General features: G+C 37.4%; 1 protein-coding gene across 1 annotated transcript; it reads left to right on the top strand.

Annotated features, from left to right (window-relative positions):
- The first annotated feature begins 53,039 nt into the window (after positions 1-53,039).
- brinp1 (bone morphogenetic protein/retinoic acid inducible neural-specific 1) lies at positions 53,040-121,868 on the top strand. Its single transcript, XM_026297868.1, has 7 exons — positions 53,040-53,257; positions 77,959-78,149; positions 85,849-86,018; positions 99,916-100,021; positions 113,511-113,747; positions 116,063-116,285; positions 120,703-121,868. Exons 1-7 carry the CDS (start codon positions 53,040-53,042, stop codon positions 121,841-121,843), a joined length of 2,286 nt encoding a protein of 761 aa, XP_026153653.1. The 3' UTR covers positions 121,844-121,868.
- The last annotated feature ends 22,311 nt before the right edge of the window (positions 121,869-144,179 follow it).

Below are 144,179 nucleotides of genomic sequence, written 5' to 3'. Positions count from 1 at the left end.
TCATATTTGCTGCCATTTTTGAGGAGGATGACGTCCCAGCATGTTCAGGGATGATTTAATTTTTCACTCCATGAGAGAACTTAATTATTGACATAGTTTGGGTTAGCATTATTATTACTACTCCGCTCCATCTGCCGTGTTAGTCCATGTTGTCAGTTTTTGATCAGCAAGTTGTATGCCATAGAGAGACACTGTATGCCATAGAGAAAATCAAAGCAAGAATGAGTATCACATAAACATTCATGCCTAAAAAAGTTATAAAATTCTTCTTCCAGCAATTTGTCCTATTACAAAATGTTGAAAATGTCCAGAAATAAACCAGATGAACTGTCATGAAATTATGCCAGTGTGTTTTTGCCCTATGGCTTTGTTTTTTTATCTTCGTCTGTAAAGGGAAGCCTGCATGTTTGATTTCATTTTCATCTCTATTTATGGAATACTTAGTGTGCTACTGGCTGCATTCCAATGGTGAGAATATATTGAAACCCACTTTGGTTTTTCAGCTGCATTAGAAGAAGCTGTTGGAATGGGACAGTCCTGATGATCTTTAATGAGACATCTGGCCTTGAAATCTAAGAAGCCTTTTAAAAGATTTCTTAAATGTTTATGTATCGCACATAGATAGCAGGGCTTTTCCTGGCTTACACTCATCCTTGGGGGACTGAGGGGCTCACAGACCGAATAAGTATGTGACTGGCAGACAGGTATGGTATTTAGTTCTACCAAACAGATTTGTTGTGCATCGATATATTTACATTCATATAAAACCAAAAACATTGTACAGTTATTTTAAATCTATAGGGCAAAAAGCTTCCATCCATGTATAATTAGACTCATCAGTTTCTAGTGACGCCCTCTCACAGCATTTGTGCAGCTCTGTTTATAGCTTGTTGCTTGGCATCAATCTGCCAACAATTGACTTTGAACACTTCTTCTCTGCTTAACCAAAATAAACATTACGTCATGTAAAAGGATTATTATTTGGACTTGTCAGTTTATGCAGTTATGAGCTTGTACTGGTCATATGACCATTACAAAGTTTTCAATAACACTGGCTATTTATATGCTATGCAGTATTAGCTATATATTGCATATAATTAGAATGCAAGTAAAACTACAACTAATAACTATATATTAGCCAGATTTTCCTTGCTAGGGACACACATTTCAGATGTCATTTTAGAAGACAAAAAATGCCAAAACATGCTAATTCTTACTTTTATTTTTTTAATAAAAAATATTTGTAACAAAAGTATATGAATGAAATCCACAGAAATGATCCGTACTTATATTAGCTGTGATCCATCCATCTGCATTCAAAGTTTTGCTGAAAATATGTTGATATGTTTCATTAAGCCAATAAAACCTCCTTAGATTCCGCCTGTATTCCATATATTTCGTCTAAATACCTTCTGATTCAGTGTGGATTGGCTTACCAGTCTGGTGTGTAGAAAAGCATTAAAGTGAAGAATGGAGTTTGGAATACTTGGGCTTTTGAATGAAACACTGCTTGTGCCCTTCAGATTTTGGCAAGGCTGCATTTCACAGCTGCAAGGAGGAGCCTCTGGAACAGCCTTGTTGACTCATAATGATGTATTCAATCTCAAAGTGTGGACTTCGAAAGACATATCCAATGTGTGATATAAGGTCTTGCTACAAAATATCGCAGGGCCTGTCTTGTTAACTTAGTCATATCTTTGAGCAAACAATACATGTTTCTCCACATCTACCTAAGTTAACCGCACCATGTCATTGATTTAGCAGTTTCTGTAGATGCCATCTGGTGTTCAATGCTGGCCAAAACATGTTGGCACACTTAATAGTGCAACATTCTTAGGATATTGGCCCTTAAAAGCTCTGTACGATAGAATGGATATAGGGAATGAGTAACACTGTCTCAACCTTGATGAAATATTGCCTGTTGTGTGTTTTACCCATCAAAAGTCATAATAGAAATATGTTTGCTTTGTTACATTTATAGTCTAATTCATCAGTATAACAAGTCCGTATGGAGAACTCTCTAACAACAGGTGTTGCTTGAAAGTTCTCCCTGACTTGTGTATTGCTAAGGTTCTCAAGGTTCTTACTTTACAGATGAAAAATATTACATTATATGAACAAGACTCACTGGGTTTATTTTGAGCTTTATAACCTACTAGTAAAATAAATTTTGTACTGGTCTATTAATTAGGGCTATAATGGAAGCTCAGACAATAACTAATGTATTGCCTTCAAACACACAGCCACAAACATTCGCACTGCAAATGCTGCTGTTAAGCATTAAAATTACATTTCCTGTGGACCCTTGCTTCACAGAAGGACTTCCACAGCAAATTAGTAATTCAAGCAACCATGTCGAAAACTGTCACTCTTTCAAAGAACAGGCAGATGGTGAATATCCGAGCTGACAGCCAGGGAGTGTGCTCTTCTTCACCAAAATGACTCAAACAAGGACACCGCATGAACACAAAGAAACAAAACAAAACTGAGTTCTGTTTGAATTGAAATACCATGGATTGGTAGCCCTTAAAATAAATGAGAAAATGATGATGCTCTAAGAACACTTGAATTACAAAATTAGAATAACAACAGTGCAGGGAAGAATAAAGGGGAAGGGTATGGCTTTGACCACTGTAGCTCACCTCTAATACATGTTTGTAATCACAAAAGGTCATTCCATTGTGTCCTGGCAAGGCAGAGGCTCTTTGAAGGGAGCAATTACAGCATTCACTGCTGCCAAGGCCCTGACTTATTTCTCTTCAGAGGCTTCACTATACACATAGTCCATTTTGCTTTTGTCCTATTTACCATCATTCTGTCTCCACATGCTGTTCCGCACTCTTGTTATGACTGCTGTGGCTTCCAGTACAAAGACATAATTACAGTAATGGCAAGGGAAGAACAGATAAACAAGCAAGCAGATGAACTGTAGGCCATGAAGGCAGTTTGATAATATGTAAACCTCCCACGCTGCCTGCATAAAATCCATCCCAACCAGCCAGTTAGCTAGTCAGGAAGACCAGCTACAGGGCTGCACCAAAGCAAATTAGAAATAAGTATTAATATGATAGAGCTCTGTGTAATTATTCAGGAGATGTCCAGTAGTCTCATAAAATATGCTATTAAAATTAAATCAAATATAATTCAAATACATTTCTGAATTTGAATTTGCTTGAATGTCTGCATGGGAGTGTATGTTAGGTGTGGATATATTCAAAGCATGTTCAGTGAGAGCAGCTGCAGTCAAGATAGCAGAATAGGGGATGGGTGACTAATGAGAACTTGTTTTACCACCACTGCCTCAACTCTCTGGGTGTAGTTCTTAATCGTGACTGTGCATCATGTCCATCATTTAACCATGGGAACCTGTCTTTCCTACAAAAGGCTTAATGCAGGTGTTGGAGAACGATGGCAGTGATCTAGGAACCTGTTGTCCTTGATGCTGCATAGTCCAGGATTATTATTCTAAGAAAACCCACTCAATCATGACTGTACGCCTTCTGCAGAGACAGCAAAAATTCTGTCTGAAAATGTGGAACCCTAAGAAGCAGCCCCATTTAGGCACAAGCATAGAAATTACACATAAAAATGTACATATGTGTGCATGCACTTACACAGATAAAGTACTAATTTAATCCAGATTAGTTAAAAATGAAAACGTTTTAAATGTGAACATGATATATGATAACGTGCAAAAAGAAAAGTAAAAATGCTGCAGCCACTAATAAAAAAAGACAAATTCAAACAAAAAACCAAATTCACAGTCCATTCAGGGCTATTTTGGTCTAGCGGATGATTTCATTTCTACACTAACATCACCATTTAGACCAGACCGTAATGTTTATATGAGCTGTACCTGCATGAGTGACAACATACTAGAATTAAACACTGTCAGAAGTGTTGGGCTGGTGAAATACTGGTGACTTGTCTGGGTATGTCTATTACACCCTGGGAGCAGTAAGTCAAAATCTGAATACAAAATAAATGTATGAAGAAATATTTAAGCATTTATCCTAACTGTACCAGCATGAACATTCAACACACTGTGTGGCATACACAAATAAAGTAAGGTTTTCCACTATAATCAAACACAAAAGTGCAAAGGACAGTTTTCTTTTATTCTCTGAGTCCAATGTCACATTTTGATTTGTTACATTTGAACATCAGACGGGAATTAGTGGAGCGCAATCTGAACTGTCATAGGTTACATCTCCTTCTACAGGTGAACATATGGAGAGAGACCTTTCATGAGTTCTGAATTAATTAACCTGATGGACTGACATGAGCAGAATTTTGATGACTCGAATAAAAACTTTCAGAGCTGTGTCCTTGACAGACAATGAGCAACAGCAAAAGGCAGTGAAAATTTTTAAGCATATAATCCCCCCAAAAAACGCATGGATGATGTGTCTCAATCAGCACCACCAGGGGTCCAGCAAAACAGTGTTCTGACAGCATGGCAAAAACAAGGTCTATTACTGAGTCTTACCCAAAAGCATGGCCCCAAGATTCTTAAATTCATGATATGGGGCAACAACTCACTCCCAGCTGGACAGTGAGTTAAAGGTAAGCGATCTTTTTCTGGCAAAGGAGTTTGGCCTCAGATTAAACATCACTTAGTACAAACCGCCCAAAGAAGGAACTGAGAAGACATTTGATTTAGTGTCTCAACAAGGATAGTGTTTAAATATGGTTAGCGAGTTTAAAGAATGATCTTGTACTGGTGAGGTGGTTTAATTAGATTGCTCCTTGGGTCCAACCAACAGACCAACACCCAAACATATAAAAACAGAGAAAAGCAGTAAACTCTCACAATTAAGGATATCAGCAGCCTGGAGATGTTTTTTGCTTGACAAATAACTGATTAATTCATCATTTTTTTTGTCACCCATTTTCTATCAAGTGACTCTTTGATAAATCAACTAATCCCTTCAAGCACTAATTGAATTCAGTGAATGCTAATTGTTTCAGCATTAGTTTCAGCATTCTTCCATACTTTTCCTTCACACAATTTGTTTCCTTTCATTTCCTTTGTGAAACCAAACACTATAGGACACAATCAGGAACAACTGTCATTGTGACTCTCATCACTAGCACGTAAGCCCTTGTCCGACCCCAAGGACGAGTGCACTCAATAACTGTCCCTGTCCAGACGCAGTAAGCCTGTGCCACAATCCCTTAAACCCCTGAACTCTGACATGCTTCAATGAGGTACATGAAGCATCCTCCTTCGGGAGATTAAATTGAAACTCTTTCCTGCTAAACTCGTGATTAATTGGATTTTTTTTTTAACTCTGCTAATCTGCACAGTTGTGTATTGTCCTCAAGCAGTGGTAAGTGATAACATCGGGGCATACTGGTGAGACGTGACAATGCTTCAGATAAGCACTACCATGCAGAGAAATGATAGGATGACAAAGACCTTGCATATATTCCTCAAACAATTGTATGTCAGTGACAAGTTGTTGTTTTTTTTTTCCATTCCTAACATTAAAAACTAAACAGAGAAAAGAAAATGTCATTTTTTTCCACCATGGTGCACAAAGATCTAGACCCTTATATCTGCTTAATACATTTCAGCCAATATATATTTATTTATTTCTAAAGTCAAGATAAATATGTCAACTTGGTTTCTTTTGCAAAGCGATTATCTGTCATTTCCTCCCATCTGACGCCTGTGTCCTAACATATAGTTCTGTATTTACCCTTCAAAAAATCTTTTTTTTTAGTTATGAAATTGTAAGCATGACAATCTCAGACAGCTGTTTTCACATATCATTTGTTTTATTTGCTTACCTTGTCACATATAAACTCCAACATTAATCAATGTTATGACAGGATATACGTAACTGGGTGCCAAAATACTGAATAGGTTCTCACAAGTGATCACTATCTTTCTATCTATGGTCCTTCCTTCCTCACTCTCTGACTGGGATCTAAGACGCTACACTGCACTTGTTTACTTTGACTGCACACTATTGTAATCCCTGAGGTGAGCTGAGATGCTAGACACAAAATTCTCTCTGAAGTGGGAACTGGAAAGAAAAACTCTTCACTATGTGTGTTTTGAGTGTTTTTGTGTATATTTGCAGTTCTTGCTCCACTCAAGTCAGATCATGCTGCTCTACAGTGAGTAGTGTAGTCACATACTGTGCTGTACAACGGTTCTACTTTATATGTTTTTGTGCAGAATAATTGAATCTCTGCCACAGCTGACCTTTACCATCAATTCTGATTATACTTACATACATACATACATACGTACGTGTGTGTGTTCTTTTTATGCTGATTTGAATTTTTCACTGCTTTTTGTTTATACATGTTAAAACTGAAGTTAAATTTACATTTTATAACCATATATATAACCAAAAAATCTGTATTCTTGCACTTCCCTATGACTGAACTATGGAACAAAGCAGAGTTTTGACTGTTACAGAGGTTGCCATTTGTTCATGGTTCACCACCCCAGTATTGGTCCTCAACTGTTATTTAGCCGCAGCTGGGAGTGGAGTCAGATCACAGACTGATTCTTTAGGGAGCTTTGCTGGATATGATATTTTGCCTCAGTATCTGACCTCTTATCATTTAATAACCTTTGTGTATGTCTCTGAAAAGATATCATTCATCCCTCATTTGCATAAAAATCCCATTAATTTCTCTAGCCTGTTATCGCTGGATAAATTTTGGAGGCATGAGATTCAATGCAGGTTCATCACATAATAAGCATATTTATATTATCTGTCCATTGTTGTGTGGGATAAATTGCATAGGAGAGTAGATGGAAAACTCTTACAGCAAAATGATAGTTTTCACCCCACAATATTTTAGATTTTATACACACACACACACACACACACACACACACACACACACACATATATATACATATATTCTTGTGGAAGAATATCTACATCATATTACATCTTACTCTTTAAATATCAAGGTATGTTATTACAGATAAATGTAATGATGTAATGTCAGTCATTTTTAGGTCTTTATTTGACACATTTAATAATGTGTGTCAATTGGAATTGGCTCCAGCCCCCCAGGACACTGGATACCAAGATAAGTGGATATTGGATGAACGAATGGACATTCTGTGACATTTTGTTTTAGTCATCCTATAAAAGTGTACAGACTGAATATATTTGTGGGTATTTGTGGGAAATTTTCTTTGCATTATAAGTTTTGCATTGTTAATAATAATAATAATAATACATTTTATTTCATGGCGCCTTTCAAAGTCTCAAGGTCACCTTACAGATAGAAAAGGAAGCATACAGCATGATATACATAGAGTGCATTAAAACAACAGTAACAAGAATACATAAACGGCGGGAGAGAATGTAAAGGCAAAAGCGTGGATTATCTAGGAAGTGGGCGAAGTACAGTAAAAGTAAATTGAAATACAGAAACCCAGATGACAGAACAACAAATATGAAACAGTATGAGACAATATGAAATAGGCAGAGGGTGGTAGGACATCACGGGCTGCTTTGAGAAGTTAAGAGAGTTAGGTGGAAAACGCTATACGGAACAGATATGTTTTGAGTGATGATTTAAAAGTTGATAAGTCCGGAGACGACCGGTTGTTGTGATATGTATTAAGTATTTCTGCTGTTTTGATGAAATTCTGGGCTCATTAAATTTATAGTCAAAATTCCTAGATCCTGCATGAGAATTTGACTCTGCTGTTAGCTTCCCTTATTGGTTAGGCCGGTCTCTGACTGGCCCCCTGGCCTTATGTTGTCAAACCATTACAATAAGAACTTGTACAGCTTAGTCAGTGATTTCTGATTTGACCACCACAAGAAAAGTATATCTGCAACATTGACATATCATTTTTACAGGTGTGTTTTACTGTTTAAACAAGACAAAACACATTGCTCTAAGTGGTTAAACCAGCTTACTGCATGGTAGCTCATTCCCATGGGTGTGTGTGTATGAATGGATGAATGAGAGGCAAATTGTCAAACTCCAGAGCTGCTCAATTTCAGTATAATAAAAAGAATCCAGTTAAAATATTAAAGCGTGATTATGCAATTACTGCAAGATTTGATCCGTCACACAGGGAATAAAAAAAAAAAGTGAAAGGCTTACTGATTGAGTGTTTCAAACCAAGAGGTAGTTTACTAATTGGATAATCAAAGAACGCAGGCACAAATAAAAGAGCTAATGTAAGGGTGAAGCTTAGCATAAGAGGGAGCTGAGAAGAAAAGAGCTAAAGATGGACAACAGAGTGCACACAGTTACCAACAAAGGTAATAAGACATGGAATCTATAGCATGTAGATGGGGGAAATTCTAACCAAGACATATTTAACCTGCTTTGGAGTGCCATGGTGTGAGACTTCAAACTTCTGAATATGCCCGACATTCTCCTCATGTCAACAAGCAGTACATGGTAATCACCAACATTGCCACACAAGGCCTTGCTTCAGAACAAGTCAATATCTGTCAGAAGTAAGCATCAGCAGCCTGGAGCTCAGGCCTGCGCCCCTACAGCAGACCTGTCAGAATGCCTGAGGCATTGCATCATTAGTATAACCCCATGTCAGCACTGACTCATAGTGTATTTCCCAGTACTCACTGTTTTTAGTCACAAAGAGTACTAAATGAAGTCTGTGTACAAAGTCCGTCTTCATATTAACCTAGACTTCAAAGACTGGAATTAAAGGTTCTCTCATGCTGTGTTATAAGCAAAAAGTCAGACACAATAAACCTTGGTAAACTATATTAAATACTAAAAACTAGGTTAAAAACCTGGCCCATATACCATCTTTAAATTCCCCAGAATTACTGCATACATTCTACAAATAATGCCAAAAGTTACAAAAATATTAAACATAAGGGTGTGGGAAATCAAAAATATCAGTAAGTAGGGAAAACGTTATTTCTAACCAATATTATTACTAAACTAACAAAAAAAATAAAATAAAATAAAAGATAACGCTACATTTTACATGCTTTAAGATACAAATAAATAAAATGCATTTCATTGATGTATTTAATAATAAGAAGAATGATTCCCAGTCTACTTAAAGGACAAACATAAGTTTTGCAACGAAAGAAAAATGTAGGTAGACCAATCTGTCTATCCACACTAGTTCATTTGTTGTTGTACTTTATGACTTTTCTGGAACATATCCAATGAAATCCTTCAAGGCTGCATCACTTTTAATGATGAGGACACTGATTAATTGTTGACAGGGATAAGGCTGTGAAATTAATTTAAAAAGAATCCTAAATAAGATAAGCACAGAGCACAAAGACACAAGCTGTAAAAAAAAATAAAAGCTCATACATTAGAGTATCTGTCTAAACATGCACAGTGTCTTGCATGAGTGTCAAGATGAGAAAGTGAAGAATTCCAGTTATTTTTTAAACCTGATATATGCCAAAGTCTGAAGCCTAGACAACAAATGTGTCCGTTGGGGAGTGTCTGACTCCTGTGTCTTTACCGACACAGAAGATGTATGGCTATTGTCACTGATGTCAGATCCAATGCTTGTTAGAACACATTTATGGAAGAACACCAGCAGTTCACTGCATATGTTTTGGCTCAAACACTGTACAAGTTACACAATTGTAAGAAATTCTAAGCTGAAAAGTGTGTTCTGTTTTCCCTTTATATTGAACAGACAACATACAGTAAACAGGTCAGCTGACTGTTGTGTAGAAAAGTTCAAATTTGACATAATTCTGACATTTAGACATAATATTCAAAAAATATGACATGGCTGAGAAAAGCAAACATCTGGTGGAGCCGGCGCAGAAACAGGGCTGATTATCGAACGGCAGTCATTTTCACTTTGACTGATGACTGTTGGGCTTAAAAATGCAACGATTATAAGCCTATAGTGACAAGAGTTTGGCAACACAACAGATGTACTTGCAAATGAGATATAGTGTTAAACCATTAACAGCAAACAACCCACGTTTAAACCATCAGAAAAAAATCAAATGTATATTAATGAACCACCAGACAACATTAACAATCACACACACACACACACACACACACACACACACACACACACACACAAAGAAGACAACTAATCTGGACTTCTTCCTGCTCTGTGCATCACCAAAGCTGAAGACTGTGCTGTTGGGCACTCAATCTTCATCAAAAAGGCAAGCTAAATGAGATTGGACCCTGTGTTTTGAGTCACATATGTTGCACCGCTCAGAGCCAAATTATTTTAAGTGCTGAGAAAGACTCCACATTTCAATGGATACCTGCATTGCAAAGATGGGAGTGAAAGCTTTGAGTGCTGTTGATACGGCCTGGTCAAAGAGCCAGCTGCTGTTAGTTTTGAATCTTTAGGAAAACCCATCATCTCCATCATCTTTTGTCACTGCAATGTTACTGTAAAAAACAACATCATATTCAGTTTTGATGCATTAATTCCCAGGATACCTTGGTAGAAGAACTGACTTTGATGGATTTGCAGTTGTTTTGCAGTCTAGGTTTGATGCAGCTAGTGTGCTAATGACCTCACTACTCATTACTCTCCGTCACAAGCATTTCTTTCTTGACATCATTGATAATAATCTCAGGGGGTTCAGATTTTCAACTGTGGCACTGTGTGTTTAATAAACTACAAATCCAGACAAAGATTTACTACACCTCTTGCATTGACAGCTTGCACCTGCCTTGGCATCCAGAGTAGAATCAGAAGGGAACCAAACAGTAGTAAATTAAGCCTCTCTGCACACATCCCCTCAGTGTATTGCAATGTGCTGTATTATGCACTGCTCAACAAACTGAACTGCAGTCAACAAATCTATATTTTTTGCTTGTGGATCTCTGTTTGATAGGTCTACTAATGCCAAAACCTTATTTCTTATGTGTTTTTAGGGTCTTGGCCTTTTAGTGAATAACCTTAACTGTAGTGCCTGTTTTGTTGTTTTGTAAGGCAAGTGTCTATAAAACAGCCTTTACGCTCCTTGACTGCTCTCCATAAGTTTTAGGAGGCTGTTTTTACAATGCTCTATGTACTCTAATACTAACCCTGAGTTACAGGCAGAGGTATAAACCTTCGGAGCATTGTGAATAGATTTTCCTGGTGAAAAGCGACACTGGTAACTGTGGGAAATGCATCATCCATCAGCCACTTCAGTAAAGTCTTCATTTATTGGTCGCAGACACCAGTAAAACATGTTTTGCACAATGAAATTTGCACTAAGGCAGCCAGATGACAAAGTCTTCTCTGCTGTGTGTCATGGAGTGTTTTGACTTGAAGGCAGACTGAATCATTATCTAAGCAATTATGCAACTTAATTATGAATGCTAGGGGCTATCCCTGCATCACTACTGTCCATCTGTCAGACATCCTTGAACTCCATCCATCTTTTTTGAGCCTTTTCTTTGGTTTCCAACTCATAGATGTCAGAAAACTGGTCTTTGAAGACAGCTGAGGGCTGTCATCCATCTGTCCTTTCTTTATCCTTGTATTACAGCAACATTGGCTGTCTTGTTTTTCAGCCTTTTGAGTGAGTGATGTTCACTTCTAGGTCAAGCTGTTTTCAAAGTTGAGGTATTGTTCTCTGCTAAAAACATACAGAAACCCTGATTTTTTCAAACGCTTTCAGTCTTTATCCAGCCTCAGTGGTGACAGACAACTGTATCTGAGGAAGAAGTATGGAGTTCTCTCAACTCTACTGACATTTAACTAGTGACTTGAATGACTGCAATGCTATCTTGATTGAAATAAATTGACCATATTTGTGCCATTTTGGATGTCTCTGTCTTGCTATGCCTTCTGGTTGTTTAAATAAGGTTGCCATTACAAAAATAATAGACTGCTTTGGTAGAAATATCTGTGAGACTACATATTAAGACAATCTATGGATATACCATAGAAAACAAGCTATGTATGTGTATTGAATGGTACAGAGAACTGTTACTGAATAAGAAGACTTAGTAAACTGGAAATATTAGATGTTAGATGTTTTGGCTATGTGTAACACATGCAATCAAAAAATAATGTTCATAATTTCAAAGATATTTATATAACACCATGTTATGTGCCAATGATTAGCATTCTATTTATTCAGTCACCATTGCGAGTTTTATTGTTTACTGACTTAACACGCATTACTGTGAAATCTAATCAGATTCCTCACTTAAAATTCAATTGAAATGCACATTTTTAGCAGTTTCACTGCCCCATTACCCTTACATTAATATGAATAAAAAAGATTCCCATTTTGATTAACAGTAGTCCTGCTTCATTAATAAGTGTTCAAGCACATGCTCAATTCCCGTGTTGGTGCAGTTCAACAAAATATTTGTGACATTTGGTGCAGTGGATTGATTCAGTTTAATTGATACATTGATTTACAATAGATCCCCCGAAGCTGCAGTGCAGTCCTATACTGAGAGACATCATACGAATGCATCCACACTGACATTATTCAAGAGGCTGAGAAAAGACCATGATGAATGCTTGGACTGCTTATTTATGCAAATACACATACATAAAAGAGAAGCACCCAAACACACACACAATCGCACACAAACATCTGCCACACACAGGCTGCTTTGAAAACATTTCACCAAATCCAAGTCAGAACGTCTCTGCCAGTCTAATCATCAGTCACCACAGGCTCAAGCACCTTCAGGAAAGATGCAAGATACCGTTAGTGATTCCAACTTACTTTGAATGTGCTGTGTTTATTCTAATGCTCCTTATAGTGTTTCTATGTAATTCTGTTCAACAGACAGCATAATAATGCCATGAAATGTGACCAGAGTTTCAAAATGAGGGAAGGTACCAAGAGGTTTATTATCATTTCAACTCCATTCTAGTCCATGACCGTTTTACTTCAGTGTAGATCAGAGCACTTCAGACAGAGCAGCAATAGAGTGGGGATAAAGGAAATTAAAGAAAGGATAAACAGGAGGTTTGGGGCCATGGGATGGTAAGTTAATTTTGACTGTAATGATCAGACCTGGGGCTGGATGGTGCTGCTGAAAATGCTCTTATCCACTTGTTCAAGGCAGGCCTTCTGCAAGCACACAAACATGATCGATGCAAGGTATGTGCTAATTTGTGTGTGTGAGTTTTTATGTGGAGGGGCATTTTATGTCCCCATAACTGTGTGTGTAGGTGCATGAGCACTTGTGTGTCACTGCCATGTGTTTACCCAATGTTATGAGCTACAACCTTGGCACTGTTTTCATACTCCAGACATGCTCTTCCACCCACACAGTTCTGCTAGTGAGGAGATCTGGAATGAACCATCCCTACCACCCACCCAGCAGCTTTCTAACAAGTACTTCTGAAACGTGTGTGTGTGTGCGTGTTTGCTGAAATACAGCAATCAAAAATCTATTTGTTGATCTGCCCAAAAATGCACACCCAGTATGAGAAGCAGTAAAATTGTTTTGGTCACCGTTGTACCCTTTTACCCAAGAAGTTAAAGCACATTTGGAATTGCATCTATTTTACCCAATATTTCTGTATCTCAACTTTGCCCTCTGCCTTCAAACTGTTGCAGCTACTTACTGATTCACTCTTTTTTACACAGTACATTTACCAAAAATACTCTATGAACTTCTGCATCTAAAAAACTAAAATAAATAAATAAATGTACTCATTAAAAATTCCGTGTCAAAAATAGATATTATATAGTATACACCAAAATTATAGGTATATGTGTTACATTTTGAAAAACAAGACAAAAATAGAAAACAAACAAAAAAATAAGTCAGAAAAACACCATAGCTGAGTAATAATTAAGATGTACTGTATGTAGGTCATTATTGTCATTATTCTGCCCCAAGCTGACTTTTATTTTACATTGTCACTTACAGATTGAGGACTTATTTTTAATCCTAACACAGCTTCTTAAATAACAACAATAATAATGATACTAATAATGATGATTTCTGAAAGAGAAGACAGACTGATAGTTATTGCTTAAGTAAAAGCTTTCTCCTACTGTTGCTAGGCTGCCTTCACTCCTACTTAAAATACATACATCCAGTTTCTGGTTGAAACAAAAAGAATTCCCACATTACATTAATTGTAACTGCAAGGCTGTGACTGCAGCTAACATGGGAGTGGTCTAAACTGTCAAAATACAGCATGTACTATGTATGGTCTGTGACCTTGAGCCTTCAGAGCTAGTGTTGAACATGCAGTTTCTGTATCTGACACTGTATCTGACACAATCAAGCAAGAGAATAGTGGACATACTTTTTTTCACATAATCTAATAATAAATTAAATGATTTTTAAAAGATCTTTTAAAATTGCACATAATTCTCATCTGAGGATGTGACATGAAATAACAACTGAAAAAATGCAATGAATCGAATGAATTTGCAGGACATGGTTGTATCTGTAGATACAGTACCTATTGTATACTAGTACCTAGTACCCAGTACCTAGTGTATAAATTTGCTGTAACTTCAGCCATTATATAGACCACTATTTCCCTCCCCTGAAGGCACATGGTCACATACTGAAGGTTCTCTATAGAGTTCAAAGTGTTTCATACAATATTTACTGATAAACAACTCTGTCTCTCTCAGCCCTCTCCATGGATTGAACTAGTGAGCTGCACACGCAGAGATGAATGTTGTACCTTAGCAAACAAATCAATAAAACTCATTTCCTTTTGGTCAATTGTTAATTAAATGCAAGTTTTCCCTCAATTAAAAACTGACTGAAGTGCAGAATATGGCACATAATCATATTTTTTTCTCTGCATCACCCTGGGTATTTGCTAATGCCCAGGGTGATGCAGAGAAAATATCATTATGTACCATATTCTGCACTTCATGATGATCATTAATGCAAAATCATTTTTGAGTTGTATCTGCAAATTGCTACTGCCCTTGTGGTATCATCAAAGCTAGGTAAACTTTATCAGCCCCCTACCTGGCAAATTATTATAATGTTGATGGGTTAGATTAAGGCAGAGAGTAAGGCATGCCAGAATGCTAAAGGTCATTCAGTTTTCGCTAAAGCATATGCCTGACAATTATGCAGAATAAGAATGTGGGTTTAAATTTAAGTATAAAGTATATAGATAGATAAATAGATACTTAATTCATCTCCCACGGGAGAAATTCAGAATGTGTATCTCAAATTTAAAAATACACCAGCCATATAACTCTGTCAGGACAAAATGTTTTATTTGCTGTGATATTTCTGAAAGGGATAATGAAATGTCACTGTGAATCCATGACTTACATTCCTTTTCACTTTTAAAAATCTGCTATCTCCAATGAACAACAGCAAGGTCTTATTTTCAAACAAAACTGTTCTGCTTCAAAAAAAAAAAAAAAAAAAAAACTACATTACTTGAAACCATTATCAGACTAACCGAAACTCACTCGGCTCTGACCCTAAGAGTAATGCATTCACTCCTGGCCTTGGTGAAGTCACCATCAACAAGAATCCTCAATGATTGTAGGGGCAGGTGAGCAGAAAAGGGAGGGGGAAATGGACTGGGAGCAGAAAGGGAGGAGGAATGACCATGGATCAAGCTGTGGTGCAGAGATGTTGCTCAGTGGACTGCAGTCACAGTGAGATATAAAGCTTATGACAGATGCTTCTTTTGAAAATGCATTACTGCATTGGGCTTGAAAGTATCTAAGTCTTCCTGAGTGCTGAGAGAAATACCTAACCAGAACGGCCAGAGCTTTCACAATTGTCAACTTGCATTCTTTCCTGTTGCCTGCACCGAAATGTTTACACTTATATATACCTGTCACATTCAGATAGACATGCACATGCATATCTACACTGCCATGCATCCACCCAGACACATCCACAAATGCAATATAAACAAGGAAATTTTTCCCCTAAGCATTCATATTCTAATAAAAGCTCCAACAGTTGTAGTCACAAATATGTCTTCCTCTGTTGCAAAGCAACCCTGAAGCAGAGGCTGCAGGACGGATTTGCTCCATTCTGTCTAATACTCAGACTATTTGCATTTTTTCTTTCCTTTTATTTACTAGGTTTTTACCCAAACAATGCTTTATGTTTGCATAGGTTTCAAATACAGCAAAAAAAAAAAAAAAACATCATGCATTTTAATTGAGCAGTTTAACACAAATACTGCAGTTAGATTTATTGTGGACAGTGAAATTCAGACGTTATTGCTTTTTATGCCTTAGTGATTGGATTAGTTTAAAAAATAATCTGACGTTAAACAAGTAATTTACCTAATGTGCTTATGCAACACAATGAAAATACTTTTTAAAATATCAGTGTAGTATTGTCTAAGTAGGTGTTTCAGAAGCTGTACTATGCTGACATGGAAGACTTCTTTGTCAGTACAACAGCCAGTCAGTACTTCAGTCATTCTAACACAATCTAATACATGATTACAAGTAAAAACATGCACACGTATGTAGCATAGGTGAAGCAGGCTATTGTGACTAGCAGTAAAGTGTAGTTAGTTTGTGTAGTATACAAAGCAACAAAGTCTATGTTAGGTTGGGGTGGACGGATGGATCGCAAAACACAGGACAACAGGAGTCAAGGTAAAGATGGCTGAGCTACAGTGGATTGGCCCTTTGGAAAAACTTTTAATCCTGAAAAAAGGTAAGAACGAGATATCTCAATCACACTGGCCTATCCTGCCAGTTCAACAAAACAGCATCAGTGTGGTCTTGTCAAAATCCAATATCACAACCAGAGTTCTGGAACTCTTAGCTAGATGGCAGGGATTCATGCTGGTCATCCATAATGTTCAGCAGCCTGTCCTCTGCTGTGGAGATGGCAAGAACATGGTGCACATGGTCCACTGTTTGCATGCCAGATGCAACTGTGTAACTCCCGTTTTGCATTTGGAGCACTTTGTGGATACTCTACTGGAGTAAGGAAAGTATCCCCCAGCAAGTACACAGTTAAATTATTAACTCCGTCAAATACTCATAGCACACAGTCAAAACTGCTATGACCTGTGATGAGGACTCTTAAATACTCAGAAAGGATAATGTTAACATAACTCACTTCACATTAAGAATAACATTCAACATGTTTTCACTGAGGTGGATGGAATGAAGTTAAATTATGTTAAAGGATGTTGCTGTACACAGATTCTCATCATATAAACATCAAGCCTCTAACACAGTATTTTTTTTTTTCCTTTTGGTGCAAGTTGCAGTGTATGTTGCAAACAATGCGTGATTCTACACCACTCTATGGTACGACAAACAACTGAAGATCTTCCTGAAGGGGCTAAATTAACCAAAGTAGCCTGTAGAAACATGCACTGTGGCCTCGTACATACAGGATATCAAGGCTGCTGCAGCTCTGACATTTCCTTTTTTAACCAAGCTAGGTTTTGCAGTTGAACACGAGATGGATCAAACAAAGATGTGTCTCAGTGATGCAATGTGTAATTTAAGTAATGCAATAACAATTATGTCTCTAATACATCACCTCTGTAATTTCTTTCAAATAGAGGTGGTGGTTATGGTGCAATGGTGCAGCAATTTCTGCAGAGTTCCCTGGGTTTAACCTGTTATGCACAAACCTGGAACATGCACCTCTGGATGATGAAAACTGGTTCTGCAGTGAAGCATGTGAGCAGGATGGATCATATAAATCGATTGTTAATGCCACTAAAGTCAAGGGAGTGCAAATGGTACAGTGTGTACTCATAGGCATCTGCAGATGATTTGAGGGGTACCATGCTGAGTGTCTGCAGAAAAGACTTTAGTACTTTGGTACTGGCTTATCAGCTAAGAAACGGGTCGCACACATTGTAGGTTAGAGACCGAATGTAATTGCAGATTTCTGTCTGTAACAGGTGAAATGCAAATAAATAATACTGCCATTGTAAATGATGTGAGCACTATAGCATAATGCAGCTGCTCAGACATTTCTTGTTAACACAGAAAATGAGGACCAGGTTCAAAATTAATCCAGAACTGTACATGAGAATGATTCTTCCACCTGGCCAGATACAGTTGTCAAGCTGTATGCGAGGGCAACAGTAATAACAGAGTTCTAGGAAGTAAATTTAATTTGTTTTTGAGATACACACAATCACCTTAAACTTCAAAGTTTCACAAGAAAGACTAAGTCACAAGTTTAAAGACACTCTATTAAGAAACAGTACCAAAACTGTCATGTAATTTATGATAGAGGGCTTTAACAGTGAAATACATACAATCTGAGACACATCTGGGTAGCAAACCTGCAAGGTTGTCTAGAAGGAAATAATTGGCTTGGCCTTTACTGAATGAGATTAGAAAAAAAATGTTCATATGTTTGAATTTCAGGGTATTTCAGTGGTTGATGCATCCATGGAAATAAAGTCAGACAAAATGAAAATCTAGTTGAAAAATTCTTTATTGCTCTTTATCATATAAAAAGGTGGAGAAGTTTTTTTTTTTTTTTTTTTTATAAAAACACTGTCATCATGCACATACATATCAGTGCAACACACATAAAAGACAACCTTCATGCTTTTACAAGCAGGAATAGGACATTTCTGACTATGGCACTTCTTGATTAACAAAAACCCTTGTAACAGAAAAGCAAGCTACCACCCTTGGTCAAATCAGTACAAGTTCATGGCTTGTTTCCAAAGTAGATGCCAGTCTGAGAAACCTCATTGACAGCATGTGGCCAATAAATACAGACCATCAATAAAGTCTCAATGCCACAGTGTCAAAATATGAATCCTTCAGTTTTTAATAACCTTTCTAAAACTTTTGTCACTCATTCAATTTTCATTTAAAACTCAAGGACCGTAGTTGTTTCCCAAACTATTTACAATGGTCAAGAGACACAATTAAATTAACCAACATGCAGAGATACAGAGGGCATTTCCAATTCTGTACACATACGATGACAAAGGTAGTACCTGACTGCCATTGTGTTATGCGTTTTAAAATCAAACTTATTGCAACTCCTCCTCAGTGTTTCTGTTATTGGTTTTGTCTTGCTGCCTCCTTATCTGTCTTCTTGCTCCTGGATTGGGACAATACTTGGTCTGACTAAGCATCTTCTCATGAAAGACTTCCAGAAGATGGAGAATTATTCATCACTCTTGCTGTGCACATTATAATAATTTGTGTGGAATTGAAATGATGTGTCTCATATGAGACTATTCAACAGTTCTAGTCTCAGTCTTTTGATACTGACGGTGTTGGCAGCCTTGAGTGTTACCTTTCCAAATGCAAAATGACTAAGGAGAATGCTTCTGCAATTCTCTCTTTTCATAACTGCAAAAGCAGGAATTCTTGAAGAGCCAAATGGTTTTGAGTCCCTGGTATAAATTATGCATGTTGATGAACTTCAAGAAAAAAAATGTTTACTTCACGTAAAGATACAAATTGTCTTTGAAAAAAAATGTACAGACTAAAGAATTTCAGCTTAGGAGATGATCACACAGTTTGATTTCATTGCAATACAAATTCATTCTGGTTCCCAGGTTTTATCAGACAAGATAGATATAAAGTGGAATAAATGTTAACAGCTTAATCCTGCATAGCATTATTTCTGACGGGAAATAATTGTACTATCTTACTGGTGGATCATTTTGAGTTCATCCCTCACATACTGTTTATCCTCCAACATCACAGCTGGCTATCTGTGCAACTGCACAATCAGGTTTAGCCACCCATTCAGTCAAATTAATCCTCAGGAACAGCTCTGAATGTGCCGTATCACTGCTGGATTTGGCACATCAGAAAAATGTCATTCAAAGGGAAATAACAGACCTCCTTTGGCAGTCATTTACAGACAAAAGATACATTTGATACCTTCAGCCCACTTTTTTTCCCCCCATTCAGTGCCTATCCTACGCATATGGTTTAAATTCATATGGAGTACAGACTTGACATTAGACTTCTGCTTTATTGTACGGTATGTGACCAGATTCATATTTTAGGTAGCCTAATAGTGCCATGCACATCATAACTCTAATACAATTTGACTTACTCTTGGAGTCAATCCCACATCTTTATGCAAGTGGTGATAAATTTATAAATTGAATAGATGGGGAATAGGGATCACATGACATCACATATAACTGAAACTAAGTCTGTTCCATGAACTGAATCTCTCCCCAGCCCCCACAGCCCAATGGGTCAGTTGATTGCACTGTTTATTCCCACCAAAGTAGATGCCCAAATGTTCAACGAGCCGTGCATTGTTTCAACAAATCTTCTATTCTGTGTCTCCTAGCTGATCCAAATGATAAACCTGGGATATCATTAGGAAAGTCTAATAAACATTTTTTTATTACACACTTAGAAAATAACAAAACAATTTAGAGCACTAAGCTAGAATGCAATATCAAGAGGATTTTGAGATGCCATGGCTGCCCAAAACTGTAGAGAAAGAGGAAAAAAATTATTTTAAAACTGCTATAAATAGTTTTTAACATTTTAATATGAAGGACTGATCACATGACTACATATATGTGATAGGTTCATGGTGATGAACTCGGCCATACACAATTCAGTGAAAGAGAAATAACTGTTCAACTGTTTCCCCTCAGCTCTACTCAGAGTTGCAGGTCACTGTTTTCATTTTACGGCCCAGAATTTTACAGTTTTTGGTTCGCTCTCAAAGTTCTCAGAGTGTTGTTCCCAGATGCAACATACAGCTACTACTTGCCAAGAATCAAATGGCAAACAAAGTTAGCAACTTGCTAAAAAGTTTAACATTTAACAACTAAATGACCAGAAAACAGAGCTAAAATCAGAGTGAATATTGGACATGAATCCATAAGAATGCTAATGCAACATGCTCGCACTGGTATAATGCTACTGCCCTCAGGTGCCTTTTAAAATCAGTTAATTCAGCTTTAATGATGTTCTAACATCTTTAAACATGAGTTTAGAGAGAAAACAAAAAAATTCTTACAGTGTACATTTAAAAATGAGAGTACATATTTCAACTATGTCAACCACATGGAAACACTGTATGTCTGTATGTGCGTGTGTACGTGTTTGTGTGTGGCTACATGCAGTTTTGACCTCTCTTCAAGGAGAAGTGGGCTGGATGCATTTTCAGCCACTTTGTTAATGACAATGTCTTTCTTGTCACATTTTTCAGCCCAGTGAGACCTTAGCTTAGTGATGCTCATTTTATCTAATTACATTTATCAAACAACAAAAGGCCAGAGCAGCCAGAGGATATGCACACTAATTACATTAGAGCTGGAGGAAGATTGGCACATGTGATGAAGTGATTTGGCTACTCACAGCCCTACCGACCGTACTCAATAACTTCAAGTCTGTCCCAGTTGTTTATGAGACCGAGCTGTCACTTGGGCATCACTCAGCTTTAAGATGTTGCTTGGTCTCTATGTTACGCACCCTTACCAACACAAGTGGTGCAGTGGAAGAACAGAAAATAACTTGGATGTTATGGAGTGAGTTAATCAAATTAGACAAGGATTCAGTGGAAAATTGCTAAGCAGGAAGAACATAAGTGTGTCAATGAATGTGTATTGTCTACACATTTTCACACACCAAACATACACTGCACGGAACTTGTCATTGCACAAATTTACTTTTCTTCCAATGCTATTTAAATATCCCATCATCATGCAATACCTTTCTGTTTATATTCGGCGCTATATTTTGCTCCAGATACTTGACACACTGAGCTCCAGGAGTACGAGGCAGCTCAAACAGGTCCCAGAAAGCAAATCCAACATCGCTTTGTGGCAGTCAGTATTTTCCCTAGATGACAGAGTGCCGCTCTTACTACTGTACAAGCTTTCAACACAACTCAGAATCTTCTGTTGACACAAAAGGGTGTTTGTGTGTGTGCCACTGTGTGTGTTTGTCTGTGTTTGCTTAGGGGGTACAGGCAGGAACTTAGGAGTTTGCAGCTGTCACGATGAGATGTCAATATTTATGACACATTGTTTGCTGTCTGGTACATGTAAAGTCTTTCTCCTTCAGACATCTGCTTCAGATGCACGTGCACATTCACGCAGCATAATCGAGCATCGTAAACAGAAATTAGTAAAATCAAATTAACTGTAAGCAGTTATTTTACTTTCCTTCTCTCATCTTCTGTCACATAAGTTGTTTGTTTTGTATTTTTAAGTCTTATCCAGGAAAGAGTTCATACTTAGTTACTTTAGATACTTATTTTTAGCCTTAAGCTCCTATATACAGGCACAATCTGATCTGTTTGCCACTTGAACAGTTGGGGGGCTAAGGGACCTTGCTCAGGGTAAAGAGGGAGATGTTAGTGCTGCTATTTCACTTTCCCCACCCATATTTTTCTTGCAGGTCTGGGGATGGAACCAACAATATTCCAGTTACAAGAACTACTTGGCATAAACCAGAGTTCTAAACATGATTAATTGATTATTTTAATACTGTGAATGTGAGTCACAAAGGTGTAGATACTGTGTGCATGCTGCCTTACTGCTACTAAAACAAATAAAGCTGGTTTATTACATATCTATTTGTGTCTGGGGACACTTCCATCTTCCAGCCCCATTCAAATCCTTACAATAAACTCATGTGACAGACACAGTAAGCACACTATAATGCAAAGCATATGGCTTGGTTCATAGTCGTCTCCCATGTGGGAGGTGGCTTTGCCTTGATGCCTCACAAAAGCTTGTTTTGTTTCCCCCCTGCATTGTCAACACTGCACCTGTTAGAACCTGTCCTTAAGGACCAAGACATTTGCTGGCAATCAGCAAGGCAAGTTTCTTAAGACTGCTGCACACACAGACACTCCTCAATTAGTATGGTGCCACTTTCACCACCAACAATGTCAAAAATTAAGTGCCAACATGCAATGCTATTGGTTTGTTGTTTATTTGATATGTGCATCTGCCCCCCACCTGCAGTTGGGCCTTTTTGTCACCCTTCTTTTGGGCATAATGTCACTGAAATTGTTCTGGACAAGTGGAAAGAGTTCCCTCACCTTCACTTACTTTAAGACTTCCTATGCGTATGCTGATGTATTTCCTTGACTCTCTTCTGTAATCAGACAACGTCAGCTTCACTTTGTTAAAAGTACACAACTGTGAACTTGGACAATCCACTGTACCCTCAGCAATATGCTTTATCTGTGAGCCCAGGATTCAGACCTCTAACCAAAATTGTTTTTCTGCTTTCTATTACATTTACCAAGGTTTTAGCCTTGCATTATGTCATGTTGCAGTTCTTTTTCACCTACACACTTTTGTTGCTTTAAATTTTTCTTCTCAAGTGCCCAATTCTGCTGATTACTTCCATGCTGTGTTTCGTAATGAGACAGAGATGTTTTGCAATACACAGGTACACGGAGACAGGGAATTGTCTCTGCATATTCTACTTGTGAATCTTCTAAAACTATAATATATCTGGGGCCAAAGCTTTAATAATGTGCTAAACTCCTGCCAGGCTCAGTCATCTCCAAGCTCCACTTTTGCTCTGGGTGATTAAAATATCATCATAGCTTAAATTAGCACTTCATTAGGAAAACCAGTCATTGCACAATGGAGTAGCCAGGATTCTCTGCAAACAAAAAAAAAAAAAAAATATATATATATATATATATATATATATATACACATATATATACACATACACATACATACAGGTTCTGACAAATAAAAGAGCAGAGCATGAAATGAAATGTCAAAATTATTAAAGGAATGTGAAAACAAACTATCTTAAGTGAAATATAAGTGTCCAGAGCTGGGAAATGCAAGTCTTCACAGTGCTATACATAAATGATGAGTGGGTACACATATGAGAAAAGTAGAATATAATCTGAAAAGGAATGAAGAAAGACGTAGATAGAGTTAGAGGGAGAAAGCAATGAGAGTAAAAGTGGCTGTCAAGTGGAAAATGGAAAAGTGGGAGGCATGAGATTTCGTCACTGCTGGCTACAATAATGCATATTTTGCAAATGGAGGGCTTTAGCCCAGTCCACAGCATGCCACTGAGCCTATCAGACAGCCTTTGGCCACATCCTAATCACTGCTTAATTATTTAGACAGAACAACTGCTCTCAAGGCTGCTTTGTTTTCTTTGTCATTGTAATCCTATTGCATATGTTTATTCTCTTTTTCTGTCTGGAGCGAGAAACAAACAAAGCCTACTTTTTTTGTTGAAATTACATGGTTTGCCAAGAGCAATAAGAGCAGAGAGAACTCCCCATAGTCAGCAGTTACACGACTTAGGTTCTTCCTTGGCCCACATTTCCATTACAGATTCCATGTGATAATGGAAAGTGTCTCTCATTATACAGTATGATATATTAGATCTTTAGACACCCAAAGGAATTTTATTTCTCAATGATTGTCACATGAAAATGACTGAAAGCTAAAATAAGCGATTTAAGAAATTATTTATCACAAAAGAGTGTTATTTAAAATAGTGTTAAAGCTTTTATCTACCAACCTGCATTGTGTTTGCAAGTAAACAATTTGTTGACATTTAAACCTAAATACTAAATAGTGCACAATAGTTTATGTAGATTTTTAGCTTAAGTGGTTAATAATTGTATATATTCAACAACAGGAAATATAGGGTTCCAGTACAATTCAGAATAATTATCCTCTAATAGCAAAACATCTTATGTGAGTTTGCTACTTAGGGCCAGAGGTCTTACATGCTTAAAGATTCCAAACTACAGAGAAATGCAACAGCAGTTTTCTATCCTCTGTGATTCATAGCTGAATTATCCTTGAACACTCAAAGAGTATATGGTGCTCATAATAATGCATTTGTGCCATCCAAACTGCTTGACTATTAGTATTCTTCACATTTTCTTCTACAGTACAAGTTGCAATGCACTAAAATTACAATGACTGCTTTCCCCCTTCATAATAGGTTTTATGTAAGTGGTCGCATATATTAAAAAAAAAAAAAAAAAAAATTCCCCTTGCCCCTGTGGACGTTTTTGGGTTTTTTTTTTCTGCTTTAAGCTTAATTCCTCTTCTTTCCTCTTTCACAACTTTTTAGCTCTTCTTTCAGCCCTAAATATGGTTTGGAAATATTCATATCTAAAAATTGGGGGGCCCTCTAGAAAACATTTGGTAACCACTGCTTTAGACACTGAAGGCCTCACAATGTCCATGTTACAACATAAATTCAGGCAGTCAAGGTTGCTGTTTTTAGTTCAAAACAGAATGGACTGAGGAACATGATATTTTTTTAGGTCCTTTAGGTCACTAGATTGCACTTTCATTATTTCACTATTCACTAAAGACAAAACTGAATAATTCAATGAACTTATCTCATCTTTCCAAAACCATAAAATCCCATAAAAAAATAAAACAAAAGATGTTAATCAAACATGGTATTGTGTAATGAAAAGGTCTAGGTTATCCATTATGATGATGGTGGTAAGATGTTCTCCATTATGATAGCAGCAACGTGAGGCTGCACTTAAGTGTTCTGAGCTAAATATTTCATTACTGAGCATGTCAACATGTTCAGAATGACAATATTAGCATCCTGGTATTAAACAAGTATAAAGGTTACCAAGCTAATCGTGGCAAACATTTTCTACTAAACAATAAACACGGGTACAGCTCTGGCACATAGGGATGTCATAAGTATTTATTAATTCATCAAAACCGAAGTATTGCACAAATTGAAATTTTGAACTGATGTTTAGAGAGAAGTTAGAGGATCAGAATTGTAGAACCTGCATGGACATAGTTCCTAATTTTCTCTTGCCCCATACCTTACACATTAACAAATCATGTCACTAGAAAATATGTTATATTTGATAGTTTAAGATCTGCCAAGTGTTGAAAATGCCAAGTGTTGAAATGTTTAATGAATTAACCATAGTACTAAATCAAGTTAAGATGGTAAAACTCATGACATCTATATAATGTGTAGTAATACATTATCCTTGGTGTATTGTGTGGTCTACATCTCAAACTAACTCATAGGTTAAGGTTATCAAAAAAAAAGTGGATGTGATGATACAGCCAAGCAATTTTGTGATGTGAAAATGAAGTTTAAGAGGCAGCACTACAGTAAAGTACTCTCCTGTGTTAAGTATTCAGTAAAGCCCTTCAAAAGCACAGACAGACTGCTGAATCTCACCTTGTACTCAAGATTGTTTTTAAAGAAGCCCTCAAACTTCTTGTTTTTAATGCTACGGTAAACTTTGTTATATTGTGTGCTCCCTCAGTGTGCTCCATCCTCTGCTTTTATGCCAGATGGGCATTTAGTAATTTGTTAACTGCATGCTGCAAGGCCACCCACACACTGGCTGCAGCATTACTGCATGTGGTGTGACTACCTGTAACGCCACTTATTTTATACATGCAAATCAAGGTCCTATGCTTAAAACATTCTGTGCATTGCACACAGTTGACATCTGTAACAGCAGCTTTCAAACTGTTTAGTAAAACATTAACTTCTCAGAAAACTTCTACAAAGACTTTGTTCGGCTGATCGTACCTAAGATAAAACTACATTAATCTTTATTATGCAAGCTGATTTTAAGCATATTGTTTAAGAAAGTAAATATGCGGTAAAAATAAATCTAATCTGAGTTGATCAGTTTCTCTTATCTCGATAAGCTGCATATGTCTAAAATCAATAGTCTGACACTGATTAAATATTGCAAGTCATGAAGAACCTTAATACACTTTGGGACCTTCCTCAATTAATGAATGGATTATCCACACATGCAGATTAAACATAAACAGTGTGTTTAAAACAAATTCATCCATGAGGACGATGGCAACAACTTTAATAAAAGACTATAGTGCATCTATGAATGCAACACCCTGACCAGTCTCATAAGGATCTAAGGTGTTACAAGTAGGAAATTAAGTATGTTTAAGCTGTAGATGTCATAGAGCTCTTCAGATACCTCTGTTGAATTGACACATATGTATTTAGCATGAACTGCACCTTTAAATAAAGGGTATTTCAGTTATTTCCCCCATGTCCTCATTTTGTACAGTAAATCAAAATCTATTATAATCTATCATGCTCTTTCTTAATTAGAAGTATGTGTGTGTTTTTAATATTCTGGAGATGTCTTTTGGTTTCAAATTCATTATGTGTGTTGTGGCATCCACCAGGGGAAGGTAGAACTTTTAAAGGTTGTTTCTATGTTTGGACCTGGCAGGCTGACTGTCTTATTACCCAGAAAACTTCCTGAAAATGAGTTTGTTGTTTCATTAGAGTAGCAGAGAAGCCAGAATGGTGTCATCTTCATTCATCTGTGTTTCTCCCACTTGACCACCCCTCCCTTGCCCTGTGAGATAAAAAAAAAAAAAAAAAAAAAACCTCATGACTGATGGACCTGCTGGCTATTTGGACATCTGTCTTTTCCTTCATAGCCCTGACAGGGAGAGGTCTAGTTACACTGTGACAGGCTCCCGCAACCGCGTGTACTAACACTGGGAAGAAACATTTCTGTGGCCTAAGCCTTAGAGATCAGCCATTAGTTGGTTGTCAATCTAGAAGTGCTAACAGTCTTCTGGGCAGCTAGAAGCAAGTTTCACCCCATGGTTTCCAATAAGGAGGTAGATTTGAGATCATTACAGTCCAGATAAATTTAGCTCCTGTAAGGGCATTATATCTAGGCTGGAACAGAATATGGTACAATTATTGTAGTTATGTGAATAATGGAGTCAAATCTTCACAGGATAAAAATATACATTTATTTGACAGTAGTAATTTATAAGGCCAGAAGACTGTGATTTACAAACTTTGGCAATATGTGGCATTACTGAACACATGCTACCCGATAATTAAACTCTGAATGGCATGGCACATTGCTCCTTAACTCTCCTTACAAGAAGTCATTAAGGAAGTTGATGCACATAAATTAGGTGCTTAGTATGCTTTGCACAGTCAGCTATGGTGCTAATAAGGCATTACTATCAGAAAGACTCTTATTCTACCTTCACAAAAGTGCATAAAGACATGTTTTAATGATAGAATAACCCCTAATACATACCTATTCTAAATGTATGTTTATTTTTATCCACCGGTTAAAGCTGAGAAATCTTTTTTTGAAATATCTGACATTATGTGACATAAGTAGTTTTAACTTAATTCACAAGTATGCCATCTCTCTGAAGATCCCATGGCATAATAGTCCTTGTAGTTAAGCCACCAGTGACTGACAAATGCAAACAATCAAAATGTAAGATTGTATTTTGAATATTTTTGTAGTTATTCTGTAGTTTGATGGGCTTAAAATCCAGGACATTTTGCTTTAATTGTGAATGTGTGGTGTGCAATAGACTCTTGATAACACTCTTCAAATAATTTATAGACCTTCATTCCTTGCCAATTCTTTCTTGTTAGTCTGTTTGTCTCTGCTTTAATCCCTTTCGTTCTTTTTAGTTTGCCAGCAGTTCCTCACCAGTACTTCCCCTCTGGAGATACAGCAATTCAAAATATGCATTATCCCAACACTCTGCTTGTCATCACCCAGCCAAACACACAAAGAGGAGTGCACATTTCATCAGAAAGGTGTACAAAGTGCAAAGGTGGTATTGATGGTTTACTGTGGCAACATATACAAAGCTTTTATCTCCAGTACTCAGGACCAGCAGCAGTAACACATAAAACACCTTATACAAAAAAAAAAAAAAGTTTACCTTTCTTGCTTTGGTGTGTTTGATGAAAGTTTGACTGACATAGTAATGTAAGCACACACTTTTAAAACGTCTCACTTCCTCTCTATGTATCATTACACAGTTAACAATTTTGTTTTTAGGCAGTATTTAATATTTGTAAAGATGTGAATTTGTAATCTGTTTTCACATACAATGTAGAAAACTGCTGGCAGGGCAGCAATACAATTAACAAATGATTCATCTAAATATATTTGGAGTTAGTTGTTCCAGTGACAGTAAATCCCAGAATATCCTGATGAGCAAATTCTGAAAGAAAGTTTCAAATCAAATTGTACTACCAATAGAATTAAAAATTATATAAAGGTTTCAATGATCCCTGAAGAATTTCATGTCTACTATTGCAAAGGCAACTGGTCACATGTCACCATCATTTCCAGGCTAATGACTCTATAATAGCACCATTTATCTATTTAGCCTCATTGAGTTCTATGCAATGTTGGTGCTGCCACGTTTGTTGCCTGTTGGTGGATTCTCTAAGCACTCGACTGCAAGTGGTCCATTGGAGAGCTAGTGAGTTGCAAAGCTGTCTGTTAACACCATGAATATAGTGGTGTCGATATAAATTCTCAAAAGCTTTCATACATGGTTGGTCTGTGAATTGTGATAAAGACTTTACATGGTTATCAACCTGTGGGACCTATCACATTATATTCTTGAAATTATGGATTATAAAATGGGAAAATGATTTTTAGGACATTTTATTCAGGTTCCTTTGATAGCTTTCATTGCACTATTAATAAATTATGGTGCACTAAAACGTAGAGGACTGAAATAATACTTTTCTTCATATTGTATCACAGTAGCTAATGGGGCAGTGTTGTCTCTATATTGTATATCTGAAACCAATTACTCTGAAGCTTGGGGAGAAAAGCAATAGGACAAAGATATTGTTGGGTCCAAGTAAATTAAAGTGGCATAATCCCATCCACTGTGGCTCAGAGTATACACTGCTGTATAATTTAATCAGCATCATGTCTCCAAACTTTCACAACTAGTAAAAACCCTTTATAGGAAAAACTGCCCAGGTGGAACCCATAACCTTAAAGAATTTTAATTAACACGACCAAAAGTAGTTTGAGACAAAGTTTCAGCTGCTCTGCAACCATTCATCAATATATTTTTATTAAGGCTCAGGACTAAAGGCTACAGACAATAGTTTCTTATAAAATAATATAATATAATAAACACTAACTTGGAGGGATACAGAATTACCTGCAGAGGACTGGTCACATGACTTGTCACTGTCATGTTTCAACACTGAAGTAAATATTTAATAGCAAGTGACAGTGTGAGTGTGCACTTATTACTGTACATACTATGCTGCATAATAAATTTGTTCAGGCTTTACAATCACCATCTTTCTGTCTTTCACTCTCACTCACTCACACACATACACACACACACAGACACTCACAAACAGGGGTGTACGGACTGGCCCAAATGTCCTGGCTCTAATAGTATTATGCTAAACTGGTCCTCACAAAGAAATAAATATAAATATGCACACACAATAACAAAATGTTTGTTATTATAAGTAGCAGTAAAGACTTCTAATATTAATTTATTGTAAAGAAATTTGCTCACAGAAAAATAACCCAATTCTCTTGGCAACTACAAGATACACACTTATATAGTGTTTCAGCACCATGGACAGCAACCACTGCTTCACTCTGGTGTAGTGAAAACACTCCACACAGCCTTGACTATGGAGAATCTTTTCAAACTAGAGTTTCTTGAAGAGTCAGTCTAAGTTTACATTAACGCAGGCATACAGTCACGTTGTATTTCGTGCAAAGCACAGAGCCTACACGTGGAACAGCGTGGCACAATCTATACAACTCAGCTCTCACTTTGTTGCGGTTTCAGTTTTCTCAAAATCTCTCATGCCCATACATCATATTTGCTCCCAAACTGTAAGATCTCCCTCGTTTTCTTACTTAATCAGCGCTGGTTAAGTTCTCTGTGTTGATCTACCGGCAGCCTTGGTGTAAATATTTACCTATCAGCAATGAAAAGTCACGACACGGCTTCCTATCTTCACCCATTCTCAGTTCCCTCGCCTTCCTCCTCAAACGGTCCAGACCCACCCCTTACTGTCTGCCATGACCGTCGTCTACAAGGCTGTATTCTTTGTACCTCCCCTTTCTCACCCTCAGTCTGTGCATCCCAGCCTCCCTTCCTAGATATCCATCCCACACCTCTCCACCAGCAAACGGCTCCTACGGTGAGAAAAAAAGAGAGAACAGAATAGTTTTAAACACGTCGGCATAAATCTCACACCCAGAGCTCCCTTTTCTCCTTTCCCTGCTGACGGACTTCATTACTTTATTCCTCTGCGCGCCAATGCCCGAGACCACGCAGAAACGAAGGATTTTTTTCCCTTGAGCATGAAAAGGATTGCCAAATCATCCGCAATCCAACATCACCGACTGAGCCACCAGCATGAGCACTGGATACATATGCTCCAGCAGAAGTTGTTGGCTAGAGAACTAACAAATCTGGGACCTCAAATACACCTAAGAGGGGAGAGTCAGTTTTAGGTAAGTAGCTACGACTTGAACCTCGAACATAACACGGAGGTATCTTACATATATATATATATATATATATATATATATATATATTTGTGTCTGTCACTGACCACGAGGTAGTGGTTGGGTAGGCAGGGCTATATTGTGGCACAATTATGGCGATGTTGCGTGGTCAGCATGCTACTGAGGTGGCCGGTGGTGTCCTTTTCAGGATGGAGGCTTTTTTTTTTTCTTTCTCAGTGATGGTACCTTTTAAATAATCAGTGTGCAAATGCTTTCCTGCTCCGCCAGGACTCAATTTCGGCGGAGCGTTCTTAGGCTACTAAAAATGACATCAGGAGTGTTATAATTTTATAAACCCATCATCTCTGAACACTATGCAGATGAGTTATTCTCGCTGTTATGTGCACTCGACCGCATTCTCCATGCGCGCTGTGAGGCAGGATCTTCCCGAGGTGATGCTGCAGACGTGCGGATATTAAGGAGCATTAAACACCGGGACAAACGATGATCTCAGAATCTGAGGTTCGCACATTACGCACACCTGCCGCCGCTTCGGTGTATGGCATTACAGGGGCAACAATCAGAGTGAAGGTGTATTAGCAGGCCCGCAGAACAATATGCAGTAGGCATCAATATTTGTATTCAAGCTAATTCCGTTTACAGACCAGTCCTGGCTTTTTACATGCACGTTGATCAATTCATCCCGGAAACTGCACTAACTCAAAGTGAGTGTCATCCCACGGTGGAAATTGGATAGGAAATGATTTACGGTCATGCTTTCTGTTTTTTTTCTAGATACTGTGAATTAGTGTTTGTAATCAATTTTCTAAACGTAGTGAAAAATACTTAGTTTGGTTTGCGTTTATGTGTGAGTGCTCATCTGTCTTGTACGTGGCTTTCGGTGCACAGACGTGCATGCGTGTGAGTGTGTGCGTGCGTGTGTGTGTGTGCCTGCGCGTGTGTCAGCAGTGAGGTAAAGTTGGCGTTCCGTGTTCCCTGAAGTTGTTTTGATTGCTGTTCCACTGACTAACTGCGAGGGGAGCTCATGCTCTTTTACACCAGGTGTCATTATGTGGCTAAAGGCAAGATAACCGTGTATGATACTGATATCAACTCTATGAAATTAGAGAAACGGCTTGTGTTTGAAATTGGTCCGGAAGCGTTTATCTGCACTTCCATGACTGCCACTGCAATTTTCGTTTTGTTTGTCATTGTTCCTTTGTGGGAAGTGGGCCTAATTAGCTATGTTAATGTAGAATTAACAAATATATCCAGAAAAATGCACTTTGTGCCAGGTTTGGAGTAGAATCTTATTTATCTCATATGGACTAAAATTGGCCACAATGAACAATGCAAGACAGAAGCAGTGTCAGGTTGCTCTTGTCTTTAAAGAACAAATGTTGAAACTGTGTGGCATCCAACTGCAAATAATCTTGCATACTGAATCTGAACTTCAGGTTAACATTGCATGTTTGTAATTAATGTATTGACAGCAAGTCTGTACATTCTGTAATATTGTTCTGCCTTCTCCCTCATATGTGCTGTGCAGAAAATTGCACTGGCAGCGGAAATTGCAGAAGAAAAGCTGCCTTATTCAGTATGCCTCATTCAATCTGGTGGCCTTTTCAATGGCAAAATGCTGGCAACATGTAATCATTTTCTGAGGGAAAGCTTTCCACATCACACTGCCAAAATGAAAATGCCAGCAGTAGCTTAAAGCTATATTTGTGTCATGGCTTTAGATGACCCAATGCTGATGATGCTTTCAAGGACTGAAGAGAGAACATTCAGCAGCAGAGGTCCGTTTACAGAACTTGGCAGTGCAACTTACTAATGTATTGTCGGAAAAACATGTGACTGTCTTATAAGGCAAGGAAATAAAGACCAATAACTATAATTAGAAGGTATGCATTGATCCTATGCACACAGTGCTGAACTATCACTCCTGTGTATAGAAAAGTGTATTATTTACAGTTTTTGTGGTGGATAGAGAAGAGTGTTAGTTTTATATGTGCAGAACCCACCAGCTCCCTCTCTCACTTCCTCCCTGTCCCTCTCTCTCTCTCCCTCTCTCTTTGTATTCGTGTATTGGCACAGCATTGTTTTATGTGGGTGCTGGCTGCAGCTGTAGTGGCCAGAAGGCTGCTTCCCAAGAGGTTTGAAAAAATCTGCTTTTATCAGAGACAAACAACAGGGTCACATAATGACATGTGACAAAAAATTCACAGAAATGCTGGCAAGCTAACAGTGTTTTAGAAAGCCAGCTGAATCATTTGACCTCCACTAGGGGCTTTCTGACCTATGCGCTGCTGCTATGAGCCCTGTAAGACCACATGGGTCTAACCATGCTCATATAGCATGATGTTCAAATATAGTTTTTAGCTCAAGGCTCATTAATCAGCTCTCTCTCAGCCACATGTACAGTACATTAATTGTAAAAACACAATGAATTATTGTTTTAGAAGACAACCATATTTTAGTGAAGGAACATTTTGAAATCCATATTTGGATTTACTGCTGTTTGCCATCTTTGTCAGTTACTGGAGCCATATAATTTGGGCACAGTATGAAGCCTCAGGGGAGCTGAAAGCAGGCACAGAAAATTATCACAACAGGGCCAATTTATCATTATAAATTATTTAGGCATTCAATACACATAATTCTTCATCTCAATGCTGTCTCTCTCTAGTTCACGTGAATCTCTCCCTTTTGTGTTTTGCTTTCTGACTCCTGATGAACCTGAAAGTGATGTTATGTAAAAAGCATTAAATATTAACGTTGTTTGCAGGAGCTGTAATTATATTTTTGGCAATATATTCTAGGATTTTGAGTCTGGCATTGGTCACAAAATGGAAATCTCAGTAACAACTGATCACCTAATTTATACCAGCCCAAATGGCCTATTTTTTAATTAGTATCAGCAGTGATTTTTGAAACTGAAACCAAGTAGAAAATGAATGCTCCTTACATACTTTATTCTAAAGACTTACTGCTTTCAGATGTGCAAAATCAGACCTTGCATATTAGGTTAATACATGCGCACTCCTCGGCAAGCTATGCATCTTGACCTAACATTTGGTGGTTGCAAGAGAGGAGACACTGGAGAGAAAAGTGATGCTAAATCCCGCCTCTACAAACCTGACCCCTGTGCCATTAAGCACTGCCAGGGAGCTTAGTTATTACTCCTTAAAAATATGATAACTCTGACAACACAGTAATAACTGCAGTAATTTATCTTGCCTGACACTACCTTGGTTTTTGCTGGCTTGGTGATAGTGCTGGTTGCACATCTATTTAGAATTTCTGCCCCATGTTACTGTGAAGGGAAAGGGAGAGATGTTTTGATTTGCTGTGGTCTTGCACATCACAGAACAATGGAGATCTGCAATAGCCAGTGATTAAACATAAAACCTCTAACTTAATTTGCTTCACTGTTGCCTCTCATGTTCTCTGGAAGAATGTAATCTGATCTGTTTCTGTCTAGAAGATATGTCTGAGGTATTTCGAAACAATACAGTCGTCTCACTTGTAAAATATCTTAGGGCCCCACTTTGTATATTTTCCTGCATTTGATGGGTAGTTTTGTGTGTAGCCATTGTACAAACAGAATGGCAAATGTAAATGCTACACAGATTATGTTCTTCGACATCATATCATGCTGCAATATCATAGATGTATGTTGAAAATATCTACTAAAACCCAAAGTGAACTGTGAGTATCTAACAATAACTTTATACAGTGTTTTTATATTAACAGCCTTTCGAAAGATTATGTTATGTGAAAGACACCTCTAGTAGTGATGTCAACATATTAACCTGTTTTTTTGCACACCCATCAATGCTGTGCAACACTCATCCTTTCTTTCACGGAACACATTATTGCAACACAATGATACATACAAGATTCATTTGTACTCTGAATGATTTGCCTTTAACCTCATGTTTTTACACTGTTGGTGCACAAACATCATCACACTTCTATGGTACACATCCAACTATTTGGTTTGAGGTCAGTGCTGTTGTGGTACAACTTTCAGGGTTTAATGGCAATAAAATTACAACAAATGTAACAGTCATGTTCAAGTGCACTGCCACAGGCCTGACCCAGCCCTTACATTTAATCCCATGAAAAGACAAACACTTTAAAAATTTCATGCCTATAAAAAATTTTGTCATAAGGGAGTGATTTAAAAAGTAATTTAGAGGTTGAGTCATGGCAACTGGACTTTCAGCTTTTTTTAAAAAGTAATTTGTCCTGAGTCTCACACACATACTGTTAGTTTCTAAATAAGTTTAAAATACTACTTATTTCTGTGAGTCAGCCAAGTGCCTGCCAATATGAAAAGCCTCATGTTAAGATGTGAATAATCATGGGAAGATAATCTTTCTAAAAAATCTTAATTAGGCATCTCACAGGGAAGGTTTAATCTTTTCCAATCTTCCTAGTGCTGACTAGCAAGCAAGAAGCACTCCCTACTAGAACATTTAGGGACAACAGTTTGTTCTTTAAGAGTTGGAAAATATTTGCTAAAACATTTCAGTCTTGGATTTAGTATACGAAGTATATGAACTGAAGATGCTTCTTTTTTCAGCACATACAATATGTTCCAATTATATATAAAAAAGAAATAAACATTGAGGCAGTTTTTAGGGAAGGAGTGGAGATTTAGAGTGACCCATAGCCAATGTGATGCTGGTGATTCAATGCACTTTTGGCTAATGCCAGTGGCTCTCAGCATCAGTGACCTATTTTGCAGCTCAGGGCAGTAGCCGCCTACAATATAGCCACTGATCAGATTTGAATATTCAAACTGGAGTGGAAAAATAGTGTGAGCTGTAAATGCGCCCATATATGGCTAAGGCACATTAACTGAATAATTTCAGTTTATTACATAATCTCATTGCAGATCCACTAAACTCCTTTTGGATCACCATGTGTATACTGATTTTGTTTTGTCTAATAGTGGCAAATTGTGACCTCACTAGTAATCTAATTGTGAAATGAGTAAGAACCATGACACTGATTATAAGCTGTGGCCACAAATTGTGTGAATTACTTCCCCTTACCACAAACTGTATTTTGTGACAGTACAGTGATTATAAATCCTCCTTTCAGTCCTTGAAAGCATCCTCTTTCACTCTTTACGTAAATGTGATGGTAATTTTACTGTATATGTCATTTTGAATAAGTGCCCAACTCACTTTTACATAAAAATCATGAAAGCAATCTTGCTAGCAGCAGAAGGAGCAGAAGCCTTTACCAAATAAATAATGTAATTTAAGAGAACATTTGATTTCTAGACATGTTGGCTCAGAGCCAATCCCAGCTAACAGAGGGTGTGAGGCAGTGTAAACCCAGGACAGTTACATTTTTTTTTTTTTTTAAATGAATGAAATCATCATTGTTAGGTGTTGCCATCTTCTTCAAATCAATATCAATGCCAAGAACGTAGCTGGTGTCCTAAGTATGTTTCAGTGTGTTGAGTAGACTATACTAGCTTTAGTTGCATCATTTTGTTTGATATGTGGATGGAAAGCCTTATCAAGAGAGCTAATTGTTTCCTTTTAAAAATTTAACTGCTAAAGCAAAACAGACATCATATGTATGAGATACATTTGATTAGTGCAGCAATCTTTTTTTCCCTCAACAACTTTATTGCTGTAAAAGGCATTGTGCTTCTGACTGCAGAAGTAGCACATGAAATGACCTGACACAGCACTTTCACAGAAGTACCAGCCTATAGATTTTTTATGTACCTGACCTTGGCGGTATTTGTATACGTGTGTGTGTGTGTGTGTGTGTGTGTGTGTGTGTGTGTGTGTGTGTGTGTGTGTGTGTGTGTGTGTGTCTGTTGTACTTTGAGCATCTTTTGAGAGGATGAGGCTCAAAATCTGCTGCAACATCAGCTATGTATATTAATTAGATTTCTGCAAACAGATCCTTCAAGTTCACTAATAGTTGGTTCGGCATTTCCCAATAGGTGAACCATTAGTACATTTTGTATTCCTGGTACAGTACAATAGCTTTAATGATTAAGCGCTGCATTCTGTCAGATACAGCCTGAGAAATGTTGATTGACTGGAGAGCCATGCATATCTGTGCTCATATGACATTGCCTTCAGGGCTGTTGCTATGGTAACTCTTATAATCGTATCCTGTCTTTAACTGGTGTTCTTGAATTTAATTCCTACTTATCATTCATGCAACCATTATTTTTAATTTACTCAAAGAATGAATGATGAGAAAAAGAAATATTAACTGAGCTTAACAATAACATGTCTTCAACTAATGCAGATTCACTATACAGTTGGATTTTCATGAGTTTGTGGTTTAAAGGCAAATTCACTGCCGAAGGTTGCAATATTGTTCTGGACATTACGGAATATAAACTAGACCTGCCTCAGGATGAAGAATATGATTAAAAGATAATAAATAAAAGAATATATTGCTTTCAGGCATCCATGTGTTGATGGTATTGTTTGGTCTCTAAGTCTGTTTTGGTTAAAGTTTTAAATTCTGTGTTTATGCTTATATTTAAAACATACTGTGGGCAAGCAGAAAACAACGTAGTAATGATCAAATTCTCTTCTGTTTAACAGCATGTGTATTATAAAAAGGGGAGCAAATTGAGGGCTAATGCCTGTGATAGAGCTCGTACTGTTATAACATGAAGTTAAAGCTCTATGTTCTTTGAAAGGAGTTTTGGGATTACTATAAATGTGGAGATTTGACCCGATGTCTTTACGATTACCACCAAAGATTAAAAACTGCTTAGTTCTCTTCAAAGTTTTCTCTCAGTTGAAAGAGACTAAACTGGGATTAAAAATGTAAAAAAAAAAAAATAAAAGAATAAATAAATAATACTAAACCCTGCTAAATCCAATACATAATGTCTGCTGGAGATGAAGCAGGCAGACAGATGTTGACTGAAAGCCACTGAAGCAGATGGAACTGCATTGGACCAGGAAGCTACAGACTGTAATACTGATGACCACACTATATAATAATTAAATATCACAATCACATTCATTCCCCAGTATGAGAAGATCAATGTGCAGTTGTGAGTCAGTGCTGTGAGCCTCGTCATTGAAAAATCTCAAGTCTCATTTTAGGACACTTAATAACAAAGATATTATTCAACCATAAAAATACAAGCTGTGTTATTAAAAGTTTTTTTTTCTTAATCCTGGATTTAAAAGGTCAATCTGCAGAAGTGTTCATAGTTTGCAAGACAGAGGGATAGGTCAACTGTCAGCATGGTTTCTGAAAAAGAGGATCAAGTAATGCTTATTTAAAAAGTAGAAATGGAACTGTGGCCAAAGAAGTGGTAAAAATAGAGAACATGGTAAATGAAAAGGGTAAGAACAACTTAGTGGGACAGACTTCTCGAAGAGACCGTGGACTTAAATATCATATTGGAAAGACATTTTGTTGTTTTAATTAATTTCTTTGTTCTTAACATTTTTTATAATATGTTGTGACCATGAAAGTCTTCAACACTCAGGTCAAAGTGTTTATAACTGGAAATATGCTTTAAGATGGCTGGTGCTCTTTTCAGTGCAATATATTTCCCAGAGCCATTACACAGCTTCTTACATGGCATAAAATCAATAGCAACGAAGAGGGCCAGAACAACAATAGGAGGCATATTCACGTTGAATTCAAAGTTAAAATGCCAATTTAAGTGTTTTGCATTTCAATTACATGAGCTAAATTTCAATTTTAAGCAAATATTGCATCAATTTAGATTCAGAATATTTTAGGTAACGGAATGATTTAGGATTATTCTACCATGGCAGTTTTCTAAAACACAAGCTACCATATATTAGTTGATCCCTGGAAACATACCTCAGTGAAATTGATGCAGCTGAACTGGTTATGAAAATATAAATTCTTAACATTTTTCTTTCTATGACATAAATTGAAATGAAAAATGTGCATAGGAACAGCTGGCACAGCTTCTGTTATGAACAAAAAAGTATTGCAACCAGAAACTGGCTTGTATGAACACAATGTTAGGCTGGATGAATGATGAAATGAGATTGTAGTTCAGTTTGATTATCAGGCTACTATAATCCATATACTACATACGGCCCATTTTTAGGCCTGGTTTAGTTCATCTACACCATCCAAGATGAGGCTTTCTGGCACATAAACTGTGTCACATACTATATTAACCTCATTATTTCATAGGCAGACTGAGACCCAGAGCCCCATCACCACCTGGATCCTTGCCGACCCAACTCCACATTCAAATTCTCTTTATGACAAGATGCCTCAAAATGGTCTCACTGCAACATAGGCTTTCACTATTGGTCTCCATTTGCTTTTTCTTTGGTTTCCATCAGGGCTGTTGGGATTACTAATAAACAATGCCTGTGAGTTGCCACCTGGCAAACTATCACGCTTGCCTGATAAAGGGAAGAGACCCAGCCAGCTGGCCTTTCTTTACCACTGCTGCCAGCCGCTGTCCCTACATTGCACGTGCAGTGTTCAGTAGAGAGTATTGCTCACTCTGTTGTGCATCCATCATCCTCTGCAGGTTATAACCCTGTCAGAAACTGGAGGCAAGACTTGTACTGTATGTTTATAATGGCAGCTTACATGTGTTAGTCAGAGCGTAGCACTGGTATAGTTTCGCTGCAGCGTGAGCTGGTGCCATTGGGCTCTGACTGCAGATACCTTATGTGAGTCTAGCACTGAGTTCCACTTCAAAGAGGAAATGAGGGTGAATAAAAGCTCCTAGTCAGTCAATTGGTCCTGAATTGCCTGAACTTAAATGCAATATCAGCAGTGCAAAAAAGTGGCTGGCGTGGTCAACTTTTTCCTCAGCTTAACTTGCTCAGCCCCTCACACTGACATCAGGGCCAGGTGGATAGGGAGGAAGTGGAAGGAGAGGAGGCCATGTGCTCGATTTATCAGTAATTATGGAGTGCTATTTTCTCAGTCTCCCATCTATGTCTGCCCTGGGACGCCCTACCCATTCTTAATCTTGACACCCAATGATCATGTAACACAAGGAAGTGCCTATTAGAGGTGGAGAGAAATCGGAGGGGGGCTCTCCTGATCCTCTTTCAGGGGAACTGGGGAGGCAGAGATGTGTACTGGGATACATGTGAAAGGGGAGAGGGAGAAGGAGGCTGACAAGAGATGAAGGTTAAGGTAGTGAGGACAATTATGGGACTGGTTTTCTCCAGAGATTCTCTACCTGAATGGGGTTAAAAAAAAAAAAAAGAAAAGTAAAAGAAGATGAAGAAACTCTTGCCATAGGACATGAACTCATTTGATTTTTAGATTAACTAAAACAACTGTAACAATGTGAAATTCTGTTGTAAAGCAGAACAGGTTTTTATGCTGCTCCCCCTAGGCTTGCTGTTAAACACAATCACGAAAATGTTGAGGCTAATTATATTATGTGATGACTGTGTATCAGATAACATAAATCAGTTGACAGAGTTTCAAGCAAGGCCAAACTGTGTTCAAGTGCTTCTTTTGATGAGTTCAAGTCTTTATCTGGCAGTCAGAAAGAGACTGCAAACTGATGTTTTAAAAAATCTTTTTATTAAGTTTTAGTCCTTCTATTGACATGCAACATCCCAACCCAGGAAGCTGCACACAGTTCATTTTTGTATGTTCTTAATTGAGTCACTGGATATCCCCACTGAGTCAATCCATATGCAGGAAATAATACAGCTAAATATTCCCAGTTTGATTAATTCTGAAACACTTCAGTGGGTGACACACTTGTTGCCTTCTATCAAAACAGCAGAGGCATTGGAAATACACAATGATTGAGTCTCTTAACATGAATAATTTGTTTCTTCAACCGAGTGCAGGGCCGCTAGCACTGTGCCAATCTGGCACCTTCCTCCATTAACAGCCGTCTCCTAATTATGGAGTTACATAAAATCACCAAGTGCCAGGATCATTTCCAACAGTCCTATATGTTATTCTGTACAAAGAGAACACAAACGTGGACATATCTTGGGCGTTTGAACTATGAATAAAGAATCAATCTCAGCTCACAGTGGGCCTCTTTGTTATGCTGGAATGCTGCGTTAGCACAAATAAACCTTACAAAATCCAACAAGCGTGCCTTAGCCAGACAAGGAACTGATTTGTGTTTCAGTCAGATTTGTGTTCTATCAAACTGCTGACAATATGCTGACTGGAAGAAGATGTAGAGAGCATACTGTAAATACAGGCACATCCCTTACATGATTTAATCAGCTACTCTTACTACAACTGAACTTGTTCTGCTATGTTTAAATAAATTATGGATGTGATGGCACATTGATGAGTATTTGGCATACTATGACGTTAACCTTATATACTGTTTAATATGGTCAAATTTGGAGATTCACTATGTGATGAAAATGCATTTTGCTGCTGTGCACTGTTGCGTCACAGTAAGATGCGGGTTTTGAAGCTTGGCCACGGTCATCTTTGTGTCTCAGTGTTCTCTGTGTTCGGCTGCCAGCATCCTGAGCTAGTATCTGTCCTGGGGTTCATCTCAAGGAATAGAAAGTTTAATATTATCTAATTACTATAACAAGTTAGAGAGTGCATACTCACTAGACATTGGTCAAATTTACTGTTACTTAATCTTGCTATCACTGACCTATGTGTTTATTAGTATAAAGTCTTCTCTACAAAATGACACATTAATGTGTTTTATTGAACCTGTTCATTGATCCTGTGTTGCATCCCACTCAGCAACATGCATAAGTAGTGTGCACTATGTTTTGCAAACACAACACATTGACTGACTCTTACTGGACATGGGCTAGTACACATTGACATTATATGCACATGTTTGCAAACATACAAACATGTGTACTGTCCCCAAAGACCTCTGTGCTGCTTTGCGGATGGATCTGGTGTTAGTTCTAATGATGGAGAGGCCTGTCCAGGTGAAGCTAGCCTCAGCTGTATCCTCTCTGATGTTTTTTTGCACACTCAGCACACTCCAATGACACCAATATAGGGCAGAGAAGAGGCAAAGCAGCATATTCAAGTCACAGCAGTGCACAGCAGTAAAAAAAGTGCAAATGTACTCTAAGTAGCCTGTGGCTGGATAACAGTCTATCTGCATTCAAGGAACACTACATCTGAAAACAAATTACATTCAAAATAGAAATGGATGGTGGCAGCAGATTATATTCTGCCAAAGTATTACTGAGCTCAGGAGAGATTCCACAAAAACGTGCTTGTACTTGAATGCTCTGTTCCAGTGTTGCTCAAACTGATTTTCAGAAAAGTCTTATCAAGTCTGCAGTTAAGCTAAGCTAAAGTTGAATGAAAAAGGCTACTTGATTTTAATACTACAATCTTTAGGCTACTTTTTTATTCATTACTCAGACTCAAACCACACCTCTTGGCTGCCATCGTTTTATTCCCAACACCCTCGATTATCTTAGTTTAAAATTCAAGAGGCAGCCTCCTCTAAGTTCATCATCCAATCAAGTAAGCCTAAAATTCACTCTTCTCTTATCCACATGGGAGCTAATCACTAATCAGTGTGCTCTTTATTAACCCATTCAAATGCTTCTGTGGCTCATTGGTTCTCAGTGACTTCAGTGGCCTTTTTGCCAATAACAAAACAATATTACCTCCCTCATCAGAAGTATACCACATGCACACTACACACACATCAAGATAAATAAATGGTAACACCAACCCAAAGCTTTGTCACAAAAGAGGAAATAGATTACCAAACCTTTTTTCCCAGACCAAAGTATAATGGTTCTGCTAGTGGGCACCATATTAGGCATAATTTTCCTAAACAAAGTAACACCGTATTAACAGAAATGCAGGCAACAATAATAAATAAATAATGGAAATAAGGACATCTTGATACAAACAGAAATGAGATGAGGCTGCTGCTAAGACAATCAGCCATGTAAATAAAAATGTAAAGGTTAACTAATCAATAGCTTAAAAAAATAATAATCTTCACAGCAACAATTATGCTGATGAAAAAGGTGAAGCACGCTAAAAATGTCAATCTGTCAATCCAAAGCCTAATCTAAATTTACAAATCCAACCCACTAGCAGGACTCCCTTGTAATAAAGATCACTGTCTACTTGAAAAAGGCTTGTAAATTGAAATGATGAGACCATATGGCAACATCAAAATTCTACAGTTTTGTGCTGATGACTATTTATGATGTTGTCAGCTGGTTGGTTTCTTATGGATGACTTTAACTTCTGGATGCCATACGTTTATCCACGGTAAGTCAAAGTCATGTGCATCCACATTAATCTCTCTCTCCTCATTTATTTTTACATTTTTATCTAATTTTCAAATATTTCAATGGAAAAATAATGTTAACTATTGATATTAAGCACTTTTTGACATTACAACTGGGTGATTTCAAAGTCACAAATTATAAAAGTGGGCATATTTTGGCCTTAATTCATTTATGGTTTCTATAATACAACACAATGCAGTAAGTACACATACCCTAGGGAAAGCAAGGATAATCTATAAAATCACCTTGTTAAAATTTAAAAGGCAATGAGGCATTTACTCTCTTTACTGGAACAAAAAAACATTAGAAGCGCTCAGAAAAATCAGTCATTTTTTTCTGTGGCTCATAGTTGGTCTGTGAATTATTAAGCAGCTAAAGTCACTGTTACTGGCTACTGAGGCTGAGGATTGAAATGTTGCTCTGATGATTTGAATCTCTGTATCTGGACATACATTTTACATGGTTTATAGCTCACAGTCACTACCTTATTGGAAAGGAAGGATGTCTAATAAATGCTGGAGCATGGGAAATGAAAATGCTAGCCTTGTGGCAAAAGCTTCTGAGCTATGGCAAAAAAGATGACAGCTTAGGGGAGGAATACAGTGATGGGGAAGAATTTCAAAGGGAAGAGGTCAGGAGCACTCCATTTTCAATCTTAACATAGGAATGAGTGCAGGATGGCTGTTATAACCCGTATCAAGAGCACATTTTTGCAAACGATAACCTCCCAAGAAGAGGAGACCAAATATAATGCAGAGAAGAAAGAGCTTTTCTCAGCAGAAATTCACAATCCTTTTAGTCATATGAGGCCTGGAAATGTCTGCTCAGGATGCTTCTGTGCATGTGGATCTATGCACTGTATGACTGTGCATGCATGTCAGCTGCTTGTGTATACGATATAGAGCATCTCCCCAAAGCAGTACCCTTTTCACTACATCTCTCCTCCAAGACACGATGATGCAATCCTTAGTTGATCCACTCAGTCGACATCAACAAAAGTCACATGACAACATTTGTCACCACAGTTGTTGAAAGTTAATGGTGAAAGCTGTGAGTTCCAATTTTACTGTAGTTCTACAAAGATGTATCTTTCAGTTGTACTGACTAATTGTATTTGCATCTGCAATTAGACAGTGACAAACTCTCTAAATGCATCCAAATGAACTATTACCATCAATTTTGTGATTTATTTGTCGTTGTCCTTGGAACTGCAGGGTAATCACTAAAAACGCTCTCAGGGCTAAATAGCACATGCATCCAATTCATCTGGTGGCCAAATAAAATAGGCCAACCTTTAGAGACCCCTTCTTGTATATAGTATATTACAGGTGTAAAAAAAATAAAAATAAAAAAAAATACAGAGACATTTTATTACACAGTGACTAAAGTGCAAATGACATACTGTTGGCTAATAGATCGCACTAAATTGCAGTTGACAGAGAATGTGCATACCAACTGTGAGGAAGACTGAACCTGGCACTGAACAAAACATCATTAGAATACTTATATTCATGCATAGTACTGACATGAAGCATAGCCTATGTAATATGGAGCAGTTTAGCTTTGCAATGGTTAATCTGCAGGGTATTCAAATGGGAGAACTTTTTTTTTTTGTATTTTCACCATCTGCTCTGTGTCTCTGCAGATTTTGCTGATTTATGAAACCCACTGAGTCTGTGCTTGCTCCTCTGCTTTCCTTCCTTTTCACAAATTTATGGGTTTAAATTAGGAACAATAGGAGCAGTGACCATCGTCTTAACACCCCATTCCCTCTGTTGCTCGATAGCAAGGCGGTTGGTCGGATAGCGAACTCTTGCCAAAGTCTTGTGATTAGCAATTCGTCAAAGGGTGAATTAAAAAGTAAACAAGAAACTGGGAAGAAAATAAGGTCAGTAAATACAGGGACGGCGTAACATCAGAGTGAGGGGAGCAAACAAGAGTACCAAAGGCAAACAAAAATAACCCACTGCAGCTGGACAACACCTCTCTCCATATAATGCCAGTGGTTCAGTCCCTTGAGAGGGTAGCAGCTGTTATGTATTTCTGTCAACACAGCTCCCCATACCCTTCTGCCTAAATAATGTGCAAAAGTGTAAGGTTGTCATGAAAAGGTTGAAGCAGGTGAAGCAGCATTAACACAGAAATGTGCTGGCAAAACAATTTTCTTTTACCTTGTCTCCTTTTTTCTGATATATAAACATTTGGCAGTAGACATAGCTCAAGTACAGTATGATGCCAGTGGGGAGGGATGAGCTGGAGTAAAACGCACTGTCGTGTTCAAGCTTCATCTTATGCAAAAGCTGATAAAATTCAGGATGAGAAAACAAGTAACATTTTGTTTCCTTATCAGAGTCCTGTACCTCAGATACAGACATAACATGAGCAAATTGAGCCTTTGCCCTGATGAGGTGATACCTTTACATCTTTCAAAAATAAAACTGCTCTGGCACTGATAGGAGATTTGAATGAAATGGCACAGACACAAGCAATTATGACAGATCAGTCAGAGAAGGGAGAAGACATGAAGGAGGACCTGCTGTGTAATTCTGCTGGTAGTTACAGAATATGTATGTATATTGCCAAGTCCTGAGGTCAGCTGGTTCATTAGATGCATTTTGTTATTTTAATTTACTAAATGCAATGTTGCAAATGCAACTAAGAAAAACAAATGTGCGCATGCATGCAGACACTACGTCGGGTATACTTAGCTTACAGATGTTTGTATTACAGTATGTGCACTCTCCAAGAGACAAATGCATAAAGACTCCCTCTGAGACATATTCTTTCTCTCCTTTCCTGGCGACTGGTCCAGACCTCCTGGACCAGTCGCTGCTTTTGGTTTTAGTCAGTGGAAACCATGCAGTGGATAATATCACTTGACATTTGCATGCAAGAGCAAGGAAGAACTGCAGTGTGAACAGTGTCATTTACATCCACCCAGCGACTCCCATTTAGCCTCTGAATCATGTCAGTGGCTCCTCTGGGTGCATTTTGACTGTGACCGGCTAAGAGAATGGGATTTGCACTGGCATTTTTGCCTTTAATCTTACGTTGTTTGAGCGGAGTGTTAGAACAATAGATTGTAGCATTTTGTTCAATTTTATTCTCTTTCCCAAAGCCTCTGAAAAGAAAAGTGAAAGACATCATATTCAAAACAAACATCCATTGAGGTAAATCGAAGGAAAGCAGTCAGTGGTTTGTCATCAATAAAACCACAGAGTAATTAGAGAAAGCACTTGAAAGCCAATTTGCAAGTTGACAAATGATCAATCTTCATCTGTAACACCGCCACAGAAGCATATAGCAGCAGTGTTGGATGTGGTGACAAATTGCGCGCCTGTGCTAGGTAGTATCTCATTCTCTTTGGTGAAAGATTCTGATGCTGGTTAAAGAGGTAGAATCCTTCTGTTTTCCTATCAGCTCAAAACACCTTCTCCCGAAATGAGATGAACACTGGAGCAAATCAGTACTGCTGTGTGCTTTCTCAATGTGTTTAAGAGACATACATTGCTCATAATCAGCGCAGCTCTACCTCTACCTGCTAACAAAAACGCAAGCTCTATGTATTCAAATCCAAAACGAAAAAGGGAAAAAATAATTCAAGTGTTAAAATGTTTTTATTTCCCTTGCTGCAGAATCCCTCATGAAGCAAATTAATTTTTATTTCATGCTAAATTTAATTACTCTTGAGTTAGGCAATGTGCTTTGTTTATATGAATCAGATGCCTAAAAACCTTATACCTTTACCATCCACAGCTCTCCTGCTTACTCTGAAACCTTATTAATTAGCTTGCTTTATGACGGAGATGGTCCTTGTTAAGAACCATCTCATAAACCGCCCCCACACTGCTGCTGTTCTGCTGGGCAGCTATCAAATAAACCTCCCAGCACACTCCTTGCACCGCTTCACATGACAGATGCAACCAACTCCCCTCTGCCGCTCCTCTCCCTGGCTTGCATTGATCCTTACCCTCCCAGAATAGATTTGGACACAATAATTCAGCAGCCAGGTAAATTGGAATAACTCTGACCATTAGTGAATTAGTTTGCTCTTTAATCAGCCATTGATCCCCAAGCTGAGCTGATTGGTTGCTGACCAACCAGAGAATTTAATTATCAAACAGTGTTGCTTGCTCAGCCATGTTTTTTTGAAGGTCAGGGTGCCGCTGCAGTCTTTTTTAGAGAAAGACAGGACCAGGGCGAGAGATTGGGGAGGAAAGAATCCAGTACAAATGAAGTTAGCCACGGCCAGCCCTCCCATTCCTCTGTTGCTTCCCAGCAATTGCAAGTGGCAGACCATTACCACGCCTTTCCAGACATGGCTGTGAGCGGTGCAATAATAATTCTCAGACTTCAGATGACACCAATTTGGCATATTTAGATGCAACCCTGCTCACTTTCCTCATTCTGTCATTCCCTTGCGTCAGTCTCACATACCCTTTGGCCCTATCAAGGTCCTATTAATATGAACCAAGTTAAAATAACCCAGAGGAGTATAAAAATTCATTTTTAGACTGCCAGCCATCCATAACCTTACGTCAAAGGTTTTGCTGCAGTACACGCATTTACCTGTATCACTGGGAATGAATTTGCTCTGAGGCAGTCATGCTAACAGCTCAGAGAACTGCTTATGTCCATACAGTCCCATTAACAAACTGCAGAAAAAAAAAAACATTACTTATGTGTGATCAGAAGTCACAACAGTTAGATGGAAATACAGTCTAACTGCCCTAATTCCCCTGGGTTTACCTGTCTCCCTGCAAAAGGCTTCATTCTTGCCTGATCTCTTGCCTCCTTGGGATTTAGAATACAAATAAGGAGAACAAGCCTCCCCATTCTTATGAACTTTATAGAATAAAGAGGGACACTTAGGGCTCCACACAGGGGAGAGAGGAATTGATTGGCAAAGCTAGTGACGGGATCAGAATGGAGATTGAATCCCCTTGAATGAACCAGAACGGAGGAGGAGTTGCGGCATGAATAAGGCTGTTTAAAAAGAGGATGGAGAAAACAAGCCTCCCTTGTCCTGTCTTGTGATTTCCCGAAGCAGACATCCTCCCCTTTTTACCCTGCTTATTCAAGGGTAAATGTGATCCACTCTCTGCCTCTTCCTCTCTGTTTCACTAATCCACAGTGTAATAATGTGCAAATAACAGAAACTAAAGCATGTTTTTGACACGGGACTGAGTAAATTTGTGCAATGCGTGTAGGATTTGGGATCTGTATACCATCATAATCTAATGGACACAGACACCTGAGAATGGAAATAGAGTTCGAAAACAAAAAATGTTTCCACGAATTTGGTGGAGTGTTGTGAAATCCATGGTGCATTATTTTTTTGTTAAGAAATCAAAACAAGGATACTTGAAACGTAGAAAAAGTGTTGTCCACTAACGCTAACATTAAAAAGGATTGATCTGACCAGCCCTGCAAATTTAGGACCTTAATATCAAGGGGGATTTGTCAATACATTTAATTAGTGCATAAGGTTTTCGTTAGGGTGACAGTTTTATGATTGAATGTGCAATTTCTATAATATAAAATTAATTTGGCAGAGGCCCTGGGAGATGATGTTTGCAGCCTCAGCCATTTTCTGTTTTCTTTTATGGCATTAATCTCCTGTGTGTATCACTCACTCCATTACAGCATGGTTAGCCTTAAGCATCCAACTCAAGAAAGACTTTTTTTTTTTTTTTTTTTGGAACACATGAAATCCAGTTTGTGTTGATCAGACAAGAGGCTAAGCACCAGCATCCAGTCAATGCTACAGTGCTCTACTTTCCATAACTTACAATGACCTCGATGTAGGTGTGACACCCGCTACTGTGGACCATCATGTGAAACTGCAGGGTTGGCTGTATTGTTCTCCAAATATGCCAAAAGTGTAGTTGAGAGATAAAGTAACTGGTTCCTACTATGAGAAGAATATTACCATTGCTCTTTGTAAGCTGTGTTTCCATGAAAACAGGTATTATTTGAATTAAAATTTCATGCATTTACTTCAATACAAAAAAAAGTCTCACCAAATTCTAAAATTTAACCTTTTTAATGTTTCACATTTTATAGACATGGCTGGTTTTTATCAAAGAGACCATTTGAGCATCTGGGGCAGCTATAACTGTATCTTAAAATGCCAACCTCCAACCCCTTAAACCTCTTTTACACTTTTGGGCTGGGTTTGCAGATGGAGTCACATCCTCAGTACCACTCAGGGACTGGCTATAGTGCATTGCCCCCTTCCAGTTGTTAAACAATCCCTGTGGTTCTCTGCCAAGTTATTTGGCTCTCCTTGTGATGGCATTGAACTGTTTTCTACATTGGACCCCAGTTCTCATAGGATTGGACAACAATTATTAACCAAATATGTTATCTCCTCCTAAGCTAATTTAACATCATCCGCCCTCTGTGGCTTATTTACAGGGTTGCATTATTGCGCTTGATGAGTCAGCACTTCCTGCACGTGAACATCAGTTTACTCTTGAGAGGAACATTTGTATGTGTGGTAAATACTCTTGAACCCTCTCTGTAGCTTCCATATTTAAACTGAAAGGTGTAGAGTCTACACCTTTTAGAAGGAAGAATAAGAATCACAACTTGATTAGCAGCACAACACAATTCCAACCCCCAAAATACCAAGTCCATCACCGCACCCCAAAGTTTTGCACTTGTGTGCACTGATTTAGTGGACTGTGGTCCTCAAACTTTTCTAACTACTAAGTGACTTATATTTGTCCAGTATTCCTTTTTATTATCCCCTTTTATCTAGCAATAAATTTAGATTTAATGTGTAATAATGTTGAGCTGCAAATCTCACAAGGCAAACAAGCAGAAAAAACATGATGAGATGAATATTTCACAGCAATGCAATATCAAGTTTAGACACAACTTAATATTTGAAATGAGAGTTGGTATATGGAAAAAAAATGATCATACGGCCTTATAAATGTAAATGTCCTCACTGTAGGAGAGGTCAGGGATTCAGACAGCAATGACGGCTCAAGTGGTGAAAGTCTAAACCTCCAGGTCAACTGCAGAACTGATTTTCATTGTAGTGTTTCATGGATTTAGGAGCACATAAATAAACTTAGGGTTAAGTTTCAGCATGCACAGTTATTCTAAGGGGGTAGATTAGAGTTAGTAATTAATGTAGTAAATAAAATTTCAGGTGCATAAATAAATTCCACGGTTGAGAGATGTACTGTATGTTTTACACTTTATTGTGAATGTGGGTCTAAAATATAAACTTTTTTAAGTAAAATGCCTATAATGTGATGATGATGGGACCCACTACAGACTAGCATGATCAGGCATACCTATTTAACTACATTTGGTAAAGATGTATATTTGCCATGTTACCAGTTGTTCCTTCCCATACGATTTGCTCTAAAGTATAAATACCCATAATTTATACTGGATTTTAAATTACAGAGTTATATATCACTCAGGGTCATTTCAGTGTAGTGCATTTATTTTAAGTGATCAAATGTGGTTATGGAAGATGAAACACAAAATGCACACTGCATTAAACTAATTGCATATTTTCTGTATTTATAAGGATCAGTGGGGAAAAAAATGAAATACCTTTTAAGAATCCACTGTGACATACTGACAAAGGATTTCAATATACAGAATGTCATAATGAACTCTCTAGTCACTAAAAGTAATCCATTGAAATCAATTTATTAACCAATTAACTCAAGTGCTCCTTAAGCTCTATGCATTTTGAAAATGGTCAATAATAATGCTTATAAGGATGATAGGATTTCCTTACAAGCACACAATTATGTATTTATATACATATCACAGAGGAACATTTAATTCTGCTATTGCGCTTGTCCTAAATGTCTTTTTCAAAATATTCTAGTATGTTATACATGAAGTAGACTAATTGCAGCTTGCAACTATTAAGGAAACACTGACTGCTGTATAAAACATTCAACAAATAGTGAAACCTTTGGTAACTATTTATACATTGAAGCATTTACTGCCATTTTGTTTTCATATGAAAATTCTCAAACATAGCACAGCTTTGCACTGATGCAGCATTATCAATCCTATGGTTAGCTCCAGGACTTTATCAGATCATATATTGTTTCATTTTGACAGCCAAACTCTAATTAGTCTAACATAATTAGCTTAAAACAGGTCTGTTAAGTATACTGTCGTACTTTGTATCACTGAGTATCTGTTTGATGGAGGGGGAGAAGACTTGTTTTCCATTACTCCAATTAAAGCTGAAATGCAGTGTTCTTAGTTGGTAGTTGCCATTCCATTGCAATCAATTTTAAGAAATTATTATTATATTTGAAATATGACAGGATAATTATAATTAGCTGCATGAGTAGAGATACTGAAATCATCCCAGATTGTTCCTGTTCCTGGTAAACACTAAAATAAAATACGGAATTAATGTAAGATATCATAGGAAACTGACACACTCATTTTAACCATGATATGACAAAAAATATCTTAGATTGCCGCTATTTTAACTTTCTCAATCAAGTAGCTCATCATTAGAGGAAATGATTAGGTTATTAAATTTTCTCTGCTCTTTTATGATGTGTTATTGTCTAACGAGCCGTGAAAAATGGGAAGATTTTTTTTTTTTTGCACACAGTAGCACTTGATATCACACTGTTGGGTGCTCCACGGCCAGGGGCCAAAGTTCTTACATGCAATTACTGATGAAAATCATTTCCTTATCAGTAGCCAAGAGACGGAATTTCACTAAGTTGATAATGTTCACAGTTATTTTAATGTTCTATTTGAATACTATTTTTTTTTCATTAAGCAGTATAGGTGTATATATATATATATATATCATATTTTTCCCCAATGCAATGGGGTTCACTTTAAATAAGAAGCACCATAAATCTGGCTTCGTTTAGAACTAGATGGTGTGGTCTTACAGATGGTGATCTGTGTGCTCAGATTTTTTTTAATGCATTGTCTCTAAACTCCTGATAGAACACAAGGTCACGTTTAGCATAATAGCATCAATATGTAATTCCAGGGGCAATAATACAACGTATTAATCATTCGTAGCAGCTTTAATGGAACCAAAGTGAGGTCTTATTTTGTGTTTGATGAAAAAGGCAACATTTTACACCACATTATTTTTAACAATTCATGAAGTTGCAAGTGAATAGTTGAAAGTTTTTCCGGCAGTAATTGACACCACTGCGTAAAGGGAGATGGTGTTCTTCCACATTAGTGGCTGGATGTCATAACATATCATAAAGCAGCCTTCTAACCTTGTCAGAACTTATCATGACACCAATTAGATTAAAAAAAAAAAAAAAAAAAAAAAAGACAGCCACACAGCTGAGGGTGTACTTCATGCTCATCTGCAAAAGGGTAACAGTCCTTGTATGAAGAGGCACAATCTGTGTGGCTTTCTAAAAAACTCTAGGGAGGCATGTAGGGTGAGCAATCTGAGAAGGAGCAAAAAATAAATACAAATCATGTCACAGTGAAATGACAAGGGCACTATCTTATTTGTTCAGTACAACACAATTAACCTAACTCTATGACATCTTCTTTTACTGGTAAAATAGACTTTGTCATGTAACAGCTCTTCTTTCCTGTTTCCCTCCCTTCCTCTTCTTTTCTCTCCTATCAGGTCTCCACACAATGGAGCGAGAATGAACAGAGAGCGGCTTAAAAAAAAGCATGAACTGGAGGTTTATTGAGGTCATCTGCTTCCTGTTTATATGGGACCATATAACAGTTCAGTCTTCCCGCCAGGACCCATTGGCCACTGAGCAACATGTCACCAAGCAATATGACTGGCTCATCTCTGACCGTGGACCTTTCCACCACTCTCGGAGCTATCTGTCCTTTGTGGAAAGATTCCGCCAAGGATTTACGACCAGATATAAAATTTATAGGTGAGTACACTTTCAGCCTGTGTACTGATAGCACACAGGCTTTTTAAGAGACTACTTAATGTTTTTCTATTTTGGAGATTTTAGTTGCAAAAAGCTGCACAGTATACATTTCTGAACCATTAAAGTGTGCATTTTTATATTCGTGGCCACTCTCAGTAAACTTCTCACATTAATGAAAAGTTCATATTCTAGGACTTCTACTCTCCTGATGTCCTGAAGTCTTTTTTGAAAAAATATGAATAAATCCAAACATTTAAATGGATTAGAAAAAGAACACAGCTTTTCAAACTTCATTATCTCTATAAGAAAACTACAGTATCTAAGGATTAACATTTTATTAATCTATATTAAATAAATTGAATTAATAAATTAGTAGTCTTTATGTCTAAGCCAAGATGTCACCAGAGTTACAACTGTATAGAACTGTTTTCACAGGTAATCTGTGTTATTGCATTAATATTGGTAGAGTGTCCATATAAAACACTGCAGGAGAATACCATTTGGCAGCTGAATAAAACATTTATCATAACATTTATTAGTTAAACACTAATAATATTGAAAATCCTGATCATTTCGACATTTGATTAAGTGAATACATGAAGCATTTGTTGGCACATAGCACGCCACATTAAAACAAGTCACTACCAAAAATAAAACCTTTAAGAACCTAAAATGTGTCACATCAAGCTGCAAGGGATAAATTATAGTTCATTCATTTATATTTTCATTCCTCTGGCACCATACTTTAGAATTTCACATAATAGTAAAATAACTTTATATACTATTGGTTATACATTTTCATACTAACCTCAACCCTGCCATCTCCAGATTTCTGTCAATGCTCAAATTTTTCTTTTTTGTACAAGAACTATACAGTACTTTGAGGTTTGATAATTGCACCATAGTTTATATTTTCTAATTTTTTTATATTTGATTTGCATCAGACACCTCCTCATAGATCAGATAGACAGAGGTAGAGAAATTAAATGGCTAGAAACCCACATTCTCAGAATAATGTGCTTTGATTTCCTTGCATTCCTCCCTAAAGTCAGAAGCATATAAAGACAGACAGCATAAGAGAGTCATTTGCCACATTCCTTTGGCAGTTCTTACAGAGAGTTTGTTCTCTCCCTCTCCTCTGTCTCTCTTGGTAACTCGCCACAGCCGCCAGTTCCCACTGGCTTTCATGCCTTGATATTGTCACATGAACAGTAAACAATGTATTTGCATAATGTGTAACTTGACAGAGCAGGATGTTTCACAGAGACATGAATCTCAAAGGCAAAACTTCTGAACGCGCTTTCCACAGACACTGTACAGCCATCGAGCTCTGTCTGTGATGCTGCAGTGATTTATTAAAACAGAGTCTGTGTTTGGATGTTTGGGAGCATTGCTGGGCCCAGGTGGTGCCTGTTATTTCACCCTCTTAACAAACCATTAGTGGCATCAATTTCAGCCATCACTGCTACATATTCCTTTTGTAATGACAAGACAATTATATCCAGTATTAAGAGTGTGAAAAGTCTGTTGCATTAATCATTAAAAGTTAAATGACAACAATCAACAACCTAACACCCGCATCTGTCAGATATACAGGCCAATTAGACAAAGTAGCATTGGTGGAATAATGAAAGGTGCTTTTGGACATGAAATACAGATTTAGTAAATAATCATATATTGGTTTGAGGCAAGGGTGTAAAACAAACCCCAATGCTCCAAGTACTTTCCAGTGTTTATCCCAACCTGGACACCAGTTAATTTCAACAATTAGTACATCTTCAACCGGTGAGGTGGTGGAAATCAGTGACATCAGCTGGTGTAGTGTTTAGTTGGAATGAAATCATACATACCCTTGGTCCTCCTCTGCACATGATTGCCCAGCCGTGCTCTACTCTAACCAGCAATGAGGGCTGAATCGCTTTGTAAATTTCCCCAGGGACTTTCTCTGCCTCGACGATTTAGTGGTGGAAAGTGGCTGAATCAGATTTGCAGAGAGACAAAGCATCCATTCCTTTCGGGTTCTCTTATCAAGAGAGATTACCCCGGAGGCACGCTTGCGTGGACAATGCCAACCTGATCAGCAACAAACAAATCTGCCCCATCTTTAATAATATGGGCACTCTGCCTAATTTGAAGGATAAACACAGATTTAGGAGGTACCAGCCTTTTGTCTACTGATCTGAAAAGGTCACTGTCACTTGAAGGGGAAAGAAACACCACAAGCCAGCAATTATCCTTTCCCTCTAGACTTATGTCTCTTAAGGAAACATTTGGTGTGTGTTTTGTAAAAGTAATTGTCAACACGGTGTTGCTGCTGATTGCAGTATTGAAACTTTTTTTTTTTGGCTTTCTGTTGTCGTATTTTCTGTATGGTATTCAGTGGTCATTAGAAAGCTGCTTTCACTGCTGGCTGCATACTGCTCTTTTATCAGAGCTGCAGATGAGTAATGTGTATCCATGTGTGCTTTGGTTAGTGGTGAAATTTGATGCCCTGATTTGTTCACACTAGCATCTCTCGTTTTGTTGCTTGTACTCTATTATGGGGTTGAATGTGTTTCAGATGATGCAGGTTCTCTGTTTGGTCTTTGTTCACAGAGCTCTATCTTAGGTTCTTGTGAGCTTGAGTGAAAATCCAATATAAATGCAAATCTGGTAGCCATTAATGCATTTTAAAGGCCTCAAATCAGCATTGCACTGTAATCAATAAGCGAGATGGGGGTTATTATTTAGAATTAAAATATTTATGAAAATGCATAGCCCTGATTGATCACACTTTGAAAAGCCATGCTGAAGCAAATGAATAGAGAGGGCTCATAGAGCTACTCGTCATTGAACTATCCAAGGTGCTGAACAAAGCCCTGCAATGACCTATGGAAAAAAACAGTAGCAAATTTTAATTAAATTAAGACCAACAGGTTGTCCATGAGAACAACAAAGTACAGCCTTTCTTTTACGCTAATTAAAAAAAAAAAAAAAAAGAAGATTGGCCATATGTTTGCAGAATACAATAGGTCCTGTAAGTATGATTGCATAACATATGGAAACAAATTAAAATAATTTTAACTCATTTAAAGAAGAGACATAAGCCATTTATTTTACTGTAACATCTCAGATAAATGTAAAACCATGGTAAACTGTTCTATCTTAAGATAATTCATTATAGGTGAAAGTGCTGGGTATTTGTATAAATTAAAAACAATCAGGTCACATAGACTACATTGAAAATGCAAGCAACACCTTTGATCACTACAACTACGAGTCCAATCAAAGCGATATGACTTAACATTATGAAGTAACCTGTAGTCACCATATCTGTATTGCCCTGTGGTTTGAATCTGTGACATGGCTCCATAATGAACTCCCTTAACAAGTAAGAAACAGATAAGACTTCATAACAATGAGAGAAGGTCCAAAAACAGACTACTGAACATTAGCAGTTCATTAGCATTGGTTAAGAGGTATAAGAAGAGCAGAGATACTATAATACTATGCTACAGTATACTATGCTATAGTATAATACTACGGTACAATAGTACCAATGCTATCGGAATATAGTACCATAGTATTATTCTATAATAGTACACAACAATAACAGAATGATCAGAGAATGAGAAAGACACTACATGAAGTCGGTGTCTACAGTGTCCAAGCAGATGACTACTGCTCACAAAATAGCTCTAAATTTCAAGATTAACCTTTGCCAAACAACATAAAAATAACCCTGACAAAAACTGGCAGCATTTTCTTTGGTCAGAAAAAACAAATACATTTGTTTGTATCAGATGGAGCCAGTATGTTTGGCATGAAATTGACCAGGGCTACTACAGTAAATGTATAAAGCCAGGTGAGAAAGAGGTGGGAGTGTGTTGATAGGCTTCTGTATGAGTGCAAAAGGTATTTACAGTATAGATAAATGCAAGCTTGAATACCCAAACACAAAATAAGAAAAAGACATAAGATAAGGAAGATGAGACAATAAGATCATTTTAAAGTGTCAGAGCAACAAAACCCCTGCAGCAAAGAGCATAAAAAAAGAATAATCTATGATAAATGCCAGTACATCACACCACAGATTTATGCTAGACTGGTATCATTCATACCCAGGAGGATCAAATCTATCAACTGTCATTGTCAGACATAAAAAAAAAAAAAAAATTAAAGAACTACAAAATATTGCATACTCACTTTTGTTTCAATGTCATTATAGCTTAATGGATCAAATAGTTCTGTTTTCACCTATAGTGAAATTAAAACATTCCACTCTCATGTTTGTATGGTATATGAAGCCACCGCCAGCAGGTCAGCTTAGCTTCACATAAAGATTAAAAAGAAGGGAAAACAAAGGTATAAAAATCCAAATAATGTACCAGCACATTCAAGGCTCACTAAACACACAATTTTGTGACAAGGGCTAGAAGTTGAAAAATTTAACTTCATGCAATCTCCTGGGGGAAAGAAATATATAAAAATTTCATTTTTGTATGCCACATGTTTTCATTGTCTGGACATATTTTATAAAAGGTACTGAAGATGTGGTTTCTGAGGTTTAAAATAAGCACTAGAATTTTACACAACTTTAATAGAGTACTATAAAACATATTTCAATGGAATCTGTAATATTTAACCTAAGCATATTATGGGCGTTAACTCAACTTCCCATTATTCCAACCTATAATCATTCCACACACACCATCATTAGCACAAACACTCAAGGTGTAATGTCTAACCTAACAATTTGCATGTGCACCTTTATGTTCGTTCTCTAATTTATACCATGGATCAGATACATAGCCCTGCAATTTGAGACTTTTGCTATTTTTTCCCATTTTTCTTTTAATCTGTCATGAGCACACCATCATGTGTTGCAGTGATACAATATGTTAACAGTCTTTAATGAACAAAGAACAATGACAACAGCACATTGCGTTTTCTCATGCTCAGTGTGGCTGTCTGTCAGTGCTGATCTGGGACCCATTTGTTTCAAACAGAAACAAGGTGTAACATTTGTCCGACTCAGGTCTTGAATTAGTTTGGATGAGCCATCTGTAATTGGATAGAGCGAGAGAAGGCTGATTTGATGTAGTCGGCAGATTTGCTGAGAGAGGCTGCAGCAATGTTTAATTCAGCAGGCTGTAGCTGAAGGAAGAGGGGGAGGGTGGCAGTCAGGAAGTTAGGAGGGATAAAACAGACTAAAGAACGAGGACAGCGATGTCAAGGGGTCTGAGATGCCATTAGGCAGTAAGACAGGAAGGTGCTAAAAGTGTGTGATAAAGAAAATGTACATACTTGGCAGAGACATGGAAGAAGGTCTGGTATGTTTGGTATAAAGACATGTAATGGGGAAACAGACAGTTACACTGGCAGTGAGGTCATAGTCAAGGTGAAGATGAGATGCTTCAGTGAGGCACTAGAGTCACTCAGATGAATCACAAACACCATGTACCCAAAGTGCACCTCTCTCATCTCCCAGAAAACAGCAGAAGCTATCTATTATTAAAGCCATCTCTGCATCTCATCATAGTTGTACTAAGAATTACATGTTTATCATCTGTCAAAATGTTTCCACTTAAGGACTGAAACATAAATTCTGGGCACCACTGCACAATAATTCAATATTTTTATTCTTACATGTACTTATATACCCATGCTTGGCAGGTGACATCATAATCTTTAACACTTGTGTGTTTCATAGCATTGATAGCATGACAGAGATAGTTTAAGAATAAATGCTCTGGTGGTTGTGCTGTTTCCTGCATAAATGTTAAATAATTACAACAGGGCGATAGAATCAATATGAATGCCACTCAGAACAGGAAAAACTATAGTTAATACTATTTTGTCTTCTACCAATCTACAATATCAACTCACTTAAAAAAATAAAAATAAAAAAAATAGTGGCCGATGTCATCTTACGCAAGCTAAGCTTTCGTCTGCCATGTGACACCTGTTCGACTGTAGCGTCACTGAAAGAAGTCAGTGAGAAAACAGCCTATTTTGCTGGGATATCTCCCCCAGGCTGTCTGCAGACATTGCCAAAGCTGTTGTGCATTTGTTGCTTGCATCCAACCCAATTTGTCCCCAAGTTTTATGGGATTGACGTCAGGTAACCGAGGAGGCCATGCCATACATAACAGCACACCATCTTTCTCTTTCTAATTATTTTTGCACAAGTTTGATTTGTGTTTGGGGCTTTTGACTTGGAGCAGGATAAGAATTTGTGTCCACCGATCAATTTACTGAAGGTATAGCACTTCAAGACACTTCAAGATGGAATGGTAGCCAAGCTGGTTGAGTGTTGCCTGGATTTTGTGGAGATCTTCAACTTGGCCTGCAAATAAAACACTCCCAAACTATCACAGATCCTCCCCCATGTTTCACCCTTGGGGTGATTCAGATATCATGCTTTCACCTCCTACTTCATGGCAGGTCAGAGTTTGTCCCAGTTTTTTATGATGAATAAGGGCCTTTGAACTGCACCTATATTATTTTCAGTTGTCTGGCAATTTCTCAGATTGCTTGATTGCAATCAATATCATGCAAACAATGTTTCCTACCTATTTGAGGTTGTTGAGTCACTTTGTATCAGAACATAAATGTTAAACTTCAAACATGGCTTTTGAAAATCAAATACTGGTGACCATTTTGAGCAGTCCAAGGTCTTTGGTCAGTAATCACATTAATGTCCATTTACTTTGCTATGTTAAGATATGATGTTTTAGTCTTCCAAAATAATGAACAACGTACTGTGACATTAATAAATTATAATGAAAGCAAAACTACATTATAAAACCTAAGAACTTCAAGGCATATTCAAACTTTTGAAGGGTAGTGTACAAACTGTACATGATGACTTCTAGCCATTGGCTTCAACGTTAGGTCTTTACGATATGAACACAGCACACCTGCCAACTTCAACCTACTTTCCTGTTAGTGAAGCTAAGACATTTGCTATAAAATCTAAAATTCATATATTCTGTGCATTTTCTTATGTGACACTGTCCAAAGACTGCTCCTGAACATGCTGTCACCAACAAAAGATCTTGGCTGTCACGTCACTCTGGCAGCAAACATGAATTCCCATTTGCTGACTGAAGCATTAACCAGTTCCAACTCTTGGATTGCAAGACCTTGCCTCAGCCAAATAGGCAAGCTGTAAATCCAGCACAGCTAAAATCGCTCTCAAGTTGCCATCATCACAGTTATGCATCAACTGAGAATTTAACATGAGAGGCCAAATATTTGTTAATTTTTTGCTGTGGGTCACAGAAAATCCCATAGACATAGCCCATCAAAAAAAAGAATCTAACACCGTATTAATATAGCATAATTTGCGAAGGAGGAGGAAAATTACTTCACATAGGAATGACATTTACTCATCTCAACCTTTTCATATACACATCAAAACAGACACACAAAACACAATTTTGCCCTGGTGCTACACTGCAATTACAATCACTGGAGCAGTACTTATACTAGATAGTGATTTGCATTTCTCAGCTTTATAAGTTTGGGAGAATCAACAGGGGCTGATCCAGTGGGGGGACTCTGTGCCACTTCCTTTCTCCACCCTAGTGGTAAAAAGTCCCTGTTGTTGGACAACTTAATTACTGGCAAAGAAGGGATGGTAATTAGAGGAGAAACACAAGGCTAGAAGAAACTGTCAGGGTTAAGTACTGACTAATTCACTGCGTGGGACGCCTCTGCCACTCTCCCTTGAGACTTGCAATACAACATCACTGCAAGACCAACAAGCTGAGAAAAGTAGATACTGGTGCAGTCACTTCTTACTGTGGTGTGGTGATCTAAGCTGATGAATCACAGTGATCTGAGTCCTGAATTCAAATGCATATTAGAATGGTGCAAATGATCACAATGGACAGCATAGTGCTAGCCATGAAATATGTGCCATTTAATGACCCAACTTTGCCCTTGTTGCTTTTATAAGCCACAAAAGTCTAAACACGCTCTCGTAACTGTCTCTACTTGTACTATGCTGTAGTTCATATTCTGTCTTTTAAAGATGCTGTCAGCCAATGCAGGTGTTTTAACTTTAGCTGAACAGAATTAGAACTGAGGTTAAAATTAGGTGGCACTGAAGTCTCCATTCAACAGAATAAAAATTTCCCTATTAGACACAACTGTGTAACAGTATTCTAGGTTGTTTAAACTTTTAAATAACGATGAATATGTGGGTTAGTATGATTCATTTTTAAAGTGAATTACTACCCCCCGCCCCAAAAAAATGATTAAAGGTTAAATTACTGAATTCAACAAATGAGAGAAAAATGTCTTTGAAGGTTTACAAATGCATACACTTGGGATATGTTCCAGCCCCAGAGTCAGTACACTCCAGCTCTTCTAATCACCTCTGCAAAAATGCCTTTCTTCTCCTACTCTTCTGTCCAGCAGTCAGTGTATAGCTTTGGTGTGGTGTGAACTACACAAACACAAAATTCCAGGCTCACTGATGAACATCTGAGTCAGTTCATTTCCAGCAAAACACTGAAAATGTCGAATATGCTTCATATGACAGGTTCTCCTGTATTGTAAGAATTCAGAAAGGTCACATCCAAAAGTAATTTCACAGGGCTTTTATGCACCATCTACTTACAATGTTTTGGCTGTTATCAGTTTGGGTAGTGAATCCAGTGGATACATAACACCTTGATGTATAAAATGATTTGCTATTAAACTTAATATTAGAATTATTTAAAGATCTGTTACAAAATTAAGGGGAAAAAAAAAATCAATTTAGTACTTCAATTTAGAACTAAACTCATGCGTTTGTAGTGTTAACCTTTGTATGAAAGGATTTCCTGTGAGATGCACCCCCCAATAAACATAACTGGAAAGATTAGCTTTTGAGTCACAATAACATACAAAAAGAAACAGGAAGTGTCCTGGAACAAAGTTTTATGGAGTGATGAAACAAGAATCCTCCATCAAAATGATGGAAAGTGGAAAGTGTAGAGAGAAAAAAAGAAGAACAACTTATGACAGCATACCACCTCATCTGTCAAATATGATGGTGGTTCTGTTATGGCTTAGACATGTATGGCTGCCAATGGAACTGGCACACTGACATTTACTGGTGATTTCCGTGCTGACAGAACAACAGGATGAATGCTGGGTATTCAGGAGTTTTCTGTGTGCTCGGATTCAGTCAAATATATTAAAACTCAGACATTTCATCATCCAGCTGAATTCTAAACAAACAGCCAAAACAACAAGAAAACCTTTCAAACTGAAAAAGCTAAATATCCCCAAGTGGTAGAGTGTCATCTGATCTCAACAGGATTTCGAGCTGTTGAAGACCAAAGTAAAGGTAGAGACACCAAATAGCAGGAGCTGATGGCAAATGAAAACCTGAGCGCATCACAAGGGAAGACGTCTATGGGTTGAAGGCTTCACACCATCATTGCCTATACAAAACTTTGTCCAAAGTGACAAAGTTCAGCTGCTTTTGAACAGTATGTGTTTAAAGGGCTATATCTCACACAGTTATGGACTGAAGTAAAGCTAATCAAAGCTCAGATTTGAAACACAGAGCCTGGAGAAGAAAAAATGAGTAGGTTCACTGTCCAAACACCTGGTGTGAACATGGACCAATACAGTAGCCCATCAGTACCTCTAACATTTTTAAGGCTTCAATGTTATTAAATGTTTAGTCTGTCAGCAAATGTTCACTAACATCTATGGTACTTTGATGAAAACAGATTGCTTTATGTTTTGCAAAGATAAGTGAATGTCATGGTAATTCTGGTTTAAAAAAAAAGAGATTTATTACATTTTTCTTTCAGTTAAAAAAAAAAAAAGTGTATGTAAAAAGAGCATAAAGATGGTCGAGAGTTAGCCAGTCTGATATCTTTGGGAAACCTCCAGGGGCAACATCGCAAAGGCCTGATAAGTGGGTTTAACAAGTAATGACATGTTTCTCATTTTCAGCAGAGAATCACAAATTATATTAAGGATTACCACTTACTGGTACACGCTTATGTCTTCTATAAAACAAAGGTAACTCTAGAAATGTCCTTAGCCAATTGAGGGTCAAATGGAAAGCCAGAGAGGACACAGATGATTTTCTTAATTTTGCATTATGTGTCAGAGCAAAAAATAACCTCATTTGAATAGCTTTTACCTAACTAAGGGTAAAGTAGAAAATGCTTGGGGGTTTACTTGATAGGAACAATCTCAACTCAAAGTGCACTTGCTTTTTCACAGTTACCACAGATGGTTTTCTTAACCAATTAATTCTTAACTATTTTGAGATCACAATAAAATTAAACTGGGCAAATAATTACCCACATGCCCTTCATTGCTTTCCACACATCACTTGGATGTCTTAGACTGGATGTTTAGCATATTAAGCCCCAACATTATCTGAGAAAAATTTGTTGTGTTGCTCAGAATTAACTGAATGTGTGAATTTAGGCATATGACAAATCTTAAACTGGTAAGTGGCATCATTTTGCAAGCTGCTTGTAAGAAACACTTTCTTGAATCTGACAAACAGCCAAAGGTTTCTTTGTGTGAAACACCTATCACTGTCCAAGGTGCTGAAATGTATCCTCAAGCATCTAATTTGCCTCCTCACTCTAAATAGTTTATACTTCAATTCTCAACAAGGTGACAAATTCTTTCACTTATATGACTGTCAGGCAATATTCAACAGATTTACTTTTTCTGATGTGATCTCCAAACAGTATACAATATCAGTGTCATAACAGTGAAGAAGCCATTTCAATACCCTTAAATTAAAGACAGTAAAGTGCATAAGTTTTGTTTTCAGTAGATAAAAAAAAAGATAAAGTGGATTATTCAGTTGCAGAGCTGGTTTATATTTTAGTCACTATACTCGCAACAAATACAGTACAGAGAAATCATCAACATAACGCTGTTTTATTTGGGGTATGACTGACAGATATTACAGGGCAAATTGAGTTCAGCAGCAAATACATGGGACACAATAAGCTGCATCTAGGGCACTGACAATAGCAGTCGTTCTTTTTTTACTGCATGGATGCTTTGACCTTGGTGGGTTTTCATTATATGTAGAAAGGGAGGGCACTATTTGTGATTTCATTACAGGACACGGAAGGTGATGAAGTGTTTCATCAGTTGCAAACAACATCCAGTATACAGGAAGTCTTTACATGTGAGATGAAAGCATGACAATAGATATAACAGGAATAATCTCCTGAACTGCACTAGCTTTTGTGAATGCAATGCAAACAATATTTTCGAGGTAATCGCTCATCATTATGTTCCTCTCTGTGTGAGAAAAGACTTTTAAAATATTTTTGAGATTCCACAATTCTGAGTTTCACTTGAATGCAAATCAGTGTCTCTTGTCCCATTATTTGTTGTGTAGGCACATAATTTCCATGCGATCCTAGCCCACACAGTCAGCCTAGTTCATCAGCAGAACCTCTCATATTACACAGTTAATTAGATTCAAACACATGCTCATGTCACTCACCCATGCATTTGCTTCCGGCACCATGTCCCATCAAATTCTTGAGATTAAAGTGAATTAAGAGATTGTTTTTGATTAGATCCATTTTCATTTCATTGCCTCATCGCTATTACAAAGTGCACTAACAAACTTATTATGCCGGCAATCATATTATATTGAGGCAATCGCGATCCATTTGCTGATATGCTCCTATTAATGGTTAATAACTAAGATCTTTTTAGGTATCACGGTCATGAAGCTGTAGAGCTCGATGATCAAGATTTTTAGTTTCCCTGTTTGAATTTCAAACATTTAACAACCAAAATCACAACTTAGTTATAAGTTTGTGCTGTTACCACAGAGCATACTTTATTACATTAACTATGCCATTATGGCAGTAAGTAAATTAGATTTATGCTGTTTATTTCCCTATTGCTTTAACTTGAGCATATAGAGGATTTCTTCTGCGGTCAGTCCATTTTCTGCAGACAAAATTAAATAAAGTGATGACCCAGCCAAAAGACTTTCAGAAAAGCTTTATAGCAACAGCAGTGCAGTTAATGGAAAGAAAATTCATTCACTGAATATTTTCAGTATTTTCACCTTTCTCTACCTCTGTGTATAACTTACTGAATAAAACATTACAACCTTTAAAAAAGAAAAACTGTGAAATTGCGTTTTGTCTGGCTCCCACAAAATTTGGCAGTAGAAATAAAAAATAATAAAAAAAATTAAAAAAAAAAAAAAATCAACCCAAACTAAGCCTTAACACAAGATTAAAGGCAGCCTGTCTCTGCATGTTGATCTTGTACATCACAGTAACCTTGGCATAATCCTGTTTCTTGCTTGGTCTGTCCCTCCTCTTTTTCCTATTTACTGACAACAATATGGTCATTACCGGACTAACGCCACAATTTTACACAGATGGACTCTGCAGGCATCAGGCATGTTGCATGACATCACAACTTGGAAAGATGTTTTTAAGGGGGAGGAAAAGCCATTTTTGCTACATATTGGGACAGTTTGGTTGCCAATATTTCTGTGTCAAAAGAACCTATCATTCTGTCAGGAATAACAATCCACTATCCAGTTCCTCTCATAGCTTTTAGGTACCTCATAGCCATCAGACACTCAGTTATAAGACACTATACTAAATCATTTTTAATATAAAGTGCACATATTGGCATTGAATGTTTCTATTCTTGAAGAAAATATACAACAAACCATTAGACAGTGTGTACAGTACCATTAAGTTGACAGATATGGGGACATTGGCAGGAACGATTTACTGCTAGCATGCACCTAATTTTATCTAAACCCATTAGTTCAAAACAACAGTCACTTTGATATTTTTACCTGGCCTCTCTGTTGATGGTATCTACTTTTTTTAGCAGCACTATAACTGAATTTCAAAATAGCCCCTCTGACTTCCTGCACTGTTGTGTTGAGGAATCCAGCCCATGCCAGCATTGAAGTGAAAATAAATAAAACAAGCAAAAGCAAACAGCTTGGGCTAACCAAAATAACACCCCACCTATTTCTGTGTAGTCCTTCACTGTGCACTGGAGCATAGGATTAAGATTCATTCTATAATATTTTGTATGGTTCTTGGTGGCTGAAATTCATACAGGATTTCAATTGTATCTCTGTCTGTATGATTTATTACTGGGCTTTGCCTTTTTTACCATGAAAGGCTTGGATTTTTTTTTTCTTTCATTCTGTCAAGGAGCTGTATAATACTGTGGCAGCGCAGAAACATTGGTTCCCTGGACTCATATTATGGTGGGGGGCGGGTGGGGTACTGTCCCCAAAGTAATACAATTATTACTGCACTCCAGGGAACACAAACAAATCTTCAGTATGTAAATGCAATATAAATGACAAGAATATTCCCACTGTTCCTAAATGGTTTGATAGTCAAAAGTCCAATTTTTCAACAATCTTTTTCCTAGATATGATATCTTTACACATTGGCTCAGAACAATGCCATGGCTGAACAATGCCCTGTGACCTAAACTAAGTGTTGTGGGAGAAACACTAGTGTAAGTCAAGACCTCTGAATCACTGCCCCCATCTCTGATTTGTCCAGCAATTTGCAGAGCTTAGGTCTTGTGCTGAACCCAGTGTTTGCTACTGCAATTAAGCAATTAACCAACCAGAGCACTGGTGATGGGATTAAGAATCAAATCCATGAAACATTGTTACAATAATGGACACAAAAATTGTAAGAAGTGTAGACAAACAAATGTACAGCCTGTTGTAACTTAACAGAAAACTATTTTTGAACATATTTATTTGATCTTTTAAAAAAAAAACAAAACAAAACAAAAACAACCCAAAAAAAAAAAACTTAACTGCTCCAGGGAACCACTATATCAATGTCAATCATACTGACTGATTAGGGCTAAAAAGTAAAGTGAAACAAAAAAAGCAGTTCAGTCTGAAGAACCTTCTACATTACAAAGTAGATGTAATCTGAATCTATTCTTAACCAGGACAGTTGCCATCTGCTATTACCATGTCTTGCTCTTCTGCAAGTCACGTAGCTAGCAAGGGATTTTCATATAACATAATGTTAGGCTTAATATATCTAAAGTATAAATATTAATGTAATCCACAGAGGCATGGCACAGATGAGACATTCACTAAATAACTGAAACTCAATTTAACAAAAAAATACTTACTAAGGCCTGTTTCAGGAGCTGCATCCTTCCCAATCTGATTTTCAAGAAAAAAATGGGTCAACAAAGCCCACCATTTCAATACAGTAGATAAGAGGACAGCCTGAATGAAATTTTATTCACCAAGTGTTTGCCCTCACATGCTCATTGGTTTAAATCAAATGAACTGGATGAATAAAAAAAGCCCTCTTAAGACGTAAATAATTGAAGCCTCTTGCTGGTAGCCTGGAAAGTTGTTTTACGACACATGGACATTCGTAATTCCTGCTCGAATATATAGTGATCTACATGTAGGGACATTTACATTACATCCCTAAAATCATACCCAAGTACTGAGATCAAAAAGCACCGTTTCCATGCGGGAACACCATGTCCAGAATGAAAGGAAATAATTCAATACTGCGTGGGAAGACAAAATCGTTTCACAAAATCATTCTTGGGGGAATTACCATTATTGGATCAAAGTCTCCCCCAGTCCTAGCAGCTTGCCAATGTTTTCTGTTGAGCCCCCTCATGGTGCACTCAGTCAGCAGAGCAAGGCTCTATAAAGAACAGTTTGGCAAAGACTCAATCAGTGATGTCTCAGGAATGTTTAATGGGCTTTTGTAAATAATGTAGGACGGTATATTTCAAAATCCCCATGTGCAGGATCATTTGCTAATTAATTTTAATAAGCTAGTATTATAGTCATAGACAAATGAAATCATCATGGTGAAGATGATTCCACCTCCCCCCTCCATCCTGCAGTTATTTGACTCATTCTGTATTACCAGACCCTAATAATTTCTAGTTATATCAATCTGTCAGTAATACAAAAATTATCTTCACCTTTTCCTGCAGTTAGATTCGGTTCAATTTATGATTTCCTTACCTCTATTTCATACTTCCACCTTTAAAAAAAGGCCAGTAATATAAACGTGAAAGAGTAGAGTGAGCTAATAAATGCAGCACAGGTACTGAATAGAAGCATCTGCTTCATCCCAAACCACTTTGTTGCTGCAATTAGCATCCACTCTCAAGTTGGTAAAAATAAAAAAAGATTAAAAAAAAAAACCTGCCCATGCCATGGTCTGCTTTTACTGAGAGCAAAGAGATACCTCACTATTTCTGTTTTTCCAATGGTTATTTTTATGGATTATTAGTTTTATGTTAATCAGCAGGCCATAAGAATGTATTCCATTGCTCTATGTAATGTTAAAATAACCATATAAATACAGAAACTGGAAATGTAAATTACCTCACAGAACAGTGCACATGCATGTCACAATCACTTCTTTTTACATGCAAACCAGCCATAAAAAAACTTTACCTCAACATGAGCTAATTTAAACTTTGTGGTCAGGGATTGGAAAGAGAGCAGCCCATGCTTCCTCCCATGAGATTGACTGTGGGAACGCACTGCTGCCCTCAAGAGTATTTTGTTTTGTGACAGTAAATGTGACTAAAGTAGATAGTTCAAAATGATGTTGTTGTATTGTATCCCTTTCAACCAGCAATTGAAGTATTAGTCAGTTCATCCCTAACAAACAAGTAGTGGAACAAATGGCTAAAAATGAAAGGTCCATCCTTCAAAGCGTGAAAACCAATGCTGTCTGTTTTTTTCTCACATCAGGAGGAGCAGACATTCTCCAAAACCACATCAGTAACACTAAGCACACACAGTTTTTTCCATGAAGTTTGCATTTCACAGGCATCATGAAAAGACCTGGACTCTTTTTTTTTTTTTTTTTACAAAACTGTTCTCATAAAAAGCATCTTTTTTTCCATTTAGATTTTTTTTAAATTCAAGTAAGTATTGTGGAAATATGGGCTAGAATAGCAAAAACAGACTGACTCACCAGACTAAATGCAGAACTGGATGACTCCAAAGTGAACGAGATGGAAACCGAAGTATGATTAGCCCCCATGGTTGTGGATGCTTTCAGTGGACACTAAGAGAAGCAATGGAAAAACAATGTTTACAAAATAATGTAACACTAAATTAAACATTTGGCATGGTGAGACTTTCAGCACGATCAATATTGTATCGTCATCTATAAATTAAAGCCTTGAGGCTTAGAATAAAGAATCTCTTTAATGGTGCTTTTTCGGTCTACACAGACTAGATGTTTTCTAATTTTATATACTTAAGATAATTTTCATATCATGAAAATCTATAATTATTTAGAAACCAACTGTTCATCTCACACAGTTTAATTTTACTTTCAAGATGTGGTATGATATCAATTACAGCTCCCATCATTAAATGTGAATACTAAATAGCAGTAAGCAATAAGCATTGTTTGATCAATGCCAAAAAGATGCTCACAACAGACAGAAAAAGATGCTACTGTGTTGTTCTAAAAGTTATTTCCTATTCACTCTGTGACATATTGAATTTTTTTTTAAAGGGAATTGGCAAGAATGGTATCAAATAGCATTTTACAGACTTACTATAAATACTCCTACATCTAAAGCTGAAGCATTACAGTATGCAACCAGTACAGCACAACCTGCAGCTACAGAATTTGCAGCACAGTGAAATCGTCACCTCTCTGACATAATGTGTAAAAATGATACTTAAAAGCTACAAAAAGTACAGAACATGAGGGGTAGAGTTAAGAACAAGTTTAGTTTTTCTCTTAATTCAGAAATGCTAGCACAGAAATATATTAAACATCCTGTTATACAAGTAACCATAAAAACACACTGGAGGACTTATTAAGGTTCACATTAGTTTCTTAGTAGTGTCAAATCAAAAGTAACATTTGTACATCAGAAGAAATTATGGTTCTATCTGTAAATGTCCAAACACTGGCATCTGCAGTCACTAGAAGAGGTGAACACAAACTGGTACAACTCAAATGGAAAAGAAAAATAAGTGCAAGATTTGCCCTATTTTTGTTATTAAGTTATTTTTCTACAAAAAGCAGATCCTTTAAATCTGCCTTGTAAAATGCTGAATGTCACACTCTTGCCCTTTATGACAGCATCTTTTCTGCTTAAAAAAAAGTGAGGCTGTTTTGATAACACTAATATGTTTATAGCTCGATGAAACATTTTTATTTGGTTCATTTCATCAGAAATGGTTGTTTGCTTAAAGTGAAGAAGAAATAGCACACCTTTTCTGCAGGAATTCATGTTTGTTTTTTTTTTTAACCACACACTGTCAAAGTTAAAGCTGTAACTGAACAACAACCTTTTGAATATGTATTGTATTAGACTCTGAAGACTTTGATACAATATGAGAAAGGGACAGAGGGAAGCATAAAGCCAGGTATGACAAGGCCTATAATTCATGAACACTTTTGCTATTATTGTTTTCTGATGTCATTTAAAAGGTGCCCAAGAACATGTTTTCTCTGGGTCCAGCAAAACCGCCGTCTCAATTGATTACAGATTTTCTTTCAACAAAACTGTGTCTATTTTCTCTGGGCTGCCACATTTCTATTATGAATGTCTGTCATACTCTCTGAAGGTTTTTTTTTTTTTTTTTTAATCTGGGCTCTAGCATCAGGATCAACAAAGTGCCTGCAGTGACACACCGTATGATGGTCGTTTCCTGCCCTTGTCAGAGCTTTAGGGAATATTCAGTGGATGGCAATACAGCCCAACTCTAATTTAAGCAGACAACATGGTGCCTGGAAGGTGTTATGACATGCCGTAGTCACACTTTACATCAATTATGGTTAGAGAAAGCGCTATGATTTCCATAACACCTGAGGACTGATACAAACTGTGTAACATTAATACTGACTAGACTATACAATAATACCATATAATCCTTTAAATATTTCAGAAAAATATCAATCATATTTATATTTTCCTGCAACTGTTATAAGACACAACTGTCACTGTAAAAATGGACAGTGATTTATCCAATGCGTTATGCATTTTTAAGGCATCTGTAATGCATTATACATGAGGGTTTCACTGAAAGCATTATGCAACATTTCATTACTGACAGGAAGTTTGTACATGGGTGTGGATAGTTTACTGACTGATAGGAGAGATGTGCAGTGGCTTCACAAAGTGTTCAACCCTCTTCACTTTTGCACCCTTTATTGTGCCACTGAAGTGATTTTAAACATTAAATCCCTATGTGCCACCATCATTAACCCACAGTGGCAAAGTGGAAATATATTTTAAAAAATAAATAAATAAAAATTGAAACAAGAGCTTTCGCTGTGGCATTTCAAGTTGTGGTCAAGAGCATCCTCTTGGCATTAATCTTTTTCGAGATGTGTCTAAAAACCCGATTGTTGTAAAGCCGGTCAGTGGCATATTGAATCGATTGAGCACACCTGTGTATATAAAGTCCTGCAATTTACACTGAATGTCCAAACAAAAACCAAGCCAAGAATCCAGGTAACTCTCTAAAGACCTTAGCAATAAAACTGGTGAGGCAAGATCAGGATCTGAATGTTCCCAGGAGCAAAGCAGACTCAATATTTGTATAATGGTATAAATTTTGGACCACCGAGAGATGCTGTCCAGGTAAACTAAGAAACACCTTAGTCCCTGAGAGAACCTAATGCTCTACAATCAGCTTCAGGCCTCAGGCACTGCTCATCAGATAATACCATGCCTAGAGTGAAGCACAGAGGTGGCGGCACCATATCACGAGGTGCTGATGGCATGGACAGAGAGACTGGTGAGAACTTAAGAGAGGTATGACTGCACTCAAATCCAGAGAGGTCCTTGAAGGAAACCTGCTCAAACTTAGATTGGGACGACAGCTCATCTGCCAGCACAAATCATACCAGCAAGACAAAGCTGAAACGGCTTTGGGACAAATCTCCGACTGCCCTTGACTTTGACTGTCCCACCTAAAGCCCAGACTTAAACTCTAGATAACATCTGTAGAAACCTGAAGACGGCAGTCCACAAAGGCTCTGCATCCAAACTGACGGAACTTTAGAGGACCTGCCTCGAAAAACTGGATAAACTGCCCAAATCTATGTGTAGAGCTTGTAGAGCCTGATCCCCAGAAGCCTCAAAACTGTAATTACTGTCAAATGAGCTTCTACAAAGTACAGAATTCAAGACTGGAACATATATACAAAAATTAAATAAAAATATATATTTTTTCAAAATCACTTCACATTTTTTATATAACAAGGCTAAACATGTTTTCACTTATTATGGGTTATGAGTGTAGACTGATGGTCACTGGTTAAAAATGGCAGTTTTATTAACTTCAAATTAAATTGAGAACAGGATAACAAAAAGTGAAGGGGTCTCTCTACTTCCTGCAGCCACTAAATGTAGATGCAACCCTTACAGAAACACAGCAGTTAGTTTACATGTTTCAACAACAACCTGTTTCCACCGATACCATTTCAATCCCAAAACATGCAGGTATGTTTTGGAAAGACTCCGCAAACCATTTTCTAACCAAAGCACAACAAAGTGTAGCTTGGTTGACAACACAACTTTGCCAACTTGTACTTGGCAAGTGAACACACACACTGAAGTGTGTTGCTACATGTAAAAAAATAAGTAAATAAATAAATGGTCGCCACATTGGACCAACTTTACATTCACAGTTTTCCAGCTTCTGCCAACCACAGCAGGCTGTTCTCGTTTTTTTCCATAGACTAAATTTACTGACACCGCACTGCTAGACACAGATAAGGATACACAGATACTATTACAATGCAAACGTCGAAGTGTCTGACACCACATTCATAACAACTATATCGCTTCAAATAAAGTTTTGAAACATCCCAATTCAGGGCAGCATCCTGGGCTGCAATATTCAAGCCACTGGTGCGCACTGGTTATTGCCTACCATGATTTGCTGTTTCTCATCAGAGGTCTTCATGGTCATATTGCAGAGTCACGTCTTGGCCAACTCCTGTCTGTGTGCTAGAGTCAGTTCACGTTCTCTGATGATGCCGTGACAGTGCACAGTTGAGTTCCATGTATGGCAATCAGAAGCTGGAAAATACCACTTCCTTTTGTCGTCGTCCCCCACTCCACCTTCACCTCAGATGGTATCTTCCAGTTCCGGTTTCTGATTTTCACACCTGATGCAGGTAATCAGCAGTGGGTAGGGCAGGGAGAGTTGGAAAAACGAGGAATATGGGAATATGGGTTGACCAGCCCTTATTTTGTGGAAAGGCTTTTAAAGCCGTCCACCACTCTGAGCTCAATAACTTACACACACCATAATACAGCAAAACTGTCTGAATTACTGAATTATGGCGTTTGTACTACACATAGGCCTATGTTAGAAAAAGTGTGCATCACTTCATCTGAGGAATAGGAATGCAAAATTTTACCACCAACAATCCAAACTGCTACATAGAGAAGCAATTATTGAATGTAAATTTGCTGTTCCAGAAAAAAAACACAGACTAGAATTATGTAAAATTGGGTTTGAGTTTATGAAAACATTAAGAAATACAACTTTAATTTTTAGCAGTAAAACGTTCATCCTCCTGGTCACCAGCATGAACAACTTTGAAACTGCAGACAGTTTGGTTCAAAGCAATTTAAGTTGATCATTAGTGAAGTCAGAGTAATTCATCCTGTTTATTCCTTTTAGCAGAATGATGTAGTTGATTTGGCATAATTTACAGTTGATGCATTGATGCAATGAAGGAATAGTTACACCCCCTGTAAACATCAATTAATCCAAAATAATAAAGCCGGGACACTGGCAGAAATGTGTTAATAAATTCTGTTACATTTTTAATTTGTTTTCATTCTGCCATCTCAGTTATACATAACATTATGCATTCAGTTAATCCTCAAAAGATGACTTTGTGTGGTTATGAATGTTCTCATTAATGTCTCTAACAAGGACAGACAGTATCAGAGACACGAGACACCATGCACAGTTCACATGAGTGTCTTGTGCAAGATATCCAAAGCAAATCAAAGGTGCTTTTACTTGCTTTGTTGCTCAGGTGTTGGCTTTGGCAGACTTTTGATGAGATCCCTCTGCTTGTCTTGATGTATTCTCTCTTTGCACAGTTTATTATTTATTTTGTGTTTGCTTTGTAACAAATAGGCCAGGTATGGCTAAATGAAGTAATAAATAAAATAACACTATAAACATGACTTTTCTTAAGGCATTTAAGCTCTAAAATTGAAGCAGCTATGCGAGAGCCACCAGTACATTCATTAAAACAGATGATCTTTAGTGAAAGATATTCTCATTCTGATTGATGTGAGATGAGGGAGTTGGCTGTATGATTACAATAATGTATTTACTAGCAGCCACTGTCCATGTTTACTCGACTAAGCTGAGCTGAGACAAACATTGGAAGGGATTCAGATAAAACTGTGGACTCAAGCTGGGAACTGGGGTGTTAACCGAGTTTAGCTGATTCTTCAAAGACAAAATAAACCTTTCATCATCAAGCAAACCCTTTGTTCAAAATAACAATATGTTGCATGTTACAGTACATGAATATATGTGTGATAACTTTATCAATGCATAAGGTCCTAACATCCAAATCTTCATGACCAACCAATATCAATGTCATTTACAGAAAATATATGGAAATTAAGTATATATTTATTTATATATTTATGGCTTCATCCATACCATGCAGAACACATTTCTCTAGATTACAGCTACTATCAAAAAGGCAAATGTAATATACCCTCCCACATGCCCACACGAATTACTTAAACATCATAAAGCAATAATCACCTATGTTCCCATTTTCCTCCTATGCAGCTGCAATACCATTTATCCCCTCTTAACATCCTATGATAGGTCATTAAACAGGTCTTGGAGCTGTGAAGTATGGCGCTGAATCATGTCGCAGGTTCCATCTGCTGGCATGCTTAATATGGGGCAGAAAGGTCCAAGTACATATGGCTGCCGTATAAAGTTTTATGTAATAACTGGCACTGACTAAGCCATGAGGAGGATTCAATGGAAATGAATTGATATCTAAGAGAGCTGGATAGTAACAGAGATATAGAGTGAGTCAGGGCAGAGAATGAAAATAGATAAACTATGGTATATCTGCTACATGTCCACTTGGCTTGAATGTTTGCTGCAGATTTCAGAAATAACAGCAATGATACCTCTTATAAAGCTAATCTTGGGACAGAAGTGAAAGCCGAATCAGTTTGTATTAGTATGAGCAGTGAGCCCTGTCCCACCAGATGAGCACTTGTGTCTTTGCAAGGCTGAGGAATTGGTTGAAAAACATTACTCAAGATGAACTGACATTCTCCTGTCAGCTGTGAGAATCTGTATTGTCATAATATAAGCATTAATTCATTCACCCTAATACATGAATACTTCTTACTGCTTTTTGGCAGTACTAAATGTATGAAATTACCTTGCCTTTTAGAAAGTTGTCAAGACATTACTTGTGAAATATGTCAGATTACGTAACAGTCCACTGGCAGAACAGTATGAATCTTTAAATGCTAATATAGATTGCTGAATAGAGCATTAAAAAGTGCTGCCATGCTTGAGAGTGCCAGAGTGACACATTGCTGACCGCATGTCAGAGTATTCAAACTAAGTAACCCATCAATTTGAAGAGACCCACCTATTCATGGCTAAGTCATTATCAGAATCCCTTGGGGGCAGCTTCATCCAAAACTTTGAGGCAAGTTTTGGATGAAACTGCTGTAAAGCAATGTGCCATAGCTTTTATTCATATTGCTAACTCTTTAAATTTTTAGGTTAATAATAGTGCTATTGGGTTTGTCATAATACTTAAACTGGTCTTTAACTAAATTTTATAGCTGAAGCCAAGAAAAATTTCCCTATAGCGACAATAAAGCATCTCTATCTATTCAAATGTCCTTGTGTGTATTCTGTAAGTAGCTCATTGAAACTCTAAAATTGGTTACAGAATTTCTTGTGGACAACAGCAACCTTGAGAGTTTGTCTGAAAGAGGCATTATTTTTATTATGATATCAAGAATAGTGAAATGCTTTTTTTCCACTCAATCTCGTTATTGTATTGTTACCGTTTTATTTTTCATGAAGTGGACAACAAGCAAACCTGGATTTCTTCAAGATTGATTTAAAACATGTTTTAGTAGGATTAGAATGCAATATCCAAAAAGCTCAAAAGGATTGGTTTGAATTGGGATAGAACATTGTGTGTGTGTTTTATATTTATCTGCATTTGTTGGTTGGGTTTTTTTCATTGCATTTATTTAAGAGAGCTCAGAGTTCAATAAGAGCAAGGTTTTAGGATTAAATTATTGAGAGGATGAAGCCTTTTATTTGTGCTTGGATTGATGAAGCATATGTCGCACTGTAACACACTGTAACAATTGGAGTCTGCAGTATTAAATATATTGAAATTCAATATAAATTTAATTCTAAGAAAACTATATGTTAGCAAAATGGAATATTGTTATTACTATTATTATATTTCCCCTATTCTGTAAACAAAGGAAATGTCATTCCAATAGTGTGGAGAGATTACCCCTGTTAATGCCACTGAATGTTTGCATCTGTGTATGCATACTCACACCTTCTAAGTGTGACCATATGTCTCACACATCCATGCGCAGACATGTATGTTAGAGAATCTGCATAATCCATATGGAAATAGAATCACGTCTCTGTTTGACAAAAAGAACAGATGATAAAAATCACAGCATCTCATTAAATTAGCATTAAAATGACACTTCCTTTAGAATGAACAAATACATCAAAGATTCTCTTTAGCTGCTCCATCAAACAAAAGAAAAAAAAAAAAAACAAGTAGCCTAAATTTGTATGTAACTGTAGTGACAATTTCACAACACACAAAAAATTTACTTACAACACCACCTAATCCCTGACTTTCAGTTACTGTATATAGTAGACATTGGCCGCAGACTCAATAATATGGTGTGTTCTTTTGCATTTCAGACAGCTAAAGAAAACCTTCTTCAGGGCAGGGTTATTTGGGTTTTCTGTGAACCTCAGAGTGACAGAGACGACTGTAATGCCTGTTGATGTGTGTCTCAGTGGATACAGAAGCAAACATCATGGACATGCACACAAATATTTTATAGGTTTTTACGTCTGTGCTGTGGAGTATATCTTTAACTGCAGTAAAAAAAAAAAAAAACAAAAAAAAAAAAAAGTGGAATGAGGCAGTTAGGTGAAATTCAAGTCAGAGAATGACACAGAGGAAATGACCTTGGGCAATGTAAATGAACAAAAAAACAATGAATGTCTGCTGTCACAGATGAATATTACAGGACACTGGGTAAAGTACAATCCAGAAGACATAATGATATTGTGTAAATTTATTGATTAAATGAACACGAAGAAAAAGCCTCTTCATCACCAGCTTCTTTAATATCTGCTATTATGATTCACTTCCTAAAATTAACTTTAATGTGAATTTTCAGATGTATGAACACAGGACTGCTTTATAAATTGTTAAAATACTTCAGTCTTTTATGGTCACAGTGTGCAGCACCAGATGTGGATTGTTTTCCCACAAATGCATTTGGTAAGGTAGAGTCAGGCTAATGAACGTGTTATCACACTATAATTAATACTGTCTTGCTGCCATTGTTGATAGTGTGGTTAGATTCACTAAGTAATTTTGGTGTGAGCACTTGTGTGTTTTTTTTTTTACTATGATTGTCAGGGAATTTGCACGTTGGAAGGTGAGGAACACAGCGATTGAGAGAAGGGACCTGATCCGGAACCCCGTGCCACTCATGCCTGAGTTCCAGCGCAGCGTACGCTTGCTGGGCCGCAGACCCACTACTCAGCAGTTCATCGACACCATCATTAAGAAATATGGAACACACATTCTCATCTCAGCCACCCTGGGAGGTAAGAGAGGTTCACTTGTTTAATTTGCTTACTTCCATGCTTGATAGACAGTTATTACAAACCATTTTAAATGCTTTCACATATGGTTTATGGTTTGCTTACACTGCTCATGTCAGGGGTGAGGAGACCTATTTCAGGAACATAATTTTATAGGCTGTAAATAAGACTTATATCCAAAGACAAAATGGATCATTGTAGATTAGAATATTTAAAGTTAATTTTATTAATGTTTAATACCAATAATTTCAGAGTTGATTTATTTTTTGTTATCAATTCCAGATAATAATGCAATAAACTATATAAGAAGTCAGATCTGTTTTAAAAAGGTTCTGAATAAATATTTCATTTGTACAAATACATATCACAATTCAATGAGCCCATATGATTATACTGTGAAACTACAACACAGTGGTGTCCTGTATTATTCATCTGCCTGTTTTCAACACTGTCAGCTCAACAACAGCTCAGTGAAGCAGTTCAGGGTCGAGCTATTCTCCAGGGTGTTGAAAAACTCTCCCACAGCAAAACTGCAGCAACAACACAAGAGGGCAGGACAAAGCAGACCAAAGAAAATCTCGCAGACCAAATAACTTTCAACCAAAGCAAGATTAGGGTGATCTTATAGTGACCGCAGTGACAAATCAGTAGTCTTACTGAAGATTTACTGACTTTCCCAGAACAGTGTACTTACTGTGGCCAGTGCATGCAGAGAATAAATTGTCATGGGGTTAAAAAAAAAAAACAAAATCTTGCTTTTCAACCAAAAGTAAAATTAAATTAAAGTAAAGTTCACTTTCTGTGGACAAACACTAGGTACAAATACTTAGAATATGTCAAACCAAATTCAAGCACCGAACAGTCATGTTTGTGGTGGCTTACCCACGTATTGTATAAACTTTACAGAATGGGTTTAACAGTGACATCAGGTACCACTGCAGCTGGCTGAAGACAATTTTCTTCATGAGTACTTTCACTTATGGACTTTTCAGGTAAATGGGAGAGGATGATTATCATACTCTATGTATTGTTCTACTTTATAAACAAACACAGTCTAATTATAGAACAGTGACATACAGGCAGCCTGTAAAACAAACAAACAAAAAACAAGCATTTCAAAAACCCGTATAGAAATGTGTCAAACACTGGGGTTTTATGAAGCTTGCTTTCAGTGCTATTTTTTGGTAATAATAAACCACCCCAAAAAAAAAAAACATCCCATAAATGTCAACATTCAATTCACAAAAACAAAACTGTACAAACTCTATAAAGCAGAACAAATGTCTCTAATTGATGATCAGCATTTTGGATATGCTTCCCAAAATAAAAGTTAAGCACCCCTGCTGTCCATGACTAAACATAAATGGCTTCTCCCTTGAATCTCTTATCTTATCTCAAGCTCTGAGGGATGCATGAAGGCAGCTAACTGTGATTACTTTGCCAATTGCATTTTAAAGATATAATTAGTAAGATAATCCGCTCTTTTGCTCAAACCCTGTGTTATATATTTGTACACATGAAACACTGCCAAGTAGTTGCTCTAGTTGTATAAAATTATGCTTGTAGGTTTGCAATCTTACAATCAAATGCCTTTGAGAAATATTCACAACACTATACCAGGCTTGAATCTTAACACATAAGCATGTTTAATTAGGGTTTATTAGTTTCAACATTTATGAAGCAAAATAACTGAAAAATTCTGTAGGGTATAGAGATTATGGTCAAATTTGCAGCCATCAATTAATCCTATACATTCTGTCTATCATTTGTATTTAGAAATGTTAAAAGTACCAGTTTGTGTTATCCACATTGTCCATTTACCAGAAAGAGAAAATCCATAATAGACATGTTTTCATTTTCTTGCAGTAAACTTAATGTCAATTTCTCAGCTTTAATAACTTAACTGAACTGTACTGAAAAATAACAGACAAGTTGTCATGCACACTACTGTGCAAGGTGATTCATGCTGCAATACTACTTTTGGAAAATGGACCAAAGTGGAGCATCAGCAACAACATCCTTTGCATTTTTTTTGATTTCCATTCATCTTAAAACCTCTGACTCCTCATTTCTACCCTTGAGTTATTGCCATATTATCTTCAACCTGGAGGCCGTTTTGTTTCAAGTTATGGGTCAGTACACTCTTATCTCAATCCTGGGATTGACAATTAAAGAACACGGTTATACAAAGCAATAAAGTAACAAGAAGCCAGTTCTCTTTTAAGTTACCTACTCATTGTGATCTCAAGAGTCATTATACACTTGAGAGGAAAGAAGTGAACTCTCCTTCTCCACAGTAACTTAAAATTGAGTGGTCAATTGTAAAGAGCCCCATTAGAAGTTCCCTCCTGTGATCTAGATAGAAACGGGTACAATGCACAGTCACTTAGCATGTGCATTCATTTTTCTACTATGAGTGTGCCAGTTATAAGTTTAAGTTTAATGGTCACATTACCGCCGACTTGTCCAGGGTGTATCCCAGCCTTTCACCGAAAGTGAACTGGGATAGGCTAAGGGGGGTATAGATAATGGATGGATGGTCACATAACCAGAATTGGTTGAATTTGTTTTTAATACAGAAAAAAGAAAAAACACCCTTTATATAGTGTCAACTTAAGTATATAGACAGAAATGATACATTACACACTCACAGCATCCCTAGCTGATGAAAAAGCAAAATGTATTTCATTGCAATATGCAGGAGTGAGAGACTAAGAGGCAGAATTCAGTGTCTTTATTGCAGCAGGTTGCTGTGGTGAATAAAGATCACAAAAGAGCAAAGACTGAAACATATAATGAGCTGGGTGGGATAAGTCAGATATGATTCTACGTGACCTGCTGATTAGGTGTTTCATGCAGAGTGATTCAGGTGATGGTAGAAGGGATCCTATGATTAAAGAGGATCTACACACAATATGCTGAAGTTTGTTGTAGGTTTTAGTGCTCCGATTCTCTTACCAGACATGATAGCTGTAGAAAACTAGAGAAGGATTCTATTTTTCACTTTGAATCTCTTAAGTTGTCTGAGGGCAAAAAGCCACTGCTGGGCTTTTTAATGATCTGGTCTGACTTGATATTCCATTTCTGTGGTTTGCTTATGTGTGTGCGAAGACACTGAGTCTGTGATGTGGGTTCACCTGAGATGTGTATGGGAGGTTTGGGTGGGGTCTCATGCCGGGAATCAGTAATCAATTCCTTGGTTTTGAATGTGTTAAGTAGGAGATTGTTGTTGTTCCTCCTTGCTTCCTGTAACAGTGCTTGTTGTTTTTGAATATGAAACCTATTATGGTTTGGTCATCAGCCTACTTATGGATAGTTACTCAATTGGTATGTCCTGGGAAAATACTGCTCCTAAAAGGTTACTTCCTATGCACCAAATGGACTGACTATATTCAGTGCATGTTCAAACACTTCTGCTACTTCAGGTAAGTTCTGTATGTATGTATATATGTATATATATATATATATATATATATACACATAAATACATACATACATATACATACATATACATATACACACATTTCTGTTGCCTGTAGATGAATACTGACCCAGGGTGCAGCAAGATAATGACTAATTAGTGTTATTACATTACACAAGATTATTTAATTTTATAAGTTTGAAGGGTGTATAAAGAGTTGACCATGATCTGATTAAGTACAAATAACCATAATTCTCGTAGTAAAAACAACAGCACCAGTTTAAACTTTATAAACACATACATCTTGGATTTCCGAAGACACGACACCAACACTGTGAGATGACATTTCAGAATTTACGTTCTGGAGCTGGAACTGAAAAACACATAAGAACAGTAAGACATAGATGCTTAGCATCTCTCATATGCCTTCAGCCGCTGAGAACAATCCTATAGATGCAGTAGACAAATCAACCTTTTCTATTTACCCAAGGCTTTAGAGTGGTAAAGGAGACACTGGACGACCAAGGTTGCTTATAAATCCTAGTGGAAGGCATTGCTCTTGGACTTATGAGAAAAAAAAAATGTGAAGAACAGATTTCGCCACAGCTGTCATTTCCACTCACGCATATGATAAAAATCAGTTTTTGAGAGGATGCACTGCTGTTTTCTTACACAGAAAAGTCTAGAGCATTTGAAAGAAGAAATTGATGAGTCTGTAGGAACACTAACAATTAAATTCACTTGGAAAGCTCATACTCATCTACATAAAGGGCTAAAGAGAAGAAAAAGCTACACCTAAAGTATAACTGAATGAAACGCTGTTGCTACCAGTGACAAACAGGAGATAACTGTAAATGGTCATTTGAAAATCTCCAAGTGTACTGAATTGGGGAAGAGTGCATTATTTTACTTAAGTTCAGTAGGACCTGTTGAATGGATAAAGAAACATTGTTCAAGCTGATGACTTGTCTTTTCACATTAATGAGCTACAAATACATGTTCTACATGAGGAGCGATTGTTTTTTAGCTCCAAAGATTAATTTGCCCTCCTACTCTCTAGTGAATACATAACCTATGACTGGATCAGAGAACTTTCCAGTGCAGCCGTCTTAAACATTCAGCACTGAAGAGAAAGAAGCACTTTATTGAAATGACTTGTGGTCACTGAAGCCTGAGGCTAGAGTTCATGTGCAGAACACAAGCTGTGCCCTGGAAAGTACTGGAAGTCTACCCAATGAAAGCTGTCAACACTACTACCTTTTGCCACATAATACTTGAAACTTTAAGTAGTTGTTGCTTCTACCAACATAAAAAAATACAGGGAATAACAGGGCACTGAGAATGTGGCACAAAGCAACAGCTCCCCTTTCCGAATGTCTCCTGCATAAAGCAGAGACAATCTAGTTATGGTTTAGTAAAAAAAATAATTTGGTTCATCCTTCTGGTGAGTTGAATGTATTCTGTGCAAGAGTCATACATTTTATTTTAAAAAGCCTATCCATCTAAGAGATTAGCTATTATACTGATTGCATACTTTTAGTAATATAAGGAAGCAAAGTCTGTCATTTAATTCTACTTTTCTTTACTGCTTTCATTATTATTAAGTTAATTGCAAACAATTTTATTATTATTATTATGAAGTTTGTTCCTCAAATTTCCCCCAAAACAACAGCTTTAAAACTAATAAAAGAATGCAGGAATTGTGAATTGTAATTACTTCAACTGTATCTGTCTGTATATTCTGTCAAACTATATCATTAATGAAAGTGGTTTGAAAACAAAACAACAAAGGAAACAACAACAACATCCATTATCATCTTCCCTATGCATGACAACATCATAAAACAGAATAGATTAATACTCTTTGTAAAGTGATTCACATATGTACCATTAACACCAAGTGGAACACTCCTAGCCATTCCATTACTAAATGTGCTCATGCATGCACATGAAAAAAAACAAGAAAAAAAAAAAAATGTACTCACATACTCACACACACTCTTGCTGATTTTGAAGTGAAACAGTACAGTACCTCTCAGCTGTAAACACATGAGCTCTGCATGAGCTGATTAATTCTGGCAGTGTGCCAGTGAGGTGCCCTGTAATAATGTACCACAATGTATTACTTACAGGAAGGTGCACACAAATGATTTTTTAAAGCCACGGAGGTAATGATTTTGCCTGGCCAGCAGCAATAACCACAAACTATTTATGTACAGAAGTCCTCCTTTATGCCACACTAAGTTGCAATAGAGATATAAAGGGCAGATGGAGGGCTTAATGTGGCACCATTATTCTTGTGCAGTAGTGTAAGTCAAGTGTGTGTAAGTAACTTTGCTAACCCCCGAGGGACTGAGAGCATGGCAGCGTCAGGGAAAGGGGCCTCGTCCCCTCAGTGCTTGTACTCTAACCAGGCGTGAGACATTGGCCCTGACTGCTACCCACCCCTAGTCATGGTCACCACAAGTTAAGTGACCAATTCCAATGCATCACTTGGGGCCAAATAACCATTCACAGCACTGCAAACCTGAACATATGTGACATGCTCTTGAACAGGTTCCAGGCATATGGTTTGCCTTTTGAACAGTAATCTTCGAAGGCAAGGTTGTGTGAGCTTGTGGAAGTGGACTGGTATTTTCTTTTTATGCATCTGTTTCTTTGTATAGGAATGAAAGATGCAGAAATATGGTGTATAGGCAGGCAATAAGCAGTTCAACATTTCATAGTGTGTGAAGAGACATATGACATGGAAATTAGAGCAATTGTCTGGCACCCTGTCAACTGGCCCTGTTTCTGTTTTAAACATCCACATGCTTTTCTTACTTACTAAAAGGTTAGTGGTTCAGTGTAAATAAGATCCAACCTCTCATTCCCTTTGGACATTCAGACTTAACATACTGTATCCTGTATATGCATATGAGATCAGGGTCATGTTTTGGGGTTTTCATTTCTAATGAAATTCTGGGTAAAGGACTCCATTTATGGAAATAGATTAGAGACATGGAGCTTTGTGTGTGTGTGTGTGTGTGTGTGTGTGTGTGTGTGTGTGTGTGTGTGCGCATAATCAGTTTTATATTCACAGTAGTTGTGACCTTATTACAGTCAGTGATTTTAAATTCACATCCCATTAGAGGTGGCAACTCTTCTTCTTTACCTCAGCAAATGAATACAGATTTGCCAGGTTTGCCAGTTTGAACATCTCAGGAACAACAACAACAGCAGCAGTTTGGCTTAATACTGCTAGAAAGCAACAAAATAGCAACAAGTTTTATAAGATCAGATAAACTGTCTATGTCTCAATTCTTTTCTTATTTATAAGCTTATTGTGTGCAGGCTGTTTGATTTATGAAACAACTTGCTATGTAAGGTATTATTCTGTGGTATGAAAGCATCCTTGATAACTGAAAAAAAATAAATAAATCTTTTGTGTATAGTATGAACAGAGAAACATAGAAAAGAAAGGCATAATTTAATACTTCTTAAAGTAATACCTGTATTGCCAAACAGGGTCAGTAATTTGATTCAACCATGCATGAGTCTTTTAGTCAGTCATGCTGATGGAAAAAAAAAACAAAAAAAAAACTGGGGGAACTGTGATAATCCAGGAAGATGCCACACAAACAGATACAGTCGTTAAGAGGCTACACATGGTTATAACAGCAGCTGCTATGGCTCCTGTACTCATCCCTATTTTCTAATTTTCTTGGCACTAATTAAATCTCTACAACTGGTAATGTTATTTTCTATTTGTGTGTTAAAATTCTATTAGTTTCTTCCTGGCTTGGGGTAGCTGAGAAACAGGTATGATAAAGGATTTGTTCGCACAGGATAAAATTCATGTTGGATTGAGGAAAAAAAAAAAAAAAAAATCTATATCACTAGAGCTCTCATGGAAATAATGCCATCCCAATATGGGTAAATCCAGGGACATTTCTGGGGATGGTGCCAGCTGGGGATAAAGCAGCAAATATGGTAACTGTTCCTGGAAAACTGGGGCATCTGGTTTCTCAAACTAAAACCGCTTGCCTTGGTATTTAGACCTCTGACTTATCACTTGTGTTAAGCGCTCCGCTGGCAGCTGAGATAAGTCTGAATTGAACAACTCTCATGAAATGAAGATATCTACATTATATGCACTTATTTATTCAATGCACCTTAACTAAAGATCATTTATTCAACTGGGACAGACAAATGAAACACTTACTATTTACTTTTCTTCTTTACCCTCAAAATGCAGAGTATCATCCTAACCATATTTCCATCTTCCTGTACTACCTGCAGGAGAGGAGGCACTGACTATGTATCTGGCCAAAAACAAGCTGGACAGGAAGCTTGCCAATGCTACTCAAAATGTGGAAGCTCTTCATCAGCTGGCCTCATCATACTTCATCGACCGCGACGGCACGATGAGGAAGCTGCACGAGATCCAGATTTCCACCAATGCCATCAAGGTTGGTGAATACTGAACATGCAGATGTGACACATAACATCACTAGATGAGATTTATTTTTACATACATTAAATAGTACATTTTGTAAAATTTCACACATGCTCCTGAAATTCAGAATAAACAGAACTCTAGATATCTGTTTTTTTAGCAGATATGGTTTCTGAAATATTCTTTTCTCTTTGAGTGTAATTACACGACTGAGAAAAACAGCAGGCTTGACAATCATTTATTTTTGATCTAGCTTTGTGGTAAAGGTCTAATTGAAACTGAAACCATATGGTTATGAGAAGGGAAAAGCTGTTTTACGGTTAAGGTTAGGGGAAGATCATCGTAACATTAGGCCTTGTAATCAGTGGTCTCTGGTGTCTAAGTCACACTATACGTAAACTTTCTCCAATACCATGTTAATGGGGGAAAAGGAGGGGGATAGGGGAGGAGGTTGCCTGTAAGGAAAAATGTAAATATAGTGTACTGCTCCCTACACAAACCAACTGTTTTGACAGTCAAAAAAACACCTTACTTTCACTTTCTCGAGACGAACGGTGCATAACACAAATAAATGACACTTAAAAACAGAAATACAAAGACAGTGTATCATAATAAATTTACATTAGCATAAACTAAAAGTTGCATTATAGAAATAAGTTAGATTTAATACATAAACTCACAATTCCTTTCTGCATATTCAGTCCTAAACAGAAAAGGCTATATTTTTAATATCTGGGACATCAGATGACTAAAAATACTACAATAAAATTAAAAATTCAAAAAAGGGATTTGTGAGCAGTGTGAGTCTACTGTCTGCAAGTCCTGCTCATTCACATGGTTATTTATCTAGAGACACTGAAGTGAGGGGGCTAGGGAAAGAAATTGTAAAATATAAATAACATCAAGCAAAACCACATAAGCTGGTTTCAGTAATTAGCCCAAGTAGGAATGAAGAAAGGAAATATCATTCTGAAGTCTTACCCTAACATTTATTTTTTTTATTTTATTTTTAATATTTAGATGTTATACTTATCATCAAATGGACGATAATTCATTCAATAAGCAGACTTCAATTTATCATCAGTTTATCAAATAGCCTGTAACATAGCAATCAAAGTATTGCTGTCAGTTGATTATTACGCCCAGCCTCACTTAATACACGTAATAGTAGCCTTTTTACAATACTTTCTCTCTCTAGTTAAAGAACTCCCTCTTTTTTGTTCCTCTGCCATATATTCAAACAAATTCTTGCTAAAATGAAAATACTTAAGACAGCTTTACTGCCAGAAAACACAAAGTATTAAAAAGAAACATGGCCACAGCAACTCTGGCTCCAAGTAGTGTCTGGAAAGTGAATGAAGCTGGAAGCGATAAGCATTATGATTCCATGTGTATACCTGTATGACAAATATGTAATTTTGCTCAGGGGCCCTCAGACAGCATTGCTTGTCTGCTATGACCTTGCTCATATAAACCATGTTTGTAAGGCAATTCATATGCCACAACTAAAAAAGTGAAGTTGGGGTGAGCCTGAATGTGTAGTGCTGCTCCTGGGATGTTTTGTTATATGAGGACTTTATTAACATGGTTGCAGTTGAGCAATAGGGGCTGCTTGCTTCTGTTATGACTCCAGTATAGTTGTCAAGACCCAGATAATTCAGAACAACCTCAACGCTGATTATAGATTATGAAATACATCAGTGTATTTTTAGTACTATTCCACCAAAGTATTAAATATCAGTAAATATGGAAAATGCATCACAACAGACCAATAAATAAAATATTAATAATTAATATTTACTACGACAAAACAACAGCATAGACTGTATGGGAATGATGCCCACATTTGGACAAACATCTATGTTTTGTTGTGCACATCACTAACAAGCCAGCTACAATATTATTGTGCCACAGGCAGAAGAGTTGAAAACACCACCTCTGAAGCGTAACGTTATCAGACATTGAATAATACAAAAGCAATAAGAGATTTATACAGGCCAATAAATGTTAACATTTTGTTCTATTTGAGAAAGACACAGTGAGAGAAAACACACAAAGTGTAGTAGCCTTTTTTAGAAGCCTTTAAAAAAAAACTATTTAGAAACAAATCAAAACAAACAAAGCTGCAGATAGAATTGTGTCAAATTTCACCAATACTGCGCAAGTTAGCGGGGGTTAATTTCAAGCCCTAGTGACCTTAATTATTTAGACTTCCATGGGTCTGCAATCACACAATCAACACAAGTCCTTGCAGCCTGCAAATTCTGGATGAGAAAATAGGCTGTACCACAATGAAATTGGAACGTCACATGATCATAGACTTTCATCCTGCAACAGTGTCTCACCTCATAAATATCAGGGAATAACATCTCAACTTTAATACTGAAGTCATTTTACTAATTAAAAAAATATTGTTACACTTGAGGCTACAAAACAAACAGATCTGCACGGAAATGTATATACACATACAATTAATTAACTGATTCTAGCTATAAACATTTTCAATTAGTTCATCTATGAGCTGCATAACATTGTGACATGCGGTTAAATCTGTTTAATGGAATTTGACACTGAAGATGGGGGTGCTGGGTATTTCATCTAATTGAGACAGTGCAGGATAATATTGGTAGTTTAACACTTACAATAGCACGGTACCTTATTTGCACGAGCAACAAAAATAAGATTTCATTCAGAATATAGAAATAATGCCAATAAAGTCTGAGATAAAGATTTGTTGCATCAGTGTATTTTAACCGATCATTGCTTATTGGCTTTTATTTTCCACTAGATTTAATTCCCACAGCCATCCAGGATTTCAAATCAAACAATGTGCAGTTACAGAACCCTAATCTATTGTGGATAGATTAATTAAATCATGCACATGCAGCACAAGACTGCAAATAATCAAACAGTTTCTGCATACCAAACAGCGTTTTTTTTTTTTTTTTTGTTATTGCAGGTGTTGTAACTAAACTGCTAGTTCTTGCAGTGCAACAGACATACTGGCCAGACTCCCACACAGACTACAGAGATCCATGAAACCCAATTTAAACTTGACTCTCCTTTCCACATCTCGAGACATCCTCAGGACCATCCATTCTGCCTAATCCTCTTTCCATATCTTCATCCCTCGTTCCCAGGGCACAACAACTAGAAGTCTAATTTTGTTCTTGCCATTGGGTATGACAAAGTAGCTTTAATACAAAGCATAATAATAAATGGATGTTAAAAAAAAAACAGAAGCACTGCTCAAATTGCTCGACTAGATTTGATGTTGTGGAAGAGGAAACTGTAATTTCTCTAGTTGTAAAAGTATGGCAATAGAGTAGAAGAGTTTTTGTTATTTTTAAAGTGCTTTTATACTAATTTTTTTTATACTTTTTCTTTACAACACTAAATTCCATTAGGTTATTATTTATTTTGTTGTTTTTGTTTGGAGGCGTGATGGATTTTATTTATTTTGATGGATGCATGGGCTTCTTGGCAATCATGTTGAGATTTTCCATTCAGTAACTCCAAAACTCCCACATCTGTCGCAGCGCACCTGTGCCTGCACACCTGCAGGAAAGCCTCCAATCCAGCTCTGTCACATATCTACCTATACGCCACCTCACCGTCTTCATTCAAGGTGCACCTTCCTAGCATTTTGTTGTTGTGAGTGACAAGTGGATTAAGGGGCTCTGGCAGATGAGAATTCAGGTAGCAGGAAGTCAACCATGACAAAATTAAGCAGACCTGACAGTGGCTGCTGACTCTGTTTCTCAGGAAAGGAAGGCAGGAGGAGTTGAGAAGAGAGTGTATGGTGTGCATGCACACACACACACACACACACACACACACACACACACACACACACACACACACACCCACACACGGAGCTATTGCTAAACTGAGTAGACTGCATATCTGCTGATCATGACTGATTGACCTGTAACATATGTCAAGAGGTGAGGGTTTGTCTGAGTTCAGAAAAGGGATGTGAATGGATTTGGTGATTGAACGGGTTAGTTAACAAGAACACAGGCATGCAAGATAGCTTGTTTTTCACCTATTACATACTGTACCCTCTGAGACTTAATAATGAGTTGTTTGAAAGTCACAGTCAATGTGTCTACTCTTCTAACAGGATAAAATGGCAACTTGAATAAGTTTGCTCTATCAAGTGAAACATCCATGGCTGTGTACACATGGGTCATAAAGTAAGTAGTTTACAGCGGGAATGACTGCACGCCGACAGTTTTTTTGGTTGTTGATTGCTGTTAGGAGTGCGCCAGTAACAGTTAAGAATACTGGTATAAATGAGGATGTCTACCATTATGCTTCATTTTAGAGTGAATTCATGTTTTTGGGCACATTTTGTTTTTTTGTGTTTAATGACTTGCAGGTTTAATTTTAAACCACAAAAGACAATCAGCTGCCCCAGGGGACCTAAAAGCCCCAGGGTCCATGCGTGTAATTGCTCTGTGATAATTTGATTAACCAAGTGCCTTAAGAACAATCTGATATGATCTCAAGGACCTATCCAGTAGAGGAGCTGAGGTCAAAATTTTGTTTTAGGCTATTTGTCAGCTTATATTGTGCTTACATATTTCATCGTGCCAGTTGAATGTGTGTTTAATCAAATTACCAAAAACAAATTGATATAAATTAAAGTACTAAGATATGAGCATCGACAACTGAATCAGATCTCATTAGGGAAACTGGTAACTATTATTATTGTTGTTGTTTTTTTTCTCCTGCATTCTGGACTGTAATTTAAGTTGCAAGAACCTTGAGAGCTGTATACATGGCTGTAAATAACTATTTTGGTGTACACAAAGCTTTTCAAAGCCTGGGGTTAGTTGTGTAAGATGATTTCAAGGTACACAGGGGCACACATAATTGTGTTCTTGCACTTCACACAAATATCACATCCTCACATAAGTGCTATGATGATGCACACAGTGATCATTATGTAGTCAGATAGCACCATCATGGGCATTTAAGTAACTTAAAATATTGCAAAAATGTACGCTGAAAGTCCTCAAGATAGCACATGTGCAACAGATTTTGCCCATATTTAACATAACCTCAATGTCACTGAATCTTACTACTAACAAGATATACTAACACTCTTTATTGTCAGATATTCTGATGTAAAAATATGCTGGATATGAACTTGAACTCTGTCCTCACATCACTCAACTATAAATAAAAGCCCTCTAAATTTCAGTTCTCCAGTCACGCTGCAAGCAGACAGACGGTGATCAGAATCTGCAGAGGAAGCAAAGTCCAGCAGAAAGCATAGATCTGTAAACACAGAGAACAGAGGCTTTGCTCCTCCAATATTGATTCAATATGGCTGTGAGACCTGCTTTGGAGTGCAACCTAACAATCAGGATGAAAAACACATGTCAATACAGCAGAAATGTTTCAGACATTTTCCTGTCTGATGTAAGCAGTTTTGTTCACTTTGTCCACTTTATATACAGTAAATGCACATTTTTTGCATCCATTTAAATTATTTTGAAAAATAAATATATGCATATATAATGTATGTTGTCATTATTACAGTAATTACACGCAATGTTATAAAAAAGAATAATTATGACAAATTACAATAAAGCATTATACCAAATTTATGATATACTGCCAATGCTCTGCTTCTTTATCTCATCCTTGAAGGATCTAATAAACTTCTTTAGTTCTATATTGCCATATGCCCAGAAATTAATAAGCAATTGTATGCAGATGGGCCCATACAAACCCACTGGTGCATAGAATAAAATGGCTGAATATGAATATTTCTTGCCTGACTCTCAAAACATTAAAATATGTATATTTTTTCCATCAAAGTTAGATCTTCAGCAATGATAATTACCAGCCTGTGGAAAATATCAGGGTGCAGATTCAAGAGGTGTCATTTTTGAACTATTCGTATTAACTTGATCTGAACTTTTGAAGTTACATAATTAAGCACCACCTAAATTACTGGACCATTTCAGCTGAAGACAAAATACAATTACTGATTAAATTCTGTAATTACAGTGATAGTGCCTTACTTCTCTTATATATAGTAAATGCACTCATGTGAAATTGTATTAAAGCAGACTCCTTTTGATGGTCTCTTACTATCTTTTTAACTGTGTAGGATTCTTTTTATATTGTCTATAACAAAATTAAACATAGGATTCAGTATCTAGCAAGGGAATGTAGTCAGAAAAACTTTAAGGAGTGTAGATTAGCACATACAAAAAGTAGTTTTAGAGAGTGTGTTTTGGAGACGTCTGCATATTTTGAAGCTGTCAGGGACAAACCTGTGGATGCCCCCTCCATTAAACAAAATGCCCCAAATGGTTTGCTGCCAACCTTTTTTGGCTGTTGGCCTAATATCACAAAGCTGCTTGCTATGATGAATAGCAGTTACCCTAGATCCAAAACAAAATAGAAGCCAAATGCACTTATTACCTTCCTCTGTAGAAGTTTAACATAAGTTACTTTCTTAAGATGTGGTAAATTCACTTATAGTATATTAAATCAGAAAACAAAAATCTGTAATATTGCACCCTCACACAGTGGTGCCTTTGACTACAGTACACTGGCCCCTGAACCCTTTAGCAATTCAATTTTATAACTACAAGTCTTAAAATCTAAATCAACTACACAGATTATACATATGATTAAAATAATAATACATGTTTATCTGCAGTGTATGAGAACAAAATTTATTCTGTGTATAATTTTTCACACATTATTTGATTAAGTGTGTCATTATCAGACTACTAATGAGGTGGCAGAACAATATGTGAACATCAGGGCAGCCAGCAGGACATATAACAATCAGTCTTTGATGACATGAGGCATCTGTGCAAGTGCTAATGCAAAGTTTTCTCATTATACTTGTTTACAGTTGTCTTTCCATCAGCGAGAAATACAAACAATTGTTTGATTGTTATTGGACTCCTACAGGTTGCACATGCTGTGTAAGCTGCAATAGTTGGAATACTGAAAACACATTATAGAGTGCTATTAAGGTTACATGCAAAATTGGTCCCTAAGGAGCACCGATTTCATTGTTAAATACAATTCAATGGCAATCAAAATCAGTAATAACTAAAGTGTCAAACCTGAGCTACACTTCGAACAACAGGGGGTAGCTCTCACTGTGTGTGTGTGTGTGTGTCTGTGTGTGTGTGTGTGTGTGCGCCTGCATGCTTGTGGCCTTTGTGCAGAGAACAGTGAATGCAAATGCTTGCCAGTCCATAGTGTGTGGACTATGTGAAGAGTTGCTGGCTGAATTTATCAAACCTTTCATCCTCAGTAACCATGTACCATTACCCCCCTTATCCTTTGCATTGCTTAATATGTTGTGGCTATTTGTGAAATTAAATCACAATAAAGACATATCTGCACTGCGCTCACATTTTATTTACCTGAGACCCACCTATCCAAAAATACATCGGCTAAAACAATGTGCTTTATGTTATCACACCCTTGTGCACTGAAAAACTCCTAAACTGTAGCTGTGTAATGAAAAGTACAAAATAAGGGTTACAGCAAAAAGACAGCATACATGTATACACTGAGACAAGCATACAGTACAAAAAAAAAAAAAAAAACAAAACAGTGGGCTTACAATACCAAGCAAGTTGCCCATGGGGTTACGAGGTAATGAGATCATATAGTATGGAGAGAGTGATTCCTGCTGTACATCATTTATCTTTGTGAATGTATTATGAGTTTTTAAAAATATATATATCAGTGAAGCATACACCTTCAGCATACAGGTTTTTAGTGATGTATTAATCATTAATCATATTTCTGTTCTTTTTATGGCAAAATTGTTATCCACTATCATCTGCACACATGCAAACACTAGGCTGCGTGTGTGGTATTTCCTGATACCTTCATTAAGTAATTTTGGGGGAAAAAAAATTGAAAATATGAAGATATGATCATGATTGGGGCAATATACAGTCAATACAATGACTACCACTGTGAACAATATCACGCCTTGCTGATATAAATAAATGACATGTGGTTTTGTCTTTGTGTTGCTAGACATGACTGCTGCAAGTTAGGACTCCAGTGGGGAGGGAGGGTCATTTAGAAATGAAAATAAGATACCCAATGGAGTGTTTAATAGAAAGAAAATGTCAATTTTATCAGGATGTTTATTCCTGTGGAAAAGCGTGATTATCTGGGAAGAAGTATAATTAGGAATTGACTGTGTGGTATCTATACATCCGTGCATGCTATGATGACTGTATAGTGTGCATCTGACTGTAGCGTGAGAACTGTATTCATTCTTGCATGAAGTGTGCAAGTGTGCATTCCTAATGGGGAGTGTGCATCCCTCACAAGGTCACATTTACATACAGTTGGTCTGGGCAGCTTTACATCAGCAGTCAATATTTACTGATGATGTTGAAATGCTGTTTGTGGTTCAGGTGTAACAGCTACAGCCATACTATCTTATTTCTCATCTAACTGTCCAGTCATGTAAGCCTCATGTGAGGTAAGGGACATTTTAATATGTATACAGTATGACCTAGATTTTTGTCATCTGCAGAAGCCAAGTTTACTTCAGCACAACCACAACACAACCACACTGCAATCACCACAACCAATTACGACAAATTGTATATGAAGGTTGCCTGAGTTACACCGCTGAGCGTTCCACTGTTTTACGTATCACTTAAAACAAATGAGTTACATTAAAAAAAAAACTTCTTTTAATATAATTTTAATATTCATTCACTAGATAGACACAATACATCTCTTCGTCAAATGTGGTGGCATTATCTTTTCCGATAGGACTTACAGTAACACCGTAGCCACATGTAAAATGATATGAACAAGAGAGAAAAAAATGTCCTCAGAGATCTTCAACTACACTGCTTGGAGAATTACTGAGAAGTACATCTCTTCATTTCTATGTAGCCAGAAATAGCAAGTCATTAAGAGAATTGCAGGTGATGGGCAGATTAAGAAGGCTCAGCAGAGGCAATACGTAATGAAGACAGTTCAACCTTACAGTATTCTTCCTGTCCCACTCATGCATCTTATTGCCTTTGTGCCTGGTTTTCCTTATCACACACAGCTTCAAAACTCCGTTTTATACTCCCCAGTCTGTCAAGTTGAAACATAACTTGGGGACACAGTATAATGTGATGTTTCTGAGAATATACTCCTTTCAGTACAGTTGGAAAAACAGAAATTAGAACACACTGATCCCCTGACAAGTTACAGGAATTACAGAAACCTGACACCTCCATATGCTATGATAATTTTAATGAACTTGGTGAGAAGTAGCTTTAATGCACAACTGAAACAGTTGAAAGATGATATCTGATGCACTTGATTTTTCTATTGCCATTCTCACAGGGCTGTTATTTTAATGTCAAGATAACACTGACAAAGTCTTGAAATGCAGTGATATTTGATTTCGTTCCATATATTTTTCCTTATTCATTATTGTAAATTAAAGGGTTATCTGCTTACTTTTCAGTTAATCCACGGGGACACACATAGAACCATATGTGAACAACTCAGTTTCTTAAATATGTAAATGATAAAACATTTACTGCTATGGACATTGTCAGGAAGAAACTGATAACTCTTTATTTGATAACCTAATTTTCAATCAGTCTAATTAGGCACACGGACGTCATAGGACATTTATCTTAAAACTGATGTTGTGTGAGCCCTACAATTATCCCAGAGAAGTGATCCATGGTAATTTAAGTCTATTTTGCAATTACTGTCTAAGAACATTTGCGTTGCTTAGTTAAATAGTAACTTGCATTTTCTCTGTCATGAGTTCACCTTCCCCTCCTGTGTTGGCTGCTGAATGTTCCAAACTCTTTGTATTTAAGAAACTATAAACTGTCCAGCTCCAGGACCATAATGAGATTTTTAATTGGTGCTTTAAATGAAAGTAAATTGTAGAAGCCAACCATACAAGTAAATAGGTTAAAAACACATAAACAGTGTTGGCATATGTTGTCAGTTAAATACACTATACAGAACCTGCAATATGTACTACAGAGGTTTAATTAGAGTAGGTCAGCCAGGCTGCTAACTTTAGAATAATGTGACAAACATTTCTATCCTATTGTAAGATATGTGTAATTAGTGAAATGGCATCAGATGTAACATGTAACAAACAGTGGCTGGTGTACTAGTGATTAAGCATAACTGACAGAGACAAGCTCATATAGGGTTCCTCTTAATATGAAAATAAAGAAGTGATATACAGTAATTGCATCTCAACACACAAACTCGGTACCCACACATTCGCCTACACACACCTATTGTTGCAGCATTGTATGTATGTCACCAGGATGGGTTTTTGAGAAACAAAGGAGTTGATACAGACAGGAGAAACTTTGTTTTCTAACACTTGGGGGCTCGGGGAATAGTACACATACATTTGGTTGCCAACAGAAAGTACAGAAAGAGAGGAAACTTAGGATCTCATGTGCATCGTCTCTTATTTGCTTGGTTAGATGATTTTCTTGATGACAGATGACAGTTAGAGAGGATGTTCCAGAACCATGGTTTCTGACTTAAGGCTGTGATACAGTCTTGGCCCAGTGGGATTCTGCTGTTGTGTTCTGCTTAATAATCCAAATCCTCTAAGTCCCCCTCGGCCCACTTCAGTCCTTTGATTGCTCCTTGTATTTTTATTATGTTATACTCCATTTTCATCATCTGGTGCACAGCACTCTTTTGGTGTGCTCTATACAGAAATAAAAGAGCGAGTCTAACAAGTCCTGCATAGTGCTCTGCTAAGGTCATTCAGATTACAAACGTCAGTCTGTAATCCACAGCACTGGGGATGTCTGCACCCAATCTGGAAAACTAATTCTTGGGAAGAAGTATTGTATAGTAAAGTGGCTGTGGCAAGCTGTGCTCATGTGTATGCACATCCAGTATGGACTGTGTAAAATGTGTGTCACTACTAATGTAAATGTGCGTGAGCTAGCTCCTGCTTTTGCCTTCTTTGCCACCTGGGAAGATGTCCGTAGGCAAGAGAGGACAGATATCCACTTTGCTCAGTCACCATGGATCATGCAACACAACCTTTTAAAGGAAGTAATTCATTCTACGATAAGGACAACAAAAATGGAGGAGAAAGAGCACTGTCAGCAGCCATCAAGATGGTGAAGTGTGATAGGCAAGTCTAACTCTGTAATCAATCTGCACATACATTTTATGCAAGGCCACAAAGTGCTTTTCAATGTCCATTGGTTGGCTGGAAGAAAATATAGAAAGCAACATGGTTGGAAATTGCATATGGAATTGTTGGAAATGATTAGTAATACCCCATAAACTGCCAAAAACAACAAATATTGGTCGAGAAATTGTCCCCAGTTTAACTATAACCAGGAAGATATATTAGTTTTATTGTGTATAATGTAAAATTTGATTGACACAGGTCTCTATACTGGGAGAGCAATAAACACAGTTTACTAGCGTCAAAAGACTGGTTTTCAGTTTTTACACACAAGCATAATCTGTAAGATTTATGCTAAACAAAGAGGACTAAAGTGCACTGCAGTGGTGCTGCTTGTTTATATACCATTTATTCAGCTAAACAAAATGTTATTTTAAGCAGTTTTTTCACCCAGACTTCTCTGACAATGCAGAATCATCCAGATGTTAAAACAGATATACTGTATCTATCCTCAACACACCTGGAGAGTAAAATCTTGCAAATGGGTCAGATAGAATCTAAAAATTAAGGAGATGTAGAGTGTTTGTTAAAAACTCCACACTATAAAGCACCATATTCAGTTGCATTATGCATAAAGTAATAGTCCCATGTGAAAATGAATGTTGGATTGTGTTATTTGTGTCTCCCATAGAGGCAGTAACATCACATAGAGGCCATGTCAAATCTTTCTCTGTCTATAGCACACACACATACATATAGATATATATGTATGAGCAAATTTCGTTTTAGTCATTAAACTGTGTCCTTAGCACATTCGCATTAAGAATGAAACTCCTGTGCAACAGTACCATGTACTGATAGTAGATTTACCACCACTGAGATTAGATGCCAAGTATATTCACTGGAGTGTTTTCAGGAATTCCTTTACAATGAAAGTGATTAAAGAATAGCACTCATGTGAACTGTCATGTGTCCTAAGATGATGCATATTACTGTAGCAAGATTCAGTCAAGAGCAAGTTCACTGAATACTAAGATTGTAGAGTTCTCTTATAGAGCCTGTCCCTGCCTGTCTCCCCATGATTTTCCATTTTTTCCCCCTAAGCGCCTGATGCCAAGGGTAAGATATACATCTGTCTAATTTCTTGCTTGTCAGCCCACCATCTGGTGCAGTATCAACATTAAAGACAGGAAAAAATGGCATCACACTCTCAGTCACAGGCACATACTCACATTAGTATAGAATTTCTGAGACCAGAGGTGGTGGCGACCTTACAGACAATTTGATAATTATTGTTTATCCATAAATGTGATGTTTTGTTAGGTTCAGCATGACTGCAAATATGAAGCCCTTCCTCAAGACCAGTTTGGTCTTTGCGTATTTTACTAGTTTCATGTATCGTCTATATTTGGTGTTTTACCAAAGTTTGAAGTGGTGATTTTAGCAGTTTCAGAGTAAAATGCTGAAGTAAGCAAGGCACTGAAAGGTTTTGATCAAGTATATCTGAATTCACCCCATTGCTTTATCAATCCTTCTAATCTTATTATTGCAAAAGTACTTCCTTTATACAAAAGCTATAAATATTTGTTAAATATACTTTAGGTGCTACAGTGATAGAGCACAATGATTTAAATGCTTGCTTGTTCTATTATCCTATTAAAAAATGCTGCACAGCACAAACAAAGCCCAGTATGCAGAAAGAAAACCAAGTACAAAAATAATAAAGTCAAATAATAAACTATTCCCCAACTTCCAACTATAATGAAGACAATATTTATTTCTGAACTTAAAAATGAATAAACCATCTGTCAAATCAATTAAATATTTAATTACGGTCTTAATTTTCTGGAACGTTCAAATTATGGGTCAGCTATTGGCAAAGCATTTTTTTTGTGCACAACAAAGACCTGCAAGAACATGAAAACAGAGACAATGTATTTTCCCTTAATCTCTTGAGTAACACCACACTTGGTCTCTTGGAACTTTGTAAACGTCCCATTAGGAAATGCTGGGAAAACTTAATGAGCAAAGGCAAGTGAGAAGAAGAGAGATTTTACACCTTCCTTTCGTTTTAAGTGCAAGCTCTTCAAGGTCTCTAATGTGGAGGTGGTACTGTATATTTTAAAGGTGTCTTTTCACATTTCAATAGTATCATTATTCAAAAACCACTGATGTAGCCTGAGTGATATTTTTGGCCACTAATGTTTTGCCTTCCTCTTTTTTTGACTAAAAAAAAATACATATCATCTTTGTAAATTAGACAGCTGCTACATTAGAGATGCATATTTTGTTAAAGCCAACAAACAGTTGAGCCTTCTTTTGAGCGTTGAATTAATTGAGCTTCACATTATGGCTGGTGAACAAAAAAAAATAAATACTAGCACCTGCCTCCGGTGTGAGAACCTGTCTCAATACATTCTGTCACTGCACAATCTTCCTTTGTCTTTGGGCCACAGGGTGTTAAATTTACTAGTGTGAATTCAGTGCAATTAGCACATGTAAAAGTCATAGCTCAATCAAAAAAGAGAACATCCTAATAACTTTATTGCTGCTTTATTTCCTAATAACTAACAGCATTAATAAACAGTGACTGCTGACATGTCCCTGTCCATATGTTGTCTTGTGGGTAACAAGACTGTTACTGCTGTACTTAAACACAGTGTACATGTACACAGTGCACCCACATTTCACAAACACATCTTATCACTTCTGAAATGTGTCTTTCATTTCAGTCCTAATTCTCTTGCAGGTGACAGAGACACGGACGGGGCCCCTGGGATGCAGTAGTTATGACAATCTGGACTCAGTTAGCTCAATCCTTCTGCAGAGTCCTGAGAGCAAGCTTCATCTGCAAGGTAAACAAACTCAGCATATCGGCTTTTTCCACATGCCACCTCGTGACAACAGACAAAGGGTCAAACTCAATTTTAGCCTCTAAATGAAAGGAGATCTTTAGTCATAAATGAAATGTTCATAGGTGGACTAAAGAAAGATTGTGTGTCTTCTCAGGAATTGAATGCCAGTGCATTTCTTAATTGGGGCTGTGATGGATCTGCCCCCCAGTCCCCTCTGAGGATTGTATTACAATTCTGTGTGGTTATGTGATGCTGTTCTTAAGTCTCTCCTAAAGCTTTGATCAAAAGCGGGACTAATTCAAACATGCTGCATGTACTGTGCAAATTATTTAGACATGAGAGAGACATTAGTATTCTCCATACAAGTATAATGTATAATAAGACAATTACAAACCTCATATGAAGGTATTTCTATACTATACAATTATTAAAGTCACACTGATGTATTTGTAATATATCAGAATGTATTTCAAGAATATATTTAATGTATAAATGAGCCATTTTTAAATCTGCTAGTGTTTCACTGATTTCTTTCATGATTGTTATGCCAATGTATGCAAATAGAAACTTAGTGGTTATGTTCTTTTAAGTGAAAATAGTTCAGTCTTAAACGTTGACACAAGCAATAATTAGCCTAAGAGAAGGATACGCTTGCAGTGACAGTCATCCAGGGGAAAAAGAATGATGAAAGACTGCGTAATTGTGGCCAAGTGTTTGAGTACAGTGATTGGTTCTTTGATTTATTTGAGTTTACGCAGGTTATTAAAACTGGCTGGAGAATCATAGAGCCTTATGCTCAATACAAACCCCACTATCCTCTGTTCTTTCCTCTCTGAAACAATCATTAGCTGTCCTCTAAAATCAGAGAACTAAAAGAAAGAGTTTTAAGTCCTCCACTGCGACTTTCTCAAAAAAAAAAAAAAAAAACTACAGTATATGTTTTCCTTTATTGTCATTCACTAAATATATTAGCCTTGTGCTTTGATGACTGTTTTGTCACCCAGCTGATAGATGACAGGATCTTTTCGTTTAGCTTCATAATAGACCCAAGGGAATGGAACAGCTTTTCTACTTGGTTTCTGGCGTAGAGTTTTGTAATAGACCAAATTATAGTGGTGTGTGCGTGTGTTTATGCATTTTGTGTGTGGGCGAAGGGTTAGGAGAGGTGCTAAGAGTTCTCCGGAAAATGCGTTCTTTTAAGAGCAATTAACTTTTTTGCATTTCATTAGAAAGACAGCTTATGGTGTAACTTCTTCAGCAATCATAACGCTCTCCACAGTGCTCTTCAAAGTGATGGCACTTCACACAGTCCATGAAGAGGTGTGTAGTCAATGGAAAGCTTTTTGAGGTCTATGCGGCTCAAATATATTTATAACGAGATGCAATCATTCTATGTCACCCGACTGTTTTACTGTTTTCATCCTGTGATGAACACAAGTGTAAGCATAACAATAAGTCTTTTGTATCTCTGAGTGAACCATATATTACTCTTAGATCAAGCCAGCCATATGCATTTATAAATGATTTGCCATAGGTTAAATTTTTTATTCATCTGAGTGAAAGGATCTGGTCTACACTGAGCACTGTGTTGGTATGGTAATGCTTCAGATTTTTTTTTTTTTTCTGTTGCTCCCAGGCAATTTGTCAGCTTCAGGACAGTGCTATCTTTCTAACTCCACTGAGAAATGCATTTTAAAGCCATTGCTTATTATTCTTAATCACTAGGGTTGTCTCTTTTTGAAAAATATGCCCTCACATGAGATACATGAGGCCATTTTTTCCTCTTTGTCAACAAACACAAGCAGATGACAGAGGAACACAAAGATTATTTTTACTTTGATATGTTTATTATTACTCCCAGTATACAGTATGTGCTCTTTGCCTTTAAACGTAAACTTTTACTTTTAACACATACAGTATGCATATCCACAGCCTGTGGGTAGCATACAATCTTTTATTTTTACAAAGTATACCCCAATGGTGATTTGTTTCCTTTTTTTAATTTTACTTGATATGCTGTGACTTCGTGTAAATCAGTAAATAGCAAAATATGCACATCTGACCAAAGAAATATTGGAAACGCTAAGTTTAATTAGCCAGACAAGGCTATTTACTTGCCAGAATGTGTAATTTCATGTGATGTAGTGGAAAGTAGAAAGTTAATCCATAACCAGTGTCAGGGTCTCAAAGTGAAGAGAGCACGGCTTTTAAAGAGCTGATGTTAGCTGATCCTGGCTTCCTACACCCAGTGATAATGTATGCATGAGAAAGGATCCTTCTGATCCCACACTACTTCCTAGTGTGCCATAGGTATTATACAAAAAAAAAACAAAAAAAACACCACAAGTATGGTGCTGCACTCAGTGGGTTCCAAGCTACAAATACTTCCTCTCTTCTGCTGTGTCTCCACTTAAGCAGATGAAGTCTTTTGGAAAAAAAAATAAATTCCTGAAAGTGACAGTTGTTTGATTAAAAAAAAAAAATACATATACTCCACACATAAAAAGAATAAAGTGCCATCTCATCCCCATGAGTTTAAATGTTTTTTTCATTTGAGTTCCCTTTAACAAAATAGTAGAAAAACATGTAGAAAATTGTCAGCTAATGGTTGAGGCATTTGGATCAACTTGTGAAACTAATAGTGGTTCCCAAAGTAGCTTGATCACAATTTATTGACACAAAACAGTTAGCTTTTGTAAGTGATTAGTTTATCCCTTGATGGTTCTTTAGAGTCTGTGCCTAAAAAAATAACAGCTTTGACAGCATTGTCCTCTTCTTTTAAAATACACCACAAACGGACATCACAAACCATCCCTTGAGAAATAAATTGGATGGGCCCAGGCCTGCTCTAGTGAGCACTAGCAGCTTTCAGCACATCTAATGAACACCTACCATGTGTCTCATTTTCAAATGCCTATTGACCTTTTACCAGACAATTAGCTAAAATGGAAAGTTTTGGCATTTAAACTAATGGGAAGAGCCACATCTGGCCGGTGTGGAAGATCACAATCACTCAATGGCAGCATTACCATGCAACATCTTAGCTGATTTTTAATTCAAAGTTCAGGACATGCAAAATATGCATATTATTTAGACACATTTTGTTACTTATTAACTCCAATGTACATGTGCATATACAGGAAGAATAAACACCCTAGAAGGGCTTTTTACTGACTTTACTCTGTGGTACTATCTATCCTTTTACTCCATCTACAAAGATGGTTTCTTTTAAAATGTGTAGGGATGAGTTGGCACAAAGGATGTGGTTCAATGTGAAAAATAAACAGACTGAACTTGTGTTGCACGTCTCCACTCAGCCAAACCACCTCATTATATTGAATTATGGTGTGTTCAATCAGTGAAAAACTGAGGGGAAATGCACACCTGTTATTGTGAGGTAGTTCAAAAGAAGGAGCTGTGCACTTTTAACTTTGATGCAATCATTTTAGTGTTAACTCTTCTGCACATATTGTGTTGGACAGGTGTTTCAAATCACTGAGCTCAAAGGGGAAATCAATAGCAATGTGGAAATAAAGTTCATAGAAAGGTTATTTTGATCACCACTATTCAGACGTTCTTAGGATTCAGCTATTTCAAGAAAAATAAATACCCGTAGTATATAGACGACTGGACCCATTCATTCAAATTAAGCAATAAGTCTGCAGAGGAGTAAAAAACACCAGCAAGCAATACACCGGATGTAAAGAGTAAATATTTCTTTTACGTTTCTTGCCTTTTCTATACCTGCTTTTAATTTATTTTCGTCTGTGCTTGCACCTACAGTGTGTGAATATTGTAGTTAAAGGCCCAACGTGAAAGACAACTCTCAGTATACGTCTAACTTCATCTTGATTGCCCTGTGAGCTTGTTGATTTAAATCGTCCGTGCTACACCCTGCTGTGCTGTCTCGTGAATCTTATTTATCCACTTTTGGCAATTAAACATTTTCAGATAAACTAAAGGCTCTTATTTTATGATTTGTCAAAATTCTCCTACTAAGCTGAGGAAACCATCTAGTGTCCCATCAGGATTGCTGAAAGGTGTCTGGCTGTTATTATTAAACAAGGCTGTTATTTTTTAGAGCTTATGAAAAGTTGACATTTTGCAAATAGACATTTTTCACAGGACAGCAACAATAAATCACCAGGGTGATTTGTGATCCTGAGAAGAAAAGATGTTGATTCGTAGTTTTCCAAATAGCAAGATGGCATAAGCCATAAAAATACATCTTTGTCCTTTTTGCTCTGCTGTGTTTAAACAATCAACGTGTGACATGAAGTAGTAAAAGAGCTCTTTACCAGTAAAACTGGTCTCAAAGATTCAAATAATTTTTTAAAAATTATTTATCAGAACATAAAGGTAATGGAGCCAAATGGTGTATCTTTTAGGTTATGGCCTTTTTAGGATCTCACAACCTGAAGGAGACTTCAGTTCATCTATTTCAAAACCCCCATGGCCAGACTCAGAGCCGGAAACAGCTATTTCTGAATGTATTTCAAAATATCGTCCGTCTAATTTGAATAAAGTCCAACAAACTATATGTCAACTGAAAGCAGAAAACCTCACGGTTCAAACGGTCTAAACTGTTCAGGATTGAATCGTCACAGCGACAACAGTTCCTTAATGTTTATCAACAAACACAGTAAGAGTGTAATTCTTACCTTTGCGGATGTGTACAGATCCGCACATGGAGTGAAACGGCAAGTGTTGCATATCAGTTTCTTCCTCGGAGTCCAGTAACAAAACACCTCCATGTTTTTAGTCCAAAAGACGTAACGTTATTATCCGTGATTAAAAGCCATACAATCATCGTCCTTCACTTTTCAGTCTTCATTAAAAAGTTTTAATCCCGTTTGTTTTCGCCGTTTATTTACCACATATAGACAAACAAACGATAGATTTACACGCTGCAGACTGCTGTGAAGAAAATAAGCACGCAACCAAACTTGTCTGTCAGGTGTGACAGTCAATCAGTACGAAAACCAATTACAGTCACGACTCACAGTGAAAACCCACCCAGGGGAATGAACAACTTCTAATGACAAATCAGCCATTCGCATCGTTTGTCAGTGATGATTGACATGTTGTAGCCAATGAAATAACGTTTCCAACGACGTGACACACTAAGTGCATTCGGACAGGTGATGCAGGGGATGCTAGGGAAAATATCCACAAAGAGGTTATTCCCCTTCCATTGCTGAGGATTTCACAGCAGGTCAATGCAGCGCCCCCTGTGTCCAGTTTAAGTATTTGCCTCTGCTCTCTGCGTAGACTGGGTGTGCTTGAGACAGCTGTCTAAATCACTACCCATATGGGAATGAAGAGATTGCAAGCACATTTTCAGTTCTACATTTAGAAGGTGCAATTGCACATACACATATAGTGTTATGCAAATCTCTTTTTTCTCTTTGTGTCAGTTACTTGGTACATCAGAATTGTGTGTGTGTGTGTGTTTGATTTCCCAGTCTACTGGAGGCATTTTCTGGTGATGAGCCATGTTAAGTATATTTTGTCAGGTTTTTCACTACTATTTTCTATCTCAGCTTTTCTTTTCTGTAATGATGCTTCTAATGATGAGTGTTCTTCACTGTATTGAAGGCTTGTGTTTTTACTTCTATTTTGATCAGTCTTTATTTCTATCTTTTTCATATGACTAGTGGGCGTTTGGTGTCTCTGAAATAACTCAGTCTATATCAGACAGACACCATATTTTGGACACTCATTTTTTATTTTGTTTGTTTGCTTAATGTTAATGTCACTGCACCATTTTCCATCTTTTGAGTAAAAAGAAAAAACAACATAATAATAAAAATAATAAAGAATAGTTTAAACCTTCACCTGGACTAGCTATTTTATTTGTTTATAAATTAGGTAATGATTCATATTAGTATGCAGCACCATATGAGTTACCACAGGGATGCAGTAATAGAAAACCCACTTCATTTCATTCTTCTAATTAACGCTTTAGCTTTTTTTGGTCACAGTTTCAGTTTTTCCACTTCAAACCTTGGCACGTTATTTACCTTGAGGCATGTAATGGCAAAAATCTGGGTAGAAATTATATAAAAGGAATTGATTACAAACTCGTAACCAACCATGTTGGCTGCTTCTCAGGGATTTGCTTTGGTGGGATTAGTTTTACTGTAGAATGGTCTGAGGCAGCATTCTGGTTTAAATAATTAGGCAAACTAGGGACTTAAGGTGTGGTCAGATTTCTGGTCCTGGAGACACTTTCAGCTGTCTTTCTAAAATAACAGAATTTAAAGGGAATGTTTTTTTTTTTTTCTCTCTCTTTCTCACCCCTGTGGTCTGCTCTGTGTGAGCTAGTGGGGCTGTGAGCTACAGATAACACAATGCGGATATGACACTCCCAGGATACTCACTCTGCCTTCACTAAGATTTAGATGAGAATGCTGTAGTGGAATCTGACATCAAGAGAACTACCTATCAAAGCTCAAACCCAGTCCTCTCCCACAGTTTTACTTTGTAAAATGTTTAGCATATTAACCAACACCTCATCTTTTCTAGCTTTTTTCATTTTTTCCAAGAATCGTCAGAATTAAACATGGCACTGGAACAAATTTTTCACATTAGATTTCATGCATGGCTCAGCAAAGCTTTGATCTATCAATCATGTAACTTTTCAGTACTTAAAATTAATATGACTGCGGATGTTTCAGTTTTACATTTTAAAATGTTTGGCATCAGATTGCCTAACTATCTGCACCATTTTATTGGCAGCTGACAGCTCAGGAGGGCACCAGACTGTTATTAGCAGAGACCATTTGTGGCCATGCAAGACGAATTCATTGATCCTGACCCGTGTTCTTTTGTTGCCATAATATAAATTACAGTATGATCTTACACACACCGATGACTCTGTACATGACATTATTGACTTATTGTGTCACACATTATCAACTGTACCAAAGACAAATTCTGAAATCTATAGCACAAAAGTGTGAACCTGCGCTAAAACTTTTAATGGATCCTATGATTTATTAGCTCACAGACATATTTCAAAAAACTCTCGTTTGTTTGTTCTCTTAACTTCAATCTGAATGAAAGATGTGCACTATTTAGCTTTACTACACTTGGGATTTAAATACACTTTTGTTCTTCCACATTAATTTGTTCTTTATTTGTTTGTCTTCTCTCCAGGCTAAAGCTTAGAAACCTGATGATATTGGTTTTGGCTGGATTCTCACTTTCTGTCTCCACTGGGCCCTAGAAGTAAAAATAGCTTATTGAAGGGTGAGAATTAAGTGAAAGAGGGGATTAGCATGTGGTAGTCAAATGGTCAGGATTTAAATTTTTTGCTTAAACTTCTATTATACAGTATGTTTTAGGTTCAAAGGAGAAAGTCTAATTTTTCTGCTCCTTTAATATCCCTATTACCTGCCATCTGCCAGTGTTTATTATTGATTACCTTATTTGTATTTTATAAAGGGATTTTTTAGATAGCAAACAACAGGGGATTTGGGTGTATTAGATCTGAATATTGTTTGTCTAATTTGCTGCCCAACACAAATAGAGAAAACACATATCATGGGTTAGGAATAGATTGGTTACATATATTAACTCAGAGAAAGATAAAAGGCCCTGGAAACTCCATAAGCCATTACCTTGGAAGGACCCAATCACCTCCAATATGGCTGTCATAAATTAGCACCAAAACAAAGCAAACTAATTTGCTTCTTTCAATCCCCACCACATGCTTTAGCTTGTTTCTCGTTCTCTAGTTTTCTTAAGAGCGTATCTTGGAAGAGCCGTGAGCCTATCTTGGAAGATTTATGAATATGTTAGAATAGCCTGAGCCAACAGTTTTCAAAGTGGTGAAGTGAAAATAAATTAAACTGGCCCTGTAGGCAAGTCGTGCAGAGAGTGATGAATTAGATACTCATTCCTCTGTCGCCTGATGCCTGTCCCTCTTTTCATGTGAAAAAGCTGAAAAAAAGTATGAAGAAGACAAACAAAAATACAAATCAATTAAGTTGTTTTTGATGATGGAGCCTCTGAAAAATTGATTTGGAGAATAAAGTCTATCAGTAAACACAATGTCCTTGGTTACCAGAGAATAATTCACTGAAGTAATGCTGATGCAAAACATGAAGAGCAAATGTTGGACAAGCAACAATAAATACAGAGGTGTTTTTATCTTCTTTCTCTCTTCTCTCTATTCTCCTGTATCCTTCTCTACACACACACAGAACACAGTGTGTTAAAAACAGCTTTTTTTTTTTTCTTTATAAAACCTGGTCACACTACAAAACCAAAGGATCTATATTTATTTGAAATCATGGAGTGACTTAGGGTATATAGGGATTGTAACAGAACTGGTCTGGGGTATTGAACCACCTATTGGACAGGCTCATGCATTGGACCGAAGCAGCTCTCCTTTATGAAAACTTGCGTCCTTTCTGCCCAGAGAACTGATAATGCTGGATCATTTTCAAGATGGATGGTGGCAGATTTTTTTTCGCTTCTCTCTAACAGGCTGAAACCTCAGTACCTGATGAAATCTTTCCATGTTAACCTGGAGGTCAGTTTTCAATTGGAAGTGGTCAATCAAGAGTGAGTTTCCATTTGGGCCAACATGACCATAAATCTCCTATTTCCAGAACTCACTCTTTCCAGCTGCAGACAGCCATTGCTGCATGTGCCATATTTTTTTCTTGACTGACACACTCTCTTTCATCAATTGATTTGGAGTTTTTTTTTCCTTTTTTTTCCCTTTATTCTTTGTGTTTAGAAAGATCTCTTGCAGCATTGAAAGTTTAATAGTAGCTGCTGTTTTTATAAAAATGTTTTTATAACAACCACCAAACAGGCTCATCATATTAAGGCGGACTGACCCTGCTTTACATATGCATTCTAGTTTATTTAGATTTTAAAGTGATAAATAAGTAACCCACAAAATACTTGGTATGTGTAATGTTTGGCTCTCAGTTTAGGTTTACTGTAAAATAGATTGTTAATGAATAAGCCGGATAGTTTTATGCAATATTTGAAGCAAATCTGTACTTGCCATACAAATAAATGATCATTGTTTTTGTATTTAGAAACATTTGATGTAATTTTTATGATAAATCTGGCCTTTTGATCAAAGACATGTATAAACCACATCTTGACACTTTGAGGGCAGTTTTATCTTTTATAGCTGAAATGGAAATGTCAGAGCTTGTCATGTCTCTCCTCCCTCTCTCAAGGGCTCTTGTAAAGCATGTGATTTCTGCAGGAGCCCACAAAGGGTGTGTATGTGTGCATGGACATGAATATATGTGTTTCTGTAGGTGTACATGCATGAATACATGAATCTGTGATACTGGTGCAAAAATCTCACCAGCCAAGGCCATACTGTCACTGCTGCACAGGGACACATGGCAACACATGATGGAACAGCTTGAAGAGTGCAACTGAAGAGCACAGGCAGTTAACAGCAACCACATCTCTAATTACATGCCGAAGCCACACTTACGACAGAGATGAGACTCAGTGTGTTTGACAGTATTTTGCAAATTCAAAACAAAATTACTGCATTCAGCTTACATAGACTAACACCTTTATTTTTGTCTGAGTCTCACGTCTTTCTGTCCAGTGTGTACCAGAACTGGCAATAACTCAGCACCACGGAGAGCTCATCCACCTCTCAAGACTGCTCGCCCTCCTCAGTACAGCAATTGCTTCAACATGCAATTTCAGCAATCCCATTTTTTCCAGAAAGCAGGAGCAGCAAACCCTGAATGCCAAGACCACTTTATATAGAATTCATGCTTTCACAGAGATTACTGCACCTGCATTCATTTGTGCATTTTGTGTTTACACCATAAATAAATATGGTTCTTAACATTATATAAAGATGTATGAAACATTGTTTCTGTTTCACACAGATATAGTGGAGTGTATCATATATGCCCATGCAGCCATTTGTATGTTAATATGTTCTAGGAAATGGGATTTGCCACATCTTTGTTGTTTTGCTGTTCAAATATATGCATCCCTAAATTCATGTACCATAAAAATCTGAAAAAACTCAGGGAAGCACTCAAAAGAACCCCCCCCCCTCCTCCAAAAAACAGACTTTTTTGTGTGGAATTTAAGACACAAATAGATATTTGAGTTAAAGAAATATTTATGAAACAATTATTCTCAAACACAAATGTACAAATGAGGTTGTAAAGCAAAATTTACGAGTCAACAGTCCTATTTGACAACACAATCTGCTGCTGTTTAAAACACGTATGGTAATCTACGATAATCTACTCAGCACAGACACAGCAACACATTATCCATTCAGAACTTTAAAAAATGCTAACATATTCTGCGAGCTTAGAATAGCGGCAGTGGAACATGTCACCTCTGTCAGGCCCAACACACACACTCACAGACCTAATGCGCTTTATGCAAAGAATTAAAAAGTAGATAAATAGCTGCTTCAGCTGCACCTTTGCCTCATTGTTGTGGAAGAGCAGCTCTTGGGTGAAATGGGCCATCGCAGCAAATCTTAAAACTATATGTCCTTTTCTGTATTAACAATCTACTGATCAGGAGGACAGAGTGGGCAGGCCTGAGGAGAAAACGGCAATCTTTCAGTTCAAAGGTCTTTGGTTTTGTATCATGGCTGCAAAGATAACCTCCAATGGTAATTTAATGCCCCCCATTGAAGTAATGCACTTTATTGCACCAGTGGATTAAGTAATGATTATTTTGCGAAATTGCAGCCACACAATGGTCAATTAATCTTTAATGAAACTGTAACTTATGAGGCGGAGCGTGGTATTGCAATAAGCAGGCAACTGCTTGCCAAGGCAGTTACAAGCCTCAGTTGCAGCCTACGCTCCTCGTCTATCACCATGTAAAAATAGAGCACTCTAGAAAGTGACATAAAGAAGGTAAAGTTACACTTCCAGAGTCTTCGTTTTTAGCATTCATGGAATGTTTAAAGACCTATATCCTCTAAGGTACGTGAAGAAAATATATCAGCCTCTGATGTATGCAATGAGATTAACCGCCATTTTGAGGTGCTATTTATTCAGAACAACTCAGGCATGGGGGTTGCAGGGAATTATGTGCACTGACAGAGCATGAAGTTGGAGGTTATCAAATGGCTCCACGGGAATTCCAATATGCACCTTTCATTTCATCACCAGCTCTTTGATAATGATAAGTGTAACTCTCAACTCCAATGTCTGGTGTTTTCCTTAACAAATACCTGCCTCCAAGCCATATAAAAGGCAGTTTTTATAGTCCAGTCCTTCTTAGTGTTTTCACATGTTACTGCACAGCGAAGCTGGGAAAGTCACAGAGATTTTTTTTTTCTTTGATTAGTCAAAGTCATTTCATTTTTGCCCCGAGGACTCCAATTCTCTTACTCATTCCCCACTGCACTAACAAATGTTGATGGATTTACTTTTATTGCATGACATCATTCCTACACTGAAGTGGGAGGACAAGACATCAAATTTCTAAAACGTACATGCTCAGTGGGAGACTGCATTGGAGAGCAGAAGAGGTGAAGAAACAGGAATGAGGAGAGTGAGTGATGAAGTGAATGAAAGCCAAAGGACGATGGGGGACGAGTCAAGGGGCATGTGCATGGGTGTGATGGGAGTAGGAGTGAGTGTAATGAAGTATGACAGACAAGATGTGTACAGAGGCATGGAAAGAGAAGGGACAGAAACACTGTGAGAGGAGAGAGTGGAAAACAAGAGATTGCAATACTGATAATGCTGAGCTGAATGTCATCCCGAATGGTTCCTTCCGCAGTCTCCTGGCACCAACATATTGATATCAGGAAAAGAAAATCTGTGTGTGTGTCTGTGTTGAAGGTAGAGTTGGGGGTGTGAGCTATGGTTAGACAGAAGAGGGAAAGAAGGAGGGCTGAGGTACTCTGCATTATTGTTCACCGGGCCTCTGGCACCAGCACTGTCAGTGAGCAGCGTTGATCCGTGAACTTGCCATCTGGAATCTCCCACAAATCACATTAAAGTTTCAAGCCCAGGAATACATCAAGCTAAATGAATATTGGTTCCAGAGGCCGCAGACATGCCTGATGGAGAAAAGGCCCTGTGCAACCTAACTCTTTTGTGGTCAGACATGATCCATCCATCCGCTTTACTTCCCCCATCTCTCCCTCCTGCTGTTCCCTTCATCACTAACAGGCAGTGGTTCTGATGAGATGCAGAAGAGAAGGATAGTGTCCAAAAAGACACATATTACAAGGAATGGTTGTTTAGTTTTAAGTTCACATCATAATTACATACAAAAAGGATTTCAAGTATTAGGCCAAATAATGACTATAAAATTCAAAACCTTACTTTGCCTCTAAATCACCTACAGTTATCAGCTTAGAATATATCATGGGTGAGCATTAATTGCCACAGTCATAACAACAGATACCATTTGACTCTATGACAACGCCCTGAAACTGATTCATATGTACAGTATGAAATTATGTGCTTACTTTACCTTTCACACCAGCGACATTATGTTGATTTTGCACAAATGGAATCCGATTTTCACCTTTGGGTGAAAATAATATGTGAGGGGAAAGAGTAATGCAATCATTCATCATTCAATAACATGTTATGTTCTGCTTCCTGGTTGCATATTTTCTGCTGAAGCACTGTTTGTTCTCAAGTAAAACAAGAAGGAAAAATCTATTTAGTTCCTTTCCAATCCAGTGGCTTGTAGAGTTAGGGATTTATTTTTCCAGGCCTGCACTGAAGAGAAAGCTTTTACTGTTAGCTGTCCAAGTTTCAGTTCTATGAGATCCCCAGGGTGAGGCTTGGAGTTTAAAAATTATGAACACCTTGTCAGCATGAGAGAGAAGAGGTACTTTTACTTTGAGTTGTAAACTATCCTCTAGATTATAAATCATTGTATAATTATCAGAATGCAGCAAGGTTGGGTATGTAAACCACAAGGAAATATGGTCAAATCCAAGGAAAGGAAAGGCACAAAAAAGGAAACTAATTCTGTGCTAAATAAATCAATACAGCACAAGAGAGCAGGCATCAATCACTGTTATGTTGTCACATCCTGAGTGACCTGCCACAGAACAGGCAGCTCAAGTTGAACATAGGTGTGCTTTGAAGCACATCCTTTAGAAAAATAAATGAGTGAGTATAACAAAAAGCAATTGGGCAAAGGCAGTCAGCCGTTTCTCTGCTGCTTTTCCCAATCTGATAACCTTTTTTTCCCTCATGTTTTTCCTGTAGTATATCTGTGACGAGATACCATATGTGTATGTGTTAAAAAGGAGTTCATTGTTTAGTATGGTTTCAGTATATATTGTAAAAAAAAAGCACAAAGACAACACTTCTCAGATATTTTTTTTAAGTCAAATTGCTTTGGATTCTATGAGAAGAAAAAACTTGAACAAGGACTGGAATATCATTTTTCATGAAGTGTAATTCAGTTCAAAGTCAATAGAGAATTTTTAAGCACATTATTTTTCAGTAAAATCTCCCATTCATCTTTGTTTCAGGTCTTCAGGTAATTTTCCCAGAATACCTACAGGAGAAATTTGTCCAGTCAGCTCTGAGCTACATTATGTGCAATGGAGAAGGAGAGTATGTGTGCCGTAACAACCAGTGCATCTGTCAGTGCGCCGAGGAGTATCCCCAGTGCAACTGTCCCATTACCGACATCCAGATCATGGAGAACACCCTGTTGGGGATGTCGGAGACATGGGCTTCCTCTTATAAAGACTTTGAGAATTCTGGTAAGCTTCAAAGTATTCAAACTTTTATTAACCATGACACCTAGAGTATGGAAGCAGTATGTAATGCACGTAAATAATTCCTAATGTGGCTTGTAATTCTGGTCGTTAGTTCTGTTCACATACAAAGCCGAAACAGTTCAGATCGTTAAAGGTGAGCTCATAGTCTCACTATAGTTGAAGCTCCTTAGGAAAACATTTGGCAGCTTGAATGTTTCTTGCACCTGGAAAACCTATAAACTTAAGTTTTCTTGTTTTCACAGCAGAAAATAGCATGAATGTTTCATAGTGGTTCAAAAAGTCAAGGTGTGAAGGTCGAAGTCATGGATGTGCAATGCAACTTTATTATTATGACACCAAATACTGGGGCTCACCTTCCTATCTCTGACCAACAGTAAACATTGATTTCCTTTAACCATCATGGTGATCTTTTCTTAACCTCAATCAATCATTTTACTCCAGATAGTACGAGGATTTATTGTTAATAATGGAATGCGACAGACATGACAACTCATGTCAAATTCTTGATTATCATTCCAAGCAATATTCTCTCCAATTTACCATTGTCATACACACACATGCACATACACACACGCACAAACAGTGGGCGATGTCAGCCGTTTGAGTCTGCCTGCCAACACGTGTCACAGGTCTCCCCCCTTCTTTAATTCTCTTGATGTTGCCTGCAATTTTTTTAAATGTTGACTTCCAGACTAGTTAGATTAAGAAACATTAAACCTGATGAGACACTGGTGATTATAAGTCTGGGAGTCAACAAATTGAGATGCAATCGGACAAGCAGTAAAGTGGAGTTGAATTGTGAGAACTGTAATTTCTAGATTAGGTGAGCTGGGTGACTTGTGATAAGACTCATTCTAGGGACTTTGTGGATTCTTTGGAACCTCCATCAAGGAAGGGATTGAAGGCTTTGAGATTGATGGCTTTGGTGCTTGTGTGACTTGGCAACTACTGAACTACTATTGGGGAGGGATTTGATAATGGACTTTTTGATGATAGAATCAGACAATTCTGAATATTGGGTGATGGAGACACCAAGCATTCCTGGGTAAATAGAGCAAGAGAGGTACTTGACATCTCTGCAAACTGGGTGGAGGAATATGGCAAGTTCATAACAGGGGAGGAGTAGGAAACTGGCTCCTTTGAAGAAAAGGGGAAAGGGAGGTCTGACATGCCTGGGAGGAGAGTGGAGAAAAGGCTGACATTTCTCAACTGTGGCTGAAAAAGACCTCTCAACTCTGTGGTTAATGCTGTTAAACTGTCTGGAGAGGTCTTTATGGGGAAACTGGCATACTGTACTGTACACCATATTTTGAATATGGTGGGTGATCTCTTCTTTTAAGGGTTAGGCTGCATTCTCTCCAAGAATATTTGTTATTTTTCCTCCACAATAAACATTATTTACCACTAGGATTTTATAGTATAGGTTCATTAGGTTTATGTGTATAACTTTGGATTTCAGTATTTCATGACAACATAAAGAAAAAATGTAGTGTCTTCAATTTTGCTAAGGACAAAATTAGACTATAAAGTTGTTCTCCATTATTTGTAATGCTGTGCTTATTTTTATCAGATAATGGGCTACTCTGACTCATGACTCAATATTTTCTCAATTAGCACAGCAGATAAAAGATTTTTTTGTTCCTGTTTATCTGCCTTTGGAGTTTCAGTAACAACTCCATGCCCAGTGTTACTAACACATGATGCTGGTGCTAAAAACTAAGATCAGGGAGCTGAGCCCATGAATTGTCTGAGAAGGCGACAAGCAAACATTATCAGAGGCAGCAGGATGAACATAAGGACAATCATTATCATTGCTAAGGACAAATTTGGTGTTCTTCACTAAGTGTGTGGGAGCAGAGACTAAGAGGATGTCCACTGCACTGAGGGTCTAATTTCTCTGCAAATGCTCAAAACTGAAGCAAGACAAATAGTAAACTAGTATTGCACTTGTTGCAATAGCACATTTAAAATAGATAAGCATTTTGTCATTGCCTTTTAGAGCATTAAATAGTCATTTGGATTATGTCTTACAAATGAACTAAAACCCTTCTGAGAAATACAGCTCTTCCAAGGATATTGTCTTGACCAAATGGGGAGAATAAATATACAGTACAATACACTAACTCACTACTTTCTAAGCACTTAAGTAGCTAAAATAGTGCAATTCTACTCTTGTGTTACTTTTTAACTTACTTATAACTGCCTTATTTTTTTCTGTCACACCACCAAATTCACTGCATGAAACTTTTCACTGATTTGCAACCTGCTCTCTCACTCTGTTGTTCTCTGTCATCCAGATGAGTTCAAGGCGTTCTTGAAGAGGCTACCCTCCACTCATTTCTTGCCCATCAGCAGCGTGCATCTCCTGTGGGGCAGTGACTGGGACCTTCAGGCCCGCTACAGGCTCCTTCAGAGTTCCCTGGAGATCCAGCGGCTCAAGATCCAGCGCACAGCCCGTAAGCTCTTTGGCCTCAGCATCCGTTGCCATCACAATCCCAACCACCAGATGCCTAGGGAAAGGTGGGTAAAAACACAAAACCACATCATGATGGAAATTAGTTTTAACAATATAACCCAAATATGTTGTTTTATTATTGATATGTTTGGATATTTAGCAGAAGGGAAAATGTATCCCACAAAAGAGTGACATATTCCAAAGTAACTTTCTTTGCTGAGGTGAGGTATTATTTGGATAGTTGCTTCTTGAAGCATGTGCGGTAAAGATGTTATTCATTATATATTTGAACTTATAGTTCTGGTGTTTCTGTCCATCAAGTCAACTTAGTGCTGCGACTAGCACATACCCAAAGCATTCTTTCTCACTCTTGTTTTCACATTGCACTCTGAAAAGAAAATGTAGCTGTGGGAGTTTTCTTGATCAGTCATTGCACACATCTGTCACCACCTACTGCAGCTGCGGCTTAAGAGCCTTGCTGTGGATGTGCCACGGTGTCAGCAATGTCTGAAATGCCAGGATTGCCATTTCCCCAACCACTCTTGCAAATATCAGGAAACACTATGCAAAGTTCCTGGCTGCCACATGAAACACCCCAAAAACAGATCCATGCAGTGTAGAAGGCGTAAAATATTAATTTAAGTGGTACAAAAATAAGTAGTTGTCAACTATCACTGACAGAAAAGGAGCACAGCCACATTTGTGTGTGAGAGTTGGCAAAGGTTTGTTCTGAAGTATTATCAAAGAGCAGCAGCATGCATCTCCTCTTCTATGCATCAAGAGGTTCTGATGGCACTGGAAATATGAACAGCATGTTTATTTGCTTGCTTGTGTGAGATGGAGGACTTATTTGTTTTCATCACTTCTGTGTGTGTGAGTACGCTTTGCATACATGCATGAGTGGGGCACAAGTGATCTACACAGTTTCTCACATGAGGGTTATAAACTAATTTTTCGACTGTTGTGTATTGCAATGTTTTTATATGGGTATATAGTGTTGTAAAGAATGTTATTTTGTTTTATTTCACTTCTAGACATATCATCTGCCTATTAAGTCTTGTCCATTTTTTTAATGAAAAATGATGATAGTTTGAAAATAACTTATTGTATTGTATTGTATTGCGTATGTTATTACTTATTTGAGAGTTTGTCATATGCATGTCATCAGTCTGTTATGTTGTCCCTCCGTTTTAAACTACATCCCTGACTGAAAACGTGTCCTCCATCATCAGCAGAGTCCAACCCTTACGTCTCACCTGGGCATCCCGTAACAACTGATCAAAAGATGAGGGAATTCAAACAGAGCTTTAGGCCCATACAGCATCAGCCCAAGTGTTTTCAAGGTGTGTGCCAACCACCTCGGGGAGGCCTTCCAGCACATCTTCAGCATGTCAGTAAGACTGCAGAGTGTGCTGGTGATGATGTGAAAAACATCTTGCCTGGCCTCGGTGGCCACAAGGGCACACCAGCATTCTAAATGACAGCAGGCCAGATCTCTTGTGAGAGACCATTTGGATCTGCTCCAGTTCATACTTTATATCAGGCTCACAATGGGAAGGACGAGGTTGTCATCCACCTTCTCCTCTGTGAATACTCCCACTTGGAGAGGGGATTTGAAAATCATGTCCATTGACTTCTCCATTGGTTTTAACACCATCCAGGCCAGTTCAATCAATCAGAATGGGGCAAGATCATGACAGAAGAGGTAAAAGGGCAGTACTGGGCTAATACCTCATGTTACAAGATACAAATTGTGGATGGATCCAGAAAATACAGCAGTGAAACGTTAGGTACAAAGCAGAGCAGAGAGCAGTGTAACAGGTGCTTTGACTTGTAAAGGACAGTGCACTATTGGCCACACTACAGTGCTACCAGTACTCTGATACACGCTAGTTCTGCTAAGGATAAACCGAGCCCAAAGACCAATATAATCAACAAACATTTATTCTCTTGTGTTTCTCGTTGCAATTACATTTTGTTTTCAGTTTTAAAATTTTTATAAGAAAATAAACTTGGAACACTTCTAAAAGAAATTCCTGGCTAAGCCTCTGATTTATCATTGTATATAAACCGGAGGTACTGATTCCGGTACTGCAATATCCATTCAGTGATAATGCATCCATAATGAAGCAGCTCTCTATAGCTTCTTTCTAATTATTTTATTTACTCACATATAGCTTTAATAGGGCATCCATATTATACTAGTTGTAGTATGCTTTTAGTCAAATTAAATTATGGATGTAAAATATAACAAGGGGAAGTTTGTTATTACTGTGTGCAATTATTTTGATGTAAACTTGTGTCATCAAGTAAAATGCCCAAAAAATTATTAGGTTATAAATCATCCTTCCCATTCCATACTGAATATTATATAAGGTCAGTCAATATACATATTTACATCAACTAATGAAAGACAGAGAACAGATGCACTGCTGGTCGGTCATAATTGCAATTATCATATTTTTAGGATTACTTCACCACAAGGCATCCATTTATCACAAGCATCATAAATTCCTGTTGTGAACACTTATGGCAATAACTGTGTTGAAACTTCAGGGCTGAACTATATTGGACTTGCTATTGCATTTCCTGTAATGAGTATAGCAACTTGCTTCAAGTAGAATGAACATAGCAGTTTGTCTTTGGCATAAATGATTAATAGTGACAGATATGAAGTAGGATCACTCCCAGCCACATCATTTGCATCTAGACTACGTACTATACAGGCTTTAATTATTCATGTTAAAAGTCAAGCATATTTACAAATATAAATTTATCCTCTATATGACAAATACCTTTGTGTCTAATTTCTATTGATTTTGCCATGACATTGTTTTTCTCTACATTTAAATCTCTTTCTAACAGTTTTTTTTTTTTTTACACATTGTCTGACTAAATTGTTGTATTTAGTTTTATATTATAGATATTACATGGAATTACCATGCATATGGCTCTCACACTACAGATAATACCATTTTTATATTTGTGAGCACCATCTGTTGGGCTTTTTTGCTTTCATCCAGCAGCAGATTCCATTCTCTGCTCTGATATTTTCATTCTTTCTTTTCTTTTCCTTGATACTATGAAGACGGGAGTCATGATGTACATTATCTGAATATCAGGGCTGTTTGATGGCCTATTACAAACTCAGTGTGTCTATGAAAACAAACAGCATCCATCCCAAAACATTTTCATTTCATTTCCTATGGCAAATCTAAGCTAAACCATTGCTTTAGATGGAAACAGATAAGGCAAAAATAAACCTGCATGATGTAGCTTATTGAGGGAGACAGTTGTATGATGGAAAATATTTTAGTTCTGATATTGAGTATTTCAGAAGTTATTGCAAATAAAATCAAAGGAGGGATCATTATGACTGGGACTGTGTCCAACATAATAATGAGTAGCCAATAAAAAATGATGGCAATAGTTTAATATTTCTGGCATTTGTGAAACCAATCTCTTTTGTGTACCATTTCCAATGATGTATTCTATATCTAGGGTGACACATCCATGTTTACTGTTCAAAATCATTTGCAATATCTGCGAATTATATGTAAAACGAATAAAGTATGTGTTTGCATGTACAAATAAACCAGATGCATTTCAATATTCTGCAAACTGTGATATTCAATTTGATTGGTCAAACCAAATAACAGGAAACCTTTTTATTTATAATACAAACATAAACTCCAGGGAGCTAAACGTGATTCATTAATCTCTCTAAAGACACCAAGTGACAAACTGCAATACAACATTTTCCATGCAATAGGTAGTTATATAAAATATGGGGATATGGGCTCATGGAAATTATAGCAATTCTTTATCCCACAGTGGAGCAAAATTTATCAGGTTCAATCAATGTGCACCCATTGTCTTCTGTAGGTTTTCTGTTCTGGGGTCATTTTGGGTACAGTTTAGGGGCTCAGTGCCTGCACACAATACCATCAATTATAGTTAATGGTTAGGTTCATTAGCATGTCAAGCCAGCCTTAACTAGTCCTCTTTCTCAGAAAAATCAGGATTCACAATTCATCTGTTATAGTCAGAAAAAAAAAGTTCTAGTACTGAGGATGACAGGAAAAAGTGCCTGAGGAGAAATGAAGAGACAAGATAAGAATAGCAAGTAATGTCTTGCACTTGAGGGAAATAATGTAACTCCTCCTTCTTGAGAGCAAGAAATTATCTTATCCCCCAACTACTGTATTCTGACACGATGTTTTATTTAGATTTCTTCCAAGCATTTATAAAACATTTATTTATTTATTTTTTTTTATACCTTCCAGCCACTGTTGTCCATTCTTTTAAATCTAGCTAACTCACAAGGCTTACTTGCAAGGTAACTGACATATTATCACAGAGATGAATAAAAAACACTTAAAAAATGCAGGAAAAAATACCACTGTATACCATGGATGGGAGTGTTTAGTGCTATTAAGTTAATTTAATTTTTCTATCCAATTTTTTGCCCTCTCTTTTCAGGTCTGTGATGCAGTGGCTAAACAGGGTTCAGTCTTTCCTCTACTGCAATGAGAATGGGTTCTGGGGGACCTTCCTGGAAAGCCAAAGGACATGCGTGTGCCACACAGGTGTCACCCTGTGCCAACGACCCATCCCTTGTGTCATAGGTGGCAACAACAGCTGTGCCATGTGCAGCCTGGCCAACATCTCACAATGTGGCTCCTGCAACAAGGGCTACAAGCTGTACCGTGGTCGCTGTGAGCCTCAGAATGTGGACTCAGAACGTAGCGAGCAGTTCATCAGCTTTGAAACTGATCTGGACTTTCAGGATCTGGAACTAAAATACTTGTTACAGAAAATGGATTCACGACTGTACATTCACACTACTTTCATCAGTAACGAGATCCGCTTAGAGACATTCTTTGACCCTCGATGGCGTAAGCGCATGTCCCTGACTCTCAAAAGTAACAAAAACCGGATGGACTACCTCCACATGATAATCGGTCTTTCAATGAAGATCTGCCAAATGCGAAATAGCAGTATTGACCCTATGTTCTTTGTTTATGTCAACCCATTCAGTGGTAGCCACTCAGAAGGCTGGAGCATGCCCTTTGGCGAACATGGTTATCCACGCTGGGAAAAGGTACGACTGCAGAACACCCAGTGCTTCAACTGGACGCTACTGCTGGGCAACCGCTGGAAGACCTTCTTTGAGACGGTACACATCTACCTGCGTAGTCGTGCTAAGATCCCAACTGGCCTACGCAATGACACAGGACAAGGCCCAGTGGATCTCGCAGACCCCAACAAGCGCCAGATCTATATAAAAATATCTGATATCCAAGTGTTCGGCTATAGCCTGCGCTTCAATGCCGACCTGCTCCGTAGTGCTGTGCAGCAGGTTAACCAGTCGTACACACAAGGAAGTCAGTTCTACTCATCCTCATCTGTTATGCTCCTGCTACTGGACATTAGGGATCGGATCAACCGCCTAGCTCCTCCATCTGCACCTGGAAAACCCCAGCTGGACCTCTTCTCTTGTATGCTAAAGCATAGGCTCAAGCTCAACAACAGCGAGATGATTCGAGTAAATCATGCCTTGGACATGTACAGCACAGAGATACTTAAACAATCAGATCACCTGACTGCTAAACTCTGTTGAACATAGTAACGTTACCATAAAGACAGGAAACTAAACAGGAACACCCAACAAATGAACTATGACATTCATCTTAATTTAGTTTCCTCTTTTTCATTTTTGGACCTTTTCTGCCTTTTGATGTAATATTAACTTTGTAAGCATAATTCTTAAAGAAAAAAAAGGAAAAAGGCAGCAATGAAAAGCATTTCAGGCAGATAAAGAAGATTAATGGAACCACTGTATGGACTGTATCATATTTGTCCCAGCATGTCTGTCATTCCCTAAAAGAACTTAAATGAGAGAAAGAGAAAAAAAAAAAAAGTAATATTAAATCTATGTACTTGTGAAAAAGAGGCCTTGATTTTACTCCGAGGGATCAAAGGTTATATCTGAAACTGCCATTCTTTACTGAGAAAAAAAAAACATTTTTAAAGGAATAATGACATAACACAAGGGCAGACCAGATATCCTTTTATTTCAGCTAGTGTGCAAAATATTTCAGAGATAATGGACAGTTTAATATTAAAGATGTTTATACATTGTAAGGATTAAATAGCCCTAGTGAGTAAGTAGTCAAGACATTACTTATAGACTCTTTATTACATTTCAAACCCACAGCAAATCTGCATTGCTCTCTATGAGCTATGAGGCACTCTGTCATTGTTCTGACACATAAGGCACACAGCAGGGCAGTAATGGATATTCATGTCAAATGACAAAAGCCAGCTGTTTATATATACATATATATGTGGGTGAATGTGTGTATGTGTGCGTGCGCAAATGTGTGTATACCTTTTTTTGGCTTGATGCTTATTGCTGTTCGTTAACTGAATGTGTCTTTTGAGACTGACTCCAGTCTAAGCTAAATCTTGCATTTGGAGCGCTTCTTCCCATGTTTGAAATTCAAGCTGTGTTTTTTCACAAGGCAGTACCTCCTGGTGCGTGAGTGCAATATTGTGGTCTGAAGATTTAACAATCAATGCTATTTTGTACAGCTTTGCGAAATGTACATGTTGTGACTGCTGATTTGTGGAGCTTTTCAGCACCAAGAGCAAAATATACACATTCATCATTGAGGCACATTTGCAAGACAACTTAAAGCCATACACTTCCCTGAGGTAGACATACAGTTAAACATGAAGTCCACTTGGTTTCACTTAGTACTTCATAACTTGGAAAACATGTTCCATTTGTACGTTTTTTTTTAAATTTTTTATTATTCTTTCTGTTGAGTTCAGATAAGAGCACAGCAAAATGGCAGATGAGAAGATATGGCATATTATGTTGGATAGGAATTGGGCTGTAATGTCATTGAATTTTTATGTTGTGCCAATGGAAAAAAGAAAAAAAAATGCTCATATTAAATCTTAGAATACCTTTTGACAGTGTTTAATCTGTAAGCATTTTTATGTGTAAAAATGTCACTTTTCCTTACAGATATGAAATGTAACTTTTCTTTTTTTTGCATGTTGCTGGAAACATCAACAGAGCTGCAACTATGTCTAGCATTCTCAATCATCAAACTGAAATATGAAAAACTACCTATGTATTGTTGGTCACACTTTATTTGGGTAATCCGATGCTGAACGTCGTTATTGCTGATGACTTTTTGTAAGTCCGGCCCATTACTTTCATTTTTGTTAAGAACAGCAAAGGCAAGGTCACTTATGTCGTACAACTGAGTTGCTCTGGCCATACATGGGTTTAAACTTTACAAAAAAAAAAAAAAAAAAAAAAAAAGGAATTCATATTTAGTCATGTCACACAATCTGAAAAAAAAAAATCTCCCAGTGTAAAAACTGCAAGCCAAGTTTCAAGCTTTTAGAGAAACATCTAAAAATGTATATTTTCCAGTTTTCTTTGACATTTATTGTTTTTCATGTCTGTTACTTTCTTAAAGTAGTTTAGTTTCCTTTTGTATTTTTGTTTGATTTTGGTTTCTTTTAAATAGTGGTTGCTCTTTCACCGTGTGATATAATTATTTGTGGAGTTAGCAGTAGGCAGAGGTATGTAATGGATCTAGGGGCTTCTTTGATGGTGCAACAACAATCACACACTTAGTCAGGTTTGAAATGCTTCAACTAATCCAAAAAAGTCAGGACAATGATTTGAGCAAACCAACCCTAGAACAAAATCCCAGTGACATAGCTTTGTCAGCTGCAGATTTCACTGCATCAACAATCACAATGATAATAGTTGTCTCTGTGCATTCTTGTCAAGATGTAAGGAAACAGAATCATGTCTGGCATTGTGTGATGGTGATTACACTTGATTTATTTTACTGTAGTCAGTCTTTTTGTGAAGTTTGTCAATGTTTGAGAGGTGCTTTATCATTAACTACTTAGTCACCTACTTATCACGTAACTATAATGTATCACTACAAAATTTAATGCATTTCAGATTAGCAGATTATCCGGTAGCCTTCAAAAAATTTTCCAATTTTCAGTAAGTTTATTCCAAATGTTGTGGCCAGTTCAGGTCAACTAAGGATCAGCTTGCCAGGCTCAGCCCTATGTTGCCAAATTGATCTTACAGTAGAACGTTTAAATTAGTCTTGTCCTGATTCCGTCAGGTTATTAACTCGATATCTATAAAGGCATTTTCAGACAGTGGGCTATTATCACTGCAGAGCTACTGTTTCCAGTAACCCTGTCCCAAGGTACACTGCAGCAGCAAGGAGAGAGAGGGTATCTGGACCAGCAGATAGCAGTAAAATGTACTGTATCGTGACCAGTGCATCTGCTTCTGTGTACTGTAGATGTAGCCACTGCTAGCTGTCCAAAAGCACCATGGCATTGTTCTAATATGATCGGGCTCATCTATGAATGTTGAGTTTCTTAGCATGCCAATGTTAATGGCACCAATTTACACAATTACAAATATTTTAGTAACCACAGCATTACCACAGTACATTTGCATGCTAATGAAAATGCCTAATAAATCATTTTAAGCTCATTTAATAGACTGAAGTCTCACAAACTGAAAGCTAGTGTTAGTGTAAACCTAACAGGCCTTAAATGTCCTAAAATGGCCCAAATCCTGTAACATATAGAAACGCAGTAAATAATGAATTTAAATACTGACTTGATTGTTCAGCATCAACATTGGAGTATCCAAATTAGTTGTTACCATGTTATTATTAATATTATTATTATTATTAAGTGCCTGTTATCTATCCCTTTAACATGTTTAGAACTGGAGAAAACTTTTAGATGTTACACAGAAACGGGACGCATTGAATTAACTTCAGAATTTAAGACCATGAATGCTGATCAAATACACACTATTCATTACCTCTTGAGAACTACACTTTCAAGGAGGATTGTGCATTTGGGGGAAGTCAGCCACTGAAGGATGACTTGAAGTAATGGTGGATATTTTTTTGTCCCCTGTTGTACAATATGTCTGTAAATATTAATTCTGTTACAGTAACAATGCTCTGCTACAGTAACAATATCCTAAAATAAAACAGTGTTGAAAGGATATACAGAGACTACTTCAGAAAAGCCCTCCATTTGACTACATCAGCACAAAGTACAGGGCACCCATGTCTTATGTATCTAATTAGTCTCATGACAATTTACGACTGTTTTTATATAGTCATACTGTACATTACAATTTAGTTTTGAGCCACTTGCAAGATCCATAAAACAAGCACATTTACTCGTATAGCATAATGCTACCACAGTGTTGCTTACATGTATCCATGGATATGTCTGAAGATTTTTACACCTAATACAGTACCTTGCCTATGTACTTTTTTGCTGTTCTGTTGAGCTCATTATATCAGCTTATTTCAAATGAATGTTTCATATAATAATCTATTTCTCATTAAAAGGCTATATTTAATAAGAAGAGCAATGCTTGTTTATACCATTTCCCTTTACAGAAGTACACGTGTTTAGCACACAAAGTAGCACATACTCTCTCAACAGTTTTTGCCAGCTCCTAAGAGCCACCTTTGTGTTTTGTCACGGTCAATATACAACAAAATACTTTCTCTTAACTAGAGTCTTTGGTTCTATCGAATGTTTTCACCATGAGCATTATCCTGTCTCTGAAATTTGCTGATAACAAAGATTTGTTCCCTGGCCAAACAGTTCTTTGTGTGGCTTTACATTTTATTGTTTGCTAAATGCAATGAAAGAAATAATGCTTGTGCTCAAGGATGCACATCCAGTAAGTCAATGAAATTCATCATCAGCAGATTCACAATTTATTGCCCTTCTGTTTATCTACTCATCCACTTAATCATTTCTTGGTTTTGTCTTTGCAGCACTCCAGTGACTAAAAGTGGTGCTCGTTGAAGCATTAGAGCAGAAATGTTCTTGATAGTCAGATATGCCCTCATGCATGTAAGCCACTATCATGGCCTGCAGAAGATTTACTGATATGAGGAAATCAAAATACTGAACTATTGTTATGTCTTAGTTTTTTATCTGCATTTTAGGCAAATATTTTAACTTGGCATGCTGTAAGATCCACTGGTTCCCTACAGTAGGTTTTAACTGTTACTGGATCATTTCGATTCTTTAATGATGCTCAGAGGAGCAGAAAAATGCTTACTGTAGAGACACAAGTAAAGTATTGATTGTATATCTGTTATGGCAGCATCTCTGTTGAAACCACATCACTGAAGTTTTAATACTGGGTGGATCTGCATAAATAACATTCACAAAAGCAAAGCAAAGGACACATGGCAGTAGCACAGGTGTTGGTACATTGGTCACACAAAAGGTCAGTGCTATGATAGGTCTAATCTTACTACTACAGTGTGCCATTTCAAACAGTTAACATTGACAGAGAATTCACAGGAAACTATGCAATTAAACATATCTTCAGTTTATCAGTTTCTGCGGCATCACATAGAACAGCTTTTGGTGAATGTTTTCAGTTCATTCAGTGGCCAGAAGGTAAGATAATTACATGTACTCATTACTCATTGCAGATTTTGGAATTTAGCTTCTCAGTAAACCTCTGTGAACCATAACCACCCAGAAACATTCTTCTATTATCTTGCAGTTTTACAAACCTATGTTATGATGCCAACCCTAATCCAAAACTGCCTCCTCACTGGCTTCCCACCAGTCAGCATAGTGTTTAAGTGTTACAAACCCAAATTTGTTTGTATCACAGGCAATGTGAATGAATGGAATGGAAATTGCTTTCTTTAGGTCTCTCCACAGATGTTCTGTGGGATTTAAGTCTGTACTTTTCTTGGGCCACTCAATGGACAGAGATTCGTCTTGAAAGCACTTCAGCACATGACTGTGACTGCTGTGAGTCACTGTTGTGCTGGAAGGTGGATCATAGCCCTCAGGTCATGTGCACTATGGGGCAGATTTTCCTCAAGAACATCTTTGTATTTGGCCAAATTCATCTTTCCTTCAATTCAGACCAGTCCCCCTGCCCCTGCCACTGAGAAATTTCCCTCATGGCAGGTGATGAGCAATAGCTAGTGTGCACCAGATTGCTTGGAGTCATGGATGGATTACTGAACTGGCCTTGCGGTCATAGGCCCAGTGGGTCAGGGGGCTCCATAGCCCAGAGAACTGTGAAGGCGCTGTTAATCTTTCCATTTGAAAGTCAATGAAATGACTAAAATACTATTACAAAAAAGCCCTGAAATGAGCAGTAAGGGTCTTTTGCATGTAAGTGCCCAGTAGTCCATTGTCCTATAATCCGCCCTTGCTTAGAGTTCTGCCAAAAGGGTTATAGCTCTGTCTCATCAGACAAGATTTTTATTTTCCTCATGCTCTTTGAGTTCTTGAGTGAATGCTGTTTAGCAAACCTGAGGCAGGCTGTCCTATGGAAAGTGGAAAGTGGTTTCTGTCTAGCGACTCTATCATAAAGTGTTGATTAACGGAGTGCTGTTGAGATGGTTGTCCTTTCAGCCCGCTACTTTTGAAGCTCTGTTGGACTGGCTGTTTTTTGGTCATCACTGTGACCACAGCCCATCTTGTCCAGTTAACTCCATTTGACCCCAAAGCAAACTTCTGGGGACAAAGATTTTAAAATGGTTCTATATTTTTGTAAATGCGAATTTATTAATTTTTAACATGGTTTCACTTGTCATGGCCCTCGCCTTTTTCCATTCCTTCTTTTTAGATCCAGACCATGTCTTTGTTCCAGACTTCCCTCTCTTGCCACCTGCTCCTTCCCACGCCATCCATGATCACCTGTTCTCTATCAGATTTTCAGTATGTATTTATACAAGCAACCAGTAATCACTCCTTGCCAGACCAACGTTGTGCTTCTGTTGTAGCTTTCTGCTTATTGTGTCACCTCAGTTTTCTAGCCATTTGTGTTTCCTATTGTTCTGTGTCTTTGGGTGGTTTGCCCGGAAATTTGAGACATCCTATACAACAGTGGTCATGAAGGAACTAAAGATTTACAAGCAGCCTTTGGTAGGCTTCTTTCATAAATCAGATCAGAGAAGGCTGATAAGATGGCACCAAGACCCATGTCTTTAACCTTCTCTGGCACTACCTGAGCTTAGACTTTGTAGTCCTGGATCATGTTTAGATTATCACACTCATACACACACCTAGAGAACACTGTTAGAAACAGTAATAGCAGGACTGATATCTTTTTTAGGTTTATTACTTATTTAATTTAAAAGTACTTGCAGTCATCAGGTTTTTATGATGTTTCTACATCTCTTGTCAGTGTTGGACTGTAGCACATGTTAAACTTTTAACACCTTACCATTATCCAGTAGATCCTGTAGGAAGGTTAAAACATGAGGAACAGGTCACTTAGAAGAAATGATGTTCTCTTGAACACACACAACACTCACTCATATTGTACAATGAGCATGTGAATTGGGCCATTGCTGGCTCACCCTCAGAGGCAGGGCACACTCAGTCACCTTTGACCTCTCATGTGCCAAGCCCAAAGAGCCAGATGCTTGAGATGTGGATAAAAATCTATCAATGTACCACTACATTTCTGTGCAATAACAGTGGTCAGGGCTGGCTGTGAAGTAGTCATAATAGTTTGGAATCAATGATAGTTGCTGCTCCCTTACTCTGATTGGTACTGGAACTATGAGGCTGAGGAGAGGCAACACATGCAACAGCATTTTTGTCCATGAAAACCTCTGCAAAATAAGCATCATGCAGAACTAATTATGTGAACTAGTTGTCTGGCCAATTCAAGTAGATCAGGAGGATATAAGTAGGTATTCTGTATACGTTGATGATTGGAACTAAGGAAGCAAAAATTGGATTGGAATGAAATAGATGAGGAAATCCTAGAGGGAGAAGTCCAGATTGATTTCTTCCTCCAACACAATTCAGATTGCTCCTTGGCTTAAGAATAAGCATCATACAAATATATTAGTATTAGCCCATGCAGCTTTGTAGTTTTATTTCAAACTGAAACCTACAACCCCTGGCAATAGCTGTCAACAACTAGCAGTGAACTGTGCATGTATGCCCCTCTTCGGCTTTAACAGTCAAAGAGCCTGGAGCAACTTAGGTGAAATTTTTCTCATCTCCTCTTGAGAGGAATAGGAAACTGCCAATCTCTCCAGGATGGCTTAGAGAAGGAATGTCTTTAAGTGCTGACTACTGAGCACATGTTGCTACTGTTGCCACTAACCACTGAAAGCTGCCTCTTTGATGATGGAGATGATGGAGCAGCCAGTCCGCAACACCTGGACAGGGAAAAAAAAATAGCGACCATGTCAATGACAGAACCAGAACTTGTCAGGAAGAGAAGGGTCAGTCTCTTAGGTCACTGCCAGAAGTATTACAGGTTTCTGGTTGGCATGGCTTTTCATGACACAGTGTGTGAGTGAGGCCTGGGCATGTTTAACATCCATACATGTGATACACAGGGAATGGGAGTCCCCAGATGATGACCTACACATGCTGGCAAGAATGGGACATGGCTTCCCTATTCTTGGCCCCACCAGCAGTCCCCTGAGCAGCTTTAGCCATGGAAGCACACAAGCGCACCTTCAGGAGGTGAATGAGAGCAGCCATCTAAACAAAAACACCAAGAAAAGAAAATCCTACAGGTAATCATAATGGAGAGTATTTATTTCAAATGACTGATCTGTCCCATGACAGATGTGTTGGTAATGGAGCTCCTCTGATTGGTCATATCAGAAGACCGTTCCTGTAAGTCAGATAGTGAGCAAGGTTTGAAAGAAAATTATGTATTTGATGTGCATAACTGATTGCTTACTTCCCCAGAGCTCCTTTCTTTTCAAAGAAAATGGTTCTGTCATCACAGGCAGTGATTTGAACTGAAATGATAGGTTTTACAAAAGGAAACTTGGAAAAAGCTTTTAAGGCAATTTGATGTAAATTCAATAATAGGCAAAGCAGCTGTTCAAATAGCTATGTTGCATATTAAAAATTCCTTGGCTGCCACAATTGAACATTTGCACCCAAGACCACATTTCTAAGTTAGGAAAAAAGTCAACATCCAGGAAAAATGTTCAAGTTAATTTTTGTGACTAAGCTGCATGGCATTGGGTGTCTGCTTTGGTCTCATCCTACATGAATCCACAGAATTCCAATAACATGCACTGGGCTCTCCTCAATTTTTCTTCATCCTCAACTGAGCTAATTCAGTAGCTGAATCTAAGAATCTCAAACGAGGCACAAAATGCTTAAAAAATAATCTAAGCCTCTCTTCATGTTGGGGGACAGCAGTATTTGTTGCACTTGCCCAGTAACTAGTTGTCAGCATCATCTGTGTTTCTGTAAGCAAATGAATTTGTCTGATGTCATATCTACATATAACAAATGGTTAAATTTATTACCTTTTTCTTAAATTTTGTGCGCACGTGGAACAGGAGTGTAAGTCTTTGTTCAGTTACACAATCAATGTTCTAGTATTCATAAAATATTTGTGTAAGGTTACACATTGTTTATGCTGTTTTTATCTTACTAAGTGTTAATATAATCAATTACAATGCAACAGATCAGAGTCATGTTATTAAAAAAAATATTGCATGGGTGACACAGAACCAAATCAGTAAAACTGAAAGCACAAAGAACCTTGATCCTGATGATGATAATGTTAGAAGACTTCTCATGTTCATCTATGACCTGAGTAACCCCTACGTTTTATTATCTCTGATTTAATATTTCTATAGATATTGCATTTGACCTCTATGGTAAGATTTCTTGTCTCTAAATAGACATGATTTATTTTGTACATGGAAGGGCCTACTGTCTGGCCCTCACTTGCAGTCTTCCTGGCTTCCTTACCAGCCAATGTATCTGACCCCTCTTGCATAAATTGTCATTTATAAAGCTGTAGCAAAACAGAAACCTTGTCCACATTTACAGTACCAGCTCCGAGTGATTAAAATATCTGTCTAAAGCGCTCAGCTAATTTCTTGAACAACATTGCAGTCTCAGTAAATTAACTCATATTTGTTTCACTATTGAATGAGAGCTACAAATGACAGCTCCCCCTGCTAAACCTCAGAACTCATCAGTGCTAATAAAGATGATCATTGCTTTCTATTAGAAATGATAGCTCTATAAAAACTTCTCAATAACCACTTCCTATCCTATGTTGCTGTTTACCTTCTTTAATGACACATTTGCTTTCTTAATTTTCATATTAGATATGAAATTATGAAGGCACCTAATGAGGTCTGTGGTTTCCATAAGAATGTGTACCTACTGCCCTGCAGCAGTGAGAAAAAGGCTCTCTAGGCACAGTGTCATTAGTACATGCTGTTAAAGCAACATCTTACCTGTTCAGACTAAACTACTTCCTGCCAAACTCAATAAACAACTCCTTCACATGTCCACAGTTTAGTGGGTACACTTAGCTAAACCTAATGCAGTCTAATACAGCAATCTTGCAATAACTCATTCTTTCATGAAGGTGATAATGAAACTGTATTATAATTGTGTTATAATTGTGTTAATTTAACAGTGTGATCACTTTTGAGGCTGTGGTTTTTACTGCTATTGATAATCACTGTAATATACAGAGAGATGTTCGAGAGATGTTTCTGTTATTTACCCTAGATTCATTGATATAAATGAGGTGCAGTGTCTTAAGCTTCAGAGCTAACACCAGGCAGAATCCAGCATAGAAACAGGGAATGTAGACAGATGATAGATGTCTTCTATCAAAGAACTTACACCCAATGAATAGGACTTTGGCCCTGAATCGATGATCTGTGAATCATTCAGTCAAAACAAGATAGCAACGCTGTGTGCCACAAACATTTAAAAATGACACAATAAAATAGAAATTACATGGGACCTGCAAAAACTCATTCTGACTCTTGTTTTTAGAGCATTATTTCATGCACCCCCTTCAGTTCCCAGGATAAGATATGTTTTAAAGAGCAAAAAAGGAAGTTCACAGAACCCAGAGCCTGCAGACTAAAATGACAAAAAGTGGGACAATGAAAACGCATGCAGTTATATAATGACGTGGGGGAAACAATCCAGTCTCAGTTAAATAAATGTCAAATAAATAAAGCCCATTAACAAGGAACAGGTGAACTTACTGTTAAGTTTGCACTTTCCTCTGGGCAGAAAAACAGCTGACAGGAATAAACACACTTGTTAGTGTACACTCCTGCCTTGCAAGGAATTAGACACAACCTGGCAGGTAGCTCTCCTGATAATTGAAGACACTACACCGTAAACACCTCAAGGCTGTTGTTATTCTAGAATCTTGTTACCAGCTGTGGATGACAGAAATGTGTGAGTGCTGATGTTAAGGGCATTCTGCAGAGTGAATTTTGTGACAAGCCACACAAAAATAACAGCATAAAGTATTTTGGTTGCAAAATGTTGTCATATGGCTCACAGCTAGAAGAAAATGACTTGAAACACCTTAATGCAGTTTGGTGTGTGGTGAAAACTAGTGGTTCACAGATGTGTCTTGATATTATAAATTATGAGTTCAGCTGTGGTGTTATTTATTATGGCCCTCAGGTGGAGAGCAAAATCACAAATTTGCAAAGAAAACATGAAATAATGTATCAAAGCAACCTTTCAAAGCACAAAACAGCAGGGCAATCTATCAGTTCAGTAAACATATTTTCATGTACTTAATCCAGTGAGCCTCTAAAAACTATTGCCTTGATCTCTTTATTCTCAACACATCATCTGTTTTCAGGCAGAAATGCATCTTTACACGCAAACCAGATGCTGAGCACAGTAATTATTTAACAAACCACAAACCCTGTTTTAATTTGTGCTTCTCCCCTTTGGATGGGTATTTCACTCACAAGCATGACAGAATCCTGTGCTATAAACCTGAATTATCACTTACCACTCCAGCTGATAATTAGCACCACGCATAAAGCTTTAAGTTTGCACTAATGATCATACTGATTGCAAAGGTATGGTTGTTTTACTGAAGTGAACTGTGGCATTGGGTGGTGATGACTGGATACCCAGTATATAATATTTTTTCTGTCTGTCTATAAGAGCCTTTCTAGCTGGGAGTTAAAGTTCATTCCAGAATGGCTTTTTCTGACTCATATGATGGATTCACCTGCTCTTTGTGTCAAAATATATCACGCTCATGAGTTCCTCAGCTGATGTTCGAAAATATATATTGGTTATGTTTGAACTCTTGGGTAAGCTCACAGTGCTAGTAACACATAGTTTCTGGACCATTAAGGTTATTGGATCCCAGTATAAAATTACTTTAGATGTTGCCCAATACATTTATTTCCATTATAACTTCTATAGTCATAGCATTGCAGGCCATATGGTCCAATGAGACTTGGAGGCTGATCCAGTGGAGCTGCCATAAGCAGGACACTACACAGCAGGAACATAAACACTAATGGAGGCAATGGAATTTCAAACCTTCTATTTTATTGCAAGAAAACACTCTCTCAGTTTTCTATATTGGACTGCCACTGATTTAATCTATTAACAGCTCATTGGTGATAAAGCAATAGAGACATGGCATTTCCAGGATCACAGCCTTGCAGCTTGACATTGATAAAAATTCAGACAATGTCCATAAGAAGGTGAATTTTTTGAGGTCTATATTGCTGTTATAACTGGTTAAGAACTTCACTTCACTTAGGCTAAACATATTAATAATTGAATAACATTTACATTCTACCATTACACTGCAGAAAAAAAACATCTAAAATGATTTCCCTTCCAGTAATATTTTAGTGTTTTCTTCAGTAAGTCTAGTGACCATTAGCTTAGGCAAAACCTCAGCACAGAAGATTTTCTCACATTCTGCTTGTTCCTTAGTGGGTTCATGAGGGCTGTATACTCCTGATATATTGTTCTCTGTCTCTTCTGCTTCCTCTGGTGCCCAAATCTCCTGCCACCTTCAGTCCTGACATCACCATATCTGACCAGTGAGCTTTCTGCTTCAGCCAATCAATCACTGGCGCCCATTCTTAAAATATTGCTGCAATTCTGCCCAGTTGTCTTTTAGATCTATGATTGCACAACACACCTCCTCCTCATCACCACCATGACCACTGTCCAAGGCTTCAGTCAATTGCTTAATGGCTCTACTCCATCACCAGTACCAGCATTTAGACTTGGGGGAATCTGCCCAATCTTCTATTTTTATATGGGCCTAAGCCTTATGAAGATGCTTCACCTCACTTTAGTCTAATCATCAAATCATTGTGTTGCTCAACACATTAAATTTTGTTAAATTTAAATTTCCATTTGTTCTTTCCTTTCTAAACTGTAGTTACGGGACACAGATAGGAATTTATGGCAGGGGTAGTCCATAGTATCTATTTAATAAGAAGAATCTAAGAACTGGAAACAAATCTCAGTCTCAATTCATTCAGAGGAAAAGACTGTCCTGTTGCATGTACACAGTCAGAAAAATAAATGTTTTTAACAGTTTAGCATGTTTTTGTTTTTTTGTTTTTTAAATTGCACATAGTCCATTATATCTGTGTTTGGTCTTTGGTTATCATTAGGAAGAATAGCGTACCAGCGTAGCATGGGAGAACAGGCAGTTCTGGCTTTATTAGTCAGTGGTGACTCACTGTCGTCTACATTCAAAGCAACACCTTGGCATTTATTTGTAGTGACATGTCCCTACAGACCCAAGTTTATACCCATATTATCAGTTAGGCTTATTTGCTAATGTTAAGAGTGAAAATAGTGAATGAATTAACTTCTAAGTCACTATAATAAAAATACATTTGCAAACATATGTTTGCTTTATGAATAATTCCCCTCTATTGTCAGTAAGTAACCTAATGTTTGTCTTCTTTCTAAATAAAAACACGACATTATAAATTGGTATGATGTGTGAAGCTGGACATCCAGGGGACATTCACCCTGCCCACAACATGTACAACTTGGAAATAAGGGCACGGCAATTCTACAACTTCTAAAGAAAAGTATCAATATTGGCAAAGGAATTTTTAGGATTAAATTTAAATGACATCAAATGAAAGATGGCCAAATTTGAATCACATTTTGCAACGCCCTGAAGTACATGGATATGTGCATGCATTTTGTCCCAAGAAGCTGTTCATTAACACAGGACCTTCACTTTCACTGTCCCACTTTTGCTGTCTGATTGACAGAATGGGGCAATTTATTTACATACTGATGACCGACAGCTTCACCTTTACCACTTAGTTGTGTGCATAAAGCTGCTGGCGGCTGTTTTGTCTCAGAGGCCTCCAAACAGCAGAGTGTAACACAGTCATCTTTTGTGAACACTAACAAACTAGCTCTCCAGCCTGCTTGATCTAGACAGGCACTGGTGAGATTGATGGCTGTGACTTGAAAGCTGTATTTCAGAAACTGCCTACTCTCCCCTGACAATATTCTATAAACTGCTTCCTCTGGTAAATCTGGTGGCTCCCACTCCATCTGTCTCTGTCAGGAGGGAAACACACAAGCACACAACATGATCACAATTTCAAAACACAAGCCAGGGACACTTTTCTAGCCTTCCTCTTCTCCCACTTCCTAGATGCTCAGTAGGAAGGAAAAAGATTATATAGACACATTCATATATACCACCATTTATCAGTATCAGTGTGGGCGGGGTTTAAAGACAAGAAACCAGTTGTTGTCTATTGGAGGGGTCATTGTGCTAATTTTATTAAGGACCTGCTTCTGTTTTAGGGACAAGCTCCTCCTGGGTATGTTGAGGGGAGCTCAGAGAGCTAAATGCCCAATTAACCTTGCCTGGCCCAGGCACATTTTTACAAATTTAAATGGTTCCCCAATGGCAAAAGGTAATTAATTAATTTAATGGAATGGCATGCTCACCTCATTGTTGAAAGGTGCTGAGTTCACGTGACACTAATCAATGAAATTACCTTTGGCCTTATTTTTCATGCCACTGAGAGGAATCTTAGGCAAAACAAATTATGATTTGTAGGACAAGTAATTAGTCTACACTGATACCTCACCAGCCAGCTATTGAGACGATGAGTAAATCATCATTTTGATGCAGTAATTTTGCTAGCTATATTTAATACACGTAAACTACACACATTTTGCATGATCACTTAAAGAAATGTATTGAGATATTTTTGCTGTAATAATATTTCTGGAAAATTAATCACATAAAATAGAGTAAAATGCCCTTAATACCTTATTCAAAGATGGTTGACCTCACAAGACACTGTGATACTGTCTATTTTGAGTTGGAAATGTATGTATTGTGTTGCTGACCATCAACTCTCAACAGATGTCCTTAAGTAGTTGGTGCTTTCCTGGTGTTTATTTATTTATTTACTTTCCTGATGTGGTTGATAAATTACATCGACATATTTCTATGATCAACATGAAAAATGTTAATTTAACTGTTCCTTGCAATACCTACTGCTAAATTGTCACCCGATTGAGTCTGTTTACCAAGCTAGAAAGCTTTTGAAATATTACCAAAAATGTTGTTTGGCTATTTGTATTATAGAGTTCCAACCAACTTATTTGAACTAACATTAAAAATTATATATTTATATGCAGTGTGCCAGCTTTCAAATAGTTAAACAAAATTCAAGTCTAGAAAAGTATATTACGAATTGGCTGTAGGAATATATTTATTAATTAAATAACATATGCACGACAATAACTGTAGCTATAGCTGAACATGAAGCTGTTGGCCTCATTAAATTGTTTTGTCCATCTCCATCTCATAATTCTAACATACAGGACTTCTTATTCCATTCATGTTGTTGTGGAGAATCACTATGGAGCATTCAGTGGTTCTGTTGATAATTTGTATTCATATTCTGTCAGAGTTGACTCACATTACAGCAAACAAACTTAGACTGCTATGCAATATTTTCATCAGCTCCTACAGATTGTCGTGGCTATTAAAGCTCCCTGGCTGAAACATACAATAAACGGCTGGGGGATTTTCTGTTGCTTTGATATTGTATGCCATACTTAACAAGCATGTCACCTAGCATCCTCAGCTATGTGCATTTGTTTTGGTCTTTTATCTACTGGTGGTTTGCATTATTTATGAGGCTGTCTTGGTTTTATTTACATTATATAGCAATTGGAATTACCACGCGATCCTCTTCAATCAGACCTAATAAGGAAGGCTTTGTAGGAAGTCAAGGTTGACGTCTCGCAAATGAGTGAGCCACAAGGTGCCATTTTTATGCTATGTGAAACAGAGAAAAGGATGATGCATACAGTATTTCAGATTTGAAGCCCCTTGTACGAGCAGATTAAACAGTAGATTTTCTTCTACTCTAAGAGCCCTGCAAGTACCCTTGAGCCTCCATACAACTGAACTGTTAAACAGTATGTGGATACTGTAAATAAGGTACAATGAGTTAATTCCATATTTGTGTAAATTCATGGTACTGTATGCCGAAAAGTAAATTATGTGCATGGCAGAAAGCAGCAAAAGCGTTGTCCTTTTTCATTTCCATGTACATTAAGTGGAAACTTTACTGCTCACCCTATTCACAGTGGCAAAGAGAGGCCAGCTGGCTTCCACCCCATGGGACAGCACACAGTTTTGCCATCTGCCACCAAAATTTAGCAGGTCTAATATGTGTCTCTTGCCACTGCAGTGACAGCCAGGAACCAATGCTGCTGCCAATCAATAATAAGATGAAAAATTACACTACTGATAAATGTAACAGAAGTTATAGTCTTCATTATTTCATGTAAATGTCACAACAGGTATACTCCATGTTGTTTATGACAGTGGAATGTAAGTGTCAATCATAATTCAGAAATGGGAGAGAATTAACACCCAACTCTAGTACCTTTTAACATCTTTTTCTAATTGTTTTGGTTTTATGCCAGCGTGTTTAATCTGCTGGCAGCTTTCATAGCCAACTCCAGTGTATCAGATATAACTTTCATATATGTGATATCTGGTAATGGAGAAGGCTGAACAGACACCTGTTAATCATACTATAGGTATAATCAAAATTGTTCATATCTGGCAGAGTGTTACGATTCACATTTATGCTATTAATGACAACATCTGTTGGACATTGTGATTAAAATGAGTAAATTATTGGGTTAACAGTTAAGCATATTGTTACTGTATGAAAACAATTAACTAGTCTACTGCCAATTCCATAAAGCAAATCGGGAATATCAGACACAAAACTGCTATAAATATTTCTCAAGTGTTCTGAAATGTACCCTAACTACTGTGTTCGCACATCATCATTTACATAGAACTCCATGTAACAGATATACCAGAAAACCTTTTGGATTCACCCCATGACTCAGGCAGTAGAAAATAATGGAGACTGCCTGAGTCCATGCAAAACTATCAAGGCTGATGAGTTAAGTAGGGCAGAGATTCATCTACATTTACATCAGATTTGTAACCATGAAAAGATGAGTGTGACAGATTCACTGTTCAAATTGATGAGTTGATTGCACAACCACTGCTTGCCACCCCTGAGCAGAAAGGCCATTAAATACAGTGACCTTTTGCCTTTGAATGTGACAACAATGAAATGGCAAACAGCATAGAATATTTCAACATTTTAATCTTCCATCTTTAAGTCATCCCCTGTCTGCCCCATGCTCTGTCTCCTCTTTTTTTACACACTGCTACTCTATCCTCCCCATCTATCTCCCATTTTTAATCCTTTGCTCTACTCTTCCCGTCTGTGCATTCAACCCCCTCTCAATCTGTTTTGATCCAATTCTTAACAGCCGTGTGCACTTCTGTAAGTAAGAGTGAATCACCCAGGGGGCTCTCATCAAAGCGCTGCCAGAAAGACAAAGAGGCTGGGCAGCCCTGTGCTAACTGCCAATGTCCTTAAAGGGAACTTTAAGGCAATGCCACCTTTGATCAGTCCACCATGACTGTATTCCCCTCAGTACTGGGGCTGTAGCATTAGAACAAACATGGTAAGTGGTGTCACCTGCACTTTCTACTCACAATTTACTTTTAGTGTTGTTCACTAGCTCTATAAATTCTATATAGGAAATCTGTATTAAAATGAGTTAAGCAAGACTATCTACTTAACGCTTAAAAGAGGATTATCATGCTGATTTGTGAAGATCATCAATATTATAATGAGCGTATGATTTAACAATCCTCTCAAAAATTACTGCATATTATCTTTAGTCAGGAAACTTTTCTATCCCACTGTGATATTTTGAATTCGTGATGATGCATACTGGAGTTGATGTCTGTACAGGAGTTGAAATAAGGGTCTTCCTGCTTCATGTAGCGTAGTGGGTTAAGGTATTTGATATGGCAAGGTTGGGCCAGAGTTTAGGCCACCTGCTGCCAAAGCACAAGGACAAGGGCAGCCTTGCAGAGCTGAGCCAGTGTAGTGTCAATCACGCTGTGCACCAACGCAACTCACTATCCTTTTCTTTTCTTCCCTAGCTACAACTTCCTTCTTGCTGCCCCTCTAGAAAGGACGAGTGGAGGGTGGGAATGGGGCTGTGTCCCTCCCCTCCATCTGGTGCCGCATGCCTCTGTCAGGATGTCAGCTTGCACATAGTAATGAAGGGTGTCATCAAGGTTACTGCAGGCTGGAGTGTTGCCTGCTCCTCCACTTTCTCTCTACCCCAGTATCCCTCATCCTTGTCTCTTGTTGCACATATTGTGTGTCAGTGTGAGGAGCCAGTCACTGGTAATCAGTGTACAGCTCATTTTCTTTCAAATGGTTAGGTTGACTTAGTGATGCAATATATTATCTGTCCACTTGCTAGCAACACTCTTTAAAATAGTTAAGAGCAGTAATACCATGATTTGAATTGGGATATAAAGGGAAATTAATTTTTGCTGTATTGCAGTTTTTTATATTGGACTGCAGTAATAAAGTTATAATATACAGTAATGGTAAAAATGGCCACTGCTTATTTTGTAGGTGGTAAACAAAACATTGTAACTAGTGCTGTAGTTACCTGGTGTGTGATGGGGTAAAATTATACTATAGATAAAAATGTAATTATGTGTATTTGTTGTAGTAATATTAGAAATAATTTTGTGAGGGACAGTTACTTCAAGTTAACTATGCAGTTAAACTGGAGAACTGATGTGTAATTTCAAAGTAGTTCAAGATAAAAAAAACAATACTTATAGGTCTAAGAAGGTAATTACTGTTTGTTTTTTTACGACGCTAGACGCCAGACGTTTGACAATTTTAGGAAAACAAAACACAGTTCAAAGAACGAACACATGGCCTCATATCGAAAACAAGCTGAAGGTGCAAAACCGAAAAAGTGAAAAATTCTGTAAAACATGCTAATGCGACTGCACCGAAAGCTAACACTAAGCAGATTTCAACAGTGTAACTCACATTTCACTAAAATTCACTGAAAGAGCAGCCAAGGAAATGCGGAAATAAGTGTGATGAATTATGAATTTTGTCTTACCTTTGCTGTTTTTTGATGATAAGTTGTTTTTTATATAAACCAAGATTCTGTTATCGACTACGCCATTGTTTTGTGTTACATTGAAATGATTCCGACAAGAATCCATAGACATTCCCGCTTTTGGTGGGACTCTTCACGCCATATTTGGACAATTTGGCACAATTGGATTGCACCTAGACATTTCTCAACTAAAAGCTTTATAACTTTGCTCATGTTTATTTTATTAGCACGGATGAAAATCAGATGTTGTTTTGCTTTCATATGTTTTCTATGGTTTCTTGGGTTGTTGGGCTACAAGAGCATAATTATAGAATGGAATTTCAATATAAATTTATATATTTTATTTATATATTTATATATATATGTGGTGGAAATGAAATTCAACATTTTTGGTCTTCATTTGCTCTTACCTAGTAGAATATATATTTAAATTCTCACATCTACAATAGTCATCAAAGCTCACCTTTACTTTGATACCAATATTATCCATGTACAATTAGATGCAGTGAAAAATTTTATTTATTTTAGTTATGTCATTTCCAAGCAGTAGTCTTAAAAAATCGCCCAGGGTCTAACAGGTTAAGTCTTTTTCTTATAGTTGGCCAAAACATGTTCATCTGGACACATGGGCTGTGTTGAACTCCAACTCTTGCAGTGATCATTAACTACACATTAGCTTTTAATCACTCCATCAAGTGTGTGACTTCAGCTAACATGATAAATAGTTTTACTCTAGGACTGATCTATAATGTGTTATTAATGGTAGCATAATTAAAAGAGGCCTCTCACAGAGAATTGCTTATGTTATTTCTCCAGTTATTCTAACCACTGCACAGTCTTCCTCATATGCAAAATACAGAGCTTATTCTTACAATCATTACTGTTCATTTAGCTGCAATGCAAAGACATTTGTAATGCAACAAAAATCCAATATCTTTTGCAATAACAGTGAAAATATATCTAATGTTGTTTAACATTATGAAAAAATATGTCCTATCTAATTTGAAACACACTTTTTGTCAGCATGGAGCATTTAAGATAAATTCTACCCAAACAGAAGCAACAGAAGGCAGACTGATATTTAATTTCCTTTAATATCAACTTTAACACATGAAGCTTTGTTGAGAATACGAGAACTTAGCTGATCTCTCAGGAGCCTAGCTAGTGAACAAGATGCCATCAGTGGCATCACTGAGCTCTGGATCTCTGTGACATTAATTTTCCCAGTGTCACTGCTGATGTATGGGACCATTGAATGAAGATGCTGGGGAGGGCATGCTAACCTTGTGGAAAACTGTTAGAGGTCAAACTTTACCCATCTCAGAGTCTGTGCCATGAAATGCATGCAAAGCACACATTTTGACAGAAACTCTACAGCCCTTACAGTTTGTTTTTCTGAAAACCACAATATTACTTGTTTACACTAATACTTTCTAACCTAAAATTCCATTCCATTTGCTGCTTTCTGGGACTAAACAAATAAATAACTAATGCTGATACATAAATTCATTATTTTCCTGGTTATGAACTCTTCTAACATTTCAAACAGTTGTAATTTCATGTCACATATTGAAATTAAATGATATGCAGTACCTGCATTAGAACACAATTTGGAAAATCTCTGCTGACAACATTCACATTTCAGGATGTAATTTCAGCCCTCTGGCTTCTGAAAGAGTTAGCTAATAAGACTGAATTAATTTCACTGTTTCAAACCTGGTGGTGAATATAAAAGCTTTGTGTCTTATCTCCTTCTACTATCTGCCTTGTTTCCCTCTGCCCTGTGAATCAGGATACAATACAGAAGAAAAGAAAAAGGAACATTTTTAACTGCTTAGTGCAGATCCTTAGAATGAGGGCATGGCACTGCACCCATGAAAGACTTTGTGCAGTACAATGCCTCTGTGAATCAGAATAGACTCCACATCCACAAACCTGAAACAGTGCTCTTGAGAGAGGGTGTAGAGGGCAGGTGTGGGACAAGGTGGGTTCTGACCATCGTTGCTCAACCTTGTCAGACAGCAAAGGGAAACCACCTCTGCCAAGCTTTTAAAGAACCATTAGTGTCATAAGGAGTGGTGTGACACAAGCTATGAATGGGAATACAAAGGGAAATAACTTGACAACCTTGGCTGCATAGTGCACAGACACAGATATGCTTTAATGGTGCCAGAAAATAGTGGGAGCTATGTCAGTAATCTCTTGCAGATAACAAAAGGGAAAATGATTGTTTTTCACAATAAAAGTAAAAATAAATAAAAATATTTAAAAAAAAAATAAAAACAGCTACAACATGTGGATGCAGCAGTAGCTTTCATAGCTTTTATACATATTTAACATTTTGACAAAACTACGACTCAATAATATGGGACAGAAATTTTCCTGTTGCCCTTAGTAGAACCTCACATAAGTAATGTATAGTTTTTATAGATTATGGCCACTGCCCTTGAGAAGCAGTCTGGGAGGAAGTATCACTTTAAACACTTTATTGGATTTCTTGGTTACTAAATGTGGTGGATTTTGAACCCTTCCTTTCGCTTAATGAGCCTAACTGCTTTTGAGTCACACCACTGAGCTTGTCATATGTTTTCACACTGAGTAATGAGACATGGGGTTTGCTGATTAGTGATGTGTTCTCCACCATTACCAATTGTCTTACTCACTCTAGCATTCCTTAATCTAGTTTGGCTACTAAATAATGCCAGTTCTTCTGTAAACAATGGTCAGTGGATTAACCTTTGCCTTTGGTTTAATTATGGACAAAGTTGCTCCTTTCAAGCTTCATTGAAAAGTCATGGAAAGTCTTTCCAAACACAGATCACAAATAAGTGACCATAAAACCCATACAAGTAATCTCAAAAACAATGGTTTTATTTTACCATCATTCATATTCAACGCTAATGATTAAAATATAAAACCTGCAAAAGCTACACAATGTTCAGATATAGTCATCATAACAACTTTTTGTTAATGATGTTTGGACAGTATAGAAAACAACTTGGCCTTCTTCAACAACAACAACAAAAAAAGATTACTATGGGTCAGAGGACATTATTAATGGAGGTAGGAGAGCTCTATGGCTTTTAAATCCCTGGCCTAATGGACTGTATTGACCACATTAATAAAACAGGATATGTGTTTCTAATGTCCTCTCTGTGGTGCATTAGGCTTTGCTTGGACTATGGTTCCATTTGTTTGTCTGGATGGCAGCTGGGTGCAATCAAAGATTTGAATTAAAAAACCATCCTATATTTTGCAAAATGTCTCTTCTCTGTGCTAAGACCGATTGCACAGATGAACCAAGATTTCAAGAGGGCTACATGTATGAGACAATATAGGAATTTTGACTTTTGAAAGGAAAATAATGTGCACAGTACTGAAGTGCACCCAGATATTCTTACCATATTATTATGTTTTATGTGAGCCCCTTGCTGTTGTGAAGATCTTTTACTTTTTATTGTTGCTGTGTGCTCTCTGTCCAGCACCTAAAAAGAGCTGTGTGCACCCTCCCTTTGTTTTCAACGGACACAAGAAGACCCTTGAGTCCCATGCTCTAAAATCCATCCTGT

The sequence above is a fragment of the Mastacembelus armatus genome, chromosome 12 (genome assembly GCF_900324485.2).
Source record: "Mastacembelus armatus chromosome 12, fMasArm1.2, whole genome shotgun sequence".
In the NCBI taxonomy this organism is placed as follows: Eukaryota; Metazoa; Chordata; class Actinopteri; order Synbranchiformes; family Mastacembelidae; genus Mastacembelus; species Mastacembelus armatus.
This window is presented reverse-complemented; position numbering and strand designations above follow the sequence as displayed.

Excerpts from the sequence above, each read along its gene's own strand:
- brinp1 (XM_026297868.1), top strand. The coding sequence starts at position 53,040 with ATGAACTGGAGGTTTATTGAGGTCATCTGCTTCCTGTTTATATGGGAC. Across the intron at positions 53,258-77,958 it reads ACCAGATATAAAATTTATAG|GGAATTTGCACGTTGGAAGG; the intron begins GTGAGTACACTT and ends TATGATTGTCAG. Across the intron at positions 113,748-116,062 it reads TAAAGACTTTGAGAATTCTG|ATGAGTTCAAGGCGTTCTTG; the intron begins GTAAGCTTCAAA and ends TCTGTCATCCAG.